The 116,952-nt window shown below is 37.2% G+C and overlaps 10 protein-coding genes and 2 non-coding genes across 46 annotated transcripts; 4 read left to right on the forward strand and 8 right to left on the reverse strand.

Annotated features, from left to right (window-relative positions):
* Window positions 1-3,073: 3,073 nt before the first annotated feature.
* Window positions 3,074-6,316, reverse strand: LOC137742730 (putative pentatricopeptide repeat-containing protein At5g59900). Its single transcript, XM_068482671.1, has one exon. The coding sequence runs from the start codon at window positions 6,070-6,072 to the stop codon at window positions 3,352-3,354; it is 2,721 nt and encodes a 906-aa protein (XP_068338772.1). The 5' UTR covers window positions 6,073-6,316; the 3' UTR covers window positions 3,074-3,351.
* Window positions 6,317-13,154: 6,838 nt separating this feature from the next.
* LOC137743491 (uncharacterized) lies at window positions 13,155-28,622 on the forward strand. Of its 32 annotated transcripts, XR_011069479.1 has the most exons (18): window positions 13,948-14,315; window positions 14,501-14,539; window positions 14,693-14,822; window positions 16,056-16,165; window positions 16,877-16,938; window positions 17,759-19,141; window positions 20,085-20,152; window positions 22,502-22,622; window positions 22,729-22,801; window positions 23,654-25,370; window positions 25,934-26,054; window positions 26,272-26,392; window positions 26,512-26,543; window positions 26,623-26,685; window positions 27,061-27,104; window positions 27,233-27,358; window positions 27,732-27,888; window positions 28,470-28,622. XR_011069479.1 is itself a non-coding variant. In XM_068483394.1 (15 exons), the coding sequence occupies exons 10-15, from the start codon at window positions 26,050-26,052 to the stop codon at window positions 27,279-27,281; spliced, it is 270 nt and encodes an 89-aa protein (XP_068339495.1). In that variant the 5' UTR covers window positions 13,965-14,315; window positions 14,501-14,539; window positions 14,693-14,822; window positions 16,056-16,165; window positions 16,877-16,938; window positions 20,085-20,152; window positions 22,502-22,622; window positions 22,729-22,801; window positions 23,654-25,370; window positions 25,934-26,049; the 3' UTR covers window positions 27,282-28,622. The 32 variants fall into 32 exon arrangements, 2 of the variants coding, with proteins under 2 accessions (XP_068339495.1, XP_068339494.1); XR_011069477.1 differs by adding an exon at window positions 26,858-26,952 and having other exon boundaries at window positions 27,233-28,622; XR_011069483.1 differs by adding an exon at window positions 26,858-26,952 and having other exon boundaries at window positions 27,277-28,622.
* A 1,985-nt stretch (window positions 28,623-30,607) lies between these two features.
* Window positions 30,608-30,679, forward strand: TRNAC-GCA (transfer RNA cysteine (anticodon GCA)). Its single transcript has one exon. It is a non-coding gene; the product is annotated as a tRNA-Cys (tRNA).
* Window positions 30,680-32,361: 1,682 nt separating this feature from the next.
* TRNAV-AAC (transfer RNA valine (anticodon AAC)) lies at window positions 32,362-32,435 on the reverse strand. Its single transcript has one exon. It is a non-coding gene; the product is annotated as a tRNA-Val (tRNA).
* Window positions 32,436-32,535: 100 nt separating this feature from the next.
* Window positions 32,536-34,920, forward strand: LOC137741663 (THO complex subunit 4A-like). The gene is made up of 5 exons (XM_068481361.1): window positions 32,536-32,814; window positions 32,903-33,052; window positions 33,521-33,589; window positions 33,675-33,868; window positions 34,466-34,920. Exons 1-5 carry the CDS (start codon window positions 32,644-32,646, stop codon window positions 34,668-34,670), a joined length of 789 nt encoding a protein of 262 aa, XP_068337462.1. The 5' UTR covers window positions 32,536-32,643; the 3' UTR covers window positions 34,671-34,920.
* Window positions 34,921-36,854: 1,934 nt separating this feature from the next.
* LOC137741662 (uncharacterized) lies at window positions 36,855-41,098 on the reverse strand. Its single transcript, XM_068481360.1, has 11 exons — window positions 40,753-41,098; window positions 40,220-40,304; window positions 39,619-39,815; window positions 39,114-39,196; window positions 38,474-38,519; window positions 38,321-38,377; window positions 38,129-38,183; window positions 37,950-38,050; window positions 37,775-37,838; window positions 37,538-37,671; window positions 36,855-37,205 (listed from the first exon to the last, which is right to left on the reverse strand). Exons 1-11 carry the CDS (start codon window positions 40,831-40,833, stop codon window positions 37,035-37,037), a joined length of 1,074 nt encoding a protein of 357 aa, XP_068337461.1. The 5' UTR covers window positions 40,834-41,098; the 3' UTR covers window positions 36,855-37,034.
* Window positions 41,099-54,230: 13,132 nt separating this feature from the next.
* LOC137742697 (ACT domain-containing protein ACR9-like) lies at window positions 54,231-57,697 on the reverse strand. Its single transcript, XM_068482632.1, has 6 exons — window positions 57,336-57,697; window positions 56,797-57,015; window positions 56,600-56,705; window positions 55,699-56,050; window positions 54,916-55,200; window positions 54,231-54,761 (listed from the first exon to the last, which is right to left on the reverse strand). Exons 1-6 carry the CDS (start codon window positions 57,487-57,489, stop codon window positions 54,615-54,617), a joined length of 1,263 nt encoding a protein of 420 aa, XP_068338733.1. The 5' UTR covers window positions 57,490-57,697; the 3' UTR covers window positions 54,231-54,614.
* Window positions 57,698-60,087: 2,390 nt separating this feature from the next.
* On the reverse strand, window positions 60,088-60,608 carry LOC137742442 (histone H4-like). Its single transcript, XM_068482306.1, has one exon. The coding sequence runs from the start codon at window positions 60,555-60,557 to the stop codon at window positions 60,246-60,248; it is 312 nt and encodes a 103-aa protein (XP_068338407.1). The 5' UTR covers window positions 60,558-60,608; the 3' UTR covers window positions 60,088-60,245.
* A 1,924-nt stretch (window positions 60,609-62,532) lies between these two features.
* On the forward strand, window positions 62,533-64,245 carry LOC137743323 (ATP synthase small subunit 6, mitochondrial-like). 2 transcript variants are annotated; one of them, XR_011069455.1, is made up of 3 exons: window positions 62,646-62,742; window positions 62,840-62,882; window positions 64,061-64,245. XR_011069455.1 is itself a non-coding variant. In XM_068483191.1 (2 exons), exons 1-2 carry the CDS (start codon window positions 62,622-62,624, stop codon window positions 62,884-62,886), a joined length of 168 nt encoding a protein of 55 aa, XP_068339292.1. In that variant the 5' UTR covers window positions 62,533-62,621. The 2 variants fall into 2 exon arrangements, 1 of the variants encoding a protein (XP_068339292.1); XM_068483191.1 differs by lacking the exon at window positions 64,061-64,245 and having other exon boundaries at window positions 62,533-62,742; window positions 62,840-62,886.
* Window positions 64,246-65,286: 1,041 nt separating this feature from the next.
* Window positions 65,287-69,882, reverse strand: LOC137741664 (UDP-glucuronic acid decarboxylase 6-like). 2 transcript variants are annotated; one of them, XM_068481362.1, is made up of 14 exons: window positions 69,652-69,882; window positions 69,238-69,477; window positions 68,854-68,976; window positions 68,096-68,182; window positions 67,791-67,878; window positions 67,578-67,669; window positions 67,251-67,315; window positions 67,079-67,167; window positions 66,810-66,887; window positions 66,590-66,683; window positions 66,301-66,367; window positions 66,147-66,210; window positions 65,990-66,030; window positions 65,287-65,785 (listed from the first exon to the last, which is right to left on the reverse strand). In XM_068481362.1, the coding sequence occupies exons 3-14, from the start codon at window positions 68,941-68,943 to the stop codon at window positions 65,600-65,602; spliced, it is 1,041 nt and encodes a 346-aa protein (XP_068337463.1). In that variant the 5' UTR covers window positions 68,944-68,976; window positions 69,238-69,477; window positions 69,652-69,882; the 3' UTR covers window positions 65,287-65,599. The 2 variants fall into 2 exon arrangements, with proteins under 2 accessions (XP_068337463.1, XP_068337464.1); XM_068481363.1 differs by lacking the exon at window positions 69,238-69,477.
* A 10,186-nt stretch (window positions 69,883-80,068) lies between these two features.
* Window positions 80,069-83,057, reverse strand: LOC137741573 (uncharacterized). Its single transcript, XM_068481266.1, has 3 exons — window positions 82,340-83,057; window positions 82,088-82,255; window positions 80,069-81,769 (listed from the first exon to the last, which is right to left on the reverse strand). The coding sequence occupies exons 1-3, from the start codon at window positions 82,883-82,885 to the stop codon at window positions 80,069-80,071; spliced, it is 2,415 nt and encodes an 804-aa protein (XP_068337367.1). The 5' UTR covers window positions 82,886-83,057.
* A 9,470-nt stretch (window positions 83,058-92,527) lies between these two features.
* LOC137742543 (phosphatidylinositol/phosphatidylcholine transfer protein SFH6-like) lies at window positions 92,528-97,214 on the reverse strand. 2 transcript variants are annotated; one of them, XM_068482445.1, is made up of 7 exons: window positions 96,982-97,214; window positions 96,366-96,728; window positions 95,919-96,082; window positions 95,505-95,600; window positions 94,449-94,705; window positions 93,286-93,506; window positions 92,528-93,116 (listed from the first exon to the last, which is right to left on the reverse strand). In XM_068482445.1, the coding sequence occupies exons 2-7, from the start codon at window positions 96,684-96,686 to the stop codon at window positions 92,751-92,753; spliced, it is 1,425 nt and encodes a 474-aa protein (XP_068338546.1). In that variant the 5' UTR covers window positions 96,687-96,728; window positions 96,982-97,214; the 3' UTR covers window positions 92,528-92,750. The 2 variants fall into 2 exon arrangements, with proteins under 2 accessions (XP_068338546.1, XP_068338545.1); XM_068482444.1 differs by having other exon boundaries at window positions 96,366-96,701; window positions 96,982-97,213.
* Window positions 97,215-116,952: the final 19,738 nt, after the last annotated feature.

The following is a 116,952-nucleotide window of genomic DNA, read 5'->3' on the forward strand; positions in this document are numbered from 1 at the left end:
ATTGGTAATAAGATAAAGATATATTTGCATGAGTGATGTGCTAATTATTGTAGAGCATGTACATATATTGAATACCATGTTTCAGTTAAGTATGTCATGAACATGGATCCAATTATTTTATGTTTGGCAACTGTATAAAAATAGGCATATGATTTATGTGTTTGACTAAGAATTGAGATTATCAATTTTTAATCTGGCATATGTTGATATACTTCATTTCGATCAGGAAGAGCAATGATAAATTTAAGGTTTTGCAATTTATCTGAATTATTACTCCAGTCAAGATACCGTTATGATATAATTTGGTTGCCATAAATTTGTATTACACATTCACTGATTTTTTTTTCTCTACAAAATGGCTTGAGTTGATACTCCAATTTAACAAGAAATAATTGCATAAGCGTCGGCAAATGGCACATGCAGACATGCCAAGAAGTATGTAAATGTCAAATCTATCTTGTTTGTTCGCGGCTAATTTTGTTAGTGCCACATGAGAGCGAGCTTGCTGGAATCAAAAGCTCCAGCTGCAGGTTTAGGGCAGGTTTTTTTAACTGCCATGTGCGAGAACACCTGTGTGAGGTGCATCCTGGGTGGACAGGCATCAAGGGGACACTAACCACCCTTCAAATGCCTCACGAATCATTGCAGGTTTTCTGTTTTCCTTTTGAATGGGTAAAATAAACTCATAAAATCAATTTTTTTTTAGTTGCATTACATGATTATGTGTAGGAAATATATATACACTGAATTAAATAGCCATGTCATTGGTTGCTGTCGGAAATATTCAACATGGATTCAATTTTAAGTGTGCAAACATGTAGCAAAATTGACATATGGCGTGTTTTATTAAAGGGATCGTGTTGTCCTATATTGCCTTAAGCTTGAGATGATCTTATGTAAAGAAACAAATGTGTAGATTAATAATGCAGTATACTAGTACTCTTAAGTATGATTGGGGATTAATTGAAGTAAGGTTTATAGTGATATTAACTCCATAAGGAATTTGCTTGACTAAACAATTAGTTTTGTCTATAATTTTGCTTTCCTCTCTCAGTAGTCATTTAATCATACATGACTAGTTAAATATGAAAATTTGATGCATGACTAATGGTCTACTACATGTAATAGGAATTGTAATATTGGAGAAATAATGTTGATTGTGATTCGATCTCTTAAAGATATTAATCCTATATCATGTGTCTTATATTGGAAATAGGATTGATGGAATCCTTAATTGACTATAATTATGATACTTAACTTAGAGGCTTAGAAAGTTAAGTTAAGGTTTCCTTTATGGATGGAAACCCTAGCTTCTAGCCTATATATAAACAGCGGTCCCTATAAGCCCTAGACAACACAACATAATGCTTCCCATAGAGTAGTTGTATCCGGCTAAGTGTTTATAGAAGATATAGGTGTTGTCATGCCTTTTCTCCTTCCTTGCTCAAGTACCATGATTACAATGGAAATCAAGTTTGTCACTCCTTCATTTGTGTTTTAATTGTATAACCTTATAAGGCTAACAACATGATCTTTCTTATGGCCATTTTTCTCAAGCTCTCTTTTACCTTCAAGTGGAATGCTAATAATTTGTGGGGTTGTGAACCTGTCTTGAAATTTATAGTCCTGCAATCTCGGTTTATAGAGGGAGATGAAAGAACTTATGCAATGAGTGTGTCCTTATAGTTACATATAGAAGCTGAGTTGTACAAGCATGGAGGGAAGGCCATATCTAATGCAAAACAATTCATAACTTCATAAGGCAAATCAAACATATCCAAAAAGGATAATGCGGGAGGCCAAATTTTCAAACTAAATGATATGTTATAAATTAAAAAAATAAGTACATTAATTAACACTTAATATAATTCAATCATCTTCAACCATGTCATTTGGTTTACAAAATTTTGTTTAAAATTTTTGTCTTCCTAACATTCCCTATCCAAAAATAATAGTTCAGAACTCAAACGTCTAATTTATATTATTATCTACATCTGTGTGTGTGTGTGTGTGTGTGTATATATACTGGTTGGTACAGTATGCCGCCAGTACAACACTCCAAACCGAAGCCAACCGTTAATGGATCGGTTCGGTTCTATACCAACCGATTAAGAAGATTTACCAAAATATTACCGTACAGCCTCCAAATTTTGACTCAATTTCTTGAAGACGTGTCTATGTCTCTAGAGAGAAACTTATTTGATCTAATTGTCTCTAGTTGTATTAGGGTTTAGGGCTTTATTATATTGGAACACGTGACCACGTGAGCGAGGTGGGAGTGGGTTCGCATCCACGAGATCGTTCCCCAGATATTCTGCGCTGTTCTCCGTAGCTTCATGTGCGCATTTTGCAGGATCCAGAATCCAGAGAATAATCCAATGGCTGCCAGAGATCAGTACCCAGCAACACCAACTGGCGCACGTTAGAAGTGGAGAAATATGGAGACTTGATTGACCATTTTACCCTCTAATCCCTACTTCATATTTTAATATACCTTTGTTGCAACGACTTGTTTGACGAGATTAAATCTCCTGCATCCAAAATAGGTGTGGTCTTAATAAGTATTTGGCACATTAAATTCACGACAATAAAATTAAGAAAAGTTAAGATAATAAATATGCGTCAAACACTTATTGAGGCTACAGAGAGATCACACCCATTTTAAGTGCAGAAGATTTGGTCTCGTGTTTGACATTCTCAAAGAGTTTTCATTTATGTAGGAGTTAAACTTTGTCGTGCGCCTAAGAAAAGTGTAAGTGAAATCTCGTCCTTGTGTATCTACGAAGAGTCTAACTTTACTCATTTCTTAACGTTTAAAAGTATCTACGAAGAGCCTAACTTTACTTATTTCTTAACGTTTAAAAGTATCTACGAAGAGCCTAATTTTACTCACTTCTTAACGTTTTGTAACCTCACTTGAAATTTACTCTACAGTGTTTTCTTCGATTAGAACGAGTCCTGCGATCTCGATAATTTGCCAAAAACCTAGCATTGCATGAGCTCATAGGCTTCATGTTGTGTAAGATTTTCGTTGTTTCGCGCGGTGCTCGAGTTAATGAACAATGCATACCCTGTAAAGCTTGTAATTTGATTGTACTCAGTCTTGTATAATCCACAGGAGGACAGCACCCTTCTTTCCTGATACATTACATTCTCCCTCTCTTATGCCTTCTACCTTATCATACAGGGTTGAAATAATGCACATAAAAGAATTCGAGATCATCTTGTCAAGTTACATACCTAAGCTAAAAAAATGTAAATGTTGAACGATCATGGCTCCGCCGAGTATCAAAGAAGCTAATGAACTAATCTCCCAATTTGAAGGTTCTGTATACAACACATGGCCGGAATCTAACTTGTCAGGCAAGTTCCACGGATAAGTGTGTTATATGTAACTCGATTTGGCTTCAACCCTCTTCTCATCATGTCATCACGCAACTCGAAAGCCTTGGTTATTTCTCCAGTGACACAACACCCATATATCAAAAAGTTATATGCTAGAATATCAGGCTTCAGACCCCTATCTAGCATAACATCCCACAGCTTAATAGCTTCTAGCAAATTGCCCCTCCTACAGTACTCATAGATAAATGTTGAATACGTGATACAATCTGGGTAAATACCATTGACTGTCATTTCGATCAGGAGCTGTGAAGCTTCCTGAAACTTACCCATTTTGCAGAAACCCCTGATAAGTATATTGTATGTGATGGTGTTTGCTGACAACCCCGCAAGCATGGCATTGTGCAGTTGTAAAGCTTTCTCCATGGTTCCTTCTTTGCTAAGGTGATTTAAGAAACAACCATATGTGACGTGATTGGGAAGGGCATCACTGACGAGCATATCCTTCAAAAGACGCTCTGCTTTATCCATATAACCTGCCTTGCATAATCCATATACCAAGGCAGTGTAAGTCACAACATTAGGTAAGCATCCTTCACCAACCATTATATCCCAAACTCCAATTGCCTTGTCAAATCTCCCTGCTTTCCCATATTCATCGATCATACTTGTATATATTACATTATCAGGCCTCAATCCTTGATTATGCATCTCATTAAAGAGACCAAATAATCTTCCGGTATCCTGTTGCTTTAAAGCTCCACAAATTAGTACAGCATAGCACACAAGATCCATGTCTACCCCTCTTTCAATCATCTCACGACAAGCACCTAATGCATCATGTAATCTTCCTTCCTTGCAATAACCATGTAGCAGTGCACTATAGCACATCTCATTTAACTTGTAATTCTCTTTGTGAAGGAAATCTACAAACTTTTTGGCTTCAGACACTCTGCCCGTCGAACACAGACCACTTATTAGAGGTCTATATGTATACGTGTCTGGTACAAGACCCTTCTCAACCATTTCATCAAGCAACTCAAAGGCTCTAACTGTGTTACCTTGTCGGCAGTGCCCATCAATCATAAGATTATAAGTCACCTCATTTGGCAAAATGCCCCCTTCCACCATTTCATCAAATAATTTTGTTGCTTCAGCCATCATATTTGCACGACAAAGACCTGAAATAATTACACTAAAGGTGTAAGTGTTTGGCGTAATGCCTTTTTCCATCATTTCATGATACAGCCTAAATGCCTTGTGCATCTCTCCTTCTTTGCAGTACCCACTTATCAATGACGTATAGGTTACAACAGTTGGAGCCACTCCTTTATTCATCATCTCGCAGAAGATAGATTCCGCTGCACTCAATGTTCCAAACTTGCATTGCCCGTTTATCAAAGAATTGTAGGGGTAAACAGTTACTCTAACTCCAGCATTAATCATTTTATCAAAATAACGAAATGCAACATCCAACATCCCCCTTCGGCAGAAGGAATCAATCAATATAGAAAAGGTTACATCATTGGGGAACATACCCTTCTTTCCCATGTTATCGAAGAGCAATTCTGCCTCATCCAGTTTCCCATCTTTACACAAAGAATTGAGCAATGAATTGTACGCAAACAAATTAGGAACCACCCCAACTTCTCCCATTCTCTTCACTAAATCAAAAGCATCTTCAATCTTCCCCTTCCTCCTCAACCCCTCCATGAGACCCGAAAGAGCTGCTTCACTCGGAACAAACCCCAGCTCAATCATTTCATTCATTAACTCCACACCAACCTCAAATTCCTGCACTTTACACAACCCAAGCACCAAAGTACAATATGTGACCATGTCCGCTTTCAACCCTTTCTGACCCAACATATTTTTAACCTCTACAGCCTCCCAAACCCTCTGGCACTTGCAGAGCCCATGAATCAACACATTATACATAACAACACTCAACTCACACGTATTCGATTCAGCGTACCGAATCACTTCCTTAGCCTTATCTAAATCCTTCAATTCACACAAGCTCCTAACCGCGGCAGTATACATATAAACATCGGCTCGAAGACCCACATTGATCATTTCATCAAAGAGTTGCAGAACCAAATTGAAATGCCTAATTTTCACCAACCCATTTAAAAGGGCATTCAAAGTTCTCACCTCCGGCAACATTTCACACTCCCTCATCAGCCTCACAACCAAAACACCATCCAAAACCCTCTTATTTTGCACATAACCTTGAACCAACAAATCAAATCCCACACTCGACGAACATTCAAGTTTCCTATAAGAATTCAACAGAGATTGAAAAACCTCACTTGGGCTCAACCCACGAAGCAAGAGGGTCTGCAAAAGCGATGAGGCGGGCCAAAAGAGATTGCCCTGAACCAGGGCGTGAATCAGAATGCAAAACGACGCCGTAGAGTGACCGAAGCTTCTGTGCAAGCCCAAGAAATTGAAAAAGCGCAAAGCTAACCTGGGATTCCGTACGTTCTGGATCAGAACCTTCTCAACGTGGCGGGGCTTCAGGGAAGCTGAAATGGAGGGGTCGTTGAAGGCGAGCTTCCAGCTCTGCTTCCCCCGAACGACCTCGGATAGGGTGAAGACAAAGCGGGCGTCATCGTTTTCGTCATTATCTTGGGAGGTGGGATTGGAGGAGGAGGAGGAACAGAGGTTTCTGGGTTTGGAGTGGATGAGAGGGTTTGCGAGGGGACGATGGGGACGAGCGAGCTTCATTTTTGGTCAATCGATTGGGGTAATGAGGAGATTTCGTTTGAATCATTTCATTGGGATGTTCGTATCAGAAGATAGAGAAATGAAAAGTAAAATCATCGGACGGGTTTGATTTGTGTTGGAAGTTGGAAGATTGGAAAAATTGATCGGGATCATGTCGATGCCGAGAGTGAAGGTGAGTGGTGGACTCCGTTGAATACAGTAGCTTGTTGGATCATCGGTGAGCAGAAACGACTAAATTTGTACATAAAACGTGTGATACCAGCCCATTAGCAACAAAAGCCCAACTCATGCTAGCTCACCAAAGCTCATACTGCTTTCCCAAAGCTCGGAATGACACCTTATGAGCTCAGGCTCATCTATCTCGAACCACTCTTGTAGGGGTGGGCACAATACAATTCGGCTCGGTTCCAATCTGAAAGCAGAATAGAAATCGAGAAATATCAATGGTTTGGTTCATGACGGTTTCAATTCCGAATACAGACTTCAAGTGATTTTTCATCAGACACTCGTATGCTTTTCAACAAAAAAACCAAAGGCTCTTCAGCATAGCCCAAAGCTTTCTTCAACGCGTCCCTACTTATGAGCCCTGAGATCTAAATATTTTTAACTTTGCTATCATGTAATATGATTCAGTTGACAATTATTCCAACAAAGCTATGAGCACCTTTAGAGGCATTGTTTCTCTCTTAGTCTATTCCAATATCACTAGTATCGTGGACTCTTCTAGCATCATCTTGTCATCTATGACTTGAATCTTGTTTGTTTTTACTGTTTTCTTTACATTTCAATATTTCAAACTATGTAAAGTGGCTCATCAACCCTTGATTATCTCTTAAAATGAATGTAATTTTATTTCACCTAAGAAAATGATTACAGTATGTTCTCAATTTCTATTTTCCTTTCAGTCAACTAAACAGAAGAGTCTCATTCGTTGCTCAGTCGTTTGATTTAGAAGTTAGATCTGAGTGCAAACCTACAAATTATCACACATATTGTATGTTGACAGCCTCCAACAGTGCCACGTCTATTCTCATACTTTTGCTCAAGCCATTTCTTAGCACCGAGAACGAAAGAACCACTCGAAACTAATATTCACGTGTTGACATAAGTTGGATTTTGTCCAATCTTTTAAATCACGTAGTCGAACTATAAAAAAAGGGAGGCTAAGGTTACGAAGTAAGGTCCGTTGGTTAAGGAAAGCTCAAGTTACGAAATCACTTATCCGTTAATTAATAGCAAAAACCTCAAGTTTGTAGTACCAATTGAGGTTAATTATATACAACATGGAAGTTAATGTAAATTGATCAAATATTCCACATTAGTTAGGATTTAAAATGTTGGGATACTCACATTATATCTAGAGAATATCTTGCTACGAACATTCTATATATCACTGTCAACATGTAAATTAGTGGTTTCATGTTTCTAAGGTATCTTTGACATGGTTGTATACATCATCTAGCATCTTTGTAAGGTATTTTTAATGGTATAAGCAATTGAGTAGGCAAACTTGTTTTAACAAGTCATGTAAGCAAAAACTAAACTCTAATGACATAGACAAATGAAAAATAATTTTGCCTACTTAATTTGTCTAATGACAAAACATTTTCAATGAACAAGTAAACAATAAAGAAAATTTCAACTTCCAACTTTCAAAATGAAACGTTATCAACAAAGATAAAATAGAGGAGCAAAGACCAAATACTTCTTTTCTCTCCTCTGTGAGAGCATATTCTCTCCCAGTGAGAGTCACTTCTCTATAAGTGTTTTCTTCCCTCCTTCGTGAGAGAGCCAACTTAGCTTGGATCTACAGTGCGTTGTTTAATGTAGCAATTCCCAACTGGAATTCTATGGATTTCTCTAGATTGGTAGAGGTTTGGGCAGTAAATATCGGTCGATTGGGGTATTAATTTCTATCTACCTAGACCGAGTCAGCTAGCAATTATTTTGGTTTTGGAAGCAGTGCGGTCATTCCTAATCTAGTTATCCTCAGTCATTTAAAAGGTCAATGCATGTAGTTTCTATGGCAAATTAGGCAATTGATGAGTTGGTAGCCCTTAGGATTAATCGATGGATCTATCGCACATGGAACATGGAATTAAGTTGGTTGGGGAGGTTTTGGTGAATTAGAACCTTAACAGGTGGGAAGTGCAGAATATACTCAGAGCATCATGGCAGGAATTTGGGACTGTTGAGATCAAGTGGGTAAAGGATAATCTGTACATAATTTCTGTTGCGGATGAAACTACTGTAGAAAAAATTCTCAAACAAGTACCTTGGGCAGTAATGAAACAAAATTTTTCGATTCAAATATGGCCTAAGGAATTGGCTCTAAAGGAAATTGATTTGGCAATGGTTCTTTTCTGGATTCAGATACAGGGAGTACCACCATGTTTAATGTCCAAAGCCAATGTTTGACGACTCTTGCGGAAGGTTGGTCGATTTGTAGAATTTGAAGACTCGGCTAAAGCTCGTGGATTCTTACGAGTACATATACTTGTTAATACCCTTAACCCATTACTCACTGTTGTTGGGTGCCATCAACGAGTGGGAAGGGAACTTGGGTGGAATTCAGATATGAACGGCTACAAGACTTTTGTTACAGATGTGGAAGAATTGGTCATACTATCACTGAATGCTCCTTTGAGTAGACTATAAGTGGCACAACGGGTTTTGGCGAGTGCATTAAAACGGCTCCCATTCGTGAGGAACGAGACAATCCCAAACCACTAATCATTGGCAGAGGGGAATGTTGATATGTTGGTACGGTTAAAGTTCCCAGAGGAATAAAAACTTAACTCAATCTGTGGTGGAATGTCTGGGCAATAGAAGTGGCGAAGGTAGTAGTCGTGTAGAGATAGGGAACCCGGAATCTTCACCACATAATAGAAGAGGTTGGATGACACGCCAGAGAAGTACTACACATGCAGTAAATGTTGAGGATACACAGTTAAAGCAGGAGGGCCATCACTACTTACCTTGATATGCTATGTTGGAAGCAGTCATGAGCGTCCCTCACTGGTATACTCTTTTGTCGTGCCACATCATCTAGGTGGTTCGTCTTCTATAGTAATTGAAGAGATTCATAAGGAAAGGCCAAAGGACAAAGATGCAACTCTAAAAATTAGTGGGGGGAATGAAGGTACTTTTTCGAAGCGGGGTGCATAATTATATCAAATGGAATACCATCAATCTTCTCAAAAAAAGAAGTAGAAATTTGGAGAGCAGAGAAGAAAGGAAAAGATGTATGGCCGCTCGGTTAAAGGGAATGAGTATAAGGGAGAGGTGTTTGATGATTGAGAAAGCTTTGTATGCTGAAAAGAATCTGACAACGAGACCGGAAGATTATTAGCTGATGTGGGAGGCTCTAGAAGAGGAAGCGATGGTTGAGAAAATGAAACTTATGGCACGAAAAAGGGAGCAGAATACTCAAGGTGGTGGCGGCTGGCCTGAAACTGCCGCCTGATCGCCATAACTTCCTTATTTTGGAACTGCCGTGGTCTAGGGTCGAACACGGTAGTTTGGGCCCTTTATGGGCTCATCAGGAAATATCGATCCTCTATGATCTTTCTGTCCAAGACCATGATGAAGGATCATAGCATTGATGAGCTTCGTAAACGAATGGGTCACTGGTGGATTTAATTTGCCTCTTGTTGGTAGGGCCAATGGTCTTAGTCTTTGGTGGAATGATTTCCTGGAGCTAGACATTATTTTCTCATTGCCTCATATCATCAATGCACGAGTTTGGAAAGTATGAGAGACTAGGTGCGTCAGGGTGACCGGCGTTTACGGCACATCTTATAGGGAGGAAAATGATGCATTTTGGAACTGGGTGAATTCTTATTTTCAACCTTCAGCTAATCCGTGGTTATGCGGAGGTGATTTTAATGAATTTCTTTGGGACTTTGAGAAATCAGTTGTTCAATGAGTATTTTCTCAAGTTATTCACATCGTTTGGGCAAAGGGATTGGGGGCCAGTTTAGGATTGTGCTACTTCGGTGGTCACTGATGATATGAACCATGCATTGATGATGGCGATCACAGAAGACAAAATCAAAGAGGCTGCTAGGCAATTGGGTGGTTTAAAGGCACCGAATCCAGATGGTTTTTCTGGCGTTTTTTACCATTCTTTATGGGATTGTCTGGTTACAGAGGTCAATGAGCTTATCAAATTCTTGATGACATGTGATGTGTGTCCGTGGCAAATTAATGGCACTCATATTGTGTTGATCCCAAAAGTTCCGAACCCGAAGTCAATTTCTCAATTTAGGCCTATTAGTTTGTGCAATCTTTCTTATAAAGTTCTCTCTAAAGTTTTAACTAATAGATTGAAGCCTATCCTTCTAAGTCTTATTTCTCCTATGCAGAATGTGTTTGTTGGGGGGCGTCAAATACAAGATAATATTGGTATTGTAAGTTTGAATTTGCTATTAAGCTTGATATGCAAAAAGCCTATGACTAGGTGGAATGGGATTTTCTGCCATTATGGAAAAGATGGGCTTCCACCCATGCTGGCGTAAACTTATTCTTGGGTATGTCAGTTTGGTTAGCTTTGTTGTGATCTTGAGTGGTCAGTCTAGAAAGAAGTTTGCTCATTCGTGTGGCTTATGGCAGGGTGACCTGCTTTCTCCGTATTTGTTTCTGTTGGTTAGTGATGTATTATCAAAGAAGATTAGTTAGGTTACTGAATCTAAACAATTGCATGGGTAAAAATGAGTGTTTATGGCCCATCCATTTCCCATTTTTTCTTTGCTGATGACACCTTAATTTTTTTAAAGGCTGGTAAGGATAATTGCATAAACATGGGGCATTTAATTTAGTCTTATTGCTTGGCCTCGGTACAGGTGGTGAATCTTAAGAAATCATGTGTCTTTTTTAGTGACAATACCCCACAGGCCGTGCATGAGGAGTTGGGGAATGCGCTTGGTATCCCTGTGATCTTTGATACTGGGACTTACTTGGGAGTTCTTGCTATCTGGAGTCGTTCAAAATGTCGTGGTCTTGAGTATGTGAAAGGTCGATTGCTGAGCAAACTTTAAGGGTGGAAGCAATGCACTATCTCTCAAGCTGGTAGAAAGGTGTTGATCAAGGCTGTCGCTCAAGCTATTCCACAGTATCCAATGAGTCTTTTTAAGTTTTCGGATGCTTTTTGTAATAAGCTGGACTCCATAATCACTAAATTCTGGTGGGGACAGAGATCAGATGGAAGGAAAATCCATTGGGTTTCTAAGCATGTCTTAGGACTCTCGAAATGTGATGGAGGTATGGGTTTCAATATTTTGTTGAAGGGGGCGCATTGGTAAATCATGGATGGACGAACTGTGCGGCTGTGGGTTAATCGATGTCTCCCATCACTTGATGCCGTCCATCCTAATCCAGGTGGTGATGTGCCGGTCACCATGAATACCTGGGTCGACTCTCTTATTTATGATTTATCTAGATTTTGGGATCTTACTTACCTTCAACCATTTGTCTCGATTGAGGATCTTAATGCTATTCGTGATACACCTATTAGTGATAGCAGTGAAGGGATCGGTTCATTTAGCCGGCTACCAATAATGGAAAATATTCTATGAAAATTGGGTACCACTGGCTGCAATCCTGATTGCCCCTCCCACCTCAGCGAAATTTTGCTGCTTCCCGAGTTATACCGAGCCGTTTGTGGAAATTAATCTGGAAGTTACAAACCTTGGCAAAGATTCGACATTTTTTGTGGAGGACCCTTCATGGCGCTTTGCCCATAATGACGGCTTTGTATCAACGACATTCTACCCTAAATCCAATTTGTCCAATATGTCATAACCAGGTGGAGTCTATCGAGCATTTATTCTTTCAATGCCCATAGGTGGAAGCAATTTGGTTTGGTGAGATTCTTAATCTTCGCATTAACAGGTATGAAGTCTCAAATTGGGTGGAGTGGTTATTTTCATTATCAAATTTACCTGTTGGTTTGCATAGAGATCAAATGTATCTACTCTCATATGTTGCTTTTACGTGTTGGCACATTTGGAAAGCAAGGTGTTATTTTTTGTATGATCACCGACCACTCACTCCCTCCAAGGTCTTATGTGTTATCACTAATTCGATCAGAGCTTTCTTTGAAGCTGTTCGCAGGAATTCGAATCCCCCAGTACCTATGACCATAGCTCATCAGTCATCCCGCTAGCACTCTTCTTCCGCGCCATACTTCAAAATTAATGTAGATGCCAGTTGGTCAGCTCTATCGAGATCTGGTTATGTGGAGATTGTTATTTGGGATGTTGAAGGTTCATTCATCGCTGCGATTAGGCATGTCATTCAAGCTTTGTCTGTGGATGCTGCTGAAGCTCTGGCAATCTTGAAAGGTTGTGAGTTTGGTCTGATAAAGGGGCTTACAAAGGTTGTTGTTGAATCTGACTTCTATGACTCCATTAGCTCTTTTTTAGGTTCGATTGAGAATGGTAGGTGGGAGGCTTACCCTTCCTTAGTTAATACTAAACGGTTAGGGGAGTCTTTTCATGACTGTCGTTGGTCTTGGATCCCAAGATCAGCCAATATGGCATGTGCGGAGATGTGCGATCATCCATGGGTCAATAGACACTTATCTTCGTTAGTTTTTGTGCTTCAAAGTGATGGTCTACCTTGTCCTTCGTGATGGGTTCGGGATAGTAACGGGGGCGACAACATAGTGTGGCTGTGTTGTCCTCCTTGTAACTCCCTCTGTTGTCCTTCTTTGTTTTTTTGCTTCCGTGTTTGCTTGCCTCGTGGTAGGCTCTCCTTGTTTGTTTGGCTTCTTAGCTCGGGTTTTGTATTTCCTGTTTATCACAAAAATAAAAAAAAAATAAAAAAAAACATCGCGATCGCCCGTTTAGCCCCGGCTCATCGATCCGTACCCTTAAATCGTACCCAATAATAACGCACCACGTACACAGCTTGACTAACAAGCAAACCGCTCCTTTACGCTTCAATTCAAGCCGTCGATCTCCCATTTGACTCCACCACATCCAACGGACAGTCCTCGCCTCGTCATCGATCCGCGTCTTCTCCTTATCAACGACGTATTTAAATACCACACTGAACCCATCCCTTCGCATCCCCACAAGTTTCCAAAGTCCCTGCCAAATTCGTCTTCTCAAAGTTTCCGTTTGTTTCCCGAGAAAAGGAACAAGAAAATTTCCGATGGCGCCCAAAGCTGAGAAGAAGCCCGCGGAGAAGTCCGCCGTGGCAGAGAAAGCCCCCGCCGAGAAGAAGCCCAAGGCCGGGAAGAAGCTCCCGAAGGAGGCCGGAGCCGCCGCTGGAGACAAGAAGAAGAAGAGATCGAAGAAGAGCGTGGAGACCTACAAGATCTACATATTCAAGGTCCTGAAGCAGGTCCACCCAGACATCGGAATCTCCAGCAAGGCCATGGGAATCATGAACAGCTTCATCAACGACATCTTCGAGAAGCTCGCCCAGGAGTCGTCCAGGCTCGCCAGGTACAACAAAAAACCGACTATCACTTCGAGGGAGATCCAGACGGCGGTGAGATTGGTGCTGCCCGGTGAGCTCGCCAAGCATGCGGTGTCTGAGGGTACTAAGGCGGTGACTAAGTTTACCAGCTCTTGAAGAGTTAGGGTTTCTGGGTTTGGATTTGAGATGGGTTGTGAAGCATTTAGGGTTAGGGTTACGGGTTTCTGGGTTTTAACCCTTTATGTAAGTATAAGTGCTGATGCTGTTGTTCGCGGTTTAAATTCTGAATGAAAGTTTGATTTATCCAACTGATCCATTTCTTCTGTTAGTGATTACCCAGTTGATTAATTTCTTCAATTTGATATTTTGTATGTGATTCTTGTTTCGATATGAACTAGTGTGGCAATAAATTAGAGGTTTTGCAGTGAATTTTCTACCATATCATATATACTAAAACCCGTAGGGGTTGGTCACTGTGGATGACCAGTGGGGGGACGGTTTTGCCCTGGCTTTTTTCTTGGTTTCCCTTGCTGCTTGCCCTTTTGTGCAGTCCAGTGACTGTTTTGTCCCTTCAGTCCGCGTGTCAGCCATCTATCCGCTCTCTTTCGTCCGTCTTCTCGATTTTTCTCTTCGTATTTTGCTGCTTTCTCACAGATTTCTCTTATTCTCCTCTTGAACTCGCCCTTTCTCGCTCTCAATTTTTGGTGCTTGGTGGATTCCGGCTAGCTCCGCAGCGGTTAAACCATAGAAATCATCATTCATCGGGTCTCTATTTCGATTCCTCGGTGTGCTGGTCAAAATACCAAACTTTCCAGGTTCGAAATCAAAAAGCATAATTGCAAATGGATTTCCTCGCTTTTACAGATTAGTTTTCTGTTTGATGCATGTTGATTTTTTTTGTTTTTAGTGATTTTGGTTATCTGATTTGTAATATTTGTTCTTCATTTTTATTAGATTTCCAAGTTTTTTTTTTTTTTTTTTGGGTTTTTTGGTTCTGCAGAAATTACATTTGAAGCCTGCGAAGACCTTTGTGTTTAAGGTGAGTGGTTTTGAAATTCCATGGTTTTGATTCTGCTTGCAGCCTGAGGTGTGATTTTAGATCTGAAATTTCCCAGCTTTTTTATTAATTTTAACCCAGATTAATTAACTGTAATTAATTATTATTATTATTTTTTTTTTTGGGGTTATGTAGCTGAAGTGGCTAAAGCTAAGAAAGAACAATTGTGGGTTAAAATCTTCATATTTGAAAGTTGGATATCAGCCTTTGAAAGGCTTTGTGAACGTGTTCTCGCGTGTGCAGCAGACCTTCATAGCAATTTGGGGTGAGTCTTCGTGTGTACATGTTGCTTTATTTCAGTTTGTTCATTTTCTTTAGCATTTTTGTGCAATTTTTTGGAAGCCTAAATGATTCAGAATTGGAATTTATGTGTAAATTGGTAAGTGTAGGTGTCATTATTCTTTGTTTGCCTACTCTTTTTTATGTGTAAATTTTGTCAACGGTTTGTTCATTCAGATTCATATTGGGATGTTCATGCTTTCAATAATTAATTAATGGCATTAGTGATTTATGAGCACTCAAGCGGGCAAAAAACTTTGCTTCTTAAGAAAATTGGGATAGCTTCTAAAAATGGCTATTGGGAAGCAAAACCTGTTTCAAATTAGTTTATCACTAATCATGTAGGATATTTCCACTACATTACAGACCATGGTTATGATAAATTAATACAAATCATGTGGTGTGATATTTCCATAACTACCTATTGTTTGTTGTGGTTTTGTCGATCATACTCAAAGATGGCTTTTCAATTTATTTATTTTTTTTCTTATAGGATTTACATTATGTGGAATGATATTACTGTGGACATCCACTGTGTGGGCATTTTTGTTCCTCGGATTTTCCTCTGTTTTCCCCGCTGTTTCCTTCTTTGTACAGTCCACTGACTGTTCTACCCTTTCCATCTACATGTTCACCATCGACCCACCCTCTATTTTAGTTGTATGTTCTACAGTTTTCCATTTGTTTCCGCTGGTTTAACAGATTTCTTTTCTATTGTTGTTGAACTTGCTCTGTCTCGCTATTCCTCTTTCGTACCTCATGGATTCCGACTGTTTGCATACCTGTCAAACCATAGAAGCCATCATCGATTCAGTCTTTGTTGTGACGACATCCTCTTAATTTTGTCTTGGTGTTGCTAATTCCGGTTGTGCTTGCACCCTTCAAAACATTCATAACACTTTGGATCAATTTTATGAAGCATGGCCTCAATTTTTATCGGTATCGTTGTGCTCATCACCTTACTGTTCAGGAGATCCAGTTGTCAAGGTTCAAAGCAAAAAAAAACTCCTTAACAGATGGATTTCCTTGCTTTTACCCATTATTTTTATGTTTGTGGATATTGGTGTCTTATTTTATTTATTGTTTTATTAATTTTGCTTATGTAATTTGTGATTTTGTCCTTCCATTTCCTTGAATTTTGAGTTTTTTTTTTTTTTTTTTTTTCCTTTGCTCAAATCAAAGTTGACTAATTTTTGTTCATTTCTTTTTATCTTTGTAGGAAATTTTGGCTTTGTCATCACATCACTCTTGATACTCTGTGATATCTGTGTGGCCATCAAAGGGTTTACAAACAACCACACGATTATTGAAAACGGCCTTTTGTCTAAGGTACTGGTCAATATTTCCCAATATTACTCTTATTTACTGATTTGGGTTGATATTATCAATGTGATTTGCCTTTAAATGTTTTTTTTACTACAAATTTAGTTTTCAATTTTGTGTTTGCCTGAATATGTTTGAAAATATATGTATTCAAGAATTTTAAGAAATCACAGCTGTTGTGGGAACTAAATTTTGTCAACTATTTTTTTTTTAATTCCAATTAATGCTAAGATATTCATACTTTGTAGAATTAATTAATGGTCAAAGTGATTGATAAACATTCAACCCAACAAAAAACTTTGCTTTTGAACAAAATTGAGGTAGCCCATAAAAATACATATCGAGAATAAGTTGCTATTTCATTAGAGTATTTATGCTTTTATTTTTGTTGTGTGATGCTATATTAACTGTATTTCATCAAAAATAAAATTTAATAAGCTTTCTTTCCTAAAAAGTTTTGTATTAAAATAACATTATTTTGTTTTACCGATCCAATTTTTAAGTTTGTGATTTTTAAAGTCATCCTTTGTCATCTATTTTATGTTTATAAATGTTATATTTTCTTTCCAAAGAGTCATATCCAAACATACTTACACATGTTATTTGATTTGGATAGTCATAATAACACAATGATTATTATTTGTTAATAGTATAAAAATTTGTGGTTAATATATTGTTTTCAGCAAAATTAAAGGTTAGTTTCTAATGGATATACAGATCTTTGAGAAGACACGAGCAATTTAGTTGATTGCATAGGATCTACGCATTTTATCCTTAAGGTAACCAACTTAAACTTCTACATTTATTTATTAATGGTTTCATTATTTGTTTTTCATTTTGATTTCTATAATTTTAGCAACTTTTATTTATTGTTTTCGTTTTGTTAAATTGAAGGATGATTTTTCTTTCAAAGCTTTTTCGTTTTTGGTCTAGGCTTTGTTATATTTGCCTGTGTGCTGTTTATTCATTTATTTTTCTTACTATTTTTTTTCAAATCTGTTTTGCAGTTCATTGGTTTTCAAGTAATTGTGAATATTTGTTTTTCATTATGTCTAAAAAATTAGTAAATGATCGGGGAAGTGATGCTATAAAACGAAAGCAAAATATTGATGATGCTGATTCTAATGTGCTTCCGGACTATGACAATCGTTTGAAAAAAATGTGTAGAATAAATTGTGTGCAGAATTTTGAAAATATTGTTCCGAATGCAGTTAATGCATCTCTGTCCCTTAATTTGTTAGATGAAAACAACGGTTCAACTAGAAAAACTTCTTTTGATAGCTTTGTTGTCGGGTCTGTTAACGAGGATCAAATGTTAAATTCTAGCTTGGTTAAAAAACAAAAATATACACGTGAACAAAAAGGGAAAAGCATTGTTAATTTATCAAACAATACTGGAAACAAAGTGTATGAAACGTTATATATTGAAGATCGTAATCTCATCAACAAGGGGCAAGCTTTTTTTCAAAAAAATAGAAACGGTGCGTTTCAAATTATATACGACAATTATGTTTAGTCTATTTTTACTGTTTCTTTCATTGTGTATTGTTGCTAACTTTTTGGTTTTGTTTTTGTTTTTTTGCCATATTTTTTTTGTAGGGGTTATCAGAGATTATATAGACTTGGGTGATAAGATTTATAAATGTGTTCACTGTGGTGCCTATTTTTGGTTAAAAGAATCTCTTAAACAAAGTTGGAAAAAAACTGAACCTATTTTCACTCTTTGTTGTCAATAAGGAAAAATTAAATTTGAACCTCCAAAACCAGCACCAATTTTTTTAGATTCTTTGCTTGATCCAAATGGAGGTCCAAAAAGTTTGTCTTTCAGAGAAAATATTAGAGCTTACAATTCTATGTTTTCATTTACTTCTATGGGGGCAAAAGTTGATCACTCAATTAATGATGGATCAAGTCCTTACATTTTTAAAATTAGTGGTCAAGTTTGTCATTTGATGGGATCACTTTTACCTATGGACAATGAATCTCCAAAATTTGCCCAATTATATGTTTATGATACATATAATGAAGTCCAAAACCGTCTCAAAGCTCTTGGTTATCATGAAAATAATGGAAGGCTTGATACAAAAATTGTTCAAGAATTGATTAAAATGTTTGATCAGTCAAATGAGTTAGTCAAACTTTTCCGAATAGCAAGAGATAAATTTGAAATTGATGGACTTATCAATTTAAAGATGAGTTTATTAGGCAGACAACAAAATGATGGTAAACAATATGATCAACCAACAAGTGATGAAATAGGGGGTTTAATAGTTGGTGATATAGGTTTGTCTGACTCTAATAGAGACATCATTATAGATTGTAAAAGTGAAGGATTAAAACGTGTTACAAAATTGAATCCAAAATTTATGGCTCTTCAGTATCCTATTCTTTTTCCTTATGGTGAAGATGGGTATAAACCAGATTTAAAATGGAATGAAAATTATAAAGGTCCAAAAATGAAAAGACAAAGGATACCCATGAGAGCTTATATAGCTTATCACATTCAAGAAAGAGAACCATCCTTAACTACGTTGTTAAAAGGAGGTCGACTTTTCCAACAATATTTGGTTGATTCTTATGCTACACTTGAGGAAGATAGACTAGATTACATTAGGCAAAATCAAAAGAATTTGAGAAGTGAAATTTACAAAGGCATTTATGATGCAATGTCAAGAGGTGACAATGACGCAAAGAATTTGGGACAAAAAGTTGTGCTGCCTGCTTCGTATACAGGAAGTCCTAGATACATGTTCAATAATTATCAAGATGCTATGGCTATTTGTAGAGAATATGGTCATCCAGATTTATTCATAACATTTACCTGCAATGTAAAGTGGCCAGAAATTATAAGAGAATTTGAAACAAAACCAGGTTACAAGCCTGAGGACAGACCTGATATAATTTCTAGAGTTTTTAAAATGAAACTCGATGATATGCTTGATTTTATCAAATCTGGAAAGCCTTTTGGAGAAGTTGATGCAAGTAAGTTCTAAAAAAACTCTCTTTATTTCTTATTTTACATTTTTTGTTCTTTGTTTTTTTTTTCTTCATGCAACTAACCTCCTGTTTTTTGTGGTTGTTTTGTTTCATTTTTCTATTGATTGTTTTTCCAAACAGATGTTTGTACAATTGAATTTCAAAAAAGGGGTTTACCTCATTCTCATATGCTAATATGGTTGAAATCAAAATTTAAGTGCTACTCCGCAACAGATATAGATTCAATAATTTCAGCTGAGTTACCCGACAAATCTGCTAATCCTCGGCTTTATGAAATTGTCAATCAATTTATGATTCATGGTCCATGTGGTTATAGTAATAAAAATTCTTCTTGCATGCGAGAAAATAAATGTTCCAAAAGTTTTCCCAAGCCGTATAAAAATGAAACAGTTTTTGAACCAAGTGGTTTTCCTATTTATAGGCGTCGTGATGATGAGACCAAATTTGTTATAAAAAATGGAATAAAAGTTGATAATAGTTTTGTTGTTCCTTATAATTTTGAATTACTTTTGAGATATAATGCTCATATAAATGTTGAACTTTGTTGTCAATCAACACTTATAAAATATTTGTTTAAATATATAAACAAAGGTCCAGATAGAGCACGCTTGATTCTTCAACAAGATTCAAATGATGAGATATTAACATATTTAAATTGTAGATATATATCCCCTTATGAAGCTGTTTGGAGATTGTTTCAATATTCTATACATCATAGAGAACCTTCTGTTGAACGATTACCAGTCCATTTACCGTTGGAACAAAATATTGTTTTTAGTGCTGATCAATCATTGCAATCAATTGTTAATCAAAATGCTTCTGAGCATACAATGTTGACAAGTTGGTTTGAAATTAACAAAATTTATAGTGATGCACGTTCTTTAACTTATGCTCAAATTCCCTCAAAATTCTTATATGATACACGCAGAAAAATTTGGAAGCCAAGAAAACGTGGAGGTTCAATAGGCAGAATAACATATGTACATCCTGCATCAGGTGAGTTATATTATTTAAGAATGCTTTTGAATCTGAAAAAAGGTGCATTAAGTTTTGATGACATAAAAACTGTTAATGGCGTTGTCCATACTTCATATCAAGATGCATGTCAATCATTAGGATTACTAGGTGATGATAAAGAATGGATTGAGGCTTTATCAAATGCTGTAAATATAGCGTCATCTACTCAATTAAGACAATTATTTGTTACAATTATTTTATTTTGTGATGTTGCAAATCCTCAAATTCTTTTTGATAATTATTGGCATAATATGTATGATGACATTTTGTACAACTTAAGAAAAGCTTTTGCAATTCCTGATATGATTGTGCCAGAAAACGAATTAAAAAATTGTGTACTATTTGAACTAGAATTGCTCTTTAATAATGCATCAACTTCTTTAGAAAAACATTATCTACCAATGCCTGATGCAAATAGAATGGTAGAAATCAAAAATAGACTTTTAAGAGAAGAGTTAAATTATGATTGTGAAGAATTGTCCAAAAAACACACATTTTTAAAATCACAACTCAATCAAGATCAAAAATACATTTATGATTGTGTCATAGAAACTGTGAATGCAAAAAAACAAGGTCTATTCTTTGTCTATGGTCATGGAGGCACTGGAAAAACTTTTTTATGGGATACTATCATAAGTAAGCTCAGATCTGAAAGAAAAATTGTTTTAGCAGTTGCATCATCAGGAATAGCATCATTATTATTACCAAATGGTAGAACTGCTCATTCTAGATTTAAAATACCTTTAGTTATTACTGAATCTTCCATTTGTGCAATTAAAAAGAAAACACATCTTGCTACATTAATTGAGAAAACTGATTTAATCATATGGGATGAAGCACCTATGAATCACAAACACTGTTTTGAAGCGTTGGATAAATCACTTTCTGATCTTTTGTCACATTTACATAGTTCAGAACATACTCTTCCATTTGGTGGTAAACCTCTTTTATTAGGTGGTGATTTTCGACAAATCTTACCGGTTATACCTGGAGGAACTAAAGAAGACATAATAAATGCTTCTTTAAATAGTTCTTATTTATGGTCCCATTTTAAAATTTTTCGATTAAAAGAAAATATGAGATTATCCAAAAGTGGAATTAGCATTGAAGAAAAACAAAAAATCAGTGATTTTGCAGATTGGATTTTACAAATAGGTGATGGAAAAATTAATGACATAAATGATGAAAATAATCTGAATGACAAAGACACATCTTTGGTTAAAATAGCTGAAGATTTAATAATTCATTCTTCTGAAAATCCTATTTCTTCCATTTTTTTCACAACATATCCCAATTTTGAAACTTCTTTTAACAATTTTGATTACTTAAGAGAGCGTGCTATTATAACACCTCGAAATACAACTGTTACAGATATAAACAATTATATAATTGAATTGTTACCTGGAGAACAACATGTGTACCTAAGCTATGATTCATTGTGTTCTTCCAATGGAAACATTGAAAATTTAGAAGCATCATATCCTGTTGAGTTTTTGAATAAATTAGAATTCAATGGTTTACCCACGCATAACTTGACTTTAAAAATAGGAATGCCAATCATGTTATTACGAAATTTGAACCAATCTTTGGGTTTATGTAATGGAACACGATTAGTTATTACCCAGTTGCTTGATAGAATTATCCAAGCCAAAATACTTACTGGAAACAATACTGGTTACAAAGTTTTCATACCAAGGATTACTCTTACAGCAACAGAGAGCAAGTGGCCTTTTGTTTTTAAAAGACGTCAATTTCCAATTAGACCATGTTTTGCAATGACCATTAACAAAAGTCAAGGACAATCTTTGAAACAAGTTGGTTTATATCTTCCTGAACCGGTGTTTACCCATGGTCAACTATATGTTGCATTATCTAGAGTGACATCAAGAGAAGGCCTCAAAATTTTGATAGGTGATGGAGAAAATAATGTTACCAATTATACTGCAAATATAGTATTTAAAGATGTTCTCCAAAATTTACAATCAAATAGTTGATTTAATCATATATATATATATACATACAATGCAACTACAGCAATTAAAAAACAATGTTTACATTCAATCTTCAAATCATTATTAACTATTATATTTATCTATCTTTTACATGTACATGACAAATGATGTAAACAGATGAATTATTATATGTGCATCAACATTAAGCCTAGCTTTGTTTTAGTATGAATAGTTTTTCTACTTCACCCTTATCATAAATTCTTTTGTTTTATCACAATTTTATAACATGTTAAAATATTTCATGATAGATTGGATTCAAAAATATATACATGTGATTTTTCACGTAACTGTTTCTTTACATAATTACCAATTGAAGGTAATTTGAGATCATGTGACATTTCCATGCCGGAACCAAAGATCAGCATCACTCTGAGCTGCGTTTCATGAAACAAGTTTATCTCCTGCCAATTTTGTGTATCCACATTTTATTCATGATGGTTCGTCCTTGGTTCCAACCCAATTTGGTGCCATAAAATTTGCATTTTACAATCTGTTCATGCTTTGAACCTCTTTCAAATTTTCAATTCTGTGTAAATCTTGCAGGTCACGACAGGATACCTATCTGGTCAATGTGGGGATGTCTAGGCTTAGATAGAGACGTGGACTTATGGAAGAGGTGAAGTAGCTTAGCTTTATCTCATTAGCTCTTATCTGTTCTGTTAATGTTAAGATTAATAGTAAAAAGTTATATTGTTTTCATAGTCAAAGATACATATATTATATAAACATACGATATATCATTAATTTCTGGATATAAACAATGCTACTTTGAAGAACCATTTAAAGTATTTTGTTACTTAAACTTAAATGTGATACATCCATTTAACATTTTTTTTATACAATGCTAATATTCAAGTATAATTTACATCATATATCTTTTGAAGTACATGAAACTACGAAGAAAAAACCCTAATTTATTTGATTATGGCAGTTTTGTTTTATATCAAAATATTGCAGCATATATTTTTGTATCAGTTTTGAGTATATTTTCGCTTCCATATTTGCTTTGTACATCTGTGGTATAAAGTGTTCAATATGTATTTGGTTTCTATATTGTTATCTGATCTATAAGTAAACCAACAATGCATTCCCCTGTCAACTTACACCACAATTTAACACCTATGAAAATTAAGCATTTCCATAATTAAACTTCTAAGATATCCTCATCCATTTCCCAAGTTGATATCCCACATTATATAACTTCTTTTTTCTTTCCAAATTTCAACAGCTTATTTGAATCCATTAGAAATCAAGGTTAATATTCTTAAAAGTACTGACGCTTCACCCATACTAATTATAAACAACAGCCTAGGTACTTTCCTTTCATTTTGATAAAAATGTCTCCAGTAATTTTTACCATCTATATTATAATCTATTAAACATGCATATACACGTGCTATTTTTGTTCAAACACATATTAACAATGATCTCTCTTTTTTTTTTCCTTTTTTTTTTTTGGTAAATTAAGTTATCAGTCTATTCGAGATGTTCATCACCCAGTCAACTACACGGTTTGTTCCTCGGTTTGTTCCTCATACAAAAACATTTCTACAGCAATCAAATGTATGTTAAAAAAAACTATAATTTATTCCCTTTTCCATAAATGCACTTTACTCAAATTTAAATTTTACTAACATTTCTCTTCAGGGGAACTAATTGTTACCAATGTATATCCACAGTCTCCACTTTTCATCTAGCTTTAGTACATAATTAATTACTTGCCTACCCATTAATGGATATAGTTGAACATCCAAAACTATTATCAAACATGTAACCAAAAATGTGTTCGCTCCATAACCCGTGGTTAAACAAAAAAACACCTCACCAATAAAAAAAATTGTTTAATCTACCTACACACCATTCTTATTATTGGTTAGATAGATTAAACAATTCTCCAATACATACTGTGTCCCTTTATTTAATCAACGGATAACCATAAAATATATGTCTTTAAAACATCTAGATTCATGCTTCAGGATGTCCATCTTAAATTTCTCAATGAATAAGCAAGCAATTTATCATGTATTTGTAACACATGAAAAGTAGATACTGTTTGTTTATATATTGGTAACAATTAGTTCCTCTGAAGAGAAAAGATGGACATGATGATTATGCTGGAAAAAAAAAAAACAAAGTCAAAACGATTCACCAAATTATATCTTTCTATGCCACAAACATACAAAATAAAGCATAACTGATCCATCTTCAACATCCTCTGTTCCTATTTTCACAATAGGAAAAGGACATAATTTACCCTACTTTTCCATTGGTTATTTCTAATGTTCTTTCGCTTTCGCATTTTTACCTCATTTCCCAGCTTAACCAACATCTTTACCTATTTTTCCATAGGTCATTCGTATTTTTCATTATTTTGCATTCTCACCTAATAAGCTTTTCTCACAACTTACTGTATACAGCTTTTTTTTTCCATTCTTTGCACTCTATCAGTTCATGTAATTTAATTAAGATACCATATGCTTACACCTACTCCTACCACTTTTCAAATGTCTTACAACAATTTTACATCATCGTTCATATTCTACGTCACTTCCTTCCAAAAAATTACAAGGTATGCTGCTCATTTACTTTAACATCTCCACGTTTGTTCATTTCATTCAAATATTGTTCAATAACAGGTTTATAATAACATCTTCTATTGATCTTTTGTTTCTTGCCTGATTACACTTCATTTTTTTTATTTTTGCCGAGAGGGAGAAGGAAAGTTGCAGAGACAGATGGAACAAGCAGAGAGTAGTGAGGGATGAAAGAAAGTGACAGTGTTGGGAGATGGGGGAGTTTGAGCTGGGTAGAGAAAAGTGAGGGTTAAGTGAATTAGGCGTGGGAAGGAGGAGGACATGAATTAATAAGTTTTCTTATGGGGAAAACAAACCCTTGCTTTCTCTTCGTGTTCTCCTCCCACAATTTGTGCCTTTACTTCTTAATTCGATTCACAATAAAAACCCAAAAACTTGAGGTACGAAAATTTCAAATTATTTTTTTCTCTTTTTAATTTATTTTCAGTGTTAATTTGTGAGCGAGACAGCAAGGTTGAAGAGTGAAACAAACCGTCGTTTTCGAGACAAAGAAAGCTAGGGTTCATAATAGCAAAAACCATGGTGGAACCCAGCTGTTGAGAGACAACCATAAGATAGAATCCACCGGATAGGGCAGTGCAAACCAATCAGGTACATATTTGTCTCCAGTTCTGCAAAGCTCTGTACATAGAGTTCACAATACATGCATAGTTTTTCATTGTTCTAAAAATTTTAAGTTCCTATAAATCTTTTCCTACATTTATGAATTCTAAATAAATGCAAATCATAAACATAATAACAGTGGATAAAATTATTGGCTTATATGCACTGCTCAAATATGACAGCCTTCCAGCTGTCACCCAAGGGTTTTTTAAAGAATGATGTAATTAAAGCAATTACATGCTCTATTAAGTATGTTTTATAGTTGTGATAGTTGTAAGAGAATGAAATATTTATGCAGATAATTGGTAGTTTAAATATATAAAAATGGAGAATAATTACAAATGGAACACCTAGGATATTTAACATTGTTTTGTTTTGCATGTTTTCTCATGTTAGCACAGCTTTTGTTTATCCATTTTATTCAAGTGCTATTTTTTTATTAGTGTTAATTTCGGGTTCTACATCTAAAAATTTAGTTTTTTTATTGTCGTTGTACATCTAACAATTAATTATTCGTTTGGAATTTGGTTGTTTGTTAATTTCATTACTAGGAAATATGATGCTCTGTGGTGCTGGGAAATGCTTAAATTGCTTGCGCATTATGCACTCCGGGCCAAAATGAGGCAAAGGTTCCAAAAGGTGTTGTACTGCTTCCTGAAGGCTTTCAATGAGGTACTTCCACTTACAAATTTGTTATTCTTGGAATTTGTAATCCCGCAGCAACGCGCGGGCATTACTAGCTAGTCATATATACTAAAACTCGTAGGGGTTGGGCACTGTGGATGACCAGTGGGCGGACTGTTTTGCCCCTCCGTTTTATATCGATTTCCCTTGCTGCTCCCCACGTCCTCATCGTGCACCTTTTCGTTGGATTTTCTTACCCCTATAGTGTTATACACGTGTTGCTCATCGTGGAGGGGAAGAAACATGGAAAAGCTGGCTCTTCCATTTGCTTCCGCAGATTTCTCGAGCTCTCTCTCAAGCTCCGAATCGTTGACCTCCGCGAGAAGGTATGTCTCTCTAACTTTATTATTATTATTTTTTTTTTTCAATTCGACTTTTCTTTGCATGAATGTTGGATCTGTTGCCTTCGGGAAGAAATTTTAACCTAGAAAAGCTTGATTTTCAGGAAATCGCCAATTCGAAAGCTTGGGTTTCCTGGTGAGTATGTTGAAATTTTTGTGATTTTAATTTTAAAAATCTGGGTTTTTTTGTTCAATGGTTTGCTCCATCTTATTAGCTTTCTCACTAGAGATCTTTGCCATCGCTGCTCCACCAAACTTGCATCCGCTCTTTCGTACAGGTACGACTGCTTTCATTTTCTTTTGTTTCCGAGAAAATTTAGGGCTCGAAAATGTGTAGAATTGTAGAAGTTAAACCTGTCTCAATCTCTATGTTGGTCTGTACACAATGAAATTGAATTTTGTGTTTCGGCATACCCTTACTGGAATTTTATGATTTGGGAATTGTACAAGTTAGTGGCGATTTGAAACCGTTAACTGGGATGAGAATTAGAGTGATTTGAAAACAGAGAGCAAGGAATTGTAGGTGGGTAGTGATAAAGATAATGGTGAGGATACTATGATCATAACAGAAATTCATTATTTTGCACAGAGTTTTGAAAGTTGATTTCTTTTCTTTTTTCATTTTGATTTTTGATTTTTGTATTTTTGAACAGGTGGTGTTCTGATTTTTCATTCCTTCTCATCACTTCTACAAGAGGTTAGTTTTCTTTTCTACATTTAAAGAGTGTTTAAAGAAAAATTGTATGTAATTGATTTTCTGCTATAATGTTTTGAAATTCCTTATTTTACTTGAATGTAATAGTGCTTGCTTTTGCTTTCACCCAGCTACCAAATTCGGTTTTGTTTGTATGGTAACATGGATTGCTCAGGTTAGGTAGGAGAGGATGGAGGTGAGAAATACAATTGGGAAAGATATGCTGAGAGGTTTACAAAACACCTTTGAAGCTGTCGGTGAGGATTCTTCTGTTTAAAAGTAGGAATTTTTAAATTTTTCGTGGAATCGATGTTTTGTTTTCGACTGACTTTATAAAGGATTGCTTGGACAAGTATAGGGTGTTTGGGATTGAAAGGTTGGGAGAGGCCACATACGGGTTTAGAGAGAATATTCTTTTTTGAATCTCCATACGTGCAATTCCCTCTACATTAGAGGATATTTTCATATTATTTTGCACTTAAATTTATTGAAGGGTTTGTGTATAAAGTTTCAATAATGGGGATTTCTATGCAATGACTGTTTGGGATTGAAAGGTTGTTCCAGCGTTTATTTTAAACTTACTGCAATGACTGTTTGCAAATTTACAAAATTTGTGTTTAATTTGAGTAGCTTGAATGGAAGACGCAATTCCAACACCTATCAATTAGGTACAACCGCATAAAAAGGCAATAAAGATTAAAGTCCACGTGTGTAGAATGTGGAGACCGAGAACTTTAGGAACAACTGATAAAAATACAAGTCTGCACTGTATACTGATTGACGAAAGGTGAGCAATCATTATGTAATGATTTTAATTAATAAACCTTTAGTTTTGCCCATTGAAAGTTTGTTAATTGTTTTAATGCATATGATATAATGTTTCTACTTTCTGTAATAAACACTATATAGGATCTGCTTATCATCTTTAGACATTGCTTGATTTTGTATTGTCAAATGATATATATTTTCATACTGACTGTGTTTGTATAGTATATGGATTTCTTTTTATAATATTCAGAGCATATTATTCTCTGTATTAGAATTTTTTATACGTAAACAATTTTTTTAAAGTGTTAATTAAAATGGTTAATTGATAGTTACTATTTACCTATGCATATTCTTGCTTAGTATTTACTATCCACATACATATTCATGTTATACTAAATGTAATGTTCATTGTCATTCACTTATTCACCGGATATTTAACAATATTTTTTTCCTTGCATTTTTTTCCCATGCTGAATTGTCAAGCAACAAGCATATAAACTTATACGAATTTTTTTTTTTCATTGTTAATCTACTGATGCTAGGGATGATTTGAATTGAGCTTTTACATTCTTTTGAACATTTTTCATATTTAACTTGCAGGATCAATGTCACTGTACAACTTTCCACAATTGTTTGTTATGTCTTTCTCCCTTTTGTGTAATTTTAGTCAATTGAACTACTCTTTTTAGCTTAAGATTGAATTGAAGTGCTAAGAACTTAGTTAAATGAAAGTTATACTTTGGTTTGATGACATTTTGGTGTTTGGTGTTGAGTGCATGATTATTAGGTCCACAATCATTGGATACATGATCTTTCATATGTTTTCACCATAATATATCATAGTCCCGCAGCAACGCGCGGGTCACACTTTCTAGTACTTACTAAATTTGCAACAAAACTGGGGAAGTAACATCTCATATTATTGAAAGATTGCACTCACAGGTGGAGTCTAAATTTAACAAAACATTTTTTTAACGAAAAACTAAATTTATATATATTTTTTATAGTATTCATTATACCTTTGAAAATAATTTTTTATTAAAAATAAAGTTTTCTTAGATTTTTAATTAGTTTTTCTTTTAAATAAATCATTAGATAAAATACCATCACCATTATTCAAACCATTCTTAAACAAATTATTGAATTGTCAAAGCAAACCATAAAATTACAAAATAACTAGTTAAATGAAATATGTTCTTTTTATACATATGTTTCTACAGCACTTCCCTAAGTTTTAATTTTTGAAATACATTTACCTTACTGGACCTGGGTTTTTGGTGCATACAAGTATTTTTGTTGGAACGTTGATGTATAATGTAACTAATGGAATGTTTAGAGTAGCCCCATTTTTGGTTTGGTATTGCTACCGCACATGACGTTGAGAATCATGATGATATTATTGAGGAACGTCTTTGTCAAAATATTTTTGCTTCTCATTTCGGGTAATTGGCAATAGTTTTTCTATTGGTTGCAACAAAATATTTCTTTCATAATTTGATTTCGAGTTACCTGCTTCTATTTTTGTGTCCTTTTTTCTTCCTTGCTTCACTAACTTTGAAACTGAAATTAAATTTCTAGAGAAAGACAAAACCAAATCCTAATGTTATTTTAAAAGTCCCCACTGCTTTAATACTGGAACATATCCGATTTCCTAAGTAGATAAATTGCTCATTGCCTCTCGGCTTTTTGTGATTTAAGTACCCCTGCATGCAATTGGTAATGTGAATTGAAGCATCTAAGTTAATTCACCATGTATTACTAGGATCGAGATTCATGACACACATAAGCAACCAGTACCTTTCTTTTCCAACCATTTCTTGGACTTGGCACATTCTTTCTTCTTGTTGCAGAAGAAGCATGCATCCTTGTCGGCAAAACTCTTCATTGGTTTCTTTCCCGTCACCCTAAGACAACGTTTGCTCTTCTTGGAACATTGCTGCTCGGTAGTTAGCAAATGAGCAGTTTCCAGTTTCTCAAGCATGGTCAAAAAGTTCATTGGAGGAACACTTTTCCTTATGTGTGTTATAGGAAATCTTGAATGGTCCATACTCAAAAGGGAGAGAATTGAGAATGAAACTGAACAAGAATGACTTAGAAATCTCTATTTTCAACGACTTAAGTTGAGTTGCAGTGTCCCCCATTTCCATAATGTGCTCACACACACTTTTGGAATTGTCGTGCTTCATGCCCGAAAGTGTGCTAGCAACTGTCTTATTAGATTTCACAAAATGTTCCTCAATTGCTTTCATGAAATATGTCACCTTATCACATTTTGAGATTGAACCCTGTATGCTCTTGCTCATATAGGATTTGTGAGCATCAAACTTAAGGAGTTTAGATTGCTTCCACCGGTTATACGCAATCTTGCCTTCTTGAGTGCTTGATTCTGTGTTAGCACTATCAACTCCTAAACGCGCATAAGAGTTTAATTAGCACCCAATAAATGAATTAAATTTTAATTCACAGTTGTGTTGGGTATGATCGGAAATTTCAGTTATAAAAGTAAAATTTGACCATGACTAACTGGCATTAGGACAAAGTATTTTTGTCTAAATAAAACAAAAGTGCAGTCACAAATTTCTGAGTTACATGGTGGGTTTTTGCCAAACACTTTTCTGGGTCCCGACAAGTTGTTCTCCGGGCCAACCTTAATCAACTATAAAGGCCCATCTGAAATAAACAGATTAATGTGATTAGCTGTCTTTTATTAATTCTAATACTGGAACAATTAATAAATTGGGTCCATAGCTCAGTGGTAGAGCATTTGACTGCAGATCAAGAGGTCACCGGTTCGAACCCGGTTGGGCCCTCGTATGCCCTTTTTTTATCGGTGTAAATCGAACTCCCTAAACCAATGCTTATCACATGAAAATATGGTCTAACTAATTATCATATTTACTAGCATTTACTTACATACTTTCTGTGTATAAATACACTTTTTAGAAAAATGAGAGAGAGAGGGGGGAGTGGGGGAGGTTTTTGTTTTTATTTTTATTTTTTTAATTATAAATATTGGAGGTATTTTAACATCACATGTAGGTGATGCTTCAATAAAAAACAGTAAAATTTGGACTAGGAAATTACATTATTACCCATCATTTTTTTTGTGTGATAGAAGACTAATTTGTCTTTTCACCCTCTTTTGATTGACAAAGAGGATTTGATTAATTAGTAGAGATTCTTCCAATATTGAAAATGAATATTTTCTCCCCTTTCATTTTTGTAAAACGTATATAAAGATCCAATGAAATATTCCATCATGTCTAATATTCAAAGAAAAAAATGTATTTCGATAAAAAAAAAACAAAAACTATTTATTCGTCTCATAGGAAGGATTTTAGATCATTTTTGGATCTCGTAATCTGAAATTGATAGATTGAGAAATTCGAACTGTTTAAGAGCAGGATAAAAAGATCTGGACCGGTGATTTATGTAAGATGGATGACTAGAATGAGCTAATGGGGATAGTAGAGTTCAAAATGAATGGTCCATATTTCTCAACTCATGGGCTTCGAATTGTAAAATTTAGAGAGGATCTTGATTCTCTAATAAGGCAAGACACCTCGATAAAAGAAAACTTCTATTTAGTGATAAGAGAAAATAGTACAAAGTTTAAAAATAAGAGAGAATAGCTTTGGGGAAAAAAGGGAAAAAGCAAAAATGGCAACCATCCAACCATTTTAAACAAAAAATCAAAGTTGGACATCTAGTCTAAGAAAATTTAATAGGAAGATGCATATGAGTTATTTAAGAGCATTTATTCTTATTTTCGAAGTTTAGAGTTTAATTATCAGCCCCTCACTTATATAAAAAGTGATCTCATATGAGGGATACAATCAAAACTCGATCTTCCATGATCTATTCGAGTATGTTGTCACATCCCGGTCCGGGCCCTCACCACATCTCGACCTCGATTCTACCGTAGCACGATATTGTTTGCTTTGGGCCTCGACCACGCCATTACGGTTTTGTTTCTAGGAACTCACACGAGAACTTCCCACTGGGTCACCCATCATGGGATTGCTTTCACGCGAACTCGCTTAACTTCGGAGTTCCGATGAACTCCGAAGTTAGTGAGCTCCCAAAAGACCTCGTGCTAGGTAGAGATAGAAATATACATATAAGGCTTACATGATCCACTTCCTTAGACGATATGGGATGTTACATATGCCAAATTAACTAGTACAATTGCAATGCAATAAAAAATATATAATTTTCACAGTGCCCATGATAACCTGTTTCTAATCTCATTTCACCACTTATTTGACAAAAATTGAGTTCTATTAGTTAAATGAGAATTTGAGTTATAGGGAAAGTAATATTAAAATTGAGCCATTGCAAAAACTGCGAAAAAAAATACCCTAAAAAACGTAAGCTCCATGTGATTAACTGGCTAAGTTTGAGTTTTACAACAGCAGAGTGAGATTAGAATCGAATTATAGCGGTATTGCAAAAAATAAACCATAACAAAACAAGGAACCAAAACCAACAGTGGCTTCGCCCGGGTTCGAACCGGAGACCTTCAGTGTGTTAGACTGACGTGATAACCAACTACACCACGAAACCATGACGCTGAGGCTTTGCTTTTTAAAATATAAAACCATGAAGCAAATGACTGTATATAAACGAATCATTCTTTCAGACTTCTTCCTCCGACTCTCTCTCATCATCTTCGGTTCGTAACTTAGAACTCCTACCGCCACTAGAAACCCTAACCCTCTGTCTCTCCACTTTCTCGCTCCTAGGGTTTCGTTTCTTCCCGCTGTCAAACAATATGCAGGACCCTCTAAGCATGTCCCTGGACGACCTCATCAAGACCAGCAAGAAATCGGGATCCGGTAACGCCCGAGGCCGCGGCGGCCGGGGGACCTCCGGACCCGGACCCGCCCGCCGCTTGCCGAATCGCGGTGCCAATCGTACGACGCCGTACCCGGCTGCGGCCAAGGTAGAAGCAAATCTCTGGCTTTGGCTCTGATCTGATCTTTTCTCCAGTTGAAATTGAATTGAGTTAATGATAAATTTTGGGAATTTAGGCGCCGGAGGCTGCGTGGCAACACGACATGTATGGGGATCTTGGTGCGGCGGCGTACGCGGCTCCAGCCGGAAGAGCATCGGCTATCGAAACCGGAACCAAGCTCTACATCTCCAATCTCGATTATGGCGTTTCCAATGAGGACATTAAGGTGGATTTCCCTGTTCTTTCAAAATTCTATATAAAAGCTGGATCTGTTTCTTAAGAGGGTGGTTTCGTTTGTGATTTATGATCAATCAAAATTAGGGGTTTTTAATGATCATTTGAGTTGTATTTGGATATTGGATTTTGCAACTAAATGTTTTGAATTTGGATTCTTATTATAAATTATTTTATTAGATTGGAGTTTTTATGTTAGCCGAATAAATGTTAAGCTAATCGGCTAATCCACATGTAATTAAGATAAGGTTGATAAGTCTGCGGAACATCGAAAATCCCTTTAATGCCTTTATTTAACAGTCTTTGCAAATAACTAAGAATTTGAATCCACATTTGTTGCTACAATCCTGATTTGTTTATTTATTAGTGGGTTTCTGGTTACAAATTTGATTGATGATTGGAGTTTGAGTTCTGTTACATTTTACAATTTGTGTTTTCTAAAGTCAAATTATTATGCCAGGAATTGTTTTCTGAGGTTGGTGACCTGAAACGTTATGGAGTACATTATGACAGAAGTGGGAGATCAAAGGTACCTTGTCAAGTTTTGCATTGTTGGTCCTTCTGGAGAATTCTTTGTGTCCTGCTGTAGTTTAAAACAAAGCTCTTTTTCACAGGGAACTGCAGATGTAGTTTTCTCACGACGAACGGATGCTGCGGCGGCTGTTAAAAGATACAACAATGTTCAGCTTGATGGGAAGCCGATGAAGATTGAGATTGTAGGAACGAACATTGGGACACCTGGAGCCCCACCTGCTTTCCCCCCTGCTGCAAATGGAAATTTTGGAAATCGGAATGGACCACCCATGGGGTATGTTGTGTACCATACATTTTACTTTAGAATTAGCTCTCAATGATGTTTGTGCTTATACATTTTTTTCGCTTTTTAGTAAATGACTTTAAGGAATAAGAGGTTATTTTGATTTTTGATTGCTATAAGAAGCTCTTGGCTTTTGTTCTAGGCATTAGTTAATCTTTCTAGCCAACATTTGTCTGGAATAAGAATGCATCAAGGTGCAAGTTTTGATTTTGCATCTGCTGGATGTTGTTGTGCCTATTTACGACTTTGCATTATTGGCTTGGTTTTATTATGGGCTGTAGTCTTTAAAATCTTTAAACATGTTGTAACTGAAAATTCTAAACAAATAAATAATCTTGAATTAATGACTTTGATACTTATTTATTTAGATTAAAATGCATTTGTATGATATTTAAACTGATGTTCCATCATGCCTAAGTTACCCCTTCGAATATAGCTGATGTTTTGTCTCATACATGTGTTTGAGTCATGAGATGTAGCAATTGGGAAGACTGAGCTTCTATTATTGTTGGATGTGCGTACGTATTATCTGTGCCACATTTTAATTTATCTGAAGCTGATTATGTATTTGTTGGGGCTGTTGAGCAGGGGACAAAGTAGGGGTGGTGCATTTGGACGTATACGCGGCGGCGGCGGCGGCGGTGGTGGGCGTGGTGGCCGTGGTCCTAGAAGGGGCGGTGGTGGACGTGGAAGTGGAAGGGGCCGTGGTGAAAAGGACCAAAAGGTTTCTGCTGAAGATCTTGATGCCGAGCTAGAGAAGTACCATGCAGCAGCAGAATCAATGCAAGAGTAAAGTGAAATCAGCTGTATGAAGTGTCGGCTTTATTACATCTTTTATGGCTCACTGGTGCTCGGTGATTTTCTGTATTTCTATCAAAACCCAATTTCCTTGAGAGATAAATCATGCGTAGGAAGAACTTTTAGAATCTTGCTTATGTAGTTTGGGCACTTATTATGTTTGTTTAGACATGGGTATGAGATATGTGGGTTAATGGACAGTTTCAGTACTTTGAACTGAACTCTCACTTCATTAGCTTCTTCAATCCCTTTTTATACATTCAACAAGTTGGCGTTATGGAATTGGGAAGCTTATCTCTCTGTTTCTCCGCACACAAAGACAAAACTGGCTGCAGAACGTGTGAAAGGATTGAGCCTTAGAGTTCACACACTGCTGCAATGAGTTTGGTTGGTTCTACTGCATGTAAAATGGCGTACTTCGCATGAGGTAGATATCTCTGTTTTCCTTGGCTTTGAAATCTTGTTATTTATTTAAGTTTTGTCCTTTGTGTTTGGTGCAGTTGAGCTGGTTATATTTCCTGCTAATTTATGGTAGCGTTCCCTTATACCCCGACCCAGAAATGATAATTTAATTGGCATTGATCCTGACATTATGCGTTTAGAGAAATTGTATGGACTAAACAACTAGCCGGTTCTACATGTAGAACTGGTTACTGAAGTCATAGCCATGATGTTCAGAGATGTGCGGTGCCTTCAGGCTTGCTAGTCCTGGAAGGAGTTCCAGATATGCCTGCCTTTTGACGGTCTTTATTCGGTGTCTCGGTAAAGACAGCGTTAATTCTGATTGTATTCTGGGTCAGAGTTAATAGTTGCTGCTTTGATTGTGAACATTACCCTTTTGTTGCCTAGATCAGTAGATTGCATTGGAGCATGGTTCTATCTTTCCATGGTTGGAGTTCCATATGCACTATTGAATACGGCTGGTTTTCCGTCCAAGTGACCGGATTAAACTTGTTGAGTTTCTGAGATTAGAATTTTTACCTTCTGCTATGATTCATTTTTGTGTTCGGTTCCTTGAATTCTGAAAGTAGCTCACAACATGCCATGTGAACTTATGTACATATGATCTTTATGTTTTGATGTTGGAATTCATATAGGTACGTTTCAACTGAAATGACTTGTGTTTTCGCTGTTTGATTCGTTTGTCTCGATTGTTGAGTAGAAATACGATGCTAGAGAGCGGAAGAGAAGCGGCGAGAGACGGGTCATGCTAAAAAATATCCCGGTTTTCAAATCTAACAGGTCACTCGCGGTATTTTCTTTGATTTGGCAATGGCTTTCCGGGTATATTTTGTGCACTTATCTCTATCTCTCTCACCACGTAATTAATTATGTGATTCACGGAGTAGTATGGAGCAAGAGATGAGGTTATCTCGTATTGGAGGAAAAACAATACCCTAGGCAGATAAAAATTTTGCTAATATCTACGTTCGCAATCCAGTCTTGTTAATCTAGCTATCCATGTACGTTTCTTGTGTGTATCGGTTGGGAAACACTGCTAATTCAGCTAAGGGTGGCACGAGCCGGTTTGGCTGGTTCCAACTGACTGAACTACGGCTGCCTTACTGATTCAGGCAGGATTGGACTAGTAAATGGCATCCAAACCAAACTGTTTGGTTTTGTATCGGCAATGAGACAATGCCCTAAATTCAGTACCAAACTAAATGAACTTGAAAGGACGAGTGGTCTCGGCTGCGAAATGGATGTGCATGACGAACATGTGCGTCGTTTTCAATCTCCAGTTTCAGACAGCCGTAGATCAGTCTCGTGCCATTCACGACCCCGAATCGACACCAAAAGTTCGGCCAAATACAACCTCCGGTCAACAACCCTCTGGTAGACGCCAAAAGTTCAGGCAAACACAACCTCAGGTCGACGCCAAAAGTTCGACCAAATGCAACCTCCGGCAGGCATATTGCCCACGGAGCCATTCGCCATTCCATAAACTTGTTGAAATTCATGCAGGAGCTCTTTCGGAACGTGTAGGCCTACAAAGTTTCCGGCAAGGAAATTTCTTGGATACGTTTTAGCCCCCTAAATATTCTTTAATTTTAGCTTAGATTTGCATTTGCGTAATAAGAGATGCAATCTGCAAACAATTAAAACGATCCATCAAGGAAAAGCAAATAAACCAAGTTACTGAGAACTTGTAATTGACGGCTAAAAGGGGAACAAACAATAAACCAAAGTATTGTTTGCAATCTAAATTAAGAAGAAACAATTTCGGTTCCGTCGAAAGAGGGCAAAAGGGGAACAAAATCACAAATACAATTCACTACAAACAACTTTGCGCTTCGGTTCCTAGGGGTTTAGTTTTTTAACTTTACAGGAGGCTACATCTTTCGAAATTGGCAGCATTTTAAAACTTCGGCTTTCTCAGCTTCCCCAAACTTGAGTAGATTAATCCTAACAGAGAATACAATACTGCCTTTACGCAATCCATTACGAAATTCCAACAAGAAGCGGGCCAGTACCATGGATATAGCAATCGGAAGAACAGGCTTATGAGATGCCGAGGGTATCTGCCAACCTGCACCGTAGAATCAGAGTTATGCTCCCACACACGCAAACATGGCGTAATGTTCGGAATCTAATAATGGGAAGACACCGGTAAGTCCTTGCATATGCATGACTTCTAAATGCATCATGCAAGGCTCTATAAGTTTATTCTATCTCAGAGTTAGCCATCAAATTATCAATACAAATCTCCGCTTTGCTCACATCCAACCAGAGATGGGACTATTGGCAACAAAATAATCTGTATAACGCACAATATTTAGGATAACGAAGACGATAACATATACGATTGCACTAAATTATCCAGTTTAACCAGAAAACTGTGATAGGGAATAATATACTCACGGGAAAAAGCAAATCTAATGCATCCCATGCTGCATGACGAACAGCTCTTGTAGGGTACATTGGACCTCCAGGAGAAGTGAAGCTATACAGACAAGCCTTTAACCTTGTGCTTGTGGCCATTCTCAGCTCCATTCCTGTTAAATTAGAAATACATTAAGCAGAACACAAAGCGACTATAATTCCAGGTTCACATAATTCCTTAAATCTTAAACCTGAAAAAAAGGGTTCGAATATTACCCTGGAGAACTTTTATGTGTGAAAGGTAATGCAGCAATACTGGTTCCACCTTCAGTTTTTGAAGCTGACCAGTAAAGAAAATATGAACATATTAGATTTGTTAATATATGAATATCACTGCAGTGTGAACAAAACTAAGCAAAAGTTCTGCTGTGGAGAGTGTTGCGAATTTGACCTGATCGGCTAGTTCAATAACAAAGAAGTCTGCTGAACTACCAACCAAAAAAGCGTTCGGAAAAAGAGGAAATTCCCTTAAGAAGCGGTCGAGCTTGTCAACTGCATGAATCAACACATTACTGGACAAATTACAATTTCTTAATTCAAAGGCTGAAGATGCATTACCAGAAAACCCACCTGAGTTATAAAAAATTATAAACCTTGAGAGTAAAAGAAATAGATCTCGCTGGACCTGAGAATTATTGAAGAATTCTAAAGTTAATTTAAAAGCGTCTACATAGATATTGGTTGTTTAATCACTATCATGGCTAGAAGTAATCCACACCGAGTAAAAAAGTTCCCTGGAAAATTGGAAAGGGAATCTCTGACCTGTACGGGAATTTTATTTAACCGTTTGGGCTCCAAAGCAACATCCTCAAGCAGATACTGAAATAAAGGGTGGGTTAAACACAAAATGAAATAAATATTTCATAAAGTTCTCCAACAGAAGCATATAAATTTCAACTTTGAAAGGGCTCTTACACAAAAAAGGGATTGGAATCGCCTTGCATTTGATTGAGTATCAATCCTGCAAATTTGCACACATTACCATTAATAAGTTTCCTAGACAGAACAAAAAGAAACAAATGAAACCTTGGATGGGGGAATTCCCATTTCAAATTAAAAAAGGAACATAATTCATAACCCTAAGTTGCCATTTTGTCAGCACATATGGATAGTAGCAGCAGCAGCCAAAAGAAAGAAAAAAGTTGGGCAATGGGAACAAAGCAGACAGACCATTCCACATGTCCACAAGAGTTGCTTTGGTAGGATACTATTAAACTCTTCATGTCATACCAGGTTCCTTAAAAAAAAGTCCATTTCTATCTTTGCTGCTTTTGAAATCGAAGACACATAATTTATTTTCACAGAACGAGCAACACCTACCTAACATCACACTATGGAGGAACGGAAACACACATAAATATATAAGGACGCAAGAGACAAGAGATTCTGTTTTTACATAGTATTTCAACTATGGGAGTCCCGTTGAAAAGTGAATAAAAGGCACTACAAAATCAATAGACATTTCACAATACTGCAAGGCCATCTACATCCACTTGTAACTCCAACGACTCCAATCAACCATTAAAAAACAACAAGCATGCACTTATATTCGTACCAGAAAACATTTGTTGCACCTTCAACAAGAGCAGATGAGTAACGAAGAAGTACTTCAGAGTTGTCAAGTTGAACCTCAAACAGCTAGCAAAAAAACTATATTAAATCCTGTCGGCATCACAGTGGATTAACTAAGGCAACATAATTAAGAAGTAAGAATCAGCTTCAAGTACGTGAACAAAAACTTCATTCATAGAATGTCTGAAAACCAACTGTGTCAATCATTTAAAATAGAACTCGGTAATAAAGAATGTTGATAACTTCCAAATCAATTTCAATGAGTTTGACAAATTTTCAAGGCCATTCTACATACTTTTCCAGTTTAACAAATACAATTTTGCGGCCTTATGCTTCATCCACGTGATTTATATGTGAAAGCTCCAAAAGTAAACAGAAACAATATGATTTTCTCAAAACAAATCACCAACCAGGAGAATTTTGTATCCAGAATGGCGACTTTAAAATAGAATGAAAAAGATCAATACACTGGGTGTGCGTTGACATACCCATTTGTGGAACAACAAGGCAAAAATATGAGATGCAAATGACTGGCTCCAAAGTTGGACAATCAAATCAAGGATGCGTTTTCCATTCTCAGGCACCCGAACATAATGATCAGTGAGCACATCATAAAAGCACAGCTGACCTTCAATGCCATCCTCAGCAGGAGAAATTGCATCCTCTTCCCTGCTGAGAATCATTTCTGACATGCAATGTGAATTCCAAAAATGAGAACACCAGTCATAAATATTGCACGTAACGCCTTACACTAGTAAACGACTTTCCACAACATACAACTTAGACTGCAATTAATCAATGTTCCTGTGAAGCACTTTTAGTTCCATGTGTATGCGGTAGTAAATACTCATTTGACATATATTACCAAGGTAGTAACGCAACGCAATGCACCGGTGCTCTTATAGTATTCTCATAATTCTTTCGATTGAACATACTATCCTAAGTATTACTGCTAGTAGTTATATCATATCTATAAAGTAAAAACTATACTTTAAAATGCTAACCAATTACAGGCTTACAGCAGTATCACCGAAAACATTTGAATGTCAATTCCAAAAACAGACAACTCCATGGAGAATTTTCACTCACCTTTGGCTCGCTCATCGATCTCCAAAGCTATGTCAGCAAACAACTCCTGCAACAAATTCCGCCGCTGCGACGGAGAAGCCAGCGCCTACAACACATTAAACACACAGAAATCTCTAAAAAGTTAGGCCCGAATTTCCCTAATCCTTTTCTTATGCCGGCAATCACATTAATAAACTCCCAAATCCAAAATCAAACGCTCTCCAAATCCAAACATTCTATTCACAATCCCAAATCAAACATTTCCATAATAATTACCAGAGCTAAATCCGTATGAAAGATTTTCCGTTTGCTTCCAAACAAAAAAACTCTGAAAAAATTCAGAAACTTTCACAGTAATTTACAAATTCTGATATCCAACAATTTAATTAATTTACGAATTCTGACATAGAACAATTAATTACCAGTATCTCAACTAAATTCAAATAACTGTATCAGAGTCAACTGTGGCAGGAATTTGATTAAATTATTCATTAATTCAATTACTTTCCTAGATTTGCACAGTAACCAAACGGGAAACAAAGAGTTTAATATACCCGCTGGAGCTTCTTCTCGATCTCTTGCGTCAGCGCGTCGAGATATGCAGAGCTTCGAAGCAAGGAAGAAGCTTGAGACATTCTGGTACAGACCGAATAGCAATAGCATCAAGTCCGAAACCCTAAATCCTTCAGATCCAAACGCGGCCTTAACCGAAACCGATACGGTCGTCGTCTCGGTAATTATTGAACGACAGAGATACAGCGGAGCTGCTTTTTGCTCTTTGCCAATGAAAATTAAATTTAAAAAGGAAAGTAGTATTTATTTATCTAAATTAATAATAAAAAAGGGGAAATTGGAAAGTGGGGGCGGTGGTGATGTGGCGTGGCGTGGGCGGGAGGCAACGTGGTGGATGGGTGGGTGACAATGGAGGTCGAGGTCGAGTGCTGGACTGTACGGATTTACCACACGTTGTTACATATATAGTATTTTCTTTTTCCTTTTCCTTTTTGGGTATGAAAAGTTGGATAGTTGGATGGGGTGTGATTGAGTCGCTTGGGCCCACTGTTTAATATATCCACAAAATTATTGATATTTTGGTTAATATTTGAAAAATTGAAAATCGATGGGTGAAATGCAAACTTCATCCTATGTCAGCTAAATATACGAAAATCAATGAATATCGATCATACTTACCGATTCATTATAAAAAATTTACCGGAACCCATTGCATATTTCAAACTTTTGAATTTGTTTTGATTTTTTTTTTCTAATTTCAATTAAATTTGAATGAGTTGATATACATATTCATTGCAAATTTTCATAATTTCTATCAAGGCAACATTTTTTAATTTATTATTATTAAAGGAGGGGAAGGGTCTGAAAACATTACAATAATTTAAAAGATGAGGGAGTTCTAAACCCAAAACGTACTGGGATATCAGACACGGGCAATAATTGATATATTCATCAATATTTCAATGAATTTGCATATCGACATTCCACTTATATGGATATTTTAAACCATGCTTGAGAGAGGATGTAATTGGACCACTTGTATTTGCGCACATATTCTATTTGCTTTTCTTTTATATTACATTTTGAGATTCAAAGTTAGAACCTGTTCAAAATTTAAGACAAGAAATATGATTGAATCACTTGGTTGAAAAAAGAAATTAATATGTCTCTAAAATGTTAATGGATTTCATTAGTTTACTTACGTACACTCGTGAAAAATTGTGAATTAGTGACTAATGAATCTTGTACCAGAAGGACTCACCATATAACCGTTAAAAATCCTTAAGTATTAGGTTCATATGGCACACCCTAACCTATTGCAACCCCTAACCTATTGAAAGAACCCCATAACCCCAACCTAGTATACACTAGCAATCAACTGTATAAGAATTGTTAGTCTCACATCAAAGATGTTCATGAAGTAACAACTATATAAGAATAGTTCGTCCCACATCGGAAATGAGTAAAAATACGGCTCTCTACTAACTTATAAAAAGTATTTGTACTCCGGTTAAATGTTAAGTCAAAAATTATTTTATAAGTATAGTATTTATAATTATTTAGAATTCACGTCCGACAATTGTAGATACCATTTTAGTCATTTGGCATCTCTTTTTCGTTCTTTTCTTTGGACCAAGAAAGAGAAGGAAAAAAGGATGCCAAAATGCTAAAATGTCGTCTGCATATTAATTAGCTTAAATGGAATTTCGGTAAGTATGTTCTATCTAGATTTCAATTATTGTCATTGTGGTTTTATTTTTGCCAATTTAATTGTCCACATGCGGGAGTCCTTCACGGATGCAGCTGGTCCTCGGTTCATCGGGCATCTAATGAAGTGGCATATTATGTTGTGTTGCATCAAGGATCGGAGAGAGTGATTTTGTATAGGTCGATAGACTCCCATCTTAGTATGTAAGGTTTTTGAACAAGAATAGATTGCCATGTCCGTCAATTGATGCAAGTGAGAGAGAAGTGTGAGGGCTATGTGTAGCAACATCTTTCTTATTTCTCTTTCCTTCTTTATGATATGTCTGTTTGCTTGTTCGTCTTCAGTTTGGCTTTTTGTTCTTTTGGCGTTTTTGCCCTGGTGATGAATTCCAGTTTAAAATGTAATTCTTTTTTTCGCTTATTTGATAAAGATGTTTGTTCTGAAATAATTTTTTGTTAGTGATTAATTGCTATGGTGGTTAACTCACTCCTCGGGCATTAAAAACCGTCTCACCTCTCCTTAGACTAGTTTCGAGTAATTTGCTTGTATGAAAAGGGTATTAAAAAAATTAATTATTGTTCTTATATTTTGTGTTAGCAAATTATTGGAAATTGTTACGGAATGAGACTACAAGGACAACATAGATAAGCATGTCAATGAATGTGGTGGAGGACGATATTGATGAGTTTATAACATAAAGGTCCTATATTATGATTTTCCAATACGTCTCAGTCATTTATAACCCAAGATGTCCCCCAAGGGCACTCTATCTATACCATGTATACAATACTTGTATTTATCTTCTACTTCGTGGAATTGACTATGCTCTCATGTATTTACAATAATCATCATCTAACGGTCAAAGATAATTATATTAATATATGTATTTAATGCAATCATTATCTAACTGTCGAGATGGTAATTGTATTCATGACGTTGTTTAAGGTCCTCACAATCGTAAAGTACTCAGTCCTCTCATGGGTATGCTATGATATGAACTTATATTTGCTCACCTACACTAGAAAAAACTTTCATAAACTGGGTATGCTGTAGTGTGACGTCTTGATCCAATAATACATTATTATGTGTAATTTTTTCTCTACGTACCAATTCACATTGGAGTATGATTGAGTCACTTGTAAATAGGCATGTGCTGTTAGGACCTGAAACTCTATTTATTTTTCTTTTATATATTATGACGTGGTGGGATTTAAAGTTGAAATCTCTCCAAATTTTAAGATGAGAAATATCATCAGATCAATCGGATGAAGTAAAGAAATAAATATGGCCCTAAAAGATTTAAGAATTTCATTAATTTGTTTACGTGGAAGATTATGAATTGGTGCTAACGGATCTTGTACTAGACGAGAGATTTTATGTTATTTATACAAGTAGAGTGTTTTTTTTTTTTTTTTTTTTTTTTTTTTTTTTCACTCAAATAATTGTTAAAAATGAATAGGTACTAGACTCAAAGGGCACACCCTACCCACAATGGGTGGGTAGGTTATAAGTAATTCTCTTTGTACAAGTTCATCCGTTTGGAAGGAGGAAGAGCAAGAACGATTACTATTCACAAATATATATTATTTTTTTCTATTGTTTTCTTTGTCTTATCCTCCACATGTCATTATGGCGTAAATTTTTGTTTAATTTGCAAGTGTATTGAACTTTGTAAGATTTTTAAGTGTGAACTTTGTAAGTTTTTCGAATTTAAACAAAAAAAAAATTGGTAATTTTTATTAGTTTTTTTAGAGTTGGATTAATTCTGACCGTTGAATTTTTCAATCTTTAAAATCAGAGGCTCCACAAAACGCCATATGGCGCAGCAGCAAAATTTTCAATTTTTTTAACTGTCCTCATCAACAAATCGTTGGAAATCTAACCGCTGTAAATGTATCAAATCTGAGCCATTTGGCTTTGGTGGGCTGCACGTAGGGGAGCCCCCTTGTTGTATGCTGCACTTAAAATTACCAATCGTTGGCAGGGCAGCCGCAAGGGCTCCTACCTTTCATCCAATTACTTCTCCTTTTCTTCACTGGTGGAGCCATTTTCTTTTGGTAACAAGACAGTTCAACCCAATTGCAAGGACAATTGGAGGTTGGTGGAGATGCTCTAAGGTTTGGTTTGGTATTGCTGTGCTTTGAAAAAAAGCTGCTGTGAGAATAAGCGGTTGTGCTGTGAGAATAAGCGGCTGTGAAATAAAGCCAGCAAAGTGTTTGGTAAACTTTTTTGTAAAAGTGCTTTTGGAAAAAAAAAAAGCAGTATCATAGTGTTTGGTAAACTTTTTTGTAAAACAGCTGTGACTGTGTGAAATGACCAAAAAGGGTATATTACTAGATGTGCTATTAATTTAATTTTCTTAACAAATAAAAGTGAATTACTAAATATATTTTATTTTTAGAAGAAAAATATTTATAAACTTTATCTTAAATATTAATTAGTATGACAAACTACTTTAATAGAAATATTTTAGAGTGAATAGTTAGGATTCATTAGTACAATATTGTTAATGTACTTGAAAGTAGTCTAATTAGATGCATTCATCAAACTTGTTGCTATTCTATTTCTTAATGCCTCTATCTCATGTGATCCTTCAACTTGATAATTTTGATATTCATCATCATCATCATCACTACTATCTCTTTCTTCACAAAAGTCCCTGGGGTCATCAAAATGACGATCACGTTCAGAATACTTCCGTATGTAGTTATGAAGATCCATTGTAGCAATGACAATCTTCACTTGCTTATTGAACGGGTAATTAGGCATATCCCTTAAAATTGCCTATCTTTTCTTCCATACCCCAAAAGTTCGTTCAATGATGCTCCTAAGAGAAGAATGCCTGTGGTTGAATACCTCTTTGTGACCCGTTGGTTCGGCACCCCTACGAAAGTCCGGGAGGTGATATCTTTCACCTTTGTATGGTCCCAAATAACCTCTCATTTGTGGGTACCCCGCATCTACCAAGTAATATTTTCCTGACAATTGAAAATTTGTTTTGTATTGTAATAATTATACAAAGCAAGTATGTAAAATGCTACTCAGCTCCGCCTAGCAGACTTTCCACATCACAAACATTGGGCAAGCATCCAAGCAAGCAAACATTCTATGTCAAGATTCAAACTATCAAAATAATACTAACGGTCACACATTTGACTAGTGAAATAGAAGCTTTCATTTCTCTCCCAATTTCACAAACACAAACTACAAGCCACGATGCAGACAATAACAGCAGTCTGCATTTTCCTCCCAATTTTAGTTACTACAACGACAAGGTACACCGCTTCCTTCTACAGGCCTACACAACATTCTAATACAACACTTGTAATTTATACCTTAAAACTCGATGATGATGTCCCAAAGGTGCAGTTCTTTCTCCGGCACCGGCACCCTCAAATCAGTGGTGAGTAAACCAGACATGTCTTCATATCCAAACTCAGTTTCCTCCGAATCAACTGTTACCCTCTTGGGTCGAGCTGATGAGTAGGCTCCAAATGTGCCACATCCACGAGCTTTCACGACAACTGTTGTGCTTGTGTTAGGTTCATCATATTCTTTTATGGCTCCCCCAGAGTTCAACATCTTGATTAGGCCTATGGGAGAAAATTTTACGCCGTTGGACAGTTCCTTGACAGGAACCACTGTGAAGACTTCATATTCCCGGGTTTTTAATGTTATTGTCATGGATGCATCCTTGGGAAGATAAGACACCTCTCCTGCAAATTTAATCAATGAATTTGTTAAAAACTCTAAATAGTATGGTCTACTAGTAAAGCGTCAAGACTACACGAACAAATCAAATGCTATACTTACTACCAAGATGAGAAAATACGACAACATTCCCAGACCATTTCTCATCTGCAACCTTGGGCAGATAATCAACATCTTTAGCCCGAATAACCCCGGTAATTGTGCCTGGTTCCAGGTCATGGATGAGGTTCGTCTTTCCAACCTTACACCACCCAGCTCCCTGGCAATTGAAGACCCCCACAACTCCAGTAACATCGTTCAGATTCCATATCTTCAGAAGACTGTAATAACATAATTTAGATTAGAAAACACACATTATTTGAAGAGACAAAACTACAACTCCCAAAAAAAAAAAAAAAAAAAAAAAAAAGAGTCCATGAGTATAAGGTGCCATGATTAATAATTGGCTGGACCCATCACTAAGGTCTGATTATATGTGTTCAGAGACTAAATTGACAAAGATAAATCATCAGAATCTACCTTCTCCTTACCCAGATTGCTTCCTATCTCTCGGTGCACTTTTGTCATCCAATACCATGTTTAAACCAAAATTTCATCATCGACTCCCAATATGTAGAACTAAAAACATCTTGAAACAGGGATAATAAACCCAAACATCATGGGGGGTATAATATTGCAGCTCTAAATGTACCTAAAATTAAGTTCAATCTTTGTACAAGTAATGCCAACACGTGATACCCATCATCGTATCAGCTAGTTTGTCTCTCAAAACAAAAAACACTTATTGCTCTGCATCCTCTTACTACTAAATTTCCTCCAATGGCATCCATTTTGGTCAATAATAGATAACCAATGAACCCCAATAGATTAAACTGTTAATTAATGAGCTAACAATGCATTAGCTAACAAGTCAGAATGTGTGAAGCCTTGTGATCATACTTTTAACAGTATGACCATACTTTTAACAGTAATAGCATTACCTGAAACGATACCAGGTTAGATTAAATCCGTTCCTTTCTTTCTTGTTTTCATGTTTTTTTTTTCAATTAGCATTATGTTGTTCACTTTGTTTATTAAAATCTGATTGCACCAAAAGATGGCCTTCAGGAGTGCACAAACTACTGAAAGTAGGAAACTCTACTCAGAATTTAGACCGTACCACAAAAAAGATAATGAAGACAGCATGAGAACACACTGAGAAAAACCAGAAACCAAGCAATCATGGAACAATGGACAGAAACAAATCAAATATCACAAATAATTAACACATGTCTTACAATCTCCGCCAAAGAATCAAATATCACAAATAATCAAATATCACAAATATCACAAGTAATCAAACTTCTCTCTCAATTTTTTTTTGTTTCCTCCACAAACCCTAATTTTTTCCCCAATTAATTTTTTCCCAATTAATTTTTTCCACAAACCATATCACCTTCCCCAATTAATTTTTCCCCACCCTCCATCCCCAATTGTTTTTCCCGACACCCATACCCTCATCCCTTTGCTCTTCCCACCCCTCTTTCCCTAATCTCCCCATCCCTAATTTGAAAAATCCAAACAAATAAATGAGAAGCTTACCTGGAGAAACCTGGAGAACGAGAGAACGAGTTCGCTAGTTTTTGGAACGAGAGAACGAGAGAGATCGCTCTGGTTCGGGTTATGCGAGAGAGCTCTGAGGTGAAGAGCGTGCGAGAGAGCTCTGGAAAGGTTAGAGCGTAGGTGAAGGGAAAGGGAGGGCAGTTTTGGGTTATTCATATTTCATTAAACGTGTACACTGTTCACCCGTGTGTGGGTGAAAATAAGCTGCTTTTGGAAGCTGCAAATTGCAGCTTCTTGTCATCTCTTGGTTTTGGGCTTTTTTTCACCTTCAACTTTGAAACAAAGCTGTTTTTCAAAGTTTACCAAACACCAAAAATTTTCATAGTAGCTTTTTTTTTAATCACCTCAATCCCAAACAGGCCTTAAGACTAGTTGGTCTCACATTGAAGAAGATGATCGTGATGTAACAACTATATGAGAATAGTTAGTCCCACATCGGAAATGAGTAAAAATACGGCTCTCTATCAATTTATAAAAAGAATTCATGCTCCAGATAAACGTTCAGTAAAAATCTACCTTATCAGTGTAGTATTTATAACTATTTAGAAATCACACCCTATGTTCGACAACTGTAGACGCAATTTCAATTCATGTATCGTCTGCATATTATGTAGTTTAAATGGAATTTTGGTAAGTGTGTTCTATCTCAATTTCACTCAATTTTCAATTCTTGTCATTGTGGTTCATTTTTGTCAATTTGGTTTTGTTAGCATTGTGGAGTCAAAAATAATTAAGAGGTGGCGCGTGGATTTTTAGGTGAAGATGACAAAATTACTCTCGAGACACATCGGGTTCCTTACACGCAAGTAGTGGAGAATCATCCATCAACCGAGTCAAGGGTGCCCAAAATAGGTAACAAGTTCAAATTTATCTCATCCATCTTTACTCCATATCCTCTACAAGGAAATCATTCCATAACCTTCAAAACCTTCCATATAAATTAAATTAAATAGGGTAATTAATGGATTAATTTCTAATTAATCCATTAATCATTCACCAAATTAATCACCAAATAACACCCAAAATATACATAAAGGGCCGGCCACTCTTTCTCCAATGAGGACAGGCCATGCCCTATAAATATTACTCACTTTTCTTTAAAAACCTAGGTTCACACTCTTGCAAAACTCTAAAAAAAACTCTCTGAACACTTTTATCTCTAAATTCTAACTTTGGCATCGGAGATTTTTCGGCCAAAGCCCCCTTATTCATCGTGAGTGCGTGAGGCTCTTGGCCTTTGTAGGTGCAATTTTGTCTAAGAAGAAGGAGGTGGAAATTTGCATTCACAAATTTGTGCTTTCATTGAGAGTTGAAATTCACACTCGTAGAAGACTCTCGCATAAAAAGGTTTTTTCTCTATTTTCTAGTCCACTTGTATTTTTTGTACGTTCTTATTATTAGAATTTTTTATTTGCAAAGATTCTTTGATAAAACGAGAAAGAGAAATATGATGGCTAGAAATTTAGAAAACTCCATGAGTGAAAATTCCAATATTCATGAAATGGGACCGTGGCGATCCACGAGACTAAATGTGATCCTAGAGGGAGCGCCACCACCACCACAAGGTTCCACCATGGGAACCACCGCGGTGGCCACCCGCAGCAAGGTCCATGGCACCACTACCACGGCCCGAGCCGTGACACCAAAGCACAGCCCAAGCCGTGCCATCCAAGGCTCATGGCACCAAGGCCATGACCCAAGCCATGTCACTCCAAGCCCAACGCGAGCCCCACGCGTTGCCAAGCCGAGCCCTAGCCTCGCACCCACGTGTGCCACACATCGAGCAGCTCACTCCCGTGGCCCAGCCTGCCCCCACTGAGCAGCCTGCTTTCGTGGCCCAGCCTGCTCCCGTGGCCTTCCAAGCAGCCCAAATTGATCCAAGACCAGTTCAATCGTCCTGGCTCCAAAATTCCGAACCGATGATCAAACCGAAAGCATTTTCACCATATGTTTCTATGGATTTAACATTTCCCAGCTTAAATCTCGTGCCCGGAGTCTACCACACTTCCACTGCTCAAGGAGAAACATTCCTTCCAAGCTCTTCCAACCCAAATGGAGAACAACACTTGTCTCGACAAATCATAGAGTTGACGAGCGCCCTCGCACAACACACGACCTTGGTGAACCAGCTCTTGCAGCGCACCGAGATGCAACGTGCCCCAAACAAAGTGTCCCAAAGTAAGACAAGGGCAGATGAAGAACCTTTCCAGCAGCGTCCCGATAAGCAGCCATTCGACCAGCCACGAACCGAGCGTTTGGGCAGAATACACTCCCAATTGGGCCCCCGAGATAGCGTATACTCTCGTCTAAACGCGTGGAGGAGCGTGCACTCTCGACTAGGCCCACGAACGAGCATACACTCATGGTTGGGGTTACACTCCGATAATCAACATAAGCAGTCTTCCAAGCGAAATGTTCATTCGCGACTAGGCTTGCAAGGAGCATCCTCCACATCACATCGGAGTAGGCAGCAAGACGGACGGAGAAAAGCAGTCACTCAATCCGGCTCAAGTTCAACCAGCAACCTGCAAAACCCCTCGCCTGCTAGGAATCCACCACATGTACTGTTGCCGCGGCATAGACGAGCCAAGCACGAAGAAAAGCAGCCTAGACCAGCAGGTCAAGACTGGGGGCAACCGAAAGCTCCACTACGCCAACAAAGGCAAATTCAGGAAGAAGTAGAGAGGCTCCTAAACAAGTGATTGCGTGATTTCCAACGCAACGAAGTGGCCGATGAGGCTCTACAACGAGACATGACTAACATAAGTAGGTCACCCTTCACAGACGAGATTGAGCAAGCAGAGCCTCCATGCGAGTTCAGCATGCCACATTTCACATCTTTCAAAGAGGATGAAGACCCGGAGAAACACTTAAAGCACTACCGAAGCACAATGATCCTCTATCGAAACAACAACGATTTTATGTGCAAGATATTCACCACCACTCTATAAGGCAAGGTGCAAGATTGGTTCTACACCCTATCGCCACAATCTATCCGAAGTTTCGACGAACTTTCTTTGGTTTTTACCAAAGAATATTCAACCTATTGCTCGATCAAAAAGAAGTCTGACCATTTGTTCAACGTCAAGAAGAACCCAAAAGAGTCGCTTCGTGACTATATGAAGATGTTCAAAGCAGAGAAGGCAAGGATAGCCAGATGCGACGACTCAATAGCTAAAGCAGCCTTTTAAAAAGGACTTCTAGTAGACCACCCGCTATTCGGAAAATTGATCATGAAAGAAGATCTAACTCTAGTAGACTTTTTCACTCTGGCAGAGAAGCATGCACTTTGGGATGAGACACGACAATACACATTCAAGGACTTGAAGAAGTACCCGACATCACCTCCCTACTATCCAAATCGGAAGTAGAGGAGGACTGATTCACATGTTTGATGGTATCTGAAGCAGCAATAAGCTCTACCATCATACGAGAAGAGTTAGGGGCCGACTACCTGTATTCCACAGTTCAAAATCTTTCCTCGATGCTATCAGAAATTCAAAAGAAAACTTTGGCGATAGTTGTTGCTACCTGAAAGCTTAAGTTTTACCTTCAAACGCACGCAGTCATCCTCATGACGCATTATTCCGCCTAATCAAAACGCGCGACGATAAAGGCGTAAACCCTGGCGGATGCAAAGTTTTCTGACGAACGCAACAACTCGGCCTAAAAGACACGCCAAGAGCAGACGAACACTAGAAAGACACACTCAGAAGCATGCTTAGTGGATTTCTCACAGCTGCCCATGCGCGCAGTCTCCTCCTTCGCAGCAGGAGAATTAGTCTCAGTAGTAGAGGGAGTGGGCTTTAGCGGCACTTTAGCGGCAAAGTTCACCTTATCGCTCTTCATAATAACAAGCCTTTTTTGAATGAGAACCAAACTTAGCTTCCAACAGACGTTTTGGCAAAGATTTCAGCACTGGGGGCATGACAAAACCTCTACACTGAGCAATACTATCAACAATCAAATTAGCCATTCTCGACATGGCAAACGCCATAGGCTCAAATCTAGCAGCCGCATTTTTCTTCCCATTAGAAGAAGTCATGTTAATCACAGGCCTCTCGACAGCAGGCGGACCCTTACGAGCAACGGAGGAAGTCTTCAGTTTTTTCTTAACCAACATCTCTTAAGCAGATGAGGAAGATCTCTTCTTTCCACCTTCATTCACAGTAGGTTTCACGATAACGATCAGACGAGCCAAAGTATCTGCCTTGATCTTCTTTACCTTCTCGAAAGAGAGCAACCCACATTTCTCCCAGCGAAGAGAACTAAGCAGCCAACGCTATTCACGGTACTCAGCAGGGGAACTCAACCCATACTAGCTTTTTCCTCATTTTTTTCTTTCAGACCAGTAGGCAGGAGGCCTGCATGCCCAACATTCCAGCAGCCCATGAGGCCCTCGACCTCCTCATCTCTTTAAATTGCCGGCCTGGTCCGTGTCGTGTCCAAGAGCCCAAAGGACATGAGTCATGCGACTCGCCTAGCAATGCGCCCCACCGCCACAATCCGTGACCCCAGCCGCACAAGCTGCCCTTGGCTCTAGCCAAGCTGAGTAGCCTAAAGTAGTGGTTCCTGCCACAACACCTCCTCGGCCTATGCCGAGCCAACTCTTGGCCTCAACCAGCCGACATGCCGCACCACCCCGACGGCTGCCCCTCGACAGCACTATCTAAGAAGAAGAGAAGAAAAATTAATTTTTTCTTACATTGGTGCGGCACGGAGAAGACAAAGAAAGCAACGAAAAACGGTCCTTTGCACGGGTAAAATGTAGAAGATTGCCAGATGAGGGAAAACAATATCCTCTAAGCTCTCTCTCTCTTATAGGGTAGAATAAATTGCTCTTCAAAGTTGATTTAATAACCTACTTAAGGTGGACTTAAATAGGCTTTGAGAGAAATTTATTTCCCTTTCCTAGAAGGATCTAATTTCCTATTAAAGAGGGAATCTACATCAAAATAGGAAGCAGTCTTAAGTTTCCTAAAGTAAGAAGATCTCTACACCTGCTACCCTTTCTTGCGAGCAGCCCAACAGGTGTGGAGGCATTTGTGGAGCCAAAAATAATCAAGAGGCAACACGTGAATTTTTAGGTTAAGAGGACAAAATTACCCTCGAGACACATCAGGTTTCCTACACGCAAGTAGTGGAGAATCATCCATCAATCGAGTCAAGAGTGCCTAAAATATGTAACAAGTTCAAATTTATCTCATCCATCTTTACTCCATATCCTGTACAAGGAAATCATTCCATAACCTTCAAAATCTTCCATATAAATTAAATTAATTAGGCTAATTAATGGATTAATTAGGAATTAATCCATCCAAATTAATCACCAAATAACACCCAAAATATACATAAAGGGTCGGCCACTCTTTCTCCAAAGAGGACCGGCCATGCCCTATAAATATTACCCACTTTTCTCTAAAAACCTAGGTTCATACTCTTGCAAAACTCCGAAAAAACTCTCTAAACACTTTTCTCTCTAAATTCTAACTTTGGCATCGGAGGTTCTTCGGCCAAAGCCCCCTCCATTCATCGTGGACGTGTGAGGCTCTTGGCCTTGACCCTAAGGTGTTAATTGTTTTGTAGGTGTAATTTTGTCTAAGAAGAAAGAGGTGGAAATTTGCATCCACAAGCATTGTAAGGAAAATTATGAAATTTTGGTAATTATTTAGATAGGACCCATATTTCGAGGATTAAAATCTGGTTGCTTTTGTGAAATTCTTTTCTCTTGAAAGATTGGAAGGGCCTCTAAGGGGCCTCTAACGAAGCAGCAAATTATTTTGTGTTGTATTAAGGAGCGGAGATGAACAATTTTGGATGGGTCATTAGAGTCCCATCTTTGTTTGGCAGGATTTTGAACAAGAATGGCTTGCCATGTCGTCCATTTGAAATGAGTGAGAAGTGTGATGGTATGACGTTAGGGCTATATGTTCCGTGTTCGAAAATTATTGGAAATTTTGACAGAATGAGACTACAATGACAACATAGATGAGCATGTCAATGAATGAGGTGGAGGACGACATTGATGAGATTATAACATAAGGGTCCTATACTATGATTTTCCAATACTTGAAAGATCATTTATAACCCAAGATGTCCCCAGGGGCACTCTATATGTACCATGTACGTAGTACAAATACCTTATACTTTGTGGGACTGACTACAATACTTGCATGCACATGCTACAATCACCATCTAATGTCAAATATAATTCATGTGATTGTATTCATGATGTTTTTAACAACATTGAATAAGGTCCTCACAAAGTACCTTCTTGTGGAGACATTAAGCAATTTTTCTTTAAGAAAATGCTCTTATTAGGTCAACTTTTTTGCACCGATTACAAAAAATCTTTCCCTTTTGGGTTTTTGGGTAAGAGTAATTTTCACACTTTAACTCTAAGACTCCCTTGTTAATTCATTTCATGATTTTAATTCTTTCATCCAATGTCTAAAAAGGATGAGGGGAGTGTAGAAATCAGTCCCCTGATGGGTACGCTATGAAATGAAGTTATATTTGCCCTCCCACTCTAGAAAAACTTAACACAAAACGGGTACACTGCGATGTGGCGTCCTAATCCAATAATGCATTACCATGTGTAAATTTTTCTCCACATGCCAATCCAATATTAGACCCACAATGGTAGTAAACTTGTTTCATATAAATTGCTCTCCGTCTACGCCCACCAAGTTCATCTATGACCAGAAAACTATTATCTACATCTGAAAAGGCATTCACAATGGGAATCAACACGTTTGCAAAAACATCATACGGGTCATACATCTTTAAATCTTATAAGCCCAAAATGCACTGAGGGGTAGAGAGCTCCTAAATACATCAAGACTCAGATTCTTTGGTAGAAAGATGGTAAAATCTATCTACTCACCAGCCCATCAAAGTTCTTCTAACTCTATCTACAATCTGATTCTTAGCTACCAAGTTTGATAACTGAAAGTTGTGGTTCTCTTCCAGCAAAAAGGTATACACCTCCCATTCACGATCTGATGCCGCTACCCTCCCGATTTCAGCCTGAAAGACGAGACAACAAACTGTTAAAAGTGTTGCGAAAAGGATTTGGTAATTCAAAAATACGCCAAGAAGTGCAAGTATTGACTTGAGTTAGTAATTCACAAAAGATTTGGTAATTCTGAATAACTTTTAACTTGTTGCTGAGTCTTCTTACCGAGAAAATGCATATCCCGAGTGTTTTTAGAGCAATTGTAACATCATAGAAAACTCGTGGTCTTCCCTTTCCAGATAGCTCAACTGGATTAGCAACTAACAGTTCAGTATCTGGCCCTCGGTTTGCAATGATAACACGTAACGGGTGAAGCATCTCCACCTTCAACCGCAAATACAGTGCGCTCTGCTTATCGGGATCCACAAGCTTTTTCCCATCATTTTGCTGAATGAATAGGTCTAAATCGCGATAGCCTTTAATATTTGGAGAAATTCTACCATAAGCTATCTGAACAAGAAAAGATTTTGGATTAGAAAACTACAAACAAACCGCCAATCATCATAAGTTGGCAAGGATAGCATAAATCCTTATTTGTAGTTTATGGAGGAAAAGAAAGAATTGGACCCAACATTATAAGTGCAGGCAAGTCATATTTAGATGTATCACCGAGATGTAATGGACCAAAAAGCAATCATCTGCAGTTCTGCATACGGGTACCATTATTTTTTTCTTTGCTGAGAATAAGAACCTTTCAGAAAACTAAGACCATTCTTTTCTCATCACCCCTTGTCGGGGTTGAGGTCAAGACTCGAGATCCATTTTCAATCCCATGTAGGGAAACCTATCAACTAGGAGTGGCAACAAGTAAAATTGCTGTCATCTCCCGTTCCATAACCAGTAGGCTTTGACATAGGCTAACCAAACTAGTACCACAAAGTATCCTAAACTACAAAAAACATTGATGTTATCTGGCAAAATAGTGAGGGGAAAGAGAAGAATTTCTACCTTGATATTGGAGTCTTTCAAAGTTCTCAGAATGTCATACAAGAGACCCTTGTGGTCAGCACAGTGGATTTGAAGTAATGTATGAGCAGGGCTCAACGAATTGTCCATAGTCACATTGGTTTTCTTCAACTTTGTCATATCTGGACTAAGAGCTTGAGACCGGGTTTCTTTATCCAATAACTCACACCTAAATAGCTCTTCAGCTACCGCAGGAGAAAGGGAAGGGATTCCATGGTGGGATTCATACTCGGGACCTACCAGCTGAAGTTCGCAGCTGATACATGACTCACCCAAAACATCACACAATTGTTTTATCGTCTCATCTTGGCGTTCCTTTGTGTGTAAAAGGTCCCTGAAATGAGAATGTAGGTCATCTCGATTATACATAGTATCAGGATTCCACCTTAACTGACTTGTTAAATTTAATAAAACCATCCAATGACCATGAAAGAAACGACCAAAACATTTACAACAATGACATGTTTGAGAAGCGATCAAAACATGGAAGCTCAGCGAGAGAGAGAGATAATGGGACGGCACGCTTGTATAAATGATAAAAAAGAAAAACCATGGTTTCCATATTATTAGCTCTAGATAAGCTATGCTATCTAGGACTTGAATAATTTGTCATTTATTAACCATGTAAAAAACTCCAAGGCAGCACAATTCAGTAAAGAGTTAATACAAAAGACGAATATAGAAACTGTAAAACTTTTTGTCCGAAGTGAGCGACTTAGTGACGGAAAATCGTTGAACTTTTAAGACATTATGTCAATGCAGTCAGAAATTGTATATTTTTTACGTTTTACGAACAAATTTAACAACAATCAAGAAAATTCCTCAAATTCTCAAATTAAAAACAAAGACAAAACCAAAATTATAAGTCCCAAGGAAAACTCACATGTTATCTGTTATAAAGAAAAGGTCCAAGACCCTATCATCGGGGGTTGTCGTAACTTTCACTCGCTGAATCGAAAGCTCAAGCTCTGAGAGAGTTTGTGTAACATCTAAAAGAAACAAAGTTAAGGCAACATTGAATTACGAATCAGAACTACCTCAAAACAATTAAGCAATGGAGGTGTGGCAAATTTCCGTTACCATGCAACAATCCCTTGCGGTCGAGGCAAAGAAACGTCAACAGATAAACTGGTGAGGACGACGATCGTGTGGGCTGCTGGTACAAGTAAAACGGCACTGAACATGATGGGCATACAGATTGTAGCTGGTTCTTCAAATTTGACAATTTCACTGCTGGGGAGCTGGAATCAGGAAACACCCATAACACTACGTAGCACCATATCCCATCAGTCGAAAAATCTACACCAACAAATTTCACCCCACAAAAACACATGAGCATTCAAATTAATTGAATCACATTAATCCCTAAACACAATTAATTATCACTAATCCACAAGATCAATCAAGGACAAAAATCCACATGGAAGACGGAACTAAAAAAACCAAAAATGAATTTCTAAACAGCATAAATTATCACTAAGCGACCACATTAATCGAAAACAAAAACCCACAAAAAATTAACCAAAATTAATGAAAAATAACCCAAAAAAATCCACTATCATATATACTTGCTCGATTGTTATGTTAAAAAAATGAGATTAAAAGTTTACACAAAGTACCTGCTTTTTCTATTAGAAGGCCAAAATCGAGGATGATTCTGCAAATATCGCACCCGAGGCCGGTCTTGTCCGGGCAATTGACGGTGATGATGCAGGGCTCGCCAGGCCGCTTTCCTTTCTGGATCACAACGACGTCGTCGCTCGGCACACCCATACCGGAAACCCGAGAAAGACCGACCAAATTGGCGCTGTAAATTTGACGGTGCCAAGAGCTTCGGGCTGGGGTGATATGTGGAGGTCCTCCACCGGTGGACCGGTGGTTCAGGTGCCACTAAAATAGTAGAGGCCCAAAGTTTCCGGAAATAGGCGGGCGTGAACTTTGTGCTTTAATTGTGACCTTTCTGGAGTCGACGTTTGGTGCCACCGGAAAATCACGTCGTCTTTACACGTGGCGGCCTCTGAGTCTTTTAAAAGTGATTTTAAAAATTGTCACATGAGTGGCAGGTAACGGATTTGGATTCCATCCAGATTTAAATTGTGAGGATTCGAGAAATCTTTATATCATAACCGTTTATCATGTATTATACGATTATAAATTATTTTGAATTTTTTTATTTAAAATTAAACATAATTAATACTTAACAAAAATTAACAACATAATATACAACAAACAGTCATAATATATGAGAATCCCTAAGACCATTGCAAAAGAGATCGGGAGAAGATCCTCATCCCACGGGCACGGAGAGACCTCGTCCACTACCATGTGACTTGTGAGAGGGTGGATGGTAGAAACTGGAAAGTGACTCTTGAAATTATGTGCTTATTAAAATTTTAAGATTAAATTATAAATAGAGAAAATATAAAGTAATAGCTAAAATATTTTCGTGTTGTGTATCAGATGATGTTTATCGCTGAAGAAGCTATTTATATATTTGGCCACGGTTAACAATTTCGTCTTGATTATTCTATTTGGAAAAAAAACGTGGGAAAAAAAAAATGAGGGCACCTGAGTTTAAGGCTTTGAACAAAATAGTAAAATTATTTTGTATTTAATTTACTAAAGTGAGTGTTCGTAAAGTTATTTTTTCAAATCTTTTTACAAGAAATTTGGTATTATCTTTTGACAAATTCTAGATTACTTTAAGAGGCAATTGCAATCGATTTTGCTAGTCTAGGACATTATTATGAATCTATGATATTTGATTTAATCACTTGCCATCTATTGTATTTTTTCTTTCAAAGATAAATTTGCACCACGAAATTATTTTCATTCTAATTGAATTGTTAATGTCTGTAATAATAGAATAGTCAGAAGATAGTTCAAGTATTAAAACAATTAAAATTTAAACTTCTGCAATAAAATACATTACCCTTAAAATTTTAATTTCAAAATAAATAATTTCATCAACTCCCCTTTAATATTTTTTTTATGCCTACGTTGTATCTAAAATTTTCGACCAAGAACCACAATTTTAGATATGATTGGCTTCCCTTTGTCCAAAAAAAAAAAAAAAAAAAAAAAAAAAGAGAAGAAGGGGAAAAGTGGTTGGCTTCCAATCCAATCTATAGTACAAGAAAAGATAATGTCTGGTCTGCCACTACCATCCATCCCAGCTGAAATTAACAGTGATGAAATTAACAGTCAAGGATTGTCTAGCCTCTCATTTTCAGTGTCTTCCTGTACTTTTCTGTTCACATTGTTAAGTCACGTTAATATTTTATATTATTTTTTATAAAGATAATTAGATAAAAATAAATAGTAATATAAAATGTTGACATGGCTTAATCTTAACCATACAAACAGAAGGGCACGAAAAGATATCGAAAGTAGGAGGCCAAACAATCCTTGTCTGAAATTAACACCCATTTGAAATAAGAAACCCTAATTTTGTTCCAAATGGACAGAGATCACAGCAGGATCTTATCCCATCAAATCTTAAGGATTTAGAAATCCGGACCCTTAAAATTTAATCCAAAAAATTACAAACACGAAATCATTTTACAAGTGATAATAATTGTAACCGTTAAATCAAATTTTAAGGATCCGAATCTCCAAATCCTTAGGACTTGGTGAGAGAGATCCGACTAGGATCTCGATCCGTTCCAAATTACTGCCTCTATTAATGCCTAGATATTTGAAAATTCAAAAATAGCGTCTAAACCTGATGAAGCACCCGCCTAGACCGTCCAAACACGCCTAGACACCCGCTTAAGTTATAACTCACTTAGTCTACACCCACCTAGGCACCCTTTTAAGTTACGACTCACTTCGACAAAAAATAGATAAGTTTTATTTTGTATTTTATTTTTTTCAATAAATTATAAAAAACTTGCTAAATAGTTAAATGAACACACATTATATATTTGTTCTTTATGTTCCAATACTTCATAATATATATTATTATATTTTGTAATTTGTAATAAAATTATATATATTTTAAATATAATCAAATACTTATTTACACGAAATATAATATATTTATTTAAATTTACTTCAACCACATCTAACCACCTAAAAGCTAAATTCTTACTCACTACCCAATTAACGCCTAATATCTTTTAAAACTTTACAAATTACACACCCACATGTTAAATCTAAATTATTGGAAGTAGTAATCTAACAACTTTATCTCCAATAAACTTTCACTGCTCCAATAATTTTCTTAAAATAACACCTAAGAACGGAATCGTTACCAACACCAATATACTTTCCCTCTACTCGTGATTTTCTCGGCAACCAAACAGATTTCACAGAAGAAATTTACCACAAAAACAAAAGAAATCGACAGCAATAAAATACAGCAAAGACTTACTAACAGGTCGAACTTACATTACCTCAAAATAAGTTCCAAATTACATAAACACTAACTGTTACCAACAAAATACAAATTAAACACAAAGATGTAAAGCTCAGACCCTAAGCAAACCTAACCCTAATTCCCAAAATAATAACATAAAATTTCCAATTTAACCCCCGAAACCGTATAGGGTCCTTCCCTGCCTCTTCAAAGCATACACCACATCCATGGCGGTCACAGTCTTCCTCCTGGCATGCTCGGTGTACGTCACAGCATCACGAATAACATTCTCCAGAAAAATCTTCAGAACTCCCCTGGTTTCCTCGTATATCAGACCGCTGATTCGCTTCACACCACCTCTACGGGCAAGACGGCGAATAGCAGGCTTGGTGATGCCCTGGATGTTGTCCCTCAGAACCTTACGATGTCGTTTCGCTCCTCCCTTGCCCAATCCCTTGCCGCCCTTTCCTCGTCCAGTCATTTTCTCAGGAAAATTTTTGGGTGAGAAATTGGAGTTTGATTTGGTAGGTTGAGCGACCGAGGGGTTTTGGGTATTTAAAGCGTTGGGGGTTTGGGTTTTGGTATTTTGTGGGGTTGGCGGGGGGCCATCTGGGCCGTTGGATGCAGATGCTTATCGAAGGCTGCGAGAGTCGATCCGCGTCGTATTGTAAAATTGAATCTGCGTCGTTGGTGTTGTATGATCTACGGTCAGAAACTCCACGTTTTTGGGCTGGCACGGATTGTGCTTTTGAGTGAGAGTGATTTGGCGGTTTTTGAAAGGCGGGCCGAAGAGCCCAGGACGGACTTGTGCAATTTTTGGGTTTGAAATTTGAGTTTTTCTTTTGTTGTTGAAAATTTTGGGAAAAACAAGGGCGCAGCACGTGCCAAAACCTCGACACTCTTCAGCCATCTCTCCATGAACTAAGTGGAATTTAATGGACGTGAATATGAACAAGACTTGGCTGTTTCAACAGCCACTTCTGCTTACGGATGAACACGTTCGGAATTGGGTATTAGCAGAAGTGGCTGCTGAATTGTTTACCAATCAAGTTAATTCCTGTGAATATTGAGTGAAATCATTAGAAATTTTGAGAGAAGAGATTCGATAGAACGCATAATACAAACATCATTGAACACTATTGAAACTAATAAAGCTATTAAATAACGCTCTACTAGTCAGGATGTCTAATTATAAATCAAAGGTGGAGCTAAAAATTTTCATCGGATGAGTTAGTTTAAAGATTTAAATTTTTATAAATAAAGAAACTTAATACTATATTTTTTACAATATCAGTTAGCTTGAGAAAATTTTTACAAGGTGAGGCAATAACTTTTGTTATTCAAACAAATTCAAACTTGTACATGTACAAGAAGCGATGAGAAAAAGAGATGGTTTGTAAACTGTATTATATAATTAAATCAAGAGAATTCGAATCAGTGACTAAATATATGGTGGGCTACATTCGAAAATCAATAAAAATTACATGAAATTTTTTATTTTCTACCAAAAGCTACTTAAGCTATAGCCCAGGGTAACCCTTAATGTGGCTCCGCCGGTGTTCGAAATAACATAGATTAATATCAGTTCGTATTGTAGAAGAATTCATCATGAACGAGTTCGTGCTTCAATCTTCTTTGAGTACCTTACAGTTCTTACTCTCAATGAGACGATTGTACATTAAACGCGTTAACTTGAGAAGAGAGGCCAAAGAATTTCATGTCTCCATGGACCATAGTATTTAATTGTAATTGAATATATTTTGTCCAATACTAATATTTGTCCAATCACTTATATATCAAAACATGTATACACCAAATATGGTTCGATCTTACTCACATTGGGAGTAAAACTCTTACATTCTCTCATACTAGTGTGATCAAACTATTTATATACGTTATATTAAGAAAATCAACAAAAAAAGAACTCGTCGACACAAGATACCTCCTTAAAAACGTACGAATGAGGATTTCGTTGATAAGTGCACACATTATATAAGGTGCAGTCCATCCCCTTCATTCCCCCACCAATAATAAAATAAAAGTAAACATCTAATGACATGACCGGCCAGGTTGTTCCAATATCATGAAAAATGATGATCGTCAGATCATTTTCTTAGGGATTTAGAAATTATGTATGTTCATCGTATATCATGTGGTCAGAAATAATTTAAAATTTAAAATTAAATATAAATAAATCTAACAAAAACTGATCGTACGATATACGATGGACGAATATAAATTATGGATCTCCCGAATCCCACTTTTCCCAATTTCATCTCAGTTCGATCAGTTTCAATTTGTACCTTACACCTTACATTTGCCAAACAATGGGCCGAGTTTATCTGCTCCGAACTGAATAAAAAAACAAGAAGCCCACTTTGTGAAACTCAAATCATGGGCCGCCCAATTATTATCAACCATAAAATCAGATTCGACGAGAATTGAAATCCAACGGTTACAAGTAAGCTACAAAACAGCCACAACTCCAGAGAGAGACTGAAGAGAGAGAGAGAGAGAGAGAGCATTGTTGAAGGAAAGAAGATAAATGAGGAAGTTCGATCCATGGCCGATTTTCTTCAAGCGAGAATGGAACCGGAACTGGCCGTTCCTCGTCGGGTTCGCCATCACCGGAACCCTGATCACCAAGTTCTCTCTCGGCCTCACTGGTAAGCTTTTTTGCCCCCCCCCCCTCCGATCCGTTCATTTCCAATTCGAAACCCTAATTTCCGTTGACCTGTTTGTTTTGTGTGAATCTATTCGCAGAGGAAGATGCCAAGAACTCGCCTTTCGTTCAGAGGCACAAGAGGTAGCTTTTCTTTTAATCTTCTGATTCCTTAGGCCTATTTGATTTGCATCGTTAAAATGCTGTAAATTGATTATCTGGTAGTTGTAGCCAAAATACAGTATGTCTGAAAAACGAAGCACTTTTTCGACTTTCGTTGGAGATTGTAGTGATTGCGAAATAGGGTATAATGAATGGCATCTAGATCCTGCTTCTGTTGCTTTATTTGATTGCTTTATCGTTCCTCTTTTATAAGCAAACATTGGTTTTTGGTAGGCATTACTTTTGTGGCAAGTCCAGGAGTAATTTACTTACGAGGATTTCATCACACATTGTGCATTTGGTGCAAAATTGGAAATGAAATGTTTTTCTCAGAACTTATGATATTTTTACGAGAGGAAAAAGGTGTTGAAGGTGTTGGGGTTGGTCTAGAACATCCCAAAGGGGTTTAGAATCAGACGTTTAGACTTGGTTTTCTGCCGCTAGATGGTCATGTTGAGATCATCCAATCATGCCTGGATTTTATTGATCCTATCACGCAGTAGGAACAGAGGTAGAAACATAATTATCTATCTTAAAACAAGTTTTTGCCACTAAACCTCCATTTTTGACGTACATTGTGAATACCAAATCAAGTACTATGGAGTTTTACGCTATCTATCTGGGCACGGGATTTTCTCGTCACACAATTTCATACCCGTTGTCATCCGGACTAAAGGCTTTCTTTATCCCGGATACACCTTTTGACATTTTCTAGTATGATGGGTTGCATGTGTATTCGGTAAGGAGGTTTTGAAAATGCTAAAGCGATGGCTTATTTAAAAACATTGTTTAGGTTCCCTACATGCAGTTAACAAGAGCTTGAAATTGTTAAAGTGATGGCCTACTTTCAGTCAAAGGGTATATGTCAAAATAATACCTTTCCAAGACATTGGCATTGCAATGCTTAACTTTACATTGAGCAGGGGTTGTCAGGGATGCATTAGCACAGATTTATCCAACTCTCGGATTGCTGTACTTTGTGGTGTGCTTGTTCTTTTACCTTTTGTGTTTATAATCTGATCTCTCTATTTTGGTGAGTCTTGTGTTTCTTGGCTCGTACCAAGGTTTGTACATCACCAATAGTAAACCGTAGCATTGTTTTATATAGTTTTATGACTCTGTTGGTGAAAATCGTGATTTAGTTCTTTTTTTCGTTGTAGGTGATTTATGTTTGGTGTACTAGCCACCCTTGTGCTAGCATTGTGGAGAAGACGGCCCTCATGCTATTCTCAAGGACCATAATAACGAAAGAGAGATGTTCTAGATACTCTTTTTTGAATTTTCTGATATGTGTTGGATGACTTGAATAACATGAGAAGAAATACTTATATTCATTGGTTTTGAATTTTGTGCGTTTGGCCAGACATTCTTCAAACCATGAAACAAAGTTGTGTTAAGAGTTTCACGTTACTGTTACAGGCGAAATATCATTTTCCCTTGCTTCTTGTTTTGTGATTTCTTTCCTGTTTCTAGTTTTGTGTCTTCTTTCTTTTCTCATCCGAAAGAGTTCTATATGACATCTTGAAAGTTCAAGGACTCGTTTGGAGGTACTTTTAAAATGACTGAAATCGCTTTTAGAGAAAATGTTTGTGTTCCTAAAGCACTTGAAGTGCTTAGTTATGTGCTTCTTATAAGAAATGCTTAGTTATGTGCTTCTTGTAAGAAGCACTTCAAGTGCATTTCAGGATTCGCTTATATTTTTACCAAGGATTGGTTACCAAAATATTCTCACCAAAAGCGTTTTCAGCCATTTCAAAACACTTCCAAATGAGAGTGAAAATGCCTAGTCTGCGCTCAATTTCCTTTGTATGGTGAGGATTTCGCCTACTAAAATCCTTGCAAGCTTCGGATAAGGGGCTAGAGGAAATCTTTGAGTTATTTCTGGGTTGAGTTGCTGTAAGCATTCTTAATTTGTCACTTTACCGAGCTACTTGGTATTCAACTTCGCGCGTTAATACTCGATTTTCTCAAGGAGTCATTCTTTTTTACCCGCGATTAGAGTCTGACGGGCACAATTAGTCTTACCAACAAATCTTACCAAAAAAATCAGTCTTAACATGTCCATAATTCTTTTTATGAATTATTTTTATATATGTATCGAACTTTGACTTTTGCAAATCATAATTTGTAAAGAGGAACATCAAAGTAATGTTCATCTTATTCACTTCAAAATCACAAGTAAAACGACTCACGAAGCTCTAAAATGAATATGAAACAAAGTGCAACCAACCAAGAATAAAAGCATACTTTGCGAGCGGTGGAACGCCCGGTGATTAGGGTCTTCTTCATCTTACTGCGTCATGGATTCAAACTCCTCTTCCTCCCCTAGTGGAAATTGAAGAAATAATATCGCTTGTATTTAAAAACATTACAACGGGATTCAATGGAATAGAAATTATAATCTTATTATTGAACTGACGATAATTTTAACTGTAAAAGAGCGCTAGACGCCACATTTCGAAGGATTCTCCTTGGCATCTTAGCACTCGCTTTGCAAGAGGATGAAAAATGAAGAAAATCTTTCGAGAGACACCATTTCTTATTTTGTATTATAACACGATGAAATTGAAAGAACAAGAAGGAAGTAAGCACACAATGAAGTTACAGGAATCATCGAAGACGAGCATGTGCCGCAGTGTCAAACAAAATTCCATAACCAAAAGCTCAACGTCTATATTTCCAGCAATGCAAACAGACACTCATTTCTTTTTGTTTGCTCCGAGCCTCAATCGGAAATCTTCCTCCATGAGAGGTAGGCCTTCGCGCAACTTGATCTTCGGTTCCCATCCCAGCAATTCTTTTGCCTTTGTGATGTCGGGTTTTCTCTGTCTAGGATCGTCCGGAGTGTTCTCCACCCTCTTGATCTCCACCTCAGGGTTGATGAGCTACGAGTCAAATACACTGATCAACACGTATGTACTTCCCCACCTCGAATTCTTTGTTTTAGCAATTAGCAATGAACAATTGCACATATTTTCTTTTTGTAGAAATTCAAAGTTATGCTTTAAGAAATTAACTAAAAAGCTTCTGGAAAACAATATACTATAACAGCCCGCAAAGGGAAAGACGATGGAAAAAGAGAAACTGACCTCCTTCACTGTCTCTGCAAGTTCAAGCATTGTAAATTCACCTGAAAGTACCCAAGAAAGTACCGAGGTCATTACTTATGTCCATACGATTAGAGCACATTCTTATGACAGGTTCTTCAGACACACTCATCACACTACGATGTTTCTAATAGATTACCAGGGTTTCCGAGGTTTATGGGTCCAGTGTGCTCTCCTTCCATCAGACGAATGAGGCCATCAACCTAAAACATTTTTAAAACAGGTAACTATATAAAACCGAACACATTGCAGTACAGGGCAACATAATCAAAAGAAAAACATGTTCTGTATACCAGGTCAGAGACATAACAGAAACTGCGAGTTTGAGTCCCAGGATTTTGCACTGTCAAAGGTTCATCACTGCAACATTGAAGCACGTTAAAATTAATCCTGAGGTATTGACATTCAAGGGGAAAAGGAAAAGGCCGAAGCTTATCCACCAATGTAGGCAAATATGAGTAACAAGTAAAGCTAGACAAATAACAAGCTGGATTACTAAGCGATGAAACATGGTTTTCTTCATGTAGGCACTAGGAAAACTGCTGATACATAACCATCATTAAAGCCATTCTACGGACTCACCGAAGTGCTTGAGCTATAAAATTGCTGACGACACGCCCATCATCAATATTCATGCGAGGGCCGTATGTATTGAATATTCTGGCAATACGTATTTCTGTCAAAGAAAATAAATGAAATCAAACAATCAACTACTAAATAGCAAAGGTTTAATCACTTCAGCACGGAATGAAAAAACAGTGCTTTGTTCTATGGTGGGGAAAGGAAGAGAAAAACACAATACCTATGCCATGCTGCCTATGATAGTCGAACATCAAGGTCTCAGCAACACGCTTGCCCTCATCATAGCAGCTCCTTACTCCTGTTATTACAATATGCACTTGTTGACGCCACCGTATCCAAAACTTAAATAAATCCTTGAACAAAATAACATTCTGCCTTCTATTTCCCCCCATTAATTGTCTATACGGTTTGCATTTATACGCAGAAATAGTCTTCTTAGATCTGTCTGAATGCAGCAAAATTCCGTCTTAGAACGAGATGAGCACTTACCAATTGGGTTAACATTACCCCAGTAGCTTTCAGGTTGTGGATGCACAAGAGGATCTCCATATACCTCTGAAGTGGATGTCAGCAGAATCCTGCTCAAATATATTTACTTAAATAAGACAACTTGAAGGAATACAATTATAAATTTTTCATAAATGCAAGAATAATAGACCACCTTGCTCCAACTCGCTTTGCAAGTCCGAGCATGTTCAGTGTGCCAATCACGTTTGTTTTTATCGTCTGATACAGAATCATATGCTCAAATGTTAGATTGCAGATTTAAGATAAATTTGAAAGACTTTCTGTTGAAGGGAAAGGAGATCTTATATGAATGAACAGGAAAAAGAAAGTAATATATCAGCTGCCGTTGCTGATCAAGGAGAAATGACAAGTTGCCCACCTTTACAAGTCATTTTCCCTGAATCAGCAATCTGAATCACACGCGACATATGCACTACCATATGCCATCTCGATATCTAACGCTTAAATCGCATATATTTACCTTTACAGGATTGTATTTGTAAAAAATTGGAGAAGCTGGGCACGCAAGATGGTAAATCCGATCAACCTCGACCAACAATGTCTCTGTGACATCTGTAACGAACAAGCATAAAGGCATTCAATCAAAGCCACGCATTTGCAAAGATTAAAGACACTTGACAGAAAAACAAAAATAGATGAAATTAACTTGCTAAGTAAACCGAAATGTATGTACCATGACGAATAAGCTCAAATCTGGGATGACCAATCCACTTTTTCAGATTGTCCTTGGAGCCAGTGAAGTAGTTATCGACGACAATAACCTGAGTAGAGAATGGAAACAATATAAACCATGGTGAAACAAATCAATTGACATACGAAGTTACATTACGGGTAACTTATTGCAATTTTGTTCATTACAAGCGCTTAATATTAACAAAAGTTTCCCAGCATGAAAAATAAAAAAAATTGGATCTTGAACTCATTACTGAACAAAAAAACTGACCCTGGAGATTTATTCAAAGTAAATCAAATGCTTACCTCATTCTTTTCATTTTCCATTAACCTGTCAACCAGGTGAGAACCTATGAATCCAGCTCCTCCGGTAACCAAAATTCTCATATTGGACTGCCATGGTTAAAATACACAATTAAAGCATTACAATAACAATACGATTAACACGAAAGTTTTGTCAGAACAATGATATTTGCTAGCCATCTAATACCAAACAAATCATACTCCTTGAATTGCAAAGCAGCATGATTTATATCAATAACTGTAATGAACCGATCTTTGCTCATAGAAACAAACGAGCGAAAAGATGGAAACGTGACAAAGTTACATGACACGGCAACATTTTCATCTGGACTCACAGATTCAGAAATGTGGTTTGACTTTCTGCTAATTGGGGATAAAACAGAGAACCAAGAAAGTTGAAGAATAAGTGCGATACAAGCACAAAACCTCGACCACCGACGATAGATAATTTCAGGATCTAATAGTACAACTACAAACCAATCATGTGGGAAATGCTATCTATATTAGCAAAAGATGCATGGAAAGGAACCCCTTTCATACAATTATCAGTGAATTACAATTATTTTTTTATCAAGGGGCTTGCAATCAGTAAATGCTGATGGAGAAATGCAACAACCCCAGTGGCATAAATATCAGAAACACAATAAATACACAAAACCAACACCAAAAAAAGGCATTTCAACACTGTAAAAAGCAGTTTACAGCAACCCAAAGAAGCAAAAAATATATACGAGTAAAAAAAATGAAATTAGCACAAGGACCTGAAAAAACTTGGAAAACCGCAAAGGGGACGGCAAAGGAGGAGGCTTTGTTGTGGTCTGGTGCTCCCCATTGGTAGAATTGTTTGCCATTTTTTCCTCAGATCCTCTCTACAATCCAAACACCTGCAACAGTTTACACAAAACCTTCAAATCACACACACTAAAAGATCAAATTATTGCAGAAATTAACACAAAGTTTTGAACTTTAGTTTCTCATCATCGAAAATTCTTCGATGCTCTGGAATATCTTATACTCTGAGATTTTTAACCGTTAGATCTTAATCATTATATATTTAACGAATGATTTAACCGTTAAAAACCTCGGAGTATGCTAGAAAATCACTCTAATTATAAAGAAAGATTAGAACTTGAAGTTAAGTTGACCTGAAAGATAAAGCTGCAGAGGAAGAAAACCCAACACCCCAAGTACCCTTTGGATCCGCGATGCTTTAAGTTAGCAGAAACCCAATATTTATAGTCCCTCAAATCTCAAAAGAAATCCGAAAATCGAAGCTTCTACCAAACGATGAATTTTAAACGGGTAGAACCATGAATCGTTTAAATAATACAGCAAACCGTAAAGCCTTCAAATTCAAGGAAAGTCCTGGCCTTTACTGATAGCTCCTCGATAACAATAAATTAAATTTGAAGTCACACACCAAACTGTATTATTAATATTCCCCCCTTTAGAAATCATTTTCTTTTGAATCCACAGAAAACAAAAATCAAATTTGATAATCCAATTGTAATTAGTAATTAATTATGTACCAAAATCAGAGATTGTAATGATTTGTTTACCTTGTGAAGAAGCTAGAGAATCTTGGATTTTGAGGGGTTTATAGGGTTATTTAATTTATGGGATTTGGTAAAAAGGGTAGGATTTATAGGATTAGTGACCCTAATAACAGTAATTAGTGAGATATAGCCTATAATTGGGGGGAATTAGGGTTTTTCCTAAATTCTTGGGGGACTTGACTACTGTCTGGGACTAGTAAGAGCTAGTTCCTTGCTTTGTTTTGAAGGCTGGAATCAGATGCTCTTTTGTACGATTTAAGTCTTTTATGCGCTTTACGCCATCTGGGGTGTTGCACATGTTTTAATACAACTCGGCAGGTGGTGTCCTGATAAGAAGATTCCTGGATGGATTTTATTTGCATTAGAATTTTTTTTTTTTTTTTTTTTTTTTTAGAAAAATACGATATTCATTAATAAAATTTAGAAAACATACAGTATTGAGGATATAGTATATAACATGGGCTTTGATAAAAATTTTATCGGAGATTTCAACCTGGTCGAAGGGAAATAGAGTGTCCCACATCTAACTAGTACTATCCTCAATAAGGAGATCAACGATTACATCAGGTGGTTCTTCAAACCAAGTTATACAATCGTCGATACTCAAACTAGAACGTGCAAGCGTATGCGCAATGTGATGCATCGGTTGGATTTGTATGGTTGTACATGGACAATTTATATTTAGTTGCTGGAATATGAGTGCACTTCATCAAATGGTTGAGTATGAAAATGAATGAATATGAGAATGAATCAATGAGAAGAAATGAGATGGTACATTATTTTTGTCAAATCTCTTGTAGACGTGTACATTACTTCTGCAGATCATGCAACTTACAAGAGATTTCGTACAAATTAATGTGGCATGAGGGATTCTCCCATTGAACAAGATCCTTGATTCTCTCTTCAATCTCTCTTGTTTCTCTTATTAAACTACTTACGTAGAACCCTAAACCACTTAAACACAAAACCATTTGGCTCTGAGCTCCTCACTTTTAGCATCAATTTTATCAACAACTTCCTTCGAATGTTGGAGATAAGAACTCATAATCCCATCCATCTTTTCATCCTCTGAACTACAAACCCTAAAAATATTTGGGGTTCGAGATTTTCCCAACTCAAGATCATGAGATGTGTTACTCTTTTGATCAAGAACTGGGATTGATTTGATCAAGGTGATCTCCTGAAGCATGTTATCAATCTTCCAACCATTTCCTTGAAATGTTCAAGATCACATTCTAATGCCTTTACAATTTCCTTCCACGAAGCATCAAGTGTTCGTGAATTATCTTCAACAACTCCAACTGCATGAGCACTTAAAACTAGCAAGTCCATCATTTTGGACAAGGACCTCAACAGCTTTCCATAGCAAGCACTATGAAAAGGCAAAAACCAGAAATTGGGTTCCGCCTCAGCTTCTCCAATCAACTTCCCCAATTCCGCAACATGCATTTTCAGTTTCTTTTGATTCTTCTCCAAATTGGCTCTTCCTGATTGAAGACTCACCGTGTTGATGCACTCCTGCAGTGTCCCAAGAGTCCTAGCGAGCTGAGTTTTTGTAAGAGCAGAAGCTCTTGTGGGTTGCAAGATTAGGTTAACAATAACCAAACATGATAATCCAATGAAGGTTTCTGTTATTCTGGCTATGGCAAATTCACTCGGAGAAAACTGGTGAAATCCCTCCAGCCTGGCCGTACATGCGGCTACGCTGGAGAAAACTGGTGAAAATAAACCAGGGCATAAGAGATAAGAGTCTTATTGACAAGAACCTTTGGAAGAGAAAGCAACCCAAAACTCCATATACAGTTCCTAAAACAGTCCCCTGTGCTTTAGCATTTGCAGCATTGAATGTTGCTTCTCTGGCTGAGGCAAGACTGGTTGCTACTGAAAGTCCTGCCAAATAACCATTTTCTTTGCTGTATATCAAACTGAAAAACACGGCAAGACTCAAGGAAAGTGAGCATTTCAAAGCTTCCATAAGCCTCTTAGTACTTACCTTGATGGACAAGTCACTCCATATCTCAATGAAACCGAGTCCGTTTTGTTTGCGGGAATTAATCACTCCTTCATTTTGGTGAACAAATAACTTTTCCTGTACAATATAACTTGTGGATAATAATTTTCCTTGGGGGAGATTAATGCAAAAGAAAAAGAAAATTGGGGTTAAATCGTGGAGGGTTGATGGAATTGTTTTATGGTGTTGAACTAGCTTTTTTTGCTTTTGATTCATCAGGAACACTGATTGAATCACAAGTTGTGCTTAAGTTTAGATTCATTTGATGCTCTAGTCTAAGTAGACTATCTTTATTGAGCTCTCCCTTTACCAACCTAACTGGGAATGAAGGAATACAGGTCAATGCCATTTGTAACCCTCTTAAGGATATTTCTGTGTCTTCCAATCTATCTCTTGGATATACACAACCGTACTTCGACATTAATTTTAGTAGAAATTTCTCCCACTTCATGCTCTTCTGCACAGTAGAAAAATATAATTCGATATGATTATCATGCTTGAAATGAGACATTGGTTCACAAATAATGCCACATGAACTATGTTCTTATATTGTGTGATGCATGTTTTGTACCAGCTTCTAATAGAGGTGGGATTCCCTTGTACAACTAGGTATGTCCATTCGCTTTTAATTAATATGTAGTGATCTTAATACTTATATGTGTGTGCGTGTGTGTCTATATCTATGTCTATATATATATATATGTATGTATGTATGTATGTATGTATGGATATGTATATAGTTGTTATGTGATTAATGCATAGAGTTCCTTACTTGGTGGCATTCGATGGTTTGGAAAAGTTTAGTTGCAGTGGAAGCCAAGGATTTTGCTTGAGAAACTGAAGCAAGTGCGGATGTGTTGTCTTCTGCCCAAAAGGCCTTTACAAAGAGCTTGAGCCTTTTTGAAGCATTCTCAGCAAGTAGCTCTAAGCTTTGTTTAACCTGCAAAATATATTTAAATTTTAAACACCGTAATTAAACAAAATAGCGGCATTTTTCACTCGCAATTTGTTATTCTACACTTGTTCTGTATATATTTAAAATGACAAAATTATAAATTTAGAGTGCACACTAACGAGTTTTTTTGTATATTCTATGCAACGTTCTAAAAAATGCTAGGTGCTAGTCGAGCGGTGGGCTAGCTTCTAGGCAGCCTAGGCGGATTTAGGTAAATTTCTTGTATATCTTGTAAATAAATGCATATTGACACTTACAAAAAATTATACTTGTATGAAATCCATGGATAAGAAAATAAAAGAATGATAAAATGCAAAAAGAGTATCCAACAAGTCCGAAATTTAAAAACATATTAAGCATATATATGCCATATAACCATAGTGAGGAGTGTTGTAATATAGGATGACACATGTACAACAAGTTCACAATTTAAAACAACATAAAATGCAAAATAGGAGGAAAATAAGGAAATATAGTAATGTAAGATACTTAGAACTTAAGTTTTTTATTTTTTATTTATTAAAAAAAGAAAAAAAAAACCACCTAGCCGCCTAGCACCGCCTAGCCCGCCTAGAGCCACCCCGATTTTTTCAGCCGTTTTGCACGAAATCGCCTCGGTTCCAACCTGCCCAATGCCTAGGTGGCCGCCTAGGCCGTTTTTTAGAACATTGATTGTATAGACATATCATTATTCATGACAAACCAATACCTCTAGAGAAGCAAGTCTTGGAAAGGGAATCAACGAAGCCAAAACACAAGCCAACACACCAATTCCCGTACTTGCTGCCACGTAGACAGGATGCATGATAGCTTCTGTATGTCCCCTGTCTATTTAAGCTTTTATGTACACAATCACAATTTGTCCCAAGGCTATACGTTTGGACACCAAGTGATTAGACTCTGGCAGAGCCACCACAAATGCACCAATCCCCACCGCGAAGGCGGTTGAGCCAGTCGAAAGTTGGGTTGGCCCAATAAGCCACAAGCTCAACACGTCTGACCCAATACTTTGGGCGGTGGCGAGGAGCTCTAGCCAGAAACCACAAAGTGTGTTGCCTAGGGTTGTATTGGAGGCAATTAAAATGACGGTCGCATAAGAGAATGCCGGGAAGGCTACTTGACGTTGGCGAGATTGTGGACCATAGAGGGTGTTTAGGACAACTATTGTGCAAGCAAGACATGTACGGAATGCAGAGGCTAGGCATGTGAGCCACAGGGTTTGAGCTCGGTTGGTGTGGTTTAGGAAAGTTGGCATTGTACTTGGAATACAGATGCATCTAAGAAGTAGGAAACTGTTCTTATATACTACTTGATAACCAAAAGCTGCAATATATGGGTTGGGGTTTTGTAGGGTTTGAAGGTTTTGAGATGATCACTTACTGACTGACCTAGAAAAAGGGGTTTGGAGATTAGAAGTGGGATCTATGTAAGGATCGATCGAATGGATTTAGGTCTTATGGGGGAGGCTTCAATGGGATCCACCTATGTACTGAATAGGTGATGCTGCATGTAAGTGCATATTAGGTACTAGATAACAGCAGCTTGACAGGGCACTGATAACAAATAGGATACTATCAATCATATATTATCTATTTATTAATAAGTAAACTGTTATTAGTACTCTAAATATATTTTTCTTTTTAATTATGAAAATTTGGAGTGGAAAACAAGATTTTTAGAATGCTAACAACATATGCCCTATGTAAAAACAGGAAATTCAAGACTCAAAATTATTCAAGTTCCTATTCGTTGCAAGTAAACATGCTCTATGTGTTTTAGCTTAAGCCCGTATTTACTGCAGTGCAACGAAATACCTATTACAGAAGAAACTTGAAACAACGTATAATTTCTTGAAGGTTTGCTTCATTATAAGCACCAAGATAGTGATACTTGTGATGAAACACGTAAAAAAGCTAGTTGATAGGATTTTTACTACCTATACAAAAGTAGGGATAAAAACACAAAAAAATACTTGCAAGAGTATAAGGTTATCGTAGTATAGCAGCTCAAGCAATGCCGTTTTCCTCAATGATTGAATGAATAATTTGTATTTAAACTAATTAATAGTTAATTATTTGAAACAAGGTTTGGAAAAGATTGATTTTGGAATTTAAAATAATAATTTTTTTTTTTAAATAAACTAATTAAAGAAATCATCAAGGTAAGAAAAACTAAAGAAAGCGTTTTAAAAACCAAATTGTAAAAACCTAGAGTTCCACCACCACTTTAACAATCCTATATAACTTTATCAATTACTTATGAATTACACATGCAACTTTGAAGGTTAGGTTTTCCTAATGCATATTCTCCTTGTGATATTCAACACAAGAATGTATATCTAACATGCAATCTGTCTGTGATATTCAAATCAAATATGAACATGCAAGACTCATTACGTTTTGTGAAAACCCTTTGAAAAACCATGCAACCCCTAAAAACGTGATATTCGCCTTAGGTGAAATTACAATTATTCACCACAAGAAGCAATACTCAATCCTCCGGTGATATTCCAACTAAATTGCATCCAATAACTTATCTAAACATTCTAATGGTACCTAAGCATTAAGACATAGAGACAGTTTAAACACCGTGATTAATAATTCAAAGCAAGCATGCATAATATCATAAGCAATTGAATAAAGACTACATATTCATGCTAAGACTAGTGACCTCGCCCTAGCAAACACAAAATAGTTATGAACAACCAACAAACAAAAGGAATTTTATTAAAAATAGAAAAAAAAATGATATAAAACACCTTGAAAGGAAAATACAAATCGTCAAACCCTAGCCAAGTTCTCCAATTTGATGCATCTTTTTCTAATGGCTAAAAAGCTTTATTTATACTACCACAAAATAAAACCCTACTTGGAAAAGGTCTTAAAATAAAACTAGGAAACATAATAAAATAATAAACTAGCATATAAAAGGTTTCTTATTTGAACTGAAATTTGGACTTCTCAAAAAATTATATTTATAACCGACCAAATCAACTCCGATTCGATCCTAAAATGTCTCTTTTTAAGCTTAAGACGTCCCTAACAAATCCCTAGAAGGAATCTTCCTCAAAATATACCATCTTGACCTCTAAAATACTCAAAACATCCAAAAACGTCAATGTGGGAAAACTGCGCGCTAGGCTTTTATTTCTTTGCCACGGTGAAACGGCTTGGTAAAAAAAATCTGAAACTTTGATACAATCAACTTAAAAGATTCATGAACATCCTTCAATTAGAATCACTCCAAAATTTGTCCGTTTGGTTACTTTACACTCAAGAGGAAGTCAAATGTCCTACATTAAAAATATAATTCAAAGTATCAAAATCTCACCAAAATAATCAATAAATTGATACTAAAATTAGGATAAAAATATATAGTATAATATAAACTCATCACTAGTGATACTTGTGTATTAGCCTAAACCCTAAACCGCATTTCCAATCCCTATTCTTATCTTTTAGTGTACCAAATTTTGTAATCTTCAATTTCAAGTGCATAAGTGGAACTATTCGGTCACCTAAATGTCTTAAACAAACCATTTCTAAGAGACCTTATGATATGCAATCAAGACAAAGAAAGAAAAGTTCGAATAAAAAATTTGTAGGTTGCTACTTGTCACACCATATGATGTAGAACAAATGGTCGAATGGATTGAAGAGGAAATGGACCGTCGGAAGGCAAAATGATGTAGTAGGAATTTGTAGATTTGACGTTTGAGCTCCGATTTGGGTCCATGATACTTTTTCGAAAAAGGAACGACACTATAATTTAAACTCACTGATATGCTGTGACCTGTGATATATTTTGGCCATCCAATGTCGTTTCAGCCTTTAGAACGTAGTTTTAATTTCCATAATAAAAATCGTACCTTTGAGTTGTCGTCCGATTAATGTCGAATTAATGTCCAGAGTTCTTTAAAATTTTTCCTTAGCTTCACGCTGCATCACCATATATCTTGTTGATAAGCTAGCAAACATACACACACACACACACACTGACACACCCAGACCGAGATCAGGGCGTGCTGGCCGTCACACGGAGGTGACGTAACCATGTGCATGTGCGGAAGCTAATAAAATAGTAATATAAAAAGTACGAATAATTTAAAACTAGCATACAAAGTGCTAAAAACATGTGCTAGCGTAAGTGAGACGCTAAGTTCAGAGCAATAAGTCTACAGCAGTCCAAGGAAAAATGATACGACAATAGTACACCCGAGGGTGACCCTACGCTGGTGAGCGTCTGTCAGAAATGTCGGAAAAGCCTTCTGGGAAACCACCGAAACAGCTAAGCAACTAGAACCTGGAGGGGCGCAAAACAAAAGCGTGAGTGGGCAAAAACAAAGCTTTTCTAAAACCATTTAGTAAAATACATTCTAACCCCTCGCCGTAAAACCTGTATACTTCCCAGAAAATAAACATATATATGTATGTATATAGATATGCCAATCATGCCTAAGAATATGCCATGACAAAATCTCATAATGAAATGCAAGTGCTCAGGTATAAATCATATCAATAACATATAATCTAGCAGCCGGAGTCACTTAACGTGACCTGTACGGCTGCATATAGAGCTCAAATCTCAAACTCGATAACTGAACCTGCCCACGAGTCGGAACCACCTAAAGTGGTCTGTACGACAGGCCTGGGTGTAATACATATATACGCTCTAGTGCTACCATCACGTGAAGGCTGTGCGAATAATCGCGGGTCACCTACGAGTCGGAACCACCTAAAGTGGTCTGTACGACAGGACTGTGCACCTAACTTGGATCCAAGCTGAGCGTGTGGTGCGGGAGGTGAACATCACGTGAAGGACTGTGCCCTACTCTGGGCGGGAGCACTAACACCGGGGGTGCAGGTTATGAGCTCTCTAAGCATCTCAAACCACTACTGAAATATAAACATAAATAACACTTACCTGGCACTTACCTGTGCGTCCACAGCACCCAATATGCATATGTATATATATATATATATATGTAACTGCTAATGCAACCAACGATTCATGACCAACGATAATGTAATGCATGGCATAACTGATAACCATTTAATCAATTTCTGGGAAAAATATAGTATATAGGTATATACGGAAAACCAAAAGCCCACTCATTGGTATGTGGAAGGGTCGTAGCCCCCTGCCTCGAGTGACCATGCTCGTCCTTGGGATACGTATCACCTATATGCGAAACAACTATAAAAACATCAATTTTAAAGCACATAACCAACTTCTCGTAATAACTTCTCATACATTGCTCAAATTGGACAAATGAATATACCAATGTGCTCTACACAACCTCAGGATCACACCCAAATTTTTAGAAAAATTTTCCACTGCCGCACGCGCCCCCACGCGCCGGCCAAGGCACGGCCACAGGCGCCGGCCAAGGCACGGCCACAGGCGCCGGCCAAGGCACGGCCACACGCGCCGGCCAAGGCACGGCCACACGCGCCGGCCACGCGCAGGCACGTGCTTGGCACGCTGACGGCGTCAACTGACACCGTAAGGAATATTCCGTCAGTTTTGACAGATTCCGTTAACGGCGTCAGGAATATTCCGTCTCCTTCTCCGGCGCCGGAAAATCGCGAAACCTGCAAACTTCGTTTTCTCTCTCGTTTTTCAATCAATTTTCACGATTTTTGTACCAAAATGACGCCTAGAACTAGGAGAACACGACCAAACAACTTTTAAGAGTTAAAACCTATGAAATCTCACCTGTCACCAAACTCCAAATCCGGCCAACTTCGAACAGGGCGATCCCGACGTCCAAATTCTTCAAACGAAGTACTCCGAGACTCCTTGGGACCTCACCAAGCTACCTACGAGCTTCAAAATCCCAAAAACATGCTAAATTATTTTTGCATGAATAGTACTCAAAACTGACATCGTCGAATCAACGTGAAAAAGTTCTCACCTGAAAATGGTACGACTGGACTCCCACGAGCTTCACGATCTCGACTGTGACCTTGGTTTCCTCGATCTGTAGAGGTTTGAGGGGTTTTGGGTTTGTCCGTACGTTCGAAGGAAGAGGAAGGAATGGGAGCACGGGAGAGAGACAGGGAAAGGGACAGGGAATCTGGGAGAGTGACAGTGTGTGTGTGTGTGTGGCCCAACACATGCCACACCACACAAAACAACCAATAATGTAACGAAAACGAACTAGGGGTAAAAGTGTCATTTCACATGTACGTTTTGGTATTTTCGGGACGGGATGTCACACACACACTTTGTGTATGGGCATATACTAGTTGTGAACTTAATCACGATTATTTTCTTTGGCATTGAGGTTGTCTTGATGTTTTCTTGATGATTGAAATTTGAAAGAGCAAATTATATAGTTGTTAGGGAGTGGGGATCGATAACCCGCACTAAACTACATAGACATAATTGTTTTCCGCCGTTGCAATAAAGTGGCATTTGCCTAACCCCAACTTATCAAATTGATATTTCACGCTCCAAGCGTTCTCAGAACCCAGCCCTAATTTGTAACTTAATCTCTAACTACTAATCGCTAACTTCGTCGGTGATATGATTTCGACAAAATTGAAGTTGGCAACCAGTGACAATTGCAACAGAATTGACAAAGGCATAACCAATTGATCTCGGACGGGTGCAGCTTGGAAGGTTCTTGATTGATCATCTATCTAAACTTCCCCTCGAAGGAGTTCCAGTCATAGTGCTCCCCATGGGGTCATCCTGGAGACGGCCACAATATTCTTCCATCAAGTTTAATTTTCTGTGGCTGCACTGAAAATCATATCGACAGTGAGATTTGAAAATTATATTGACGGTGAGATTCACCAACATTGTTAATTTTTTAGACAGCTTGATGTTGAGATTGTGCTGAAGGTTCTTGATTGGTCTTTGGTCATATATCAGATTCAAAAGTCCCCATGAAGGAGTTCCAGCCACAGTTTTCCCCAACTAGATCATTCTGCTTGATTTCTATGGCGAGCGCGGTTGTCTTCCATCAAGCTTAATTTTCCATGATTACATCATATCGATGGTGAGATCCATTCACCTTGTTAAATTATGTATTTATATCTTTCTTGGTTGATTTAATTTGAGGTTAAAAACTTAGATGTGTTGATGTTTCTTTTCTTGCAGCACAGTCGTTTTGATTAGAAGTCTTTTATTTTTGGCATATTAAATTGTCTTCAACAGCTATTCCAAGCCGAGTAATGGCACGCCCGCAATCTTTAATGGGAAACTCATAATTTGATCTAACCATTCTAATTTGACTCGCGATAAAAATAGGGTACGTTCATGTAATGACTGCAATTTCATGCATGATATAAGATTGACAGTAAAATCCACCTTTAGTAGAGAGTGTGTATAGTTTTATATGTTTAAATAGACTGATTGATGACTTAATTCAACAAAAACACTTCAAACGAATAACTTGTCATTTCTGTTACTAATGATAGTGCATGCATGTGGCCATAGGCACATTATTTCTTTAAATCATACAACTTACAAGAGATTTCATACAAACTAATGTGGCTTGAGGGATTCTCCCATTGAACAAGTTCCTTGATTCCCTCTTCAATCTCCCTGGTTTCTCTTATTAAACTACTCATGCAGAACCCTAAACCACTTAAACACAAAACCATTTGGCTCTTGAGCTCCTCACTTTTAGCATCAATTTTCTCTACAACTTCCCTTGAGTGTTGGAGATAAGAACTTATAATCTTATCTGTCTCTTCATCCTCTGAACTGCAAACCCCAAACATATTCGGGGCTCGAGATTTTCCCAACTCAAGATCATGAGCTATATCATTCTTTTGATCAAGAACTGAGAGTAATTTTATCGACGTGACCTCCTTGAAGAATGTTATCAAAGAGTCAACCATTTTCTTGAAACTTTCAAGATCACAATCCAGTGCATGTCCAATGTCCTTCCATGAAGCCTCAAATCTTTGGAAGTTTTGTTCAAGAAATCCCACAGCATGAGCACTTAAAACTAGGAGGTCCATCATTTTGGAGAAAGACCCCAAGAGTTTTCCATAGCAAGCACTATGAAAAGGCAAAAACCAGAAATTGGGCTCCGCCTCTGCTTCTCCAATCAACTTCCCAAGTTCTTCAATATGCATTTTCAGTCTCTTTTGATTCTCTTTCAAATTGGTTCTTCCTGGTTGAAGACTCACCGAGTTGATGCACTCCTGCAATGTCCCAAGAGTCCTAGAGAGTTGAACTTTTGAAAGAACAGAAGCTCTTGTGGGTTGCAATAATAGGTCAACGATAATTGAACAAGATAATCCAATGAAGGTTTCTGTGATTCTGGCTATGGCAAATTCACTTGGAGGACCAAAGTTTGTTCTCCCCAAAACTAGTACAGCTCCAATTACTGCTGAAATGCCTCCCGCCTGGCCGTACATTCGGCTACGCTGAAGAAAACTGGTGAAAATGAACCAAGGAATCAGAGATAAAAGTCTCATTGACATAAACCTTTGGAAGAGAAACCAACCCAAAACTCCATATACAGTTCCTAAAACAGTCCCTTGTACTTTAACATTTGAAACTTTAAATGTTGCTTCTCTGGTTGATGCAAGACTGATTGCTACTGGGAGTCCTGCCCAGTAACCATCATCTTTGCTGTATTTCAGACCGAAAAACACAGCAAGACCCAAGGAGAGTGCACATTTGAAAGCTGCTATAAGCCTCTTGCCGCTTACCTTGGTGGACAAGTTACTCCATATCGTGAAATACAATCCATTTTGTTTGGAAGAGTTAATTGCTCCTTCATTTTGGTGAACCAATAATTTTTCAGGTACAATACTACTTCTGGATGATAATTTTCCTTGGAGGAGATTGACACAACACAAAAAGAAAATTGGGGGTAGATCTTGGTGGATATTTGGGATGGTTTGAAGTGTTTGGAGGAAACTAACATTTTCTGCTTTTGATTCAGGAACAGTTATTGAATCACAAGGTGGGCTCAAGTTTAGGCTCATGTGCTGCTCTACTAGTCTTAGTAGAGCATCTTTGTTGAGTTCTCCATTCACCACCATAACTGGAAATGAAGGAATGCAGGTCAATGCCATTTCCATCCCTCTAAAGGGTATCTCTAAGCCTTGCAATCTATCTCCTGGATTTACATAGCCGTGTCTTGAAAATAACTTTAGCGGAACTCTCTCCCACTTCATGCTTTCCTGGACGGAAGAAAAACATATTCCGATTTGATCAGCGAACTTGAAATGAGAGACCGATTTGTAAAGGTAATTTTATTGAGAAGTACCTACGTGAACTACATACTTTTACCACGTAAAGTTACATGACACGTTACTAAAAGAGGTTAGATCCACTTGTATAAGAAAGTCGAATCTATGTTGATTAATCATACACAATATATATGGTACGAGAATGTAGTCCAAACAGCTTTGTTGAATCATGTTATAAATTATATACACATCATTAATTCATCATGCATATATTGTTGTTTTGCAATTAATGTATAAGGTTTTACTTACTTGGTGGCTTTTGATAGTTTGGAAAAGCTTGGTTGCCGTGGAAGCCATGGAATTTGCTTGAGAAATTGATGCAAGTGCTGATGTGCTATCTTCTGCGCAAAACGCCCTTACAAGGATCTTGAGCCTTTCTGAAGCATTCTTGGCAAGTAGCTCTGAGTTTTGTTTAACCTGCAAAATATATTCAAACACATAGAATATTTACTTTATACAACAAAATGCGAATGGTCACAGATGTATGTAAATTACAAGTACCTCTCGAGAAGCAAGGCGCGGGAAGGGAATCAACAAAGCCAAAACACAAGCCAACACCCCAATTGCAGTACTTGCTGCGACGTGGACGGGGTGCATGATAGCATCTGTATGCCCCCCATTTATATAAGCTATAACATACATAATAACGATTTGTCCGAGTGCTATGCGTTTGGTTACCAAGTGAGTAAACTCCGGCAGTGCCACCACAAATGCAGCAAGCCCCACCGCCCAAGCGGTCGTGCTGGTCGAAAGCCGGGCCGGCCCAATCAGCCATAGACTCAACACGGCCAGCCCAATAGTTTGTGCTGTGGCGTAGAGCCCGAGCCAAAAACCACAAAGTGTGTGCCCTAGAGTTGCATCAGGAGCAATGAGAAGGACTGTGACATAAGAGAATGCCGGGAAGGCTACTTGGCGTTGGAGAGATTGTGGGCCATAGAGGGTGGTTAGGGCTACTATGGTGCAAGCAAGACATGTACGGAATGCAGAGGCTAGGCATGTTAGCCACATGGCTCGGGCTCGGTCGGTGTGGTCGAGAAGGGTTGGCATATTGTTTCGTTTTGCACTAGCTAGAGAGCTACTACTTAGATATCTGTAAGGCTTTTGATGAGGGATTTATAGTATGGGGGTTGAGGGTTTGGTGGAGAAAGTGGAGTTATATGTGAGGGGAAAGGGCAAAATTGGTATTAGGAACCATACATGAAAGTCTCCAAAGGGGACGTACAAATCTAGTGAATGGGTTGGTGTGATGCTAATATTAGGTATTCGCTAGTAATGAAGATGGTGCTACTGAAGTTTGGTTGGTGGGATGGTTGTGGGAGAAAGTGTTAATTTAGAGATTACCAGGTTCTAACAGTCTTGATTAACAATTTGTGAGGCGGACTCGTGTGATTAGAGTTTGTCTTCTCTCTTGTGTACACCAACTTTTGAGTTACGTGTGAATATAGAGTAGAATACCAAAGAATTTTTTTTAATCACACTAGATGATAACATGATATGATAATCTTATCCCTTCAACCATCAAGTGTGAACGTGCAATTTTTATGTTCCATTACATTCTAGAGGCAACTCATGTGATTAGAGTTTGTCTTCTTTTCCCTCTTGTGTACATCAACTTCGGAATTGCTTGTGAATATAGAGTAGAATACTAAAAAAAAAATTTTATCACACAAGATTATAATATGATGTGATAATTAACTTATCCCTCCAACCGTCAAATGTAAACGTGCAATCTTCATGTCCCATTACATTCTGGAGATGCCATTTACATAAAAGAATTAGCATTCTAAATAATGCGTGAGCAAATCAAATAACTCTTGTTGATAGAAGTTTCCAGGCTTAAGAATAAAGTAATTATAATCTTTTACCGCTTTCAACTGATTTTTTTTCATCCCTTTGGCATTGCAATTTCCTAATTAAGGACAAAAGTTCAATACTGAGTGTATGCTTTAGCTTGAGCTAAAATCCACAGCCACAAATCCAGTGAAAACTGTTCAATTTGTCTTGCAATTCGAAGAACCAAAGCACTAAATCTAAGGCAATAAAGCAAACAAACAGTGGCCAAATATGAAGACTAAAATAGAATCGAAGTGGGGTTTCCCTAGTTTCCACTCAGTAGCTAGCATTCCTAATTTTCGTCCTTCCCAGACGGCAAGGGTCAAGTTTGAGAAGCGGGGAAGCTAATCAAATATACATTGTCTTCTGATGAAATATAATATTACAGTTTGTTAGTTGAAAATCAAAGTTGCAGCCTCTTATGTATGCACACCACGCCTGACCAAATTAGTTTTAGGAAAGCGATGAAGTACATTGAAGCTGCAAAAAGTAATTGTGAGCCGTTATGCATGCTTTACCATATGCATATGTGTTGACATCAGTCGCCCACAAACAGTACATAAGTAATTGTGAGCCGTTAATGTTAACGAATGTAAGTCAATCACACTTGATGTATTTATTTATGCTCATAGTGACTCTAACGCACGTGAACGAGGGATCATAATTTTAACAGTACATACACCCACAAACGCACTTTGTTTTGGGTGACATCAAAAGTAAGGTAGAAACCTTTCGTGCGAAGTAGCAGCGGCCTTACTTTGGCCGCAGCATGTGGGATCCAACGTAAGAAGGTGTGTCTTGGTTTGTCTGATACAGCACTCGATCTTTATCTGGTGGTGACACTGTTCTAAAATATATTAATATTGGCTCCTCTGCCATGGACTAGTACATTTGTATATTAGTAATGCTCCCTGGTTTTTATAGATAATTAGCATAATTATAGGGAACTTATCATGCAATTCAACTTACTTTCACAAGCATTATCCTATAAAGAGGGACCAGTGGAAGAATTTCTTGTCTCTATGTATGTGAGTTGTGTTGCTGTCATTATCTTGTAAATTCCACTTCGTCTCTGAACATAATAATTTAAGAGCACTATTCGGCTTCTTAAAATGTACAAGATCATTCTAATTATCTTTAAATCATAGCAGAATACATATGCTAAAAAAACTCAATTAGGATAAAAAATAAAATAAAAAATAAACAATTGTGCACACATGCTGAAGTGTGATTTTTTTTTTATAAAGAAAAGTAGTTACTTACATGTAAGAAGTTAATTATATTTTCGTAAGATTTAGTCTTAAACACCTTTATCAATGTGTTTCAACCTATTAATTAATTGAACGGTTTTGAATGATATCATTAATAATAAAAAATTTATGTACAAGCAATAGGAAAATTTAGGCCTTCTACAGTATTTTGTGTGAGTGTGATACCTATATATAAGAATCAGGTAACTTGAGTTTGATAGATACTTAAAACATTACTGCTATAATAGTGTGAGTTCAATAATTGTAAGAGTCATACTTTATTAGAATGTACTAGTTTATGGCAATAGTCACAGACATTCTAGCTACACAAAATTGAGGTGGGTGAAAGGCAAGGGCTTGGCTTGTTAGCATTTGGAATCCCAATTATCTGTGCTAAATAGCTTTTATTAGCAACCAATATGTCTCTCACACACCCAGTAATCACTAATAAGTCTTTTACTCGTCTAATTTCGAATCTAAGACCTTCTCAAACTAAGTGAAGACGATAGGATATTGAAGTAAATCATAATCTAAAATACAAATTTTACAACCTTCAACCGTGCCAAAAGTCAGGTCAGCCAATTACGAAAGTTGATAGATGAATATGGCTTTATCCACAAGACAAAAGGGATCATGCATATGGTCACGACCAAGATATGCCAAAAAATGTTTGGTTGTGTATTTATCAGTTCCATTTGTGCCTACGTTAGCCATCCCATCTGTTCAGGATCTGAAGGGTCCATTTCCTAGGGTTGCTGCAAAAAGTGGAAAGAACAGAACTTTCCAAGCACGGCAATGGGAAATGGGAAAGGAAAAAACAAAGTGATCTTCAATTTCAAGTGTATGTTATTCGGTCACCTAACTTTAAACGGAAATGGTCTGATCCTTTTGTCCTTGGGATGAATTTCCAAACAACAACATTTAACAGGATGCAATCTCAGTGTTATTATACGTAATCGTTTGGCTTCTTTTAGTAGCCCTTTTAAACGACTAACTATTTTTAGCCACTTCAGCCAAGAACAGCAATGCTAATATGGATTCAATGCTATTCATTCCTCAACAAGTGAAATAACACTTCAATAGGGAAGAAGCAAAACAAGAAAAAAAATGCACTGTTTATTCTTAAAAATAGGCTAAATTGCTCTAATATGTTTCATGCCTTACAAAAGTTTTGAGGATTGATAAGCTTTGTTAATCCCTTTAGGATTTACATAAGAACTCGGAGCAAATTTCCTATTTTGTTATCAGTTTCCTATCCTAGGTTTATAGGATTGGATTTACTCTTCTATTCCATCGGAAGATTTCTTCTTTTTTATTTTTTTTGTTCTATTTGGATAATTATTTCTTTCATACATTTGTTTATACTCTTTCCTATCCTCATTAGATTTAAGTGTTCTTTTTTTTTTTTTTGACAAAATTAGATTTAATTGTTTATAAACATATATAACCAATTACATAGTGGTACGTGACAAATATTCTTTTAAGAGAGTTGCTAGAACCATCCAAGTGTTTTATTTCTCCACCTACATTATTATCCCACTCACTATAAAAAAGTTTAAAAAATTAAAATGTTATTTTTCTGCACACTATTATTCCTAAAAATTTGAGATGTTATTTCCCCAACAACGAAGTCTTCTTCGACAATAATCTACCACTAAATAAATGACCCTCCAAATGTTTTGATGTTGTGTGATTATGCACTCTGGCAACTGCCATCAATATTCAATCATCATCAGCTGCTAGTTTCTTACCCTTTAATTGAAGGGCATCTATGTTCCAGAATTCCTTCTATCCTCATTCCTTTCATAACCCAATGTAAGTTTAGGGCTCCTGTTACTTTTTCGCACCCAACCTATTATTATTATTATTATTATATATCTTTTAATGTCCTTATTGGTCATTTTACAAGTGAGTGAACTTGTAAAAATTGATTGGGGGGAGGGGGGAGATAAGATACTGGGGTGAGAATAAAATCACTTTTTTTTTTTTAAAGCGCACTCACTAACTTAACCTATAAGGAAACGAACTATAACTCTCCAGAGGAACAAGAAAACTCCATCCAGTTAGTACACGCTAGTGAAAGAAACTTACCCCAGCAGCACCTCGCCGCTGGCCCTTGAGAAGGCTTAGGTTGGCGGTATCCTCACCTTTCCTCCTCCTACCCTCTTCCCTTTTCGTCCTACGCCTTCCACACTCGACTCTCTTCCCCCCTCTCCTTCTTGCTTTTTTTTTTCCCTATTTCTCCTCTCTTTTTTTCCCTTCTTCACTCTTTCCAGCTTTCCACTGAGTTTTTCTTAGATTTCCTTGGGCTTGGTCCCAATTTTCCCTAAACTTGTCTCAGATATAGGTTTCATGCCCGTTTCTTGGCTTCCTCGACAGTTTTTGGTGTTTTTCCGTTTCTCTCCCACCCATTTTTCTTCCCTATGCTTTCCCAAATTTCATTTCTCATTCAGCCATAAGCTTGCTCTTGAAGTGTTTGATCCGATTGGTTCCCTAGATCCACACCTTACAACTCCTTGCCTTACCGGCTTGCTGGAAAATTTGGGCGAAGTGTGGAACGATTTGCGTCGTAACAAGGGTGTTTTACACACCCACTTCGACCCTCCCCTTTTTCTTTTTCTTTTTGTTTGGTTCTCTGGTTCTCTTTGCAGGTGTTGCTGTCGACGGTTTGGATCTCGAAGGTTTGATTTGGTTCGGTGTTTCAAGAGTAATCTTATGGTGATTTAAGATTTGGTGCAAGCATCATGGGTGCGGCGGGCTGCTCACCGGTATTGGAGATTAGGGTTTTCTTTTGTTGGGCATAAGCTTGGTTGGGCATCCCTGATGTTTTGGGTTGTTGCTCACTTTTTGCTTTGATCATTTGTTATTTGTTATTTGTATTTCTTTTCTTAATTAATGAATGCTCTCTTTTCGACCAAAAAAAAAAAAAAAAAAAGAGGGAAACGAACTGAAATTAATGCAACGTTAACTATTTTTCATCCTTATACATGCACCAACTTATAATTTATATGGGGTATTAATTTACATTGAGCATGTGTACTACTCTGAAAAAGCTCATTTTCGAGGGAGAAAAAAAAAAAAAACAGCATCACTCCTCCATAAAACGCCCACAACTAGCTAGCTACCACAATATATATTTCGCTCACTCTCAATTCCCTCTGCAATTCCCCCTCTTTGTTCTCTGTCTCTCTCATCCTCTTATCTCGCCACTTTTTCCCATCTTGTGTTATTCCTCCATCGCTCAATATAGCCATCAGTCAAACCATCTAATTTTGGTTAGGAGATGCGATAAAAAAGGAAAAAAAGTAATTGAATCAAACATTTTGTGGAGCTGAAAGAAGAAAAAGAACTAAAAATATGGAAATATTTGCAGATTTGGTCTACAAGTGTTAATGCAAGGTTATTTCCAACTTTGAGAAGCCCAAGTAACACCGGCTCAAGGAACATAGACCAAAGGAAGGACATGGCCCGACGAGATTGGGAGGACAACCCTGAATGCTATAGAAGACCGCTCGACAATCTAGATTGCCTATCAGCAGGGCTGGTTCAGAGATTTTTGAGGCTCGGGGTGTAACATCCCACATCACCTAAGGGAGTGGATCCTGTAAGCCTTACATGTATATTCTCATCTCTACCTAGCACGAGGCCTTTTGGGAGCTCACTGGCTTCGGGTTCTGTTGGAACTCCGAAGTTAAGCGAGTTCGCGTGAGAGCAATCTTAGGATGGGTGACCCATTGGGAAGTTCTTGTGTGAGTTCCCAAAAACAAAACCGTGATGGCGTGGTAGGGGCCCAAAGTGGACAATATCGTGCTATGGTGGAGTCGAACCTGGGATATGGTGGGGGCCCGGGTCGGGATGTGACAATTTGGTATCAGAGCCTAACCCTGACCGCGTGTGTGCCGACGAGGACATCGGGCCCCTAAAGGGGGTGGATTGTTAGATCCCATATCGCCTAGGAGAGTGATCCTTATATGTATATTTTCATCCCTACCTAGCATGAGGCCTTTTGGGAGCTTACTGGCTTCGTGTTCCATGAGAACTTCGAAGTTAAGCGAGTAGCGCGCGAAAGCACTCCCATGATAGGTGACCCACTGGGAAGTTCTCGTGTGAGTTCCTAGAAACAAAACCGTGAGGGCATGCGTAGTTGGGGCCCAAAACGGACAATATCGTGCTACGGTGATGGAGCAGGCCCGGGCTGTGACACAGGGCGACATAAAAAAATGTGCCCTCATTTCATATAAAAAAGTATTTGTTTTCACACGTAAGACATCGATAAAATTATATTAGAAAAACACTTCAAACTCAATAATTTAGAAACATGGAATAATTAATTTATTTTGTATCAAGAGAAGGAAACTAAAAAACTTCGAACTTTCAAGTAGATAGAATATGAGTTTTGTTTTCCATCTGAACTTTTAAAGTGTTTTTTTATAAATTGTGAGTTGTTTTTTCTTATTTACGAACCTCGTCAATATAAGACTAAAAAAATATTAATATTTTTGAGTCTTTAAGGATATGTATAAGTAATGAATGAACACTAAATTAAACCTTTTGATGACACGTGATATTATTTGCAAATTTAGTCTAAAAATTTAGTCTACGCATTACTCTTTACTAAAGATTAGACTTGAATTGGAACGGATATTTAAAAATAGCAACTCACATAGCTACTAGCTAGTTAATAAATTAACAACAAAACAAAAATTTGTAAGAATTGAAAAAAATAAATATGCACATAGCATTTCGAACTTAGGACCTCTCGTTAATTTTAAATAACAAAAACCATTGCTTCTAATTAAACTTCTTGGTCATTTAGCCAAATTTTATAAATTTATACTTTATGAAAAGAAATTTGTAAAAATTGGAATGTAAATAAGCACACATGGTGTTTTGAACCTAAGAGCTCTTCATTCATTTTAAACAACAAAACCACTAGTTCTAGTTAAATTTCTTTGTCACTAAACCAAATTTTATAAATTTATACTCTTTCAAAAACATATATAAATATACCACTCTAATAATTCTGGTGCCCCCAATTTTTTTGGTCCTCAGACGGTCGCCTTGCCCGCACTAGGCCTAGGTTGGGCCTGCCTATCAGTAACTAGGCCGAGCGCTTCCCTAAAGTACTTTCTGACCGCTGAGAGACAAGTTGGTGTACTGACGGCTTAAGAGCACAAGGTCTTAGGAACAGAGATGCAAATGCAGTGAAGGCTTGGGCTAAGGAGCTGGGGGCTCACTAAGGGTCTATATAAGGAGGACGAATACTCCTTAAAGGGGTCGGACAAATTGAGAGAGAAAAGAGACAGTGTTCAATCAGGCACTATTTGTAACATTTTATTTAGTATATATAAGAAACTCAATGAATGTAACTCATTTTTGAGAAATGAACCTTAAACATTATTGTAGGGTTCTTATTATTCACAAACCCCATGTTTGAGCGTTGTGACCTCGCCAGGTTTGAGCGTTAACAACAAGTATGGCAAGTGTTGCTTAGAGTGAACATTTCTTCTTTTCCATTTCAAAGGCAGTTGATCTGCAGTTAATAGAAAAACTATCGATTTCATAACAGTTGTCGATAGTCGATGCAAAAGCAATAGTCACTCAAACAATTCTTTTTGTGATCTCTGTTTTATTTATGTTTCCCTCGTACTTTTTTATTTTCTAATAAATTTTGGTAGGCTTGGGCGTTTGAGGAACGCCCATGCCAGATTTAAAAAAGAACAGCTTTTTCAATTGTTATGTTTTTGGGGTTTCACGATGGACAAAAGAGGGTTGAATTCCATCAGTCAAAAGCAGATACAGCCAAATAGTCTCACGTACTGCTCCCTGAAGAATAAAAAGGAGTATTGATTCGGAAGCGCAATTAGGAGGGATGACAGAGGACGTGCTCGCACTGTTCAAAGAAGTGCTCCCACATAAGCGCCCATTAGTTACCAATCAGTTGCCTTTCATTGGACATCATTAAATATGTCATGATATTATTTCGAGGTGCTAATTGAATGAACAACTATTTTATTTCATAGTGAATTTCTCCATCGGCTATGTGACATCTATTTTTCAAGTGCGAAAGATTAACGAAGTCACATTTTTCTTCTTTGAAGACGAAAGCGAGGAATCAACTCAATACTCATTGATAATTATGACATTTCACTTTCGCGGACTGTAACACTTGATTATCAAGCAGTATTACGTAACACTTTATAGTTTTCTTTCTTTCCACAGAGGGTGGAACAGCTATCGGCTAACTGTTCAAAAATACTTCTTGCAAGTATTTCTAGTAACAGTTGCAATTCCATTTTTTGAAAATGCGTACAACGACATGCAAAACAATTTTTGATAAGTCATGCAGAAATAGTTTAGAGATAGTAAGTGTAACACTAACAACACTGTTGATAATGTGGACAACGATGTGCACAAATAATTGTAAATAGTTTGTGCAAATACGACAACATCAATAATCATTCCGATCATTGGGTGCAACAACAATTTATCACTAGTCCGTACAAACACAATTTTGCTAGTGATTGGAATAATATTAATTTCTAGTGGTACCAACTAATAGTGCATGTCCTATGTTAAATAAACTAATAGTGCATGTGGGCCTTTTTTCCACATACCAGAAATACAAAGAAGATGTCAAAAGAGTATATAAAAATTATTATTAGTACATCAAATATCTTATTCTACATTTTTTATAAGTGTATTTTTCTTTTTAATTATAAAAAATTTAGAATGCAAAACGAGATTTTCAGAATACCAATAACAATTCTTATATACATACAGACATGAAATTGAGCAATACTGAAAAGATTTATGACTTATGTTAAAATGGTATTAAAAACATCAATAATTCAATTCTAGCTAAGAAGGTGAAACAAACATGACCTAATACAGACAAAGATATCGTCACTCACTGCTAATTTTAATGAAAGTAAAATAGTATTGACTCAGCGATTTTACGAGCCTCATTTTGAAAGAGTTTTCTTAGCATTTATCTGCACGTTTAATTCACTCACGCATTAGTGAGCCTAGATTAGTGGGCTATTCATTGCTCCAATCTTGGGGGCAAAGTCATTAGGCTGCCTTTAAGAAAACAAATTTAGTGGTCCTGTAGAATTTTATAAAGATTGTCAGTTGGGCTCCCTTTCATAAAAACCACATGTAATTCTTTCATCAAGTTAACCAGTATTTTGAACCCATATCACCCTATGAGCATGTGAATCAAAACTAAAATTAGATCTACAATTCTTAAATAATGTGCTTCAAGTCTCAAGCAAAAACAAACATATAAAAATTGCAAAGATGTGCACAAAACTAGATGGGTAATCATCTTAGTTGACGGATTGAACTAAACTAAATGAAACTACAAGCACGAAAATGCAAGTGAAAACATAGGGACCAAACGAAACTAAACGAAACTACAAGCAAGAAACGGATGGAACTAAACTAAAAGAAACAAAACGAAACTACAAGCAAGAAAAAAATATAGGGACGAAAGTGAAAATCCAGGTAAAACTACAAGAAACATTAGGTGCAAATTTGCCCTTAAACGATAAATATTGCTTTAAAATTATTGGATGCAATGTAACTTTTCATCGACAATTATCATACTAACACGGTGAAGTGTTGCTCAACTGCTACACATTAAAGCATAATCCAGTAGTGGCAAATATAGAAAGTTCGTCATATACTAATTATACAGCTTCTCCAACCGAACTAATCAACTAATATATGACATGGAAAACTCATTGCATACACACTTTGGAGAAGAACTAAGTGCCAAGAAAATAGAGAAGAAAAGGAAGCTTGTCTGCTCTTTTGGTCTTACCTCATTGAAATGAAAAGGGAAAGGGACGGCTTTCAGGATCAAAGATTAAAGAAAGGAATGCTATGGAAACCCATACCATAAGGAGACCAACTATGGCAGTCCTCACCAACTGCTCCCAGTTACCTTCCGGGTCAACTGCAATCTCATAAGTTGGATGGGCTGGAAGCAGATTCCGACCCTCGTGCAAATTTGCGCTCAGCTCTGTCTTGATAACTTCATTTGGGCGAGGATGCTGCATCTCTGTACATATTTTGCACAGGCAATTGCCACCAAGATAAAATGGAAGTGCCTCAAGGTACTCAGAGAGAATCTTCTGGTACCTCTCACCTTCAATTCTCAACTTCTCTCGAGTATTAGGTTTCAAAACCTGACAAGGCACCACATGTGCATGTTTCATCATAAATGCATTGCTGATGCAAGTGAGTGCTGAATTTGAAACTAATAAAATCATAACTAGAAATTTATACAAGCAAAGAGAATCTACAAAGCTTGTAAATCAAAGATTCAGATCCTAAATCAGCGGGTAATAGACTTACTTGAATAAAGGTTTGGGCAATAACACGAAGCATTGGAGGAAGCCGAATAACAAACAGACAGCCAAGACGGTTGGGGAAGTGATCTTGCAAAAGAGAAGAACAGGTCCTCATAACTTGCATGGGAATTTTCAACGGCGATAGACCTTCACAATCTACTACAACTGTAATTTGAGCATTGGTGGCATCAAGCAAATGATAGACTCCATGCTCTACTTGGGAAACTGCAGGTACGATCATTGATTGCTGTCAGAACATTTCATGCAAGGGTGATGTCATGAGTACAAAAAAAAAAAAAATGAGCGAAGACATATGTTATATTCTTCAAGACAGGAAAGAAAATAAACTACTTAAGACTTCATTTAAACCATATCCATAGTGAGAAATTGGCTTCCTCGTTAGCACCAAGGAATTTGAGGATTGCACACTTGATGAAACCGAAATAACTAATCAAGCATGACCACAACAATAGAAAATTCTAATAGTGCTAGCTAAAGTAATAATGCTATCTATTTGCAAAAATCAAGCCTTACAGTTCACTGAATGAAATAGACAGGCCCTTTCTTAATGCAAATTACAGATTCACAAGAATGGGCAAGGCAGGAATGTACTTGTGTTGTACCATAGTTTGGGCCTCACTATTATCCCATGAAGTATGTAAGAGGTGAGGGAAACCCATGTCCTAGAAAAGGGATCCCTCACCCTCATTTTAGGGGAAGAAACTGTAGCCTCTCTACTCTCTCAAAGGCAACAAGCCTCCATTTACAATGTAACTCTCATTTTACATAGAGAAACCGGATCTACACCAACGTGGACGTAGCCCCAACTTGGGGTGAACCACAACATATCTTGTGTGTTCCTGTGTTTGTGTGATTTACAATTGGACCAAAGTTGGTCCAAGATCGACCCGATTTTGAGCAACAACTAGTATTGGCTGAATGGAACCAGATATATATCTATGCATTCAGTTTTTTATCTCGGTAGGATGCTTCAATTGACCTTAAAGAAAGAAGAAAACTTGAACAATAATAGACTCCAATAAACAGAGAGCTGAACAAGAGTGAGTAGTAGTAGGTCAGGTCACATCCATCTTACAACAATAGGAGTGGCTTTAGAGGTTGTATGGGTAGAAACAAAAAAGTAACATAGGGAACAAATGAACATACTAATTGCTTGAGCAAACCGAGGTCTATCATGAGATGGCAAGTTAGTGCAACCTAGCCCAAGTCGTACTATGAGGCAAGGTCGGTGTTTAACATCAAATCCATGCCAGAAAACCACATTTGACCATGTCTCAAGCTCCTGTACTGAAAGTATTCCATAAGTCTCCCTCCAACGGACTGTCTTCTTTACTGATGATAGTAAGCAAGAGAAGTCTCCGTTTGCAGCAGCGTAAAACCTACGAAGTTCCTCCTTATCAATTCTGCATAAACATTAGCATGTCATGGTTCACTGCAACAAAAAGCAAAGAAGTTCACACATATAGGCATGTACAAGAAAACATTAGGTGAGACCTTGTAGAACGGTACAAAAAGGTTAGGTCTTTGACTCTTTCTTAAGAGAAATGTAGAAAACAATATTCACAAAGGGATGCAGGAGAAAGTTTTGCCGCCAAAGAAAAGGAATGAAATAATATCACAAAAATTTAATTATCTAATATTATAATATCACAAAAATTTTAATTATCTAATATTATTGTCTAGATGATAGGATGCAGAAAAAGCAATTATAGGATTTGTACTTTCAGTGCTCTTGTTGTAAACACAAAAATTTGCAAAGTGGACGACAATCCAACTGGGAAGTAATTATAACAGGTTTTTTTTTTCTTTTTTCTGATACGAATTGCAATGGATAAAAGATACTGATGCTGGTGGATACACTTCATCACAAGACTACAAAATAAAAAGAGTAAGATAAATCCATACAAATATAGAAATGTTACCCGTATGTAGTTTTTTTCTTTTTTTCCTGATGAAATTTGTAACTTCGATAAACCTCAACCCTACCCCACCATTTCATTTGAGCATAAAGCCAAATATGTAAAAAGACATACAAAAAGATATTCTAGAGGCATAAAAATGTCATATGCACGGTTTGATATCAACAAACTACCAAGAGAAAGAAAGATAATAAAATAAAATAAAATACATTATGATCATATTTAAATCTGAATATTACTAAACGTTATATGTACAGTTGGAATTTTTGGCAAACGAAATCACCTTTCTGGCAAGCTAATCCCTTGTCTTTCAAGCTCTTTATGGAGTTCTACCAACCACATTTCAGGTTCTACATTTTGAGGAAATTGATCAGTAGCCCTGCACATTACATAAAGCTGTAAAAGTAGGTCCTATAGCCAACTCATGATAAAACAAATCAGTAATAACGTGAACAACTACCATTGCTTTTGGACATTTTAGATGAAAAATTATTTAGAAAACACAATTCTTAAATCCACAAATCCAACTGACCAAATCTAGAAGATGTTATGGAACTACATACTTCGAGGAAAACTTTAACTTGTATAATTGTTTATCGAAAACGTTCATCTTATAGCACTCTCAAATAATGAATTGATGAGTTGTGTCACATAATGCATCAGATGCCAACAACAAAAGCCTCATTTGTCTTATTACCTTGTATCCAAAGTAGAATCGTTAATACACTCAGACAACACTTCTGACTGCACTTCTATGTTTGCATCAGAATTGTTGATGCCATCAGAGGTTCTATCAAAGAGCTCTGCTTCATCAGAGAATGTCGTTGCAATGGAAAGCACTAGTAATGGTTTCGAAACTACCTGGAGGCAAAAAACTTTTGATCAACAAATTTCCCTCATAATGATACATGTCTGAAAGTTTGGCGATCAAATTTAAATCTAAATACCCAAAAAAGCAAGAATGCGAAGACGTAATGTAAATCCTATAAGACCTTTGCTGGGTTCTTATTTTTGTTTGCCTTTTCTTTGCCCTTTGGAAGGGAGGTGACAGTTGGGTTGTGTATAAGTAATGTATATACATCCATATGACTGTTTAAAATATGGTTACAACTTAAAAAATCTTGAAGAATTTGTGTGACCAAACCTGCATGCCATTGACCAAAGCCTTGAAGGGCGCAAATCTTTGAAGCCATTTGAATGGTGGGTAACACAGAAATTGTAAAGCCTGGAAGCCACGCCATGCCCACGGGCATTTGGCCCTTGAGAACCGCCTTACTGTCTCCAATGCAGCCATTTTGAGCAGAAACAACGCGGCCTGGCTCACCACGCCATTCCCAATTCGAAGCGACGCTACATCCTTCAGAGTGCCCTTGGAACGAGAAGCAACTATAGCATTCTGCGACTTCCTCTTTCCACTCATAACCAAATTGGCTTCTGAAGGGATTCTACGCGATGTGTCCCCCATCGGGTGGAAAACCTCCTGCAATCGGATGGCGGGTTTGGTGTACTTAGCAAATTCGAAAAAAAACCCAGGTGCAATTAGTGTTTCTTACTCAATCAGAGATACAAAATCAGTTCAGTAACTTCAGTGATAGAGAATTTCCGTAATTTTCCTTTCTCTCATTTTCTTACCATCCAAACACTAATAATCAGTGTGAATTTTCTACAAAAGCTAATCTAACCACAACTACCATATACGATACAAAATTAAATCCCAAAAATATGAAACTTGAGCTACAAATCAAAGAAAAAGTTCTCACCTCAAAATCTCAGCGGTCTGGAGATTTCGCGCGATCACGATGGAGTGGGAGGAGCTAGGGCTGGGAGCATCTGGCGGAATTGAGGACTTCCGAGGAAGCGATCAGATGGACTTTGTAGGAAGATTTTTGGGGAATTTAATGGGTGTGGAATTTCTGGTTGCGAAAAAAATTCGAGTTGGACTTCCGTCAGCGTTTGGATCGGGAAACAGAGGGAAGACGAAGGGAAATCAATGAGAAGGAAGCAGGTGGAGCGTCGCACGTGACTTGCAGACATCGGTTGACACGCGTGCGGTTGGTTTAAAAGTGTGGGGGCCGATGATTTGGCGGTCAAATTGAAAAGTGAAGGGAATTCTTGTAGTAAATTAATGATTACTAATTCGTAATCAATTTGGAAGGAATTAAATTGAGAATTAGTAATAGACCAACAGGTTGGAATAAAAATAAAATTCTTGTAAAAAATGTTTATTAAATTATTTGGAATCGGATTAAGAACGATGCAAATTTCATATTAATTGTTTACTAATTTACTTATATCGGAATTAAAAATAATTTAATTATTAAAATATTCTTGTACAAAAACAAATTATGAAATTTATTTAGTAAATTAATAATACAATTAATTTCATTCCCGAAACAAATTTCCAAATGCTAGGAACAGCTTTAATAAAATACTTTTTTTTTTTTTTGTCGAAAGCCTTGATAAATACTTGATTGTTGATAAATTTGTTGGTACGAACCTTCCCCACGAAATAAAATAAAATAATAATAACTAAAAGGCATATAGCAAAAAGATGGAACAGTGGATTAGAAAGGTATAGGATTCTCCCTCTCTCAACTCTCTTTGTGCTGCTGTAAAAATCTAACCTAACTCGACGTTTCAACCATCACCCCTTGCTCTTGCTCGAGGTAGGTGGCAACCTGCTACTCCCTCCCTTTTTCCTCTTCATTCCCTTATTTGCCATTTCCCTCATTTCCTCCCCTCTCATCTCCTTTGTCCATTCCTCGTTACAACATCCCACCCTCTCTTCCTTCCCCTGTCCAATATTCTTCCTTGTTCTTTTATTTTGGTTCTCCTATGAGTTTTATCTCAATTTGTATGAGCTTGGTCTCAATTACACATGAGCTATTCTCAAATTTGGGCTTCATGCCCTTTATCCAGGCGTTTTTCGCCTCTTTTTATTGCTTTATGTTATTTACTTTTCCTTCCTCCCTCTTCCTTAGCAGTGATATTTCATCTTCACCCCATCATGTGCTTGGACCTACGATCCCTGATCAGAAATTGGATCTCAGGCTCCCTTCTCCGCCCTTAATCGGCATTCCGGATCCCTATCGAGGCCAAGTGTTCTGCAACCTCTGCCACAATAAGGGTACTTTACATATCCCCTTAGCCCACCTTGTATTCATAAGCTACTTTGTTTGTATATATTTGCAGAGACACGTAAATGGGGACTTGGATCTGATGTTTTATTTCTTAGTACAAAGTTTGGCTTCCTTCGAGGATGTGATGGCAACAGCGGCTTGGTTTATGCTGCTTGAGATTAATGGTTTTCTTTTGTTTGTTTTTGCTACCTAGGTCATCTTTTTCCACGAGACTCTCATCCAAAAGTTTGGCTTTATTAATGAGCGGCAAGCTCTATCAATGGTGGAAAATAGAAGTAAACACTTCGAGCCAGTCAAACAAAAACTCAATTTCGAACCCGATACAGCTCCCAAAAATTCCAGGAGATTGACCATTAAAGGATACTCAGTTGAAGGTTTGTCCATCAGTGGTCATCAAACCTACATAATCTTCCCAATTATGAACCTTTTCTTTGATATTAATAGTTGCCTACAATGTGCTATCTCCCAGTACTTCCTCTTCATCTCCCATGTCATACGAACTAGAGGTGGAAGGGAGTTGTCAGAGGGGTGAAGTTGTTTTGTAGTAGCAGAAACAGAGACGAAGAAAAGAAGAGAGGTGGAAGGGAGAAGGGGGAAGGGAAAAGGAGATAAGGGTATTTTGGGTAGAAAAAGTTGATTCCAGGAAAATTTGGAGTTTGATTCCCCATTTTATGTGGGTCCCACATATATCTTCATCCCAAGTTTGGATAAATATTTAAATCACTTGGAATAAGTGCAATTCTCATTCCTCCCATTCTAATTCCGCTTACAAAAACACACGAAGAGTTTGTGAATCACTAAATCACGGCGCATGAGGTGAGGTTTGATGCCCGTTGGGGATTTGGTTCAGTTTGGAAAGAAGGATTTACCTACGCAGAGAGATTTTTCTATGTATTCCGAACACCAGTTTGGTACATTACATGTAATAATATAAGTGAACAAAAATATATTATTGTTTATTTACTTGTATTATGACATGTAGCCGGTTCTAGTCCTGAGTACATTGAAAAGTTTTTCTCGCATGAAAGTTGTTGTGGGATTGCAAACTAAAGGTATGAAAGAAGTAATACTTGGATACACTTATTAGTATTTAATAATGTTAACTTTGTGGCCTAATGTAGAGGTCGGCATTATACCGACCGAACTGACTAATACGATCTGTTTTGATCGGTTTGGTTTTAACAAATAAAACAAATTAAATAATTTAAAAACCGAACCGATTTGTGATTTATTTTTGGTTTGGTTCAGCTTACATACTTTTGAAACCGTCCAAATTCAAACTGAACCCAACCATATGTAGTTTAATTATTAGTTTTATTTATTTTGCACATGTCAACATATTATAAGTTATTAATTTGAAGATCTTACCACACACATTAAGAGTGTCACATATTATAGGTTGTAATGGCTATTAGCGAGTAGAGATTTGTTTTAATTTTATACTTCATTATGTGAGATTGTAACTAATAAATCTTTTGCTACCATGAAATTTTATTTAGCTAAAACTTAGTACCAGTTGATTAGATGAAACATTATGTTCTTAAAAACGAATTAGAATTTGTAAGATCTGTGGCTGAGATTTGTTGGTTTATCATAATTTTCATGAATGAGATAGTTATTAAAAGAATATATATAATAACTTTCCTCATAGTCATAAGCAGGCTAATCTCCAAGATTATTATTATATTGATAACACATTTGATTAAAGCCATAAGTAGGCCAACCATCATATTTCGTGTGACTTGAGAGCCCTCAATCCGGATAGCCATAAGTCTACTTAATCTCCAAGATTATTATTATATTGATAACAATTTTGATTATAGCCATAAGTAGGCCAACCATCATATTTCGTGTGACTTGAGAGCCCTCAATCCGGATGGTCATAAGTTGGCATCTCATAGGTTGGATCTATGTAATTTTGGCCATAGCCTTAACTAAACCATTCATCACCATCGTCTTCCTTTTCATATATACATTGGGACGTAGTCGTCGAAAATATGTTGAGGGAAGCCATGAACATTAGAATTGTTCATGATCTAATTCCACAAAAGTGCCAAAATGTTCGTCCTCTAAATTCACCATGGGCCACGCGGGTAGGCTGGGAATTTACTTGAACATAAAATTGGAGATTGCAAGCTTGCCACTACTAGTTACTGCTAGTAGATGAGATTTGAGTGGTAAAGATTGCGCTGTAGGACTTCTAGCTAAAAGATCGTACCATTGAGTGAGAGTGACTCAACTTAGGTTCTTTCTTTGCCTTGAATGTTATTGACTTTGCTTATGTAGAATCACAACATGTATATGGTGAATTAAAGCCTTGACATAAAGAGTTCAACTATGATTCAAAGAGAGAGAATTTTCTTAAGTGCTTTGTACTGAAATGACAACAATAATTCGAAGAGAAAACTTGTATTGAAATGCTAGTAACTATTACAAGGAGGTATTTAAAGAAGATTACTTGTAAAGACAACAAAACTATGATGGATTAAAAGATGAAAGAGCTTGCAATATTGGATAAAGCTTTGAAATGGAAAAGTGAATATAACAGTGCAGTTGTTAGTTTTGAGAGATCGAGTATTTGTTTGATTGTTTGGGTGATTCCTTCCCGTTGCATTTGCATCCTTTATATAAGGGATTAAGACCTGGTTTGGTACTAAGGTGATTCTGAAAAAAGCTATTATCAAAAAAAGTTGGGTGCTGTTTTTGTGTTTGGTAAACACTCAGCTTCAGCTTTTTTTCACAGTTTTGGATGAAAAAAGCCAAAAACAAGAAGCTGCAAAACCTAGCTTTGAAAAACCAGCTTTTTTTCACATCTGTTTTACATAAAAGTTTACCAAACACTCTAATACTGCTTTTTTTTTTTCAAAAGCACTTTTACAAAAAAGTTTACCAAACACTCTGCTGCTTTATTTCACAGCTGCTTATTCTCACAGCACAGCAGAGGCAGTTTTTTTTCAAAGCACAGCAATACCAAACCAGCCTTAAAGCCGCTTGATGAACATTCCACCGCCCCAAATTCACTTGCGATGGGAAAGAGCCGCAATTAAATTGATTATATAAAGAATTTGGCACAAAATTTTTCACCTCCTAAAATATCTTCTCTCCAATTTTATCACCTCCGATACAAAAAATAAGATTGTTTCCTTCATTGCCAAAGCAAGACTTGATGCTAGCCAGAATATAAAAAGTTATAATTTGGCTTTAAATTAAGATTAGTGAATTTGGACAAATTTGAGCACAAACATAATTCAAGGCTTATGTATTTATGTTTATTTTTCCCCTTGGAAAACACATGAATGATGGCATGGTTATTCTTTATTAGCAGTGTTAGGATTTTGGCTCGTCAAATATGTCCTAATTGGTTTACGATTGTTTTAGGAAAATTAGAGGTATACCGATTCTTGTCCCAGAGGGATTAGGAAAGAATTTCAGTTTTCCTTATTCAATTTAGGTTTGGATTTGTAGAAGTCTATTTGGATTTGGATAAGTGTAATTTCCTAGTCCACTTAGAAATAGGAATTCAATTAGCCTTAGGACATGTAAGTCTACCCTATGTCTATAAATAGGGTGCGACAAGGCTTAATTTTTCAAAGAGAAAATAGCCAGAGACAACCGAAAGTTTTGAGATTAGTTCTAGGGTTAGCAAAAGTTCTGTAATCTCTATTATTAATCAAACGAGCGGTGATTTCTCTACCTAGAGAAATCACAACTGGACGTAGGCAAAAGTTATGCCGTACCAGTATAATTCTTGTGTGTTTCTAAGTTTTTTTTTGTATTTGCTAGCTTAGTCTATTGTCATTGGTTACATTAAAGAACAAGGTCTAGGTGTTGGAAGTATGCCCACAAAGCCACTCATTTGATGTAATAGCTTTTTGGAATACTTATTGTGTTAAACTTTTATATGTTTAATAGAGGGCAAAGCTTATTGTTAATCACTATTTATAGTATCTTGTGTTTAAGCAATAAGGGAATCCAAGGAATGTATTTGATCTAAGAGACAAGTGATTTAAGTTAGTTAAATTAACGAGACCTTTCTCTTATGTTCATTCCTAAAACGTTCCTAGCCATAGGATTGCCAATTGGGCATTGACAATCCGCTAAGGTTAGTATGTGTTATGTCGACTCAAGCGTGAGTATGAACTAGTCTCAAGTCATTTGGTGTTGGACACTAAGGCAAACACATAGGTGCTCGAAAAAGTAATCGAGTACACTGAACAACGATCAAACGAGAGTTCGAACATACATGTCATGTGAGAACTCAATAGTTGCAATATGCAAAGTAGTCCTTTGACCTGAGGCATCATTGATGTCTAATGGTTAGGTCCTTGATCTTTGATTATGTCAACGGCATTCCATTGGAGTGTCCACGGCATTGTTGGGGTCAAGCTATCTAGTCATGTAGGCATATGAATGCACAACAAGGGATCTCTAACCTTCCATGGTGGAAGGAGAATACTCTAAGATATGATTCGAGAGTCTTTGGCCAAAGCATATGAATATGACTAAGGAAGGTTGTTCCAAATCTTATTCAATTGAATCATATAGAGAAATATCACATTGGATAATAGACATGAAACAAACTATCACTTAAACAATGTGATTAAGAGTATTGTATTAGAGAAGGACCGTATTGCATTGTAGTTGTAACTGGATAGGTTCTCCAACCACTTCTACTTAGCTTGGGTAACCATGACATGCTGCTAGGCGTCACCCATGGTTTGTGGAAGCCCTAAAGATTAGCAAACACTAATTTTAAGGGAGAATTGAAATGTGGTTTCAATTCACAATCGATTGTTAAGAGTAACATCGCCCACTACCTCGCTAATTGGAACCTAATGGATCGTACACCGAGTAAGGATATAAGTGAAGAAATTATATGAAATGGATAAGCAATTAAATGGTTTAATTGAAGAATGGTCAAGATTAATTAAATAGTTAATTAATTATACGAAACGTTCGTATTGGGCGTTTAAGTTAGTTTTGGGCTTCGGGGCACAAAAACGTTTTGGTCCACAAGGCCCATTATGTTTAAGTTGTATGACAACTAAAACAAAATGGGCAATTAAGCCCAATAACAACATATTTTCGGCCATAAGGGTGAGGGGTAGCAAACTTGTATTAATTACAAGTTTGCCACTCACATGAAATGAAGTATAAAATCAACATTATAGCTTTGTTTCAAATAAGGGTTTTCTAATTGAATTTGGGTGAAACATATTCTCTCATTTTCTACATAGAGGCCGGCCACTTAGGGGAGGAACATCTAGCAATCTTCTTCTTCCCTAAGTCATCCATTTCATCTTCACACTACATCACCAAACCTTTGGTGTTTTTGGAGAACAAATCCTCAAATCCTCAAAGAAGAAAAGGAGCACTAAAAGGGAGGAAATCACAAGGAAGATCCAAGGAGCAAGGAGGTGACTTGAAGGCCCTCCACTTGGGTGAATCCCTTGTGTAATCAAGGATGAGCTTCAAGGGTAAAGAATCTCTAAATTCTTATTCTCTTTAATATTGTTAAAGAGTCTTATGGTTCACCATATAATAGGCTTTGAAAGTCATGGGTTTTATGAATTGTTTTTGAATGCATGCCTACTTTAAAGTGTTATTAGTATGCCTATGTATTCAAATGTTCATGCATGTTCTTAGCTAGGACAAAATTTTTCCTTCAAGTGGTATCAGAGCCTAGGCCTAGTTTATGGTGGATCCTTTTGGGTTTTGTGATTTTTCATATTTTGTGATTTAAGTGTTGTAAATGTTACAAGCTTTGTTCTTGCTTTGAATATAAATTTTGCTTGAAAATTTAGCATCTCAAATGTTGTAGATGTATTTCATTAAAGCATGAATAATGGAACTAAAAGTTGGTGCCAAGTGTTTTGGGATTTTCGGCCAAATCCAAAGGGTGAGTTTTTGGGTTCTTGTTAGCCTTGTTAAAATGGTTTTAATGTGCTTTTTGGAACCCCTAAGTACCCTAGGATATTAACCCTCTTTTGAGTTGTGAAAAATTGAGTTTTGGTAAGTGAAAACATTCATGGAGCTATTATGAGTTTTCATGAGTGTTCTTCAATGTTCTTGAAGTTCTTGCCAAGAACAAAAATTTTTGAAGTTTTGATTCAAAAGTTTTTTGTTTTTCATAAAGTTTTGATTATTAATTGATGGGTGATGATTATTGGTGAGAAATGATTAAATGGCTTTAATTATGTCAAAGATATATTTTCTTTTCAAACCATCTCCACCATCTTTAATCTCACCCACCAAAATCCACTTACAAAATTTTTTTTTATCAAAAATCTCAATGATGGCCGGCCACCCCTCTATGGGGTACTTTTGTGCAATTATATAAAATGTTGATACTTTTGTATATTTGAATTTTGGCCCAAAAGTTTGTGTTTTGCAAAATGGCCCAAATAAAATGAGAACAAAAATTGTTTTGTCTCTTTAATGAGAATTGGATTTTCATTATATTTAGTTCCATTTAAATCAATTCTATGGATCCAAAAACCAATTGTTTAAAGTTGCTTTCTTAGTTAATTTAGTTAATTAAGAAAAGGGTGATTATGAACCAAAGGCCTCGATAATTGAGCTATGTGATTGGCCGATTTACATTATGAATGCTTGGGTTTTAAGTAATGTAGATTTGAATGTAATTTGATTAATTCAAGTTGTTGTATTGGGCATAAGTCCTTCAATTTGTTGTAAAGGGCATAAGCCCATTATTTGTGTTGTAAAAGGGCATAAGCCCTTCTTATTATTTCATGTATTCCTCTTTGTTTATATGTATGCAAATTGGAATAGTTGGGTCCAACGCCCAATAGGAAATAACGGTTTAATTGGATTAAACGCGTAACTAAAATCAACAACTATCTACCTTAAACCCAAGGTCCAACACAAGGCTCGTGTTGGATCAAATCAAACGGTTCATAATCATCCTAAAACCTAATATGACTATATAGTCCATATGAGGATGCAATGTGTTCGTTAGTAGTTCCATATAGTCTCGCTTGTTTCAACGAAACAGTGGGAGTATTATATGCTACTAATTCATATTAACTTGGACCAATAGTTATGATAGGGCCATGTTCTTTTAATATGATTAAAATGTTTTGATGTAGCCCAAAACTACTCCCTCAACAAACGAATATTAAGTTGATAAACGAGAGGTGTTTTGAACATTTCTTCGTAGGCCTTCCACCGTGGTGGGCTCCAATCGTTTGTGACTTGTACACCGGCTTCACCCTATCATGGGGGAGTACAAAGTGCATGCTTACACTCAGGAGGAGTCCATAAACATATGATGAGGTAAGTGTAGGCAACGAGGATAGCCAACATCGTATCATCGTGAGGTTATTCTTGAACCCCTACACGAACTAAGCATGGTGAGAATAACTTAACTAAGTGCAATGGTGCCAACATCGTATCATCGTGAGGCAACATTCTCTAGAGGCCAAACAAGATGGGTAATTACAAACGTTGTAAATGAGTAAAGCGTTATTCTCTCATCATTATTTTTGCTAACCAACATCGTATCATCGTGAGGTGGGCTTAGTAATGGTGAGTCTCCCATACCCCGCTAAGAGTTCAACATAACTCTCGGATTCTATTGAGGGATATGGAATTTGCCAAAAATAGCGGGTGGTACTATTTGATTCAAGACCCAATCAAGTAGTTAATCAACATTCTAATACGATTTCTGTTATGTTATGTAGTTAACGACATGCCTAAAATACTACCCACCATTATACTTGACAAAATGGCCTAAGACTTTTTCCTTGCATATCTCTCGGATGATTTCACTAAGTTTATTGTAAACTATAAAGTGAATAGATTCGATCATACTTTTAACGAGATGATTGACATGTGCTGTAAATTTGAAAAATGTTTCAAAAAGGACAGTGGGAGTGAGAATGCAAAAACAAGGAAGAGGTTACATAAGAAGAAGGCAAAGAAATCCAAAGGAACATGCTTTCATTGTGGAAAGGATGAACGTTGGAAGAAGAAATACAGGGTGCGCATTGCGAGCCTTATGACACGAACTTTTGAAGAGACTATTTCGGTCATAGAAAGTGCTTTTAAAGTGAGCTCCAATTCCTGGATATTTGATTCAGGCGCTAGTCAACATATCTGTAATACGATGCAGGGACTAGCAGAGAGCAAGACACTGCGCAATGGGGAGATAGTTGTGCGAGTTGGGAACGGCACTAAAATCTCTGCAAAAGCAATAGGCACCTATATGCTTAAACTACCCTCTGGGGAAGTCTTGGAACTTAAAAATTGTTTATATTTTCCTTCATGTATAAAGAATTTGATTTCTATCTCTAAACTTTTACGAGATGGGCACTCAGTATTGTTTGACAAAATGAGTTGCACTTTATACTTGAACGGTCGTATTATCTCTCATGGTAATATGATTGAGGGACTTTTTCACCAAGAGACGAATAGTGGTTTGCACTGTATTGAAAGCGGGAATACCTCAAAACCCAAAAGGGCTAGAGAAGAAGTTAATCAAGAAAAAATGTGGCATCTTAAACTTGGACATGTGAACCTTGATAAGATTCGCAAGATGTCGAAAGACGGATATTTCCGCCCGTTAGGTAATGACCAGATGGGTACTTGTGAATGTTGCTTGAAAGGGAAGATGACCAAATCTCCATTCACTGGGAAAGGAGAGCGTGCCACTGAAATTCTAGGGTTAATCCACACTGACGTATGTGGACCTATGTCTACTACGTCGAGAGGAGACTTCTCCTACTATATCACATTCACCGACGATCACTCTCAGTTTGGCTATGTGTATCTTATGAAGTACAAGTCAGAATCCTTTGAAAGGTTCAAAGAATTCAAGAATGAAGTTGAGAAGCAAACTGGGAAACAGATAAAGATCCTAAGATCAGATCGAGGGGGTGAATATCTGAGTAATGAATTCCTAGATTATCTCAAAGAGTGTGGAATAATATCACAGTGGACTCCACCGGGAACTCCACAACTTAATGGAGTTTCTGAAAGGAGAAATCGAACCTTGATGAACATGGTTCGTTCTATGATGAGTTCCGCTGATCTGCCAGTAACATTCTGGGGATACGCTCTATATACAGCAGCTTACTTGCTTAATAGAGTACCTTCCAAATCAGTTTCACAAACGCCCTATAAAATATGGCATGGAAGAAAGCCAAGTCTTAATCACATTAAGATTTGGGGTTGTGAAGCATATGTCAAGAAGCTTGAAGCTACTAAGCTTGAAGCGAGATCAGTAAGGTGCTATTTTGTGGGATATCCTAGAGAAACTATGGGATATGAGTTCTACCATCCTGACGACCAGAAAGTCTTTGTCGCCAGAACTGCTAAGTTTCTAGAGGACGAATTTGTTCTCAAAGGAACTATAAGTAAAAAGATGGAAATTAATGAGATTAATGATGAACCACAAACAAGCACACGACATGTTGACAACCCTGTTCCTGAACCCCTAGCTCTACGTAGATCTGAACGGGTTAATAAGCCACCTAGGAGGTATGGCTTAGACAAAGACTTTGGGGAATTGTACCTTCTAGGTGACAATGACACAAAGGAAGACCCTAGAGACTACACTGAAGCAATGTTCGACATTGATTCAAAGAGATGGCAAGAGGCCATGAAATCCGAGATGGATTCCATGTATCAAAATCAAGTCTGGACTCTTGTAGACCCTCCAGAAGGTATAGTACCTGTTGGAAACAAATGGATCTTCAAGAGGAAAATAGGCGTTGATGGGAACGTGGAGACTTATAAGGCTAGACTAGTAGCCAAGGGTTACAGGCAAAGAGAAGGGATTGACTATGAAGAAACCTTTTCTCCTGTAGCCATGATTAAGTCCATTCGGATTTTGCTTGCTATAGCTGCGTACCATGATTATGAAATCTGGCAAATGGACGTGAAGACAGCCTTTCTGAACGGCTACCTAGAGGAAGAGTTTTATATGGCTCAACCCGAAGGTTTCGTGTCCAAGTCTGAAAAGACTAAGGTATGCAAGCTTCAAAGGTCCATTTATGGACTTAAGCAAGCCTCCAGGAGCTGGAACATTCGTTTTGATACTGAAATCAAATCGTTTGGTTTTACTCAAAACGAAGACGACAATTGTGTTTATCAAAAAGTCGTTGGGGAAGCAGTTGTATTCCTAGTATTATATGTAGATGACATATTACTATTCGGGAATGACACTGCAGTACTTTCTTCTGTAAAAGTGTGGTTGTCCAAAACCTTCCACATGAAAGATTTAGGAGATGCATCTTATGTACTTGGGATAAAGCTCTATCGTGATAGATCCAGAAAATTAATTGGATTATCCCAATCTATGTACATTGATAAGGTGCTAAGTAGGTTCCAGATGGAGCAATCTAAGAAAGGTATTCTTCCTGTAGGACATGGAATTCATCTTTCTAAGTCCATGGGACCTAAGACTCCTGAAGAGATACGGCATATGAATATGATTCCTTATGCTTCCGCCATAGGAAGTCTTATGTATGCCATGATATGCACAAGGCCTGATATCGCATATGTTGTGAGCATTACTAGTCGATATCAATCTAACCCAGGATCAGAACACTGGGCAGCTGTCAAGATGGTCCTTAAGTACTTAAGAAGAACTAAGGACATGTTCCTCATTTATGGAGGAGCGACAGAGTTGCGAGTGGAAGGCTATACAGACGCAGATTTCCAATCTGACGTCGATGATAGAAGTTCCAACTCCGGATATGTATTCACTCTGAATGGTGGGGCTGTCAGCTGGAAAAGCAAGAAACAAAGTGTAATTGCTGATTCCACGACAGAGGCTGAATAAGTCGCTGCAGCTGAAGCCGGCAAAGAAGCGTTCTGGATGAAGAAGTTCATCACTGAACTTGGAGTGGTTCCAACCATTACATCACCAGTAACTTTGTACTGTGATAATAGTGGGGCGATAGCTCAAGCCAAGGAACCCAGGGCACATCAAAAGAACAAGCATTTTGATAGGCGCTTTAATATCATTAGAAGATATGCTGCCGAGGGGAAAGTTAACATCCTCAAAGTTGCTTCAGCCGATAACGTAGCAGATCCACTAACGAAGCCAATGTCTCAAATCCAACTTGACCGTCATATGGAAAAGATGGGTATTAGATACATGGGAAGATGGCTTTGAGTGCAAGTGGGAGATTGTTGGAAGTATGCCCACAAAGCCACTCATTTGATGTAATAGCTTTTTGGAATACTTATTGTGTTAAACTTTTATATGTTTAATAGAGGGCAAAGCTTATTGTTAATCACTATTTATAGTATCTTGTGTTTAAGCAATAAGGGAATCCAAGGAATGTATTTGATCTAAGAGACAAGTGATTTAAGTTAGTTAAATTAACGAGACCTTTCTCTTATGTTCATTCCTAAAACGTTCCTAGCCATAGGATTGCCAATTGGGCATTGACAATCCGCTAAGGTTAGTATGTGTTATGTCGACTCAAGCGTGAGTATGAACTAGTCTCAAGTCATTTGGTGTTGGACACTAAGGCAAACACATAGGTGCTCGAAAAAGTAATCGAGTACACTGAACAACGATCAAACGAGAGTTCGAACATACATGTCATGTGAGAACTCAATAGTTGCAATATGCAAAGTAGTCCTTTGACCTGAGGCATCATTGATGTCTAATGGTTAGGTCCTTGATCTTTGATTATGTCAACGGCATTCCATTGGAGTGTCCACGGCATTGTTGGGGTCAAGCTATCTAGTCATGTAGGCATATGAATGCACAACAAGGGATCTCTAACCTTCCATGGTGGAAGGAGAATACTCTAAGATATGATTCGAGAGTCTTTGGCCAAAGCATATGAATATGACTAAGGAAGGTTGTTCCAAATCTTATTCAATTGAATCATATAGAGAAATATCACATTGGATAATAGACATGAAACAAACTATCACTTAAACAATGTGATTAAGAGTATTGTATTAGAGAAGGACCGTATTGCATTGTAGTTGTAACTGGATAGGTTCTCCAACCACTTCTACTTAGCTTGGGTAACCATGACATGCTGCTAGGCGTCACCCATGGTTTGTGGAAGCCCTAAAGATTAGCAAACACTAATTTTAAGGGAGAATTGAAATGTGGTTTCAATTCACAATCGATTGTTAAGAGTAACATCGCCCACTACCTCGCTAATTGGAACCTAATGGATCGTACACCGAGTAAGGATATAAGTGAAGAAATTATATGAAATGGATAAGCAATTAAATGGTTTAATTGAAGAATGGTCAAGATTAATTAAATAGTTAATTAATTATACGAAACGTTCGTATTGGGCGTTTAAGTTAGTTTTGGGCTTCGGGGCACAAAAACGTTTTGGTCCACAAGGCCCATTATGTTTAAGTTGTATGACAACTAAAACAAAATGGGCAATTAAGCCCAATAACAACATATTTTCGGCCATAAGGGTGAGGGGTAGCAAACTTGTATTAATTACAAGTTTGCCACTCACATGAAATGAAGTATAAAATCAACATTATAGCTTTGTTTCAAATAAGGGTTTTCTAATTGAATTTGGGTGAAACATATTCTCTCATTTTCTACATAGAGGCCGGCCACTTAGGGGAGGAACATCTAGCAATCTTCTTCTTCCCTAAGTCATCCATTTCATCTTCACACTACATCACCAAACCTTTGGTGTTTTTGGAGAACAAATCCTCAAATCCTCAAAGAAGAAAAGGAGCACTAAAAGGGAGGAAATCACAAGGAAGATCCAAGGAGCAAGGAGGTGACTTGAAGGCCCTCCACTTGGGTGAATCCCTTGTGTAATCAAGGATGAGCTTCAAGGGTAAAGAATCTCTAAATTCTTATTCTCTTTAATATTGTTAAAGAGTCTTATGGTTCACCATATAATAGGCTTTGAAAGTCATGGGTTTTATGAATTGTTTTTGAATGCATGCCTACTTTAAAGTGTTATTAGTATGCCTATGTATTCAAATGTTCATGCATGTTCTTAGCTAGGACAAAATTTTTCCTTCACTAGGGGCATGTTTTTCAACAATTGGTATCAAGAGCTAGGATTAACATGTTCTACGATGTCAAAAGGGAAGATGAATGCAGATCCAGAACCTGTGTTAAAGCCCTTTGGCAGCAAGGATGACATCACGGACTGGCAAAAGATGATGAAGAACGTACTGATATAGCAAGATTTGGACGATGCACTCGATGGTGAGAAACTGGAAAACATGACAGAAGCAGCATGGACTAAGGTTCTCAAAAAGGCCAAGAGTTTCATCGAGATCCATTTCACAAAATCAATTTGGTCACATATCACCGAAAAAATGATTGCCCAGGAAGCATGGAAAAAGTTGGAGAATGTTTATATGGGCAAAACCGTGTCCAATAAACTTTTTCTAAAGGATGAACTATTCATGCTTGGACTAGAAAAAGAAGGTGATATTGAAGATCACGTATGTAGGTTCCAGAATTGCACAACTAATCTTCAGAAGGTCAAAGAAACTTATAAAGATGATGATATGGCTTTCATCTTGCTAAGGTCTCTACCTTCGTCTTTCAAGCATTTTCGAACAACTCTAATGTTTGGAAAAGGGTCCCTGAAGCTTGAAGACGTAATTCAAGCTTTTCAGTCATATGCTAAACTGGATGATATAACTGAAAGCTCTCAAGGCCTTTATGCCAAAGGTAAGGAGAAGGGGCAGGAAAAGACAAAGGAAGAGAAAACTGGCAATAGAGGTAGGTCAAAATCCAAGAAGAAAAAGGAAAAAAAGGAAGGTTGCTTTGAATGTGGTTCAACCGATCATTGGAAGATGAACTGCAAGAGAAAGCCAAGATGGAAGGAAGCTCAGGTTCAACTAGTGCAGTCACCGAGCATAAGAGTGACGGAGAGCTTCTTTCAGTAACATCGGCTCCAAGGCTTTCACAAATTGGATTTTGGATATCGGATACAGTTTTCATATGTGTGCAGTAAGAGAATGGTTCAATACTTACAAAAGAGTCAACAGCATGGAAGTTTTAATGGGGGACGATTCTTTATGTCCTGTAAGAGGAAACGACATTGTTTGAATCAGAATGTTCGATGAGATGATACGTGCTTTGGGGAACGTTAGATATATCCCTAGACTAAGAAAGAATTTGATTTCCTTGGGTACTTTAGATAAGGCTGGTTATGGGTACAAGTCTAAAAAAAGAAGACTCAGGGTAACCAAAGGGTCGTTAGTGGTAATACAGGGTGACCTACAACCCAATAAGCTATATAAGTTAATTGGGACCACTATAGTCGGGGGAGCAGCTATTTTTGAAAATCAGAGTGTAGAAGACAAAACTGAACTCTGACATCATAGGCTCGGGCATATAAGCCAGAAGAGGTTGCAAGAATTACACAAGCAATGCCTGATAAAAGGTGTGTCATCTTGCAAACTGAATTTTTGTGAATATTGTGTTCTCGGAAAGCAAAGAAATGAATCATTTTCAAGGAGCAACTCAGATATATTCACTCCGATGTTTGGGGCCCTGCACCAACTAAATCAAATGGTGGAGCCAGGTATTTTGTTACTTTCATGGATGATTTTTCTAGGAAGGTTTGGGTTTATTTCATGAAGCAGAAATCCAAGGTTTTTGGAAAGTATGGAAAACAGAAACCGGGAATCAAACTAGAAGAAAGATCAAGTACCTGAGAAGTGACAATAGAGGTGAATATACAAGTAATGAGTTTATCGATTACTACAAGCAGGAATGCATCATAAGGCATTTCATAGTTTACCCAACAAAATGGAGCTGCTGAAAGGATGAACCAAACTCTCATGGAGAGAAAGAGAGGAGCATGCAATTTCATGCAGGATTGCCTGATAGTTTTTAGGCAGAGGCTGTTAATCATGCAAGTTATTTGATTAATAGGTCACCATCTACATTTCTCGATTTTAAGAGTGTAGAAGAGGTATGGTATGAGAAACCAGTGAACTATTCCAAGCTCAGGTGTTTGGCTGTAATGCTTATACACATATTATAAGTGATGAAAGGTCTAAGCTCAAACCGAAGTTTACACATTGCATTTTCTTAGGTTTTGAGAAAAGAGTTAAAGGTTTCAAGCTTTGGGATTTCAACAACAAGAAAAAGGTTGTCAGTCGAGATGTTGTCTTTGATGAGACAACCATGTGTCTAAATAAAGTCGAGAGTAGTAGAGAGAAGATGGACGATGCTAAAATTGAAGCAACAAAGATTCCATTAATTAGTTCAGATGAAGAAGCTCAGTGGAGCAAATCGAGCAAGCGGTCGAATCTGATGGTTTTGAGGAAGAAGAAGAGCATCAAACTTTCATCAGTTAGGAATCAGGTGGAGCAAGAAACAGGGTAGATTAAAGGCACTCCAATCTGCCAGACATATCAAAGGGTTCAAACTCCAACCAACAATCCACCTGCATTCTAGAGATGCATAGCACTGGACAAAACTAATCGGAACAAGAAGAAACCTTACAGATTTAGGTTTGACCAAGACGAAGTTAAATATGCTCTTAACATTAGTCAAGGAGATCCGACTACTTATCAAGAAGCTATAGTAAGTGATGAACGAGATAGTTGGATAAGTGCTATGACAGAAGAAATGGAGTCTCTTTACAAGAACTTTGTTTGGGAGTTGGTTCCTAAGCCCAAAGACAGAAAGCTAATTGGATGCAAGTGGGTATTTAGGAAAAAGGAATGACTACATGAATAAGATGCCGTGAGATTCAAAGTAAGGCTCGTGGCTAAAGGGTACTCACAAAAGGAAGGGGTGGATTATGATGAGATATTTTCACATGTAGTCAAGCATATTTCTATCAGATTGCTTTTAACAATGGCAGCTCAGCATGGCATGGCGATTGAGCAGATGGATGTGAAGACAGCGTTTCTTCATGAGGATCTAGAGGAGACGATTTTCATGGCTCAACCAGAAAGGTTTGTTGAAATAGGATGTCAGCTAAGAAAGTCTCTATATGGTCTGAAACAGTCTCCAAGGCAGTGGTACAAGAGGTTTGATTCCTTGATGCTGAAAATCAATTTTAGAAGATGTTTATATATTAATGGAAGATGTTTATATATTAATGTTGTATGTACTATCATGTGTTCCAAGATGGGATGATCATATTACTATTGCTATGTGTGGATGACATGCTAATTGCTTGTCAAGACAAGTCTAGAATTCAAGACTTGAAGAAGATGTTGAGCGAGGAGTTTGACATAAAGGATCTAGGTGTTGCACAAAAGTTTCTTGGCATGGAAATTCAAAAAGATAAGACCGCTGGAAGGATTTGGATATCACAAGCCAAATATATTAAGAAGGTTATTAAGAAATTCAATATGCAAGAAGCAAAGGTAGTTTTGACTCCTTTGGCGGCTCATTTTAGGTTAAGTGGACAACAGTGTCCTAAGTCCGAGGAAGAGCAACAAGTAATGAAGAAGGTGCCTTATGCTAATGATGTGGGCTGCCTCATGTATGCAATGGTATGCACACGTCCCGACATAACTTAAGCAATCAATGTCATTTCCAGATACATGGCAAATCCAGGAAAGCAACATTGGGATGCAGTCAAGTGGATTTTGTGTTATTTGAAGGGTTCTTGGCGACAAAGAATTATGTTTGAGAAGCAAAAAGAAAATGCAAGGGTGTTAGGATATGTGGATGCCGATTATGCAAGGGACTTGGACAAGAGAATGTCAACTTCTGGTTATGTGTTTACATGTGTAGGAGGACCAATCAGTTGGAAAACACTACTGCAACCAATTACAACTTTGTCGACCACAGAAGCAGAGTATATTGCATTGGCCGAAGCTGGAAATAAAGTGATTTGGCTTAGTGGCTTGGTAAGTCAAAGGGAAATCACTCAAGATTGTGTGAAGCTTAAGTATGATAGTCAAAGTGTCATTCACTTGGCAAAGAATCAGGTTTTTGTCTGGAAGATCAAAGCACATTGAAGCAAGGTATCACAGGATTAGAGATTAGGTGGAGTCTAAGGAAATTTGGATTGAAAAGATTCATACAAATGACAATGCTGCAAATTTCCTTACAAAGATAGTGCCGACCAAGAAGTTCAAGCTCATTGATTGATTAAAATGGAGCACCTCCTCACTTGAGGTGCAATGAGGCAAGAAGAAGATTGCCAAGGTGAACACTCTTAAAGATTTCCAGAGCTGCTTCAAGAAAGTTCAAGGATACTCTGGGGTGCAACGATCAAGACTTGGTTTGACTCACCAAGGTGGAGATTGTTAGGATTTTGGCTCATCAAGTATGTCCTAATTGGTTTTGGATTCTTGTCCTAGAGGGATTAGGAAAGAATTTCAATTTTCTTTATTCAATTTAGGTTTGGATTTCTAGAAGTTTATTTGGATTTGGATAAGTGTGATTTCCTAGTCCACTTAGAAATAGGAATTCAATCAGCCTTGGGACATGTAAGTCTACCCTATGCCTAAAAATAGGGTGCGGCAAGGCTTAATTTTTTCAAAGAAAGAAAACAGCCAGAGACAACCGAGAGTTTTGAGATTAGTTCTAGGGTTTGCAAAAGTTCTATAATCTCTATTATTAATCAAAGGAGCGGTGATTTCTCTACCTAGAGAAATCACAACTAGACGTAGGCAAAAGTTATGCCAAACCAGTATAATTCTTCTGTGTTTCTAAGTTTTTTTCTATATTTGCTAGTTTAGTCTATTGTCGTTGGTTACATTAAAGAACAACGTCTAGTGGGCGTGTTTTTCAACATGCAGTACTACTCAATGGCTTTATCTATTCATTGGGTTGCAGGAAGAATCAGAAAAATCTGGTTTTAGAAGATAGTTTTGGGCCCATAGGTTTATGAACCAAGTTGCGTCTCATACAAATACAAAGGTGGCATTTCAAGACACATTTAAGCTTGAGGAGCATATGAGTACCAAATAGAAAACAGAACAATAAAGACACATTTAAGCTCAGTACCTTTGAATATGAGTCGATGAGTGCCTAATAAACATGCAGGCGTGACATTTTTCTTTTCCGACAAAATCTAAGACAGAAAAGAACAGAGTGTCATTTGATAGCCAAATAAATTAATAAAACGCAGAAGAAATAAATAGAGAAATACTTTTGAATTACCATCTCCCATCACGCCAGCTCTTCACGTCTAATGCATTGAACCACTTATAAACACGGGACAACTGTACAAGTTAAGAGTGAGAAAGAGAAGAGTGTGAATTGAAAAATGTTAAAAATGAAATGGGAAAATTGAATAACAATCATCGTCATAAAATAAAGCACAGATCATCGTCATACCTAACAACGGCTCTACAGGTGAAGAGTGAGAAAGAGAAGAGTGTGAATTGAAAGTGATGAAACAAAATTGAACATTTAGAATAAATAAATTAATTAATAACAAAATCATGGAGATAAGGGTAAACCAAAATTGATGAAACTATGTTACCCCAACAAAAAAAAAGAAAAAAAAGAAAAGAAGATAAGATGTTTCAACTATTTCTCTTCCCTCTTCTTCCGTTGCAGCACTACTACTTTTCTTACTTTAATCATACTCAAGCAACAACTCAACTACATAAAAGTTAAGCTAAATATGCATAATTCGATAAATCAGCATTTGGGCATTTTGTTTAAACCAT

Source organism: Pyrus communis, chromosome 8 (assembly GCF_963583255.1).
Source record: "Pyrus communis chromosome 8, drPyrComm1.1, whole genome shotgun sequence".
Classification (NCBI taxonomy): domain Eukaryota; kingdom Viridiplantae; phylum Streptophyta; class Magnoliopsida; order Rosales; family Rosaceae; genus Pyrus; species Pyrus communis.

Excerpts from the sequence above, each read along its gene's own strand:
- LOC137742697 (XM_068482632.1), bottom strand. The coding sequence starts at position 57,489 with ATGGGTGTGCCGAGCGACGACGTCGTTGTGATCCAGAAAGGAAAGCGG. Across the intron at positions 57,016-57,335 it reads CCTTCTAATAGAAAAAGCAG|ATTTTTCGACTGATGGGATA; the intron begins GTACTTTGTGTA and ends TTGTTGGTGTAG. Across the intron at positions 54,762-54,915 it reads TCGGGATATGCATTTTCTCG|GCTGAAATCGGGAGGGTAGC; the intron begins GTAAGAAGACTC and ends CTCGTCTTTCAG.
- LOC137741662 (XM_068481360.1), bottom strand. The coding sequence starts at position 40,833 with ATGTCTCAAGCTTCTTCCTTGCTTCGAAGCTCTGCATATCTCGACGCG. Across the intron at positions 40,305-40,752 it reads TCGAGAAGAAGCTCCAGCGG|GCGCTGGCTTCTCCGTCGCA; the intron begins GTATATTAAACT and ends AATGTGTTGTAG. Across the intron at positions 38,520-39,113 it reads GGTGCAACAAATGTTTTCTG|GATTGATACTCAATCAAATG; the intron begins GTACGAATATAA and ends GCAAATTTGCAG.
- LOC137743491 (XM_068483393.1), top strand. Across the intron at positions 26,686-27,060 it reads GCATCCGCTCTTTCGTACAG|GTGGTGTTCTGATTTTTCAT; the intron begins GTACGACTGCTT and ends ATTTTTGAACAG. Across the intron at positions 27,105-27,281 it reads TCTCATCACTTCTACAAGAG|GTAGGAGAGGATGGAGGTGA; the intron begins GTTAGTTTTCTT and ends TGCTCAGGTTAG.
- LOC137743323 (XM_068483191.1), top strand. The coding sequence starts at position 62,622 with ATGAGGAAGTTCGATCCATGGCCGATTTTCTTCAAGCGAGAATGGAAC. Across the intron at positions 62,743-62,839 it reads GTTCTCTCTCGGCCTCACTG|AGGAAGATGCCAAGAACTCG; the intron begins GTAAGCTTTTTT and ends ATCTATTCGCAG.
- LOC137742543 (XM_068482445.1), bottom strand. The coding sequence starts at position 96,686 with ATGGGGGACACATCGCGTAGAATCCCTTCAGAAGCCAATTTGGTTATG. Across the intron at positions 96,083-96,365 it reads CTTTGGTCAATGGCATGCAG|GTAGTTTCGAAACCATTACT; the intron begins GTTTGGTCACAC and ends TTTTGCCTCCAG. Across the intron at positions 93,507-94,448 it reads TCGGTTTGCTCAAGCAATTA|TTTCCCAAGTAGAGCATGGA; the intron begins GTATGTTCATTT and ends TCGTACCTGCAG.
- LOC137741663 (XM_068481361.1), top strand. The coding sequence starts at position 32,644 with ATGCAGGACCCTCTAAGCATGTCCCTGGACGACCTCATCAAGACCAGC. Across the intron at positions 32,815-32,902 it reads CGTACCCGGCTGCGGCCAAG|GCGCCGGAGGCTGCGTGGCA; the intron begins GTAGAAGCAAAT and ends TTGGGAATTTAG. Across the intron at positions 33,869-34,465 it reads CGGAATGGACCACCCATGGG|GGGACAAAGTAGGGGTGGTG; the intron begins GTATGTTGTGTA and ends GCTGTTGAGCAG.
- LOC137741573 (XM_068481266.1), bottom strand. The coding sequence starts at position 82,885 with ATGCCAACCCTTCTCGACCACACCGACCGAGCCCGAGCCATGTGGCTA. Across the intron at positions 82,256-82,339 it reads CGCGCCTTGCTTCTCGAGAG|GTTAAACAAAACTCAGAGCT; the intron begins GTACTTGTAATT and ends TATATTTTGCAG. Across the intron at positions 81,770-82,087 it reads AAACTATCAAAAGCCACCAA|GAAAGCATGAAGTGGGAGAG; the intron begins GTAAGTAAAACC and ends TCTTCCGTCCAG.
- LOC137741664 (XM_068481363.1), bottom strand. The coding sequence starts at position 68,943 with ATGGCAAACAATTCTACCAATGGGGAGCACCAGACCACAACAAAGCCT. Across the intron at positions 67,879-68,095 it reads TGGAAAATGAAAAGAATGAG|GTTATTGTCGTCGATAACTA; the intron begins GTAAGCATTTGA and ends TTCTCTACTCAG. Across the intron at positions 66,368-66,589 it reads TTTATAGCTCAAGCACTTCG|TGATGAACCTTTGACAGTGC; the intron begins GTGAGTCCGTAG and ends TCAATGTTGCAG.
- LOC137742442 (XM_068482306.1), bottom strand. The coding sequence starts at position 60,557 with ATGACTGGACGAGGAAAGGGCGGCAAGGGATTGGGCAAGGGAGGAGCG.
- LOC137742730 (XM_068482671.1), bottom strand. The coding sequence starts at position 6,072 with ATGAAGCTCGCTCGTCCCCATCGTCCCCTCGCAAACCCTCTCATCCAC.